Below are 143,394 nucleotides of genomic sequence, written 5' to 3' on the forward strand. Positions count from 1 at the left end.
AATGAGCTCTGATATATATAGGTACTCCAGTATAATTCATATATGAAACATTTGAAGTAATAATTAGTGCTCCAATGCAATTAATATATACATTCGTAATTAGTCTATTATTCTTTATTATTGATGCTTAATTCAACCAATTACACGAGTTTGGTAACCAAAGAAAATCAACTAAAAATAGTCATAATTTATTTTATTTAGTATTTATTAATTGTTGTGACAATTAATGAATACTAAATAAGATAAGTTCTGACTGTTTTTTTTATCTCTCTAATATTATCCTATTTTTAAGTGAAGTTAATTATTAAAAATTATTAAATAATAATTTAATTGAATATAATAACTTTAAATGATCAATTTTATATAAAAATAATTACATGTTATATGTATATTAAAATTAGCTATTAAAATCAGCTATTAGTATAAAATATATGTCAGGAATATAAATATATCTTAAAAATAAATTAAATCGTATATGTATATAAATATATTGGTGATTGATTTTAGTCACTGATTCTGTTGCCGAATAGCATCTTTGTTGAATGAATTAATAAAGAAGCTGTTTCGAAGTTGTCTTAATTACTGAGATGACGATGCTGAATAGTGTTATGCATGGTTGAGAATATGCTTGACAATTTGACATCATGCATGCGAATTTTTTGGGGCTTTGGCTTTCGTGTACTCAAATATGGAAAAAGAGGGAGCCATACATGGAAAAACGGCAAATAAACGAGAAATAGATGGTGAGATTTCAGCTTGGTAGCATTAGGAAGTATGAATAATATTAAATAAACAATTTAATGAGAGATTGATTGGTGGAAAAAGGTGGCTGGTAGTTGAGTTTAACACCTTTTCGTGCGGCTTACATGTTAACCCTGAATTCAACGGCAAGGACAGAAAAAGTGAGAAGCCCTTGTGATCATCACTTGTGACCAACCTTCATCAACATGTGACTATCAACTATCATCCGTATATCATATCTCTGTCACCCACATCAAAGTTCTAATACAACCGCGATTATATATACTATATAGTTGACTGATAATAGGATCTTTTACATAAAAAAGTTAAGAAAAAGACAAAACCATATTAAAAAAAAAACTAATTTTGGTTACGTTTAAATTTGTGTCTTATTTGATCATATATAAGTCATGATTACGCACAATGATTTCTAGGTGAAGCAAACAAACGATTTACAATAAAGATAGGATGGTAAATTACGATTGTATCAAGGAAAAGGAAAAAGAAAAGTATATGAACCAACTCTATGAAATAACTTAATTAATTATAAATATAGTAATTAATTTTATTTATTTATAATTTAAAATATTGGTTATTAAATGTTTCATCATATTTAAATTAGGAGGAGATACGTTTAGTATCATTGCAATGTGAATTATAGAAACTGATTCAATTAACTTCCATCTTTTCACTTTCATTTTCTCTCCAAATACTTAAAATATGATAAATCAGAAAACAGATTCAGAATCATCCAATTTACAAAGAAAAGAAATATCCTAATGCCTAACATAAACACCATCCACGTAAAGGTTTTAGATTCACCTAGAGACATTTGACTAGTTTTTTGCTGGAACCATCTTGGTTCCCTAGTATTATTGCAAGGAAAATACTATTTGTACACTAAAATCAGTTACTAAAATCAATCACCAATGTATTTATGTATAAATACATGTGTGGTTTAATTTATTTTCAATGTGTATTTCTATTCTAGCATGTATTTTATACTAGTGACTAACTTTGGTGGCTGATTTTGATATACACGTAGCATAACTCTTGTATCAATGATTTAAATGTAAATGAAAAAAGATAAATCATGGTTATCAAGTCAATCATAAACAATCTACCTATTTACTTTAAGTTTGTATAAGATGCCGAATATAGTTGCGAAAAAGATAATCTCATTGTAAAGGAGGTTCTTTTGAAAAAAGAAAGATGGATGATCTGGACTGGCTCTTGTAAAGTGGGAGATATGGTACAAGTATCGAAGAAGCTAGGAGGTTTGGGAGTAGGAGATGTGGTGGTTCGTGATACCACTTTACTGTTTAAATGGTGGTGGAGATTCTCTAAAGAAGACTGTCCGTTATGGAAGAATGTTGTGTGCTCGTGCAATAACTTGAATCCTAGCCAGCTGCTGTCAACTCAAATGTTACCAGTAAAAGGGAGTCCGTAAAGAGAGATATGTCAACTGCAGATAAATGAGCAACATGTGAAACAGAAGATGATTGATGGACTTGCTATAGAGGTAGGAGATGGAAGATTAACCATATTTTGAGGGGATACATGGCTACAAGCGGAAAAGCTGAAAGACTCCTTTTCGAGACTTTTCTTAATTTCAAACAAAAAAGAATATGTAATTGAGGATTGTGATTTTTGGAATAGGTTAGAGTGGGTTTGGAACTTCCAATGGAAGAGAAAATTCCGCCAATGGGAGGCAGAAAGCTTGAATCAACTGCTTGAGGTCTTGCAATCTGTAAGATTGATAGTAGAAGTATAAGATAGAGTGGTGTGAAAATTTGACAAGGAAGGCATTTATTCTACTAACTCATTTGTGTAGATTTTGCAGGAAGAGACTCTGAAGGATGACATTGTTGGTTACAGATTCGCAAATGAAATTTGGAAAGGACTTGTCCCGCCTCATGTCGAGTTGTTTATGTGGTTTGTGCTAGTAGGTCAAGTTAATACTAAGGATCGACTTAGTAGATTGGGTATCATTGAACAGAGGGATACTGTCTGTGTATTGTGCAACAAAAACGTTGAAACTGTACAACACTTGTTTGTTACGTGTGAGTTTTCTTGGTTGGTGTGGTGTGCTTGGATTACTCATTTTGGTCGTCATTGGACTATCTCGAATACTATCAAAGAACACTGAGAGTTGGAGGACTTTGCTTTTGAGAGAAGAGTTGCGCAAAAAATAGTTAGTTAGTTTCTTTTCGGTTATATGAAATGTCTGGCTACATAAGAATGATGTCATATTCTAGAATAAGACAACAGATGTGAGGAATTGTGTTGCTAGCACCTTTGACTGTTCAATAAAGTGGTGTGATAGTTTATCGATGTTGTTGATAATTATGCCGGAAATGACATAGAAGTTGTTTTAGTTTTATATACTTTATTTCATTGCTTGTTGTTTATATGCTCCACTTTATGTGTTGAGTTTCTACTTTTTTCAAACAAAAAAAAAGAGATAAATCATGGTTCTTATATTCATGATTTGTGTGGAATATTTTCTTATTCATGATTTACAACCAATTTTTTTTCACCAAATTCGTAGTTTTCTTCGTGACTCAATTTTCGCAACCAACTAAATGATGCGTGAGCATCTTATCTATCTTTTCCTAGTGAATTTGCATCTAATTTGTTGAGTTTAATTAAGAATTAATTATATTTTAGCCACTATGGATGCTATTTTGAGTTTTGGGCAATTTTATTTATTTAAGGTAGCATTCGGAGGGATTTGATGAAGTTTCTGCAGAGAAAAAGAAGAAACCAAGGAGATGACCAGCGAAGACCGACACGGACGCATGGCTCACGCGACCGCGCGGAATGGAGAAATCGCAATGATGCGTTCGCGTCAGGAATCTGCACAAATGACGCGAGCGCATGGATGACGCGGACACGTCACATGCGCGATCTGCAATAATACAGAAAACGCTGGTTACGATTTCTGGGCTGTTTTTGATCCAGTTTTCAGCCCAGAAAACACAGATTAGAAGTTGCAGAATGGACAAAGCAGGTGGTCCCCACCCATCAGCTGAAGACTTGTTAATTAATTCGAATTTAAATTCAAATCTTATCTTTTAGGAAAAGATTATTATTTTTAGTTTTAGATAATTAGATTTTAAATTTATTAGGATTAGTAATATAATAGGACTCTGTACATTTAGACAGGGACACACAGAGAGACACTTTTACCAGAACCCTTATTTTTCTTCTCTGAACCATGAGCAACTAATCCTCCATTGTTAAGGTTAGGAGCTCTGTCTATTTGTATGGATTTATTCGTTTGATCTTTCGAATTTAATCCATGTTTAGATTTATATTTCAATAATTGTTTTCGCTTTTTATTTTATAAATATGGGTGGAACGGAAGTATGACCCATGTTCTAATTGAGTTCTTGTGAAACTTGGAAAAGCTTTTTACTTGAACAACAGCTTGAAAACATATTATACTGAATTTTTAATTGTTTGTATTTAATGGGATACGTGACATATAATCCTCTTAATTGTGGATAATTAGGATTCTTTTGGCATATAAACTAGAAATTGATCATCACCCTCTAATTGGAATTAATTGACCAAGGAATTGGCAATTAATGAATTTTAGAGGAGACTAGGAAGGTCTAAGGAATTAAGGTCTAGTCACATATAGTTTGCCATGAAATTAAATCTTGCATGATTAAAATAGTTAGTAAGAAAAATAAATCCGAAAAAATAGACAACTTTGAAACCTTAACTGCTTTCTCAAATATTTTATTTCCAACTCATTGCTCCTTGCTTTCTGAAATTCTTAAAGTACTATTTAATGCTCTTTGAATATCTCAAAACTATTTTCTACTTGCCTAACTAATCCTATCAAAAGCTCTTGTTGATTGATCCATCAATCCTCGTGGGATCGACCCTTACTCACGTAAGGTATTACTTGGTACGACCCGGTGCACTTGCCGGTTAGTAGTGTGGGTTGTGAAATTCCGCACCACTAAACCTATAACATTTAAATAATAGTTTATATACAAATAAAAAGAGCATGGAGGTAACCAAATCATATAATTATATATTTATTTTAATTTATTTAAATAAAAATTTATTAATAATTATTCCGACGAGGAATAACTCCGAGCGAGGTATAACTTGTCATTATCGGGATATGCCTTTCGTTCTTCTCTTTCCTGAATAGGCGTGCTGTGAACTTCTCAGAATTTCAAACCGTACGTAAAATTTGTAAAAAGAACTCTGACGCTCAAGTCAGTACTTATCTTTAGAATATTCTAAGTACACTAAGAGTGTCAGGATAGTTCTCCTATTAGTGATCTTGATATCCTAGCGTATCTCCCTATTTATTGTTATTAATGATAACCGACTTATGGTTATCTCACCCGAGATTTGGGTGGGCGCTACAAAAGTGTGAGACGGTTATTTGATGAGATCATCAGGTTTAGATATTTCAAATGAGATTTTGAGGTATAACGTTATGTTGCCCAAATTTTTAGGGATAAACAGTCCACAAGCTTAACTTGCTCTCCTTTTTATGTAAACAAGTTGAGCTTTTGTCTGAATAATATTTTAACGTTATACTTTGGAATGAAGTTGTCCTGTTAATCTCCAAGCTCAACACACAGTCGTTTTGTTAGTAGGGGCAAGCTTTGGTTTTCCAGCTAGAATAATACGAAAAATGATTGTTTGAAATAGTGTGATGTAATAACTATTGTTGCACAATTACTTCGAGGAAATTACTGCTATTTATTGGAATAGTAAGTGAACAGTCTATAATCAAACGGTTACTAATTGAGTGTAGGAAAGATCGTGTGCTAGTGCTTATGTTGGTCTCTTTATTACTCTCTATTCGGATTTTGAAAAATGACACAATTATCTACATCATCTAGTCAAGCAATAAAAGAAATGAGTTCAAAAGGTTAGTAGTTTTCTTTTTATTTGTTTGCTTGTTGCGTTCTGCTGATGGCTAGAAAAAAGATTGTAGAAGTGAAGGATAATTTTTATGAGTGGGTGTATGTGGATGTAAAGTGCCATGCTTTCTTTTCAAGAATGCAGAAACTTTGTCCGAACTCAGTGCTGTGAAATGGTAAGAGATGGTATGTCTGTTAGTATGGAATTTCTCCCTTGTAATGGTGAAGAGAGGGTTTGCAAAAAAAAGAGGGAATTGGGCTTATTTTTATTCGTATACTTGGTATTAACAGAGTTGAAAGTTATGTTTTCTTTTTCAAAATTTGAGTGCAATGTTTAGACACAAATAAATTATGCACCTTCGCAATTACATCTAAATTCACGGGCTTTCCTTCGAGCCAATGAATGTCTGATGGAGTTTCTCGAACTTCCTCCTTCATTGAACATATTTTTTCTTTATTCCAATCTAAAGGCATGCGAAAATGTCTCTGGGTGAACCTTATTAGTCACACAGGCCAGTCACTATTTGTTTTGTACAAGTCTTCTTTTAAAGACTTCAAAAAAATGCTTGTGAAAAATTTGCTCATCGGAGACTGAGTATCCCTTCTTTCTAGATGAGGAATTAGGTGAGAATTTTTTTTCTATACTGGTATCCAGAACCCATGCAAATATTAGATGCTGATATGAGAAGTGGTGAAGAAAAGTATTTTATGTATAGCTATATTGTTTTTATATTGATTTAATGTGAACCATTGTCTACGTAGGTGATTGGTACAAGATTGTTATGTATGGGTCGGACAACAGAATTACTGGGAGCTAAGGAGAGAAAGGAAATAGAAAGAGTGCCAAAAATAGAGAAATCTTTGAAAGAAATGGATGAGGTTATTGTCGATGTGAAAGCAAAAATGAAGAGCAAAGAAGAAGAAGTGGTGAAGTTACAAGATCAGATCACATTTCGCACGGTCAAATTAGAGAGGCTGATAATGAAAAAGTAAAAATGACCTCCATGATTCATGAGCCCAAAAATGAGGTTTTAGAGATGTTTTCCAATGGCTTTGATCGTGCTGTGAGTCAAGTGGTGGTCTTCTCGCCCGAGTTTGATGTCGACAATATTGATGTTACCAAGATTGTAGTAAATGGAAAACTTATTGATGATGAAGCTGGGGGAGATGAAAACATGGCAGCTGGTGAAAAAGATAGTTGATATTTCATTTGTGTTAATTTGTATGTTATTGTATTGTCATAGTATGAAACTTTTTTGTGAATATGTTGATGTGTTGTTGGATGATTGCTGATCTTGAGTATTGGTGTTGTATGATATAATACCCTTATTATCAGAATGCCACGCTTCCTGCTGCGCGACTCTGATAGCGAGGAGTATCACGATGACTTCATATATTTAATAATAAAATAAGAGCCTTTGACTTGAAACCGTATCTTTGAAAAATCTGAAAAATATTTTATCTTGAAAACAAACAAGCACATACATATAAACAAAACTTCTTACATATGTAGCTTATAAATATAGTATACATACAAAGCATACAACTCCTATCCTTCTTACAAGATTATAATAATAAAGGAGAGAAAAATCTATAACATATGTATACAAACAGAAATAACATATCTAAGAACTTAGCAAAAACTTCGCAACCTTCCTCGTCCGTCCTGAAAAGAGAAGTCTGTAGAGGGTGAGAATATCGTCCTCACTGGTTTTCAGTAGAGGGTTTAAGAATTGTTATAAAAGGATACATATAAAAAAGAATAATGAATTTTGAAAACAGAGATCTTCATTCGTCTTATGAATCCTTTTTAAACCACAGCGATTGATAGTATAAGAAAAACCAACTTCGTATCTTTTCTTATAAAAAGTTCAAATCTCGACAATTCGCATAACATTTCAATACATACAAAAGGGTTAATCATTCTAAAAACTCACCAATCACAGCCTCTGGCCCAAACATAACCAATCGCGGCCTCTGGCCCAATATATAATCAAATATCGGCCTTCGGCCCAAATCAAATCAAATTACCATCACCAATATCATCAATCCACCACCAAATACTCAAAATAGAAAATGAAACACAAACACAAACAAATACAAGGCAAACACATTTAAATAACAATTACAACAAGTATCGCAGTTATCAGTTAAACATAATTTATCAGATAGGAAAACTAAAACAATTAAGAACACCCAAACAATAGCAAACAAATGCAGTATGATGCATGCCTGTCCTATTGGCCATGAGCTCATGGGTTGGTTACTTTGCCAGAACCTGACACATTCGGTAGCTAACCCGGATATCGTCCTCTTGAAAATCGGTGAGCGGTACACCACCACGATTCCCACTTGGTGAGCGGTACACCACCACGATCTCCACCATTGCGAGTGGTACACTACCATGATCCTTGCAAGATTTTTAATTGGAAAATACACACCCGTGGGCGGTAAATAACTACGATCATCACCATCTGTGAGCGGTATACTACCACGATCCTCACTAACATTGCGACACTGGACAAGTGGTAGCTAGGGGTGTTCGCGGTGCGGTTTGGTTCGGTTTTTGAGAGAAAAGTCATCCGATCCAATCTTTTAATTGAACTGCGGTTCGGTTTGGTTCGGTTTTTTTATCGAAATCATCCGAACCAAACCAAACCAATTAAAATCGGTTTGGTTTGGATCGGTTTGTTCGGTTTTTTCAATCAATTGGAAAAAAAGACTAACATACTATTTCACAAAGTCATAACATTGAAATCGACTAACACAAATACACAATAGCTAACAAAGTCTTGATCAAATGAAATTTAACGACAAAAGGAATTTAAATATGACAATTAAAGAAGTTTAAAAGTTCAATAGTCAACATAATTGAAAATGAATATAAATTTTCATCAAAAGATAGCCAAGTTATGGTGTCTTCTCCAATAAAATAGCTAAACTTCTCTACATAAACCAACTTGAAATCAAAATGCAGTTACATAATAAGAACAATAGTAATAATAAAAGTGTTTCCATGTTTGATTGCTACTGTACAACACAACTTGCTAACCCTGACTGTGTTACTCGTCAACAAAAGTGTTTGTATCCCAGCTATCCCAATCTTATCAAGATATTCATATTCAAAGAAAACCAAATCAATTCATTTAAAGATGAAAAACGACACTGAGAAGCACTTAATCAACTCCAGATAATATATCCATACTCTAACATAAGCGCATGTGATGCCTAACAGGGCAGTAACTGTTAGCCTTGCGGCCTTCACTAACAAACATCAGTCATATACCTCATACTAAATTACTAAATACTAATAATGCTTGCAATTGCAAAGCCTAGAAAATTTCAAGCACCAAATCATTGTACTACTATTGTACATATGTCTATAACCCCATCAATTCTCTAGAAAACGACACCTTATGATTTATGAGTAGTTACTAACTTACTATTCATATATCTCATAGTCTTCCAAGTTGCAGTGTTTTTCATCATCTAAATTATAAGAGCAAAATACATTTTATGAGGGAAAATACATTCAACAAATATATTCAACAAATCCATTCAACCAATATATTCAATAATCAATAAGCCAATAACTATTTCACGGTCATAACATTGCAGATTAAATAATAATCAAGTATATTGAACAATAATCAAATATAGATGGAACAATAATCAATCTGAATTGAATTTTGTAGCAAAAACAGCAGAAACAGAGGGAACAATAATCAACCTGAATTGAATAAAGAGGAATCAAGAAATACAACCAAACTAATTCAAAAAATTTTGCAAAAATGGTTCACCAATTGCAAACTGAATCAAAAAATAGAACCATACAAAATCAGTAATACAACCAAATTAATTCCACAGATTCTTCCTCTTTCACCTTTCCCTTTCCTGCATTAACATTGAATAAACAAAAAGTGAATCAACCGTAAACCAGAATTACCTTAAATCAAACAGAACAAAAAGTTCAGAATTAAGAAACAAAATCAGAATCAACAACTCAACCATAGAATCAAAAACAAGCCTTGTTCATTATAAATTAGAATCAATTAGAAAATTAAACCAGAACAAAAAAATCAACCTGAGACTTAGGCTCCATTACAGAGGACAATGGAGGTGCAGGATGGTGAGACAGCGTTGCATCTGGTGCGTGCTGTTGCGGTTTGTCGAGGACGACGACGTCTGCTGGTTCATGGAGGAGATGGCTGCTGGAGACATGGTGTGTGGAGCCGTCGAGGATGAGGGAGAGAGAGAAGCGCTGCGAGCCTACGAGGAAGGGAGAGGGAGAGGAAAGGGCCACGCCGCAGTGATGGTGTTGTTCGGCGGCGTGGATGGCGGAGATGAAGGAGGAGGTTCGGGTTCTGAGATTCGGCGCTAGAGGCTCAGAGAGGGCTTGAGGGAGTTAGGGTTCCTGGTAGGGGTGGCTGCGGCTAGCTTGGGAGAATTGTGAAGGGAGGCTGTTTTTATATTAGGGTTTTTTTATAAAACCAGTTCGGTTCGGTTCGGTTAGGTTTTTTTATCAAAACCGAAAACCAAACCGAACCGCAAAAAAACTACAAAAATTCAAAATTTTCGGTTTATTCGGTTTTCGGTTTATTTGGTTATCAGTTTTTTTGGTTCGGTTAGTCGGTTTTGTTCAGATTGGATCGGTTTTGAACATCCCTAAGTGGTACACTACCAAAATCCTTGCCAAGTCAAAACTCATATTCAAAATCGCAACTTTCTTAAAATCTTGACCCAGAGCAAGTGGGACTAAGCCATAACCCTTGCGTACTGCCCACGTATTTCAAATATCAAAATCTTTCTTTAAAAACAATTCAAATTCATTTCTCTTTCATAAAACTCCTTTTCACTAAAACAAAAATCTCAAATCAACTTCAACAATCTATTTTTTTAATTCCATTTAAAAACTCCAAAGTATATAACTCTCAAAGTTTTATAAAAATTTTGGTAGCATCTCCTCTAAAACTGAGACTTTGCCACCCTTTTCGGGTCCTAACCAAACCATTTATCAAACTCTTCTCAACAATTTTCAGTATCAAATCCTTTCAAAATTAAATCAATTCCAATATTAAATCTTTTTCTAAAACCAACCAACTCTAATAGCAAATGGGAAAGGCATGCGTCGCAACACATTGCGCATTAAGCGCTACGTGTCACGTTTTTTAGCTGATGAGTCAGCGAGGTTAAATTTTTAAATATCTTGAAAGGTAATTAAGGTAATTGGACATGGTAAAAACTCAAATAATGATCTCAAGTGATGGTATTTACTTAGAATAAAGATTCGGTAAATTACTAATGTAAATGACATTAGTAAAGCCGAGCTTTTTAAATCTTTCAGACCTAATATCAATTGATCGTCCTTCGTCAAATAAAATTAAATAATAACATAATTTTTATATTACATTATTATTCATTTTATTTAAAGATTATAGAAAAACTTATCATAGACGTTACGCAAACAAAATGTAAAACTCGTATACTCGACTTTAACGCAAAAATAAATAAATAAATAAAATCAAGATGTTTACAAGTTAAACTTTAATAATCATAAAATCAATTTTATTATTCTTAGTAAATTAGTTTCTAAAAATAAGGAGGTCCAATTAATAGAATAAATTATAACTTATTTATATTTAGATTTTTCGAAAATGCGAATCGTTATATATGAACTTTTAGACTTTCACTTAGAATGGTGAAATTTTATTGCATTTAGCTATCATGATATTGCTAGCTTCCAACTTTTGTAAGTTGGTTAGATACAGGTAGAAAAGGATGTTAAATATTGTTTGCATTGATGATACCTTCCTTTGTAGAAGGTGCAGAGTGATCGGCCTCGTTAAAACCTCTCCAAGTAAAATCCGGTGTTGGAAAAAAGCTCGTGAGTAGGAAAAAGAATATCTTTCGGCTCTGACTTTTACAAAGAACTGACTATAATATAGGCGTAATTATGATATATTCCAAGTGTTAGGAGGCTTGGTTCCTACCAAAGTTTGTAGAGAGTATGCTCCTTTTCTGTGAACTTTTGATATTTTGAAAGGACCCTCCCAAGTCGCAGTGAGATTTCCTGCTTTGGTGGCTTTCTCGCATCTTCTAGTTTGTGAAGAACTAAGTCCCCTTGTTGTAATACTCTTGGAATCACTTTTTTGTTGTACTTTCTTTGTATGGTAATTTGCAAAGACTACTGCCTGAGTCTAGCTTAATCGCGTTCTTCATCCAATGTATCCAGCTCGGCAAACCGTGCTTGTGAATTAGTTTCTTTGTCCAAGAAGTCAGTTCAGAGCGATCCTTGAGAAATTTCTAATGGTATCATGGAGTTTGCGCCATAAACTAGTCGGAATGATGTCTCTTTTGTTGTGGAGTGTGATGTCATGTTATAGCTTCATAGAATTTCAGGGATTAGTGATAAACCCCATTTTTAGGGTTTATCTAGTAGTGAATTTAGGGTATTTTGATGACCTTTTCTTGCATTTAACCTATGAATTAGCATGGTTTTATAATCTCTCCCGTATTTGTGCTTAAGTGTAAAAACATGCTTTTTAAGTCTTATTTTGATGAATTCTAATTCCTCTTTGATTCCATAAGATGCCTTGATGTGTTTGCTAGTAATTCCAGGATTGAAATAGGCTAGGCATGGATCAAAGGGAGCAAGGAAGGAAGCATACAAGTGGAGAGAAGCATGAAAAGTCAAAGAAGTGAAATCAGTCAAGCACGCACACGCGCACAAGGCGCTCGCGCACACATTGCAGAATCGGCCAGGGGCGCGCACGCGTCGCAGTCCGCACATGACTTCTTTAAAGCAACACGTGCCTGGCGATTTGGAAGGGTTTCTGAACCCATTTTGGCGCCAATTGCTGATAGAAAGGAATAAAAGGATCAAGGATTGAAGGGGGAATAAGTCAGTTCATTACCATTAGTCATAGTTTTAGTTTTAGAGTAGTTTTTAGAGAAAGAAGCTCTCACTTCTCTCTAGAATTAGGATTAGGTTTAGGTTAATCTCTCTTCTTAGATCTAGGTTTAATTCATGCTTTGATTCACTTCTCTTTTATCAATTCTTAATCTTCTCATCTTCCTCTTCCTAGTTATGTACTTTAATAATTGTAATTCTTCACTTTGTTTTGATAGATTGTTGTTTCTTTGTTTTCTTCCAATAATGCAATTTTAGGTAATTCATGATAATTGTGGTTTCCTTGAATTATTGTTGTTAATTCTTTTCAATAATTGTTGTTAGATTTCATTCTTGTTGTCAATTTATTATGCCTTTCTTTTGTGCCTTCCAAGTGTTTGATGAAATGCTTGGTTAGATTTTAGTGTAGGTTTTGTTCCTCTTGGCCTAGGTAGAGTAATTAGTGACTCTTGAGTTATCTAATTCCTTTGTTGATTGATAATTAGAAGTTGCTAATTGATTTGAATGCCTCTAAAGCTAGTCTTTCCTTTAGGAGTTGATTAGGACTTGAGGAATCAAATTGATTCATCCACTTGACTTTCCTCCATGGTTAGAGGTTAACTAAGTGGGAGCAATGGACAATTTGTCATCACAATTGAGGAGGATACCTAGGATAGGACTTCTAGTTCTCATATCTTGCCAAGAGCTTTGCTAGTTGTTAGTTTATTTTCTTTGCCATTTATATTTCTTGTCTAAAATCTTAAAAACCCCAAATATAACTCACAACCAATAACAAGACACTTCATTACAATTCCTAGGGAGAACGACCCGAGGTCCAATACTTCGGTTTATAAATTTTAGGGGTTTGTACTAGTGACAAACAACTTTTTGCATGAAAGGATTGTTGTTTGGTTTAGAAACTATACTTTACAATGAGATTTCATTAGTGAAATTCTAAACCGTCAAAAATCCAATCATCAATTAGCTCAGCCAACATCCTTTTTCCTCTGCTAGTGTTTTGCGTAAAGCCTGCAAGATAATTTTGTTAGCGGCCTCTGCAAGCCTATTAGTCTGTTGCTCTACAAAAGAAAAATAGTGCTTTACATGAAGATTTTATAAGAAGGATGCAATTTTCTTATCAGTAAATTGGTTATTGTTATCAGTAATAATTTCTTTGGGTAATCCGTATTTACATATAAGAAATTTTCAAATAAAAGATCTTACCTTATCCGAAGTTATTTTGGCAAGTGGTTGTGCTTATATCTATTTTGTAAAGTAGTCTATTGCTACGAGTAAGAATTTTACCTGCCCTTGTGACGCGGGGAATGCTCCGAGAATATCGAGCCCCCATTTATGAAAAGGCCACCTGATTTTCAAAGTGTGCAACAGCTTGGCTGAGCTATGGATGGTTGGTGCGCATTTCTGATAATTGTTATAGCGTTGAACTTTTTCCATGCAATCCTTTTTAAGTAAAGGCCAGAAGTATCCTACTTTTAAAAGTTTTGAAGTTAAGCTTCGAACACCTATGTGTGTACCACCACATACTCCTTCGTAGACTTCTGAGATCACTAGATCAGATTATGCAATCATGAGACACTTGAGTAACGACCTAGAGAACCCCTTTTTATATAGGTCATCTCCAATGAGGGTAAAGTAGCTTGCTCTCTTTTTAAATAATCTTGGGTTTTCTTCTGATGCTGGCACCTGACCAGTTTTCAAAACATGTTTGCTATATATACTTGGTTCCCTAAGGGTTAGTTGTGATAAAGCTGGTGCTATATCTTGTGTTCTAGAGGTGGCTAACTTAGATAAAATGTTTGCTCTACTTTTTTGTTCCCTAGGGACATGCATGATTTCAAAATATTGAAAATATATTGTATGAAATGCTTTACTGCATTCAGATATTGTTCTAGAAAGGAATCTCGTACCTAGAAATTACCATTTACCTGTTGAATGACCAATAAAGAATCGCAGTGAACTTTGAGATAATGAATATTTGCCTCTCTTGCAAGTCGCAATCCGGCAAGCAACGCTTCGTACTCAAATTGGTTGTTGCCTTCCTGAAATGAGAATTTGATTGATTGCTCGGTGAAGACTCCAATGTTGTCTTTAAGAATTATTCTGACTCCACAACCTTCGTCATTGGAAGCTCCATCGGCATATAGGTCCAAGGGGTAACCACTTAGTGAGTGGTGGTAAACTCGTTGATGTCGGCATCGTCATTGGATTTGAGCCTTCAATGATCCTTTTGATTGGTATGAGATGTCGATTTCTGAAAGTTCCACTGACCATTTGATAAGTCGGCCAACAAGATTTGGTCGTGTTAGAATTTGGCACAATGGTTGATTTGTCCGAACTACAATCTTGTGACTTTGAAAATAATGGTGAGATGCCGAGCTATGATTATTAAAGCAAATGCTAACTTTTCGATAGTTGGGTATCATGTCTCTGCATTCTGTAGAACCTTACTGACAAAATAGAATTGGTGTTGCTCGTTACCTGTTTCTGTAATAAGCACAGAGCTAATTGGATAAGGTGAAACAAAAAGATATAAATAAAAAGGTTTACCGTGTGTTGGCTTATGCAGTATTGGCGGGGAGTTGAGAATATTTTTAAAATTGGTGAATGCTTGTTCACAGTCTTATGTCCATATAAAGTTTTTGGCTTTTCGCAAGCTATAGAAAAAGTGGTAGGACTTTGCAACCGCCATTGGTAAGAACCTCGATAGAGTTGTGAGGCGCTCGATGAGTTGTTGGACTTCTTTGATGGTATTAAATGATTTCATTTGGATTATAGCACAGCATTTATCAGGATTCGCCTCTATTCCTCTTTGTGTTAACATAAAATCGAAGAATTTGCCTCCTTGAACCTAAAATGCACACTTCTCAGGGTTCAATCGCAAATTATATTTCCTCAGTTGTTGGAAGACTTCTAAAAGGTCAGCTTGGTGAGCTTCTTTGGATTTTGATTTTACCACCATATTGTCGACGTATACTTCTATATTCCGGCCAATCTGATTTTGGAAAACCTTGTCCATTAACCTCTGGTATGTTGCACCTGCATTCTTAAGGCCAAAGGGCATCACTTTGTAACAAAAATTACCATGGTCAGTTATAAACGTAGTATGTTCTTGATCTACGAGATGCATTAGTATCTAATTATAGCTAGAATAAGCATCCATAAAATTAAAACTTTAAAACCTGAAGTGTTGTCAACCAATTTATCAATGCATGGCCAAGGATATAAATCTTTCGGGACAAGCCTTGTTCAAATATGTAAAGTCTACACACATGCGCCATTTACCCACCCTCTTTTTCACGATAACTACATTTACTAACCATGATGTAAACCGAATTTCACGTATGAATCCTGTGCTAAGTAGTTTTTGAGTTTCCATGACGACCGTTTCCTTTCCTCCATTTCTGAGGTTTTGCTTCTTCTGTCGCATTGGTTAGACTTTTGGGTCTTTGGCGAGTCTATGGCACATAACACTTGGGTCAATTTCGGGCATATCCACAGGAGTCCATGCGAACAAATCGGCATATGCTCGAAGCAGTGTGATGAGTTTTTCCGTTTCATATGCAAACAAAGAATATTCAACGTTAGTTTATTGAAATTCATTTTTGGTGGGGTTTACCTTCTGGAGTTCATCCATTGGTGTTGGTCGGCTGGCAATATTGTCTCGAGGGTTAAGCTCGGCTAACGTTGGTATATCGTCGGTGTTATAAACAGTGTTGACCTGTTGGATTGGCTTTGATGTTGGTGGCTTCACTTTCAACCCTACATTGTAATATTGCCTTGCTTTTTTATGGTCAACATGCACAGTTGCAATGACGTTGTCCTGTTCATGAAACTTAACACACAAGTGAATTGTAGAAATAATAGCTCCAAAAGAATTTAGGGATGGTCGCCTTAATATTATATTATAGGGGCTAACATAATCAACTATCAAATATTGAATATCTAAACTTTTTGAATGTAGATACTCCCCTAAGGTTGTTCTCAACCATACATAACCTATCATGGGAACCCTTTCTCCAGAGAACCCTACCAACTATCCGGATGATGGTTGCAATGCTTTTTTGCTTAACTGCATCTTTTGGAAAATTGAAAAGAACAAAACGTCAGCGCTACTTCTTGGATCAAGTATAACTTTAACCATCAAATCCCCCATGGTCATGGAGATCACCATTGGGTCATCAAGGTTTGGACATTGGGATTGCAGATCTGATGCGTTGAAAGTAATGTTGGGGGTGGAAGAGGTTGGCTACTGTAATAGCGAACCTCCCTCCATGGTTAACATAGTTGAGTAACTTCTTTTTCTAGCCGAGTTGGTAATACCTCCACCTGCGAAGCCTCCTGAAATATAATTAATGACTCTCCTTGGTACAGGAGGTTGATTTGAAATGAGCCATTTCTCTTTGTCTTTAGAGGTTGAAGTGAAGTTTGGCTGTTTTGGTGCTGTTGGGGGATTTGTAGTCTCTCTTTGAATTCATTTGTTGACATACTTATCAAGCAACCCCTGTCGTGCTAGTCGCTCCAATAGATCTTTTGCCATCACGCATTTATTGGTCGTGTGACCGAACTTTTGATGAAAGACACAGTGTTTTTGTCCACATACCTCTGGTCTTGATAAGTCCCTGCCTTACTGGGCAGTGTTATGATCTTAGCATGAAGAATTTCTTTGATTATGTCTTCTCGCTTAGTATTGAATTGAGTATATGAGTCAAACTTGGGTGTGAGTTTGAACAGCTTGCAGTTGTCTCTTCTGCCTTGAGCTCTGCTCGATCTTTCCTCGTCTCGCCGGGTTGGTTGTTTTTCATCTTTTCGAGCTTCGCAGAGCTCATCAATTTCGATTTGCCCCATTGCTTTTCTCTAAACTCAGTGAGCGTCTTTGGCTTGGCTATTTCTATTGTTTCCTGAAACTTTCCCGAGGAGTCCGCTTTTGAGCGCATGCAGATGAAAATCGGGGTTGAGATTTGGTATCTCCATGGCAACCTTTGTTCAAACCTCATCATGTAATCCTTTAAAATCTTATGCTGACCCTACTTGATTGTGCTAAGGTAATCGGAATCATGCATGTAGATCTTTGATGCGGCAAAATTATTGGTGAATAGGTCGGCCAGATCATGAAAAGTGATAACAGATCCTGCAAGCAAATTAGAAAATTAAATTAAGGTTGAGCCATCCAAAAAACTAGGAAAAGACCAACATAAAATAGGATGAGAAGCTCCGTTCAAAAGCATCATAGAGCAAAATTTTGTGACATGTAAGTTTGGGTCGCCGAGGCTCTCATTAGGTTCAAGTGTTGTAGGAAGAGTAAAATTCGCAGGCATGTAGAAACTCATGATGTCATCCAAGAACAGGTTGGACGGTTTTATGGTTTCTTGGGCTAAGGTCACGCCTTTATTTGGAGAATTCAAGATATGATCGTCGTCCACTTGGACTTCAGTATTGGTCTTAGCACCGCTATTCTGCTGAGCTAATTGCTTTGCCATCTTTTTATTTTTTGATTGCAGGTTAGCGATCATGTCCATCATTTCCTCGTTTGACATCAGTGAAGGTGGTAATGCACCATTCATTCTATTCCTGCAAAATAAAGAAGAGATCTAGCAAAAAATAATGTGGGGTTATAAATGTTCGGCCCTACTGTGAGCGCCAAATGTTCTGGCAAGGAATAACACTCCAAGGTATAGCTCGACGTTATCGGGATATGTCGTTCATTCTTCTATTTCCAAATAGGTGTGTTGTGGACTCCTCGGAATTCCGACCCATACATGGAACCTGCGAAAAAGACTCCGACGCTCAAGTCAATACTTATCTTCAGAATATTCTAAGTAAACTAAGAGGGTCAGGATAGTTCTCCTATTGGTGATCCTGATCTCCTAAGCCCTGCATATCTCCCTATTTATTGTTATTAATGATAACCGACTTATGATTATCTCACCCAAGATTTGAGCGGGCACTACAGAAATGTGAGACAGTTATTTGATAAAATCAGGTTTAGATCTTTCAAATGAGATTTCGAGGTATAACGTTATGTTGCCCAAATTTAGGGGTAAGGATCAATAATAATATAACCACTCAATAAGAATTATATTATGTAAATATACATTTAATCTGCTGCTTCTTTTATTTTTATATTGACAGCAAGTGCTCGGTGTAGTAAAATTCCCAAAATTATTTTCTTTTGCTACACAGAAGTTTAGGTTGATTTTAGTAAAATTACACATACAGAAAAGCATATAAGAATATTCATTTTTTATAAACTTACGTGCATTTATCTTTATGTAAAGTTAACAATTGAGAATTGTTACATGAGAATTTAATCAAACCTGTCAAATTATCTAACAATGATCAACTATTAACTTCATGTGAAGACATCTATATATGAATTTTTATCTTTATTTTTTTGTCAAATAAATATGAATTGGACAACTCCCAATTCTAAACATCACAAACTCATCTACACTACACTCACAACACTTAAAAATTCCACCCACTACTTATCTTGGCCTAATTTTGAACCCAAGTACACCTAATGCAACGCATTGGTGATAACCACTTAAACAAAGTCTTACGTGCACAGAAAATGCTTCCTCGGTAGCAACAGCATTGGACATGTAATTGCGATTTGAGACGAAAGAGAGAGCAGAAGATCCATGTCAGAGTCTAACCCAATAGCCAATAAGTATTGTTGCATATACATATTTCTCATTTATGAGGCTTAGGCTAATAGGGAATGCTCTAATTGCAGCCTTTTTCATTTCGGTTGTATGACCAATTTGTAAAATATAATCAGAAACCTATAAACAATAATGAAATATTAGATACGATCCATATTCATTACAGAGACAAGTTATTTTGAGGTATCCATATTACTCTGCTGTTCAACGATGTGCAAGAAACAGTCATGATCAAAGTACAAAAATAATTGCTTCATTTCTGTGTGTTGGCATGCGAATTCAGCATGCGGTTTGTAACACTTCTAGATTAGATTCCTGAATGCCGTTATCATTCTAGGTGACAGAAACAAGATGAATGCCAATATCGAACCAAAGAACATCTTGACCAAGTATCTAAGTGGGTCATGCTCTTCTTCAGAAGTGCTGGTAGATGCATACAATGCTTTTGCAGATGGAAGAGCTTCTATCACTGCATCTGCCAGGTCTGTAATGAAGGAAGGGGTGAGACCAAGAGCAGGAACACGCGCCCAATTCTTGATGCCAGATTCAAGAGCCAACTCCCTGTACTCCATGTCAATTTCTTCAAGGGTCTCTATGTGCTCACTCACAAAACTGAGATACAAGGAGGAGGAGGAGTGTCTTTTACTCAAGGCTATTTCACAACTTTCAACAGTGTCTAATGCAAAACACAATTAAAAACAAGGGCAAAAGTCCAAAAACAATGTACCTCACTGGAACAGCTAAAAGACTCCTCACACCTTTCTGACCAAGCTCAACGAGAGTTTCATCTGTATATGGTTTCAACCACTGTACCGGGCCCACTCGACTCTGGAAATTCATCCAACAATGCCATAAGAAACAGAGGCTCGAAAAGCTAAGCCAACAATTCAGCAATTAAAAAGCAAGTTGATGAGGTCCAAACTAACCTGATAAGCAAGAGTGTGCTCATTGTTAATTCCTCTAGCTTTCAACTCCTGCATGATCAAGTAGATGCACTCCTCCATTTGATCGCGGTATGGATCACCAGCATCCTCAACATAACTGACAGGTACACCATGGGCGCTAAAAAATATCATTGCCTGATATTTACAAAAACAAGATACAGTAGGGTTCAGATTGCATGAAAATAAACTACATAGCCTTCAAATTTTTTAACCCTAATAACAGGCCTGTAGTGAAATATTTTCATTAATTGCATGAAAATAACTTTGTTCACACCAATCAAAACAAGAATGAAAGTCACCTCCTTCGGTTCAGAAAAGCTCTGTAGCTCCTTCTCGATTAAATCAGCCATTGACTTGATGTAACCTTGTCGTTGATACCAAGAATTTATAATGGAAACAGGAAGCTTGGACAAAGAGGCATCTTCCCTGAAATTACATAATATCAATTAATAATAATCTTAAAATCACTTCAGAGGTTTGACAAATCAGAATACTACAAAAAGTACCGGAACATATGCTGTAGAACGCGGATGCTAGACCCAGTAGTGGAAATAGAGAACTGGGGATAAAGCGGTAGCACCACAAGCCTTGTTATTCCATCTCTCTTAATCTATAATGCATGACAGGTATTTAATTAGATTCAACTCAAAGATGATAAAATTGATCTTGGAATAAATAATCTAACTTGGGACTATTCACCCTGTATATCATTTAACAATTGAAGGAAATACCAGTACATGATGAATTGATCACTAACATAATAACAACATGGACAATACAAAAAGAGGACTCTTCATTTACTTGATGAACTGCTTCCTCAGTGAATGGATACCAGTACCGCATCCCAATGTAGACATTTGAGGAGAGGCCCTTTGCGTCCAAAGCATCTTTAAGTGCAAGTGCCTGCACAATTGCAAACCATAAAGGCTTTGTAAGTTTCAATATAAATTTAAACCAGAAATAAGCAGAATGTTTATCAAACATTAAACACCAAAATGGTATTCCTCTTGCAAAATAGTAATAAAAAGCACCAAGGAAGGCACAAAAGGGAATCGAGAGTCCACCTGATCATCAGTGATTTTGCGTAAAGGAGAGCCCCCACCAATTGCAGCATATCCTTCCTTGGATTTAGGAGCCCGAAGTACAGAAATCAATTTTGCAAGTGGTCGCTGAAGAAACTGAAACAGCCTTGGAAGACGGATGATATCCTATCACAAAACATGCAACATATTAGTAAAGATTATATTAAAGTGTACTATTGCTACTATGCATGTTCATTTAACAGAATGAAACTTCATAATCAAACACTATCATAAGTACAAAAAGAAAATTAACTTACAGGATCAGCAAAGAGATTGAACAGAAAAGGCTGAACATCATTCAGCGTCTCTGGTCCTCCTAGATTGAGAAGCAGTACCCCAACTTTTTCTTCTGCAATATGAGAAGGAGATTCTATAGCAACCCCTCCATATGTGGTTGTACTCACAGAATAAGAAGTTTGACCAATTAGGTTCCTCCTGGGAAGGGTATCCCAAGAAGAAGTTCCACCAAGCATGCCCTTCCATCCATTATTTGAGCTACGACACAAAAGTAAGGATGCTTGTGATGTAGACTTGTTACAATCCGAATGACAAGTGACACGAATAAGACTTGGGATACCAGAAGATGACCTGCCAATAAAGAAAGCCATTGAAGCAGAGCACTCTATTTAGCAAATACTAATTGTGAGCATAGTGATGAATTGTTCACAAGAAGAATAACTTAGATAACATATCGAATTTGAAAGGGAAAACCAAAATGGATGTCTCTGCTATCACTACCGTGTAAATAATGGCACAGTTTCACTACATATAATAATTCAGAAGGAAATATGCAAAACCCTGAATAGTTCAATCAACCCAAATTTAAGCTGGAAATTCAAGAGAGAAAAAAATAATAATAAAAGCAGCTCACTTTGCTAAATATATAGAGTTGTTTCAACAATGATAGTCCAGAAAATCGATTTGAGAAATGAAAGATACATAATTTGCAATGAAGAACAGGCGCAGAAAACAAATATAGGGCTATGTCAGGGTTTTATTGAAATTCCGGAAAATGGATCACCCTACACAATTGATAATCAAGCATTGTTTGTCTTTGGGATAAACTTAATATTAGAAAATGAACAAACACAGAAGCGAAAATATCAGTTATGATTAGATGAATGGGAGCTTACGGAGAAAGCTTGGTATCCAAACTTCGGAAAGCAGAATGCGAAACAACGGAAGAATAAGAGGCGGCGTTCATGGTCATAGAATATAAATTGCGGATCCAGAACACTTGTGAGTTAGGCGAAGCACGAAAAGAATAATGAATTGGGGAAAAGCTTTTATGATATATTTTATTTTATTGTAGTATTGTTGATATTTTCCTTTGTCTTGTGGGGGTTGAAGGAGTAGTTGTATTGAAAATGAAGCGGAACAAAAATTTAGGAAGAAGAAGGAGCAGGTGGTGAACAACTGAAAAGTCAATACCAAACTTAAAAAATACGGAATAAGTCACCAGTCCTACACCTTTTAGAATTTTGGAACGAAAGCTACGTCCACGTGTTCCAATTCAGGACGCCAAACAGCACCGACCTTTCCATCCTGGGCTGGACCAGCCCAATTCTCTTCTTCAAAGTGTTAAGTTATTGGGCTTACTACGGCCCAAATTTCTGAACACATCCCATCCAAAGAAAGGGGGCAGAAGACGGTGGTGAGTGGTGACTGGTTTTGTGTTGAGCTGAAATTCCGCTCCAATTTTGAGAAGAAAAAAAAGGAGTAATTGGTGATCGGAATGGAAGGGGTAGAAGGAGAAGGGAGCGGCGGCGGTGGTGGTCAGAGGTACAGTTTGAAAGCGTCGCGAATCAACAACGAAGATATTCTGATGTGCGTGGATGTGGATCCTCAGTGCCTGGTTGAGATGAAGTTTTCCGGCGCCAATGGCAGGCCCCTCACCCGATTGGACTCTATTAGACAATCCATCGTTCTCTTCGTCAACGCCAAGCTCGCCATCAACCCCGAACACCGCTTTGCTTTCGCCACTCTCTCTAATTCCATCTCTTGGGTACAGTACCACTCCTATTCTCCATAACGTTTATTTAAATCCCAAATTACTGCTCTTAATCTTAGATTTTCATTCTTGAGCAAACTTTATAATATGAATACTTTTGTTATAGGCAAATGCAGATGTTGTTTCTGTAACGATAACCTTTACTTATCTGCTACCTGTTGTAATCAAAGTTTTTGGGGTTTCCCCTGTCTTAGATGTGGCTCTTTCGAATGTTCCATTTTTTTCTTTGCCTGTGTTGGTATTATTTGAAGCACATTAATGTTGAATGCTCTTTAATGATTACAGCTTAGAAAAGAGTTTAGCAGTGAAATTGAGTCAACAATTGCAGCAGTGAGGGCGCTTTCGGCTACTTCCTCAACCACTTCTCAACCGGATCTTACTAACTTGTTCCGACTTGCTGCTCATGAAGCTAAGAAATCCCGCATGCAGGGTCGCATTCTAAGAGTGGTAAGCAGTGGCTGCCTCCACTGATTTCATAAACTATCATGTGCACTTGCTTGCAAGTCATTAGCATTTTTGTTGGTTACTACTAATTAGTTACATCCATGAGCTATCTAATTATAGAACAAAATAGTCGAAACATGAATCCTAATTTGCAATAATATCCTGTTCCATTGTAGATTCTATTCTACTGCAGATCAAATATACGGCCACAGCATCAATGGCCGGTGAACCAGAAGGTCTTCACTTTGGATGTGATGTACCTTCATGACAAACCAGGACCAGACAACTGCCCCCAGGAGGTGTATGATACACTGGTGGAAGCTCTTGAACATGTTAGTGAATATGAGGGTTACATATTGGAGAGTGGGCAAGGCTTGGCGCGCGTTCTTTTCCGGCACGTTTTGGTACTTTTGTCACATCCGCAGCAGCGCTGCATCCAAGAGTATCTTGACATACCTAAGTCACTTACAAAGAAGGCTCCTCAGCCAGAGCCTATGGCTACTGAAGATAGTGTACCAGGATCCAGTCAGTGAGAATGGCATTCAACAACTTGGTTCTATCATGTCACTTATTCTAGTTATTTATTGCCTTTGTGTAAAGGTTTCTTGTATCTCCAAAAAAGATATTTGATTTTGTTAGAGTAACATGGACATGTATGACTCTGGTAACTTTCTGTAAAATATGCATTTTAATTACCTGAAAATTTTCATGGATTGTAAGTTACCTAGTTGCACTTTCCTTGTGAAAATTTCTCCCCAGGGCATGACTAAGTCTTGGCTTGGCTTCTGGAGGTGCAAATTTTTTGCCTTAGTCACTGATGTAAATAAATTTGCTTTATTCTGTATTTACCTCTTCTAAAACAGATCCTAGTGCTTGAGAATTATTTAGTATTTACAGTATTCCACGGGTTTCCCACATTTTCCCTCTAATTGCTCACATCTAGGTACAATTCTTCTGAATCTAGTTAAGCAAATTTTCTCCTCATTCTTTTTCCCAAACACCACACACAATTACTTTCTACGGTCCTCAAATTGATGATAAAGTAATGAATAACAATAAACGCATTGAGTAGGGTAATTTACTTAAAAGAAACCAAATGAAAGTAAAAATTATGAGATTGTTCTAAATGAAAAAGGATAATATTTTTGTCCTCCCAATTTTTTTTAAATGTTGTTTTTATACTAATTTAAAAGAGTAAATTATCATTTCTACATATAAAAAAATGAAATTATAATTGTATCCATAAAAAATGGATTTAGTATGATAAAATTGTCCAAACATTGAAAAAAAATGTAGAACCTGGATAAAAACAACGATTCATGGCTAAATTCATTGAACAAATCGTGGTCAAAAAAGAAGAGGGAAACCTTGTTGGCAAGGTGAGCATAAAGTGTAGGTAAAAAGGTGGTTTTAAGCATAAAAGAATAAAATATATGAAGATTCCATAATTTATGTAGTTCTAGGCCAAAACCCATAAGAATCTCATGATTTATATAGTTTTAGACTAAAATACATGAGGATCCCATGATTTATGTGTGTTCTTTAATTAACATAACTATTCTTTATTTCAATTATCAAATACAGATTAAATATCAGAAATTCAGAATTACTAAATATAATTTAGCTATTAGATTTTACCTGTAAATTGTTTTCAGCCTTTATATTTTAAGAAGAATTACAAGTGTTTTAGTATTTAATCATGTCAGGTATATATTAAAATCAATAATTAAAATTAATTATTAGTATAAAATATATATTAGAAAATAAAATATACATAAGTACAGACAACAACCGTATAATGAGATTTGAATACTGTTTAACTAGAAGGTTTCTAGGTGATTATCTATTTCTCGGTCGCATTTGAAACTACGAATACGAGAACTATTTTATAGTGAAGCTAACCAGGTAAAGGAATTAAAAGGAGATACTCACTTCTTATTATTATTTATTGTTGTCGGAGAAAAACAAAAGATTCCAACTTGTTATTGCGCCATCAGGTTATCTTGGGAGAAGAGTAAAATTTGGGGTCCCTCAGAAACCTTGAAATCATCTCCGCCTTCTCAGCTGAAAGGTCTGTGTTCTCCAGAATTTGGTCTTTTGATGCCTTGGCAATTGCTTGGACAGAACCAATAGCTTGACTAAGCTGAATTGAGTGACCAGAATGACAAAATAACTCAAGCTATGCCTATATGCATATGCTTATCATGGTTTCATTTCACATTTAAGTCAAATATTAGGTGATATAGGTCTTCTCTAACGAGAAGTAGCACAAGCCTAATATTATATACAGCATCAAAATGTACAAGACCGTATCTGTACTATTGTTAGAGAAAGATACTCCAAAGTTTAAACATCTATATAATTAAGAGTCCTGAGCTTTACCACTGTTAGGTTTAGGCATGAAAAATTACGAAAACTAAATTGAGAAGATGTTTCATAATAAAATGAATTACCGCATTTGCATCGTGATTGTCAACGCCTGGAATCGAAGTAACCACTTTAAGGTAAAAGTTCATTCCTTGCACCAATTGCTTCCTCTTTATAACCATAACAAAAGTTCATGCATTAAATTAATATTTAAGATTTCATTCTTAAACAAGTCCTGGCAGCTAAACTGCTAAACTATTGTATGCTCTTCGCACAACTGACCTCAGCTTTCAGTTTCTCTCCAATTTTCTGCTGCTTGTATACTGCAATTATTTTGAAGATAAGAAATATGAATTGGAACAACACATCACAGTTGGTATCAAGTTTAAGTTTCTACCTCCAGATGAATGAGCTATTTTTACCATCTTTTCAAACCCCATCTCTATGTCCTGAACTGGAACAAACGTAGGCTTGCCAATCACCATCTCAAATCTATTGGTGAAACATAAACATGGATCTTGCTTTCTCACTATTGAAGTTGTACATAGCAAATGATCAATTAGAACAAAACAAAAGTAACGTATTTAACTCACTTGAAGTATGACTGAATAAATGAATCGATTTGCTGTTTAGCTGGGAGTGTGATGATTACATAAAAGCGTGCAAATTGTGTTCTCAATTTCTGAACTCTGCAGGAGAAGATTTGAATCTGACATACGACTCGAAAAGCTCTTTATTCAATAGATGACAAAGTCCCAACTAAAGACTTGAAAATCAACAGCTCGGTTACCTGCTGAAGATCAGAGATACATTGTTGCAATCCCAGTTAGTCACAAAAACAAAGGCTACAGACAAACCCCCACAATTGAAAATGAAGTCCTGCAAATAAACTCCTCGAAGTTCAGTAGAGAGCAAGTACATGAAATAAACATTAAGAGGACACAGAATCTGTCAATTACTGGAGCAATAGGGACAAAGTTAAGGCGAAAAGAATTTGCAGAGAGGAAACTGGAGATAAAGTTGATAACAGATGGATGTTCCCCTTTCCATGCATTTCTCATCAAACAGACTCCCCCTGTGCCTGAAGTAAGACATAATTGCAGCCTCGTTATAAAGTGTTGGATGCAATTTCCTGTAGTTAAACATTTAAGCACGAAAAATAAATATAAAAACAAACATGCGATGCTATAATTGCCTGCATCAAGCTGTAATTACTCAGTACAGGGTTAAGACAGTGCAATAGTGCATACTTAAGAAGCTAAAACAAATAGATAATGATGGGAATTCAGAAGCATTATAATATACTTTTTAATCTACAGTTGCAGGTTAACAAGCAGCTCTACCAGTACATATTATGGAGCATTCTCTTGAAAAGGCCATTACTTACCTAAAATATTCTCATATGCCACAAATCAATCCATGCTACAGCTAGATTTGTTACACCATAATTAATTTATGATAATTACGAATTGTTTGTTTCATACAAGCTAGTTAGGCAGTTATTAAGGGAAGTTAAACTTGTCACTCTGTTATTCCCATGGATTCTGTGGTTACAAACCAGATTCTGATTATTCAATGAATTGTAGCGCTGATTTAATCAAAATCTTACTTCGAAAAATGTTTATGGTATTCGAACTGTGAAAAAAGATCAATGAATAAAAGCAATAGATTCCTAAAACACGAAATTCAAATTGATTTTGAAATTTTCTTCTGCCGATACACTATGAAGTTGTTCCTACACCGAAATCAGATCAAACCAAAAAGAAGAGAAAGAGAATCGCATGAGCCTACTCTTCTCGTTTCATCTTGTTATTAGTAAATCAAAGCCTTATTATTACTAATTTTACTACTGTATCAACTAGCATTAGATCGATTCCATGTCCTCGATTTATAGGATTCGTAACGCTAACAAACGGAATCCAACCAAAACAAAACACGATTAGTTTTCTCGCGGAACAAACATAATCGCTAAGGAAAAAAAACTAATATTCAATAGAAAATTAAAATAAAATAAAATCGATAAGCAAAGAGCATTCGTTCTGGAAACGAAAGTGTGACTGTAACAGTGTTTTTCAGGTGATTAAGAAAACAAAAGATCGGTACCAGATAATGTGGCATGCGATGGAGCTGAAGTACTTGAATCACTGAGGTGCATATCCATGAGAACTGAGAACTGAGCATCAGAAATGAGAAGAAAGAAGAAGCGGTTTGCTAGACGGATCTCGAACTCGAAGTTCGTTCTCTTTCAGTATTGCAGAGAACGAAGAACGGAAATAGAAGATGGAACGTGATTCCCGTCTTAGCCTCTTCGGTACACACACAAAAAAAGTGTTTCCCGCCAAGTTTTGAACCAATTTAATGAATTTATACTTCTCTGATCTTTTTTTAAAAAAAATAAAAAATAAGAATTTTATACTTCAAGCAGTTTTCTTTTATTTTTTAAATTTTATTTATTTAATTTTTTTGGGTATTATCTATTAATCTATAATATATAATATATAATACGAGAATAATAGTAAATTCGTTGATCGATAAGTGTATAGATTTGTTGAACAACAAATGTATGGGATCAATATTTAACAAGTGGCAAAGTAACAAAAATTATTATGTAAGCTGGAATTCAAAGTTTTATAACACCGAAAAGTATTAAATTCAAAACTATTTTGTTCTAACTTTATTCCAGCTGTAGATCACTTTTAAAATCATTCTTTCTCTCTTATCCTCATATATGGATTTGTTTGTTCATCTTAATCATAAAAAGAAACAAAAAACTGAAAAGACAAATTTAAAAAATGAGAAGAGAGGAACAGCGACAGAACTACAATTCTTAATAAGGAGGAGTAGGTATCGTGGACAGGGAAAAGACTTTCTCAGCGACGTTGAAGAGAAAAGAGAGTTAAGGGTGAGAGAGAGAAAAACAGAACGAAGCAGAGAATACGAAAACACGAACGGAAGAAGGAGAAGAAGGTGCGGAAGAACTGGGGTTCGCTGCAGAACAATGTCGCAACTGCTCCTTCACCGACAGCGACAGGTGATGCGAATGTGAAGAACCACTTTATTACAAGGTTGCTGTACGTCGGAGATTTAGACTCTGTTATCGACGAGAGGCACTGTCACTATTTGTTCATCCAGGTCTGATAAGGGGTTTCAATTTAATCCGAAATAAGGTATTTAAAATCTTTTATGTTTTTTTTTTATTTTTTTTATTAAAAATCAATTTTATTTTAAATTATTATCAAATTATGATAATATTACATCTTTTTTATAATCTTTGAATAGGATTGAATATTCACGAGTTAAGAACAGGTAGAGTTAGAATTAGGATATTTTCAATTTGTGGATAAAATATAATTGAGTTTATATAAAAAATTGTACCCATAGATAAAATCAGAATTAGATCCAAATCTTATCCTACTCTATTCATTATTATCCCTATATTTATGTCAATGTGTTGTGTGTTAGGCTATTAGCATATGAAGTGGATTTGAGTAACAATAAAAAGAACAACGGTCTGAATAAAAATAAGAGATATCAAAGAATGTTACATGTATTAGAACTACATAAATATTGGGTTCTTCTGCTTTACTTTTTTATGTATAAAATTATCTTTTTGTCCATGATTTATGATTTTATGCTCATTCGCTAATAAGGTTTTTCTCTTTTTATAGTTTTCACTTTTATTTGGCTTCTTTGAGTATATTATCCCATTGCGTAGCTTTAATTATTTTTGACCTTACACATTATATTGTTGGATTTTGGACTCTCTTTATATATGAAAAAAAAGCCCATATATTGGTGTTACGGTGGGTAACCGGAAATTAATGGGTTGGATGGTCGTTGGTTGGCCCAAACGTATGAAGAAGGAGGCTTCAAGTGGATCTGCAACTCGGGAACTTCCGTCCGACTTGTGTGTGAAAGAATGGGGGGTGGTACCTGCAAAGACACTCCGATGCCTAAGTCATCAAAGGATTAAGCAGGTTTTTGAATGTATTGGAACTTAGAGATACCTGAGGGGTGTCAGTGTATTTATAGTGGTGAACCAATAACCACCGTTGGAGTAGTGCCACCTTTTTAGGGTGTTAACCATCTCATTATCTTAGGGAGGTTAGGATATGGCTCTTGGAAGTGGTTAGAGAGATTCTAGGGGCAGTTACTCATTTGAATGAGTGTTTATCTGCCAGTTAACCCTTGTACCCGACTTCTTTAGAACAAGTCGTGGTGAGAACCGACTTCATAGGACGAAGGTTGGTATTGGGTGAGACTCAATCCGTGGGATTAGGCCTTTTATTTGGACCTGGGCCTTTACTGTTGGGCTAGGGTATGAACAGTGCCCCTACTCGAGCCCAATTTTCTTTTCAAGATTTGGGTTCGAGTATTCTACTCGGGGTCGTAGCCGACTTGTAGGAGGACCGACGTGATAGTCTGAAACCGAGGTGACTTTTCGTAGCCTTTTGGTTCTGACAGTTACGTCTAATCAAGCGTCGTGTCCGTTAGGGATGTGCGTAGGGATTGATGGTCTTGGTAACGGTGCATTCTCATTAATGACTGCCCCATTTTTACCATTGTGCCCCCCACGTACTTATAAATACTTTCCATCTCTTTCATTGTTTCGTTTTTGCGATTTTTCAAATTTCCCCTTCATTCGTTCGTGCTGCATTCTTGTGTTTTCGAAGGCTTTTTCTTCCTCCAACCCTCATTTTCAGATAAAGGTTAGCTCTTTCTGTAACATGCTTTTCTATTTGCATGCCTTTATTTTGTAGATAGGTTGGTTTGTAGACTTTAGTTCCGTATTCCTTCCCTTTAGAGACCGTATTTTTTATTTTTCTTTTCTTTTTCTCTTGTAGGTTTTTGTTACCTTTTTAAGAAAAAGAAATGGCTTCCGTAGATGTTCTTTCTCAGTGGGTTGATGTCACGGTCTTAGGGGAGAAACCCTTGGTCGATACTGAGTTTATCACCCACCTTCGTACTCGCCACAGAATTTGTACTTCTGAGGAGGATGAGCCAAAGTACGAGTTGGTAGTCCCGGGTCCAGAAGACCGGGTTTGCTTTGGGAGGGATTCCGAGGAGGTCCCTCATTTTTTCTATATGTATGAGGGCATGATTACCCGTTTTGGTGTTTTTCTTCCGTTTTCTGAATTTGAAATGGCTGTTTTGTGCCACTGTTGTGTTGCCCCTACCCAACTTCACCCCAACTCTTGGGGTTTTTTGAAAATTTATCAATTTATAAGTCACGCTTTGGACTTTCCGACTTCTTTGAGGATTTTCTTCTATATTTTCCACATGACTAAGCCCTTCAGTGGGTTAAATAACAAGCAGCAATGGGTGTCTTTCCGAGCCATACAAGGTCGGAGAATCTTCACCCTTTTTGACGAATCCTTCTATGACTTCAAAAATTATTTTTTCAAAGTGCTTCTGTAGAGGGTCACCACCCCTTTTTCTTAGATGAGAATTCTTCCCCTCGTTTTCCCCTCTATTGGTTGGAGGCCTCCCCCTGTAAGAAGTATGGTCTGGACGACCTAGACGAGGTGGAGGCGGCCATTGTGGGGTTTTTCCGAGAAGTGTGGGGGAGGGCCCCATACTTGGATACTAGAAAATTCCTCCAGGGATCGCCAACTTTTGTTCGGTCGCAACTAGGTAGTTTTTATACACGTATATACGTTTCTTATTTTCAACTTGTATCTGCCGACTTAAGGTTTGTCGACTTGTTGTTTTTGCTAATTGTTTCTTTTGCAGATATGGCAAGGAAGAATGCTCAAGAATCTTACCAAAGAGTTCAGGAGGCTAAGGCAAGATCTCGGGCTAGGACTGGTGGCACCAGGGCGATCGTCTCTCCTCCTCCTCCTCCTCAGAACGTGGGGACTCCTTCCCAGCCCATTGTGATTTCTTCTTCAGCTTTGTCTCGGCCACTCCCCTCCGCCCGACTTCTTTCTAAGCCAGAGAAGAAGAAGCGCAAGACTTTAAAGTCTGGCTCTACTTTTGATGGTGTGGTTAAGGCGGATGCTCTTGCATTCGTCCGAAAGAACATCTATCCTCATATAAGTATGGATGAAGTCTCTGTTCGGAACCACCTTACCACTCTGGCTGAGGAGAGTTTTAGGACGGCAGGTGTTTGTGGCAAGCTCTTGGATATTTTTTAGAAGACTCCTCTCAACTCTTTGGGGTTAACCTCGAAGGTTGAGGAGCTGGAAGGAAGGCTTCTTGCTTATCAAGAGCATGAGAGGGAGTTGAAGGAAGAGGTCGCTAAGCTGAAGGAGGAGAGAGATACCCTTCAGGAGAAGGAGAGTAAGTTGCAGGCCCAATGCAACATGGAGGCGGGTTTGAGGAAGGTAGCACAGGAGAGTTACCAGAGTTTATTTCAAGATCTTGTGTCTGTGAGGAAGGACTTGTTGAACTCTCGGAATGCATATGCTGAGTTGGAGGACTCTATTGTTGATGGCGCCGAGGAGGCTTGGAGGATCTTTAAGGAGCAGGTCGGAGTCATCGCTCCTGACTTGGATCTTTCTCCTTTGGACCCTGACAAAGTTGTTATCGACGGTGCCATAGTGGATCCCCCTGCTCCCGTGATCGTTTCCGAGTCAGAATTGAAGACTCGGGGGCAGAGGATTATTGAGTCCCCTCCTCGCTCGAAGGACGCTTCGGGTTCTTCCCAAGTTCCTCCGACTTCCTCTTCATCTCCTCTGGATGCCTCTCTTCCCGGTCCTGGTGGCGCTCCTCCTGACCCTGGTGGTGGTGATCCGTCTACTCCTCTGCAGAAATAACTTTATATGGCTATATGGGGGCTTGGCTTGTGAGTCCCCCCTTTTTTAAACTCTTTATATATTGTTTGTTGGTGGTGTTTGAACAATTTCTTTTGGCCTTTTAAGGCTGTTAACAAAATATTTAAAAAATACCCTTTTTTAATAAGGGTTTTAGGTTAACAAAATACCTTTTTTTGGATAAGGGTTTAAGTTACCTTATGCGTGCATGCTTTTCTAATTTTGATTTTTCGAAATCCCCTTGATCTTTTCCTGAAAACCTTTTCCCTTGGCTTGTCTGTTTTTTTGAGCCTTTTTGTTTTAGGACAGCCTTTGAACTTTTTCCTAGGTTTTTTCAATCTCTTTTTTGTTATTCCTTATACTCAACTTTGCTTTATTGAGTTCTTATGACTTAGGTTATTTTTGCGATGCGTTTTTCTTCTACTCGGTTTTTCATTCCGATTTACGGGTCGAAGTGTTTCCGAGTTTCTTACGATCAACTTTTACAACCTCTTTACACCGACTTGTACCTCGTCGTTTTATCCTGACGACCATCTAGGTCGGTTCATAGGATTTTCACGTTTTGTCGAGTTTAAGTCGGCACGTTTCGTAGAAAGAAAGAGAAAACAAAGAAGGAATTTATAAGAGATATTTGTAAGATGAAAAAGATCTTTATTAATTGGGGGAGGTACTCTATTGTTACTAAGGGTTTTTGACAATCTATTTCCCTTAGTCCCTACTATGATGCCTCGTTAAAAACCCTTCTCCAGAAAAAAACCCTTTTATTTTGGGAAAAAATCATGAAGTTGGGAAAAGAGTACATCAGGGAGTAGAGTTTGCTTTTAACTGTAGTACCTTTTTATATTACAAGCATGCCACGACCTCGGTAACTCGGTGCCGTTCAGGTCGGTCACTTTATAATAACCTTTTTCCTAAGACCTCATTGATTTTGTATGGTCCCTTCCAATTAGCAGCGAGTTTTCCTTCCCCTGACTTGTTGACTCCAATGTCGTTTCTGATCAAGACCAAGTCGTTCGGGGCAAACGTTTTTCGAATGACTTTTTTGTTGTACCTTGTAGTCATCCTTTGTTTCAGCGCTGGTTCTCTTATCTGGGCTTGTTCTCGTACTTTGGGAAGTAGGTCGAGCTCTTCTTTGTGCCTCTGTATGTTCCCGATCTCGTCGTGGAGAATTACCCTTGGGCTTTGTTCATTGATTTCTATTGGTATCATGGCTTCTATGCCATAAACTAGTCGGAAGGGTGTTTCTCCAGTGGCGGATTGGGGGGTCGTCCTGTAAGCCCATAGCACTTGTGGGAGCTCTTCAGCCCAGGCTCCTTTTGCATCTTGTAACCTTTTCTTTAGCCCTGCCAGTATGACTTTGTTGGCTGCCTCGGCTTGCCCATTGGCTTGCGGGTGCTCCACCGAGGTGAACTGGTGCTTGATTTTCATACTGGCTACTAGGCTTCTAAAAGTAGAGTCGGTAAATTGGGTTCCATTATCTGTAGTAATGGAATGAGGTATCCCATACCTTGTGATGATATTTTTGTAGAGGAACCTCTGACTTCTTTGTGCGGTGATGGTGGCCAATGGTTCTGCTTCTATCCACTTTGTGAAGTAATCTATTCCCACGATCAGGTATTTGACTTGTCCTGGCGCTTGGGGAAAAGGACCTAACAAATCCATTCCCCATTTTGCAAATGGCCATGGAGAAGTGATACTGATGAGCTCCTCTGGGGGAGCCATGTGGAAATTTGCATGCATTTGACATGGTTGGTACTTTTTCACAAATTCTGTGGCATCTTTCTGCAAGGTCGGCCAGTAGAATCCTGCTTGGATTACTTTCCTGGCTAGTGACCTTGCTCCGAGATGATTTTCGCAGATTCCACTGTGGACTTCCTCTAACACCTCGGTGGTTTTTGAGGTCGGTACGCACTTTAGCAATGGTGTTGATATCCCCCTTCTGTAGAGAATATTTCTCACCAAGGTGTAGTGTTGTGCTTCCCTTCGGATCTTCTTAGCCTCTTTCTCCTCCTTGGGGAGGGTGTCGAATTTTATGTATTCGACCAAGGGGTTCATCCATCCGAGGTTTAATCCGACCACTTCAAAGATTTCTTGTTTGTCTTCTATTTTTACCACTGAGGGTTCTTGGAGAGTTTCTTGGATCAGGCTTCTGTTATTTCCTCTGGCTTGGTACTTGCTAACTTGGATAGGGCGTCTGCTCTGCTATTCAAATCCCGAGTTATGTGCTTGATCTCGGTTTCTGCGAAGCGCCCAAGGTGTTCCAGAGTTCTTTCCAAGTACCTCTTCATATTTGGGTCCTTTGCCTGATATTCTCCACTTATTTGGGAGGTCACCACTTGTGAGTCGATGTATATCATCACCTTTGTAGCACCGACTTCTTCTGCCAGCTTCAATCCAGCAATCAAGGCTTCATACTCTGCCTGATTATTTGAAGCTGGGAATTCAAATTTTAGGGAAACCTCTATCTGGGTTCCTCTTTCATCTACCAATATTATGCCTGCACCGCTTCCTGTTTTGTTGGAGGATCCATCTACATAGAGTTCTCATGTAGTTGGTTTTTCCTCCTGATCTCCTGCGTATTCTGCAACGAAGTCGGCAAGGCATTGGGCTTTAATCGCCGTCCGAGTTTCATATCTTAAGTCAAACTCGGAGAGCTCTATTGCCCATTGAACCATTCTCCCTGCAACATCCGTCTTTTGGAGGATTTGCTTCATGGGTTGGTTCGTACGGACTCTTATTGTGTGAGCTTGAAAGTAAGGTCGTAGCCTTCGTGAGGCTACTACTAAGGAGTAGGCAAACTTCTCTAGTTTGTGGTACCTTAGCTCAGGGCCTTGTAGAACTTTACTGATGAAATACACTGGATGTTGGCCGACCTCGTCTTCTCTTATCAGGGCTGATGAGACAGCCTTGTCTGCTACAGATAAGTATAGGACGAGGTCTTTTCCAACTACGGGTCGGGTCAGAATAGGAGGTTGGCTTAAGAATATTTTGAACTCATGGAACGCCTCCTCACATTCAGGGGTCCATTCAAACTGACATCCCTTTCTCAATAAGGAGAACAGTGAAAGGGATTTTAGTGCTGATCCTGCTAAAAATCTGGAGAGGGCTGCAAGTCGGCCATTCAGCTGCTGGACCTCTCTCAAACAAGTCGGGCTTTTCATCTCCAGGATGGCTCTACACTTATCGGGATTGGCTTCGATCCCTCTTTGTATTAGCATAAATCCTAGAAATTTCCCTGCCTCCACCGTGAAGGCGCACTTTGCGGGATTTAGTCTCATCCCGTGCAGCCTTATGGTGTCAAAGACTTGTGAGAGGTCCGACAAGAGGTCAACCTCTTTCTTGGTCTTTACCAGCATGTCGTCGACGTATACTTCCATTAGGCTCCCAAGGTGAGAGGCAAACACCTTATTCATCAACCTCTAGTATGTGGCGCCTGCATTTTTCAATCCAAATGGCATGACCACATAACAGAAATTAGCTCTGGGTGTGATGAATGATGTCTTCTCCTGGTCTGGCTCGTACATCGGGATTTGGTTATACCCCGAGTAGGCATCCATGAACGACAAGTATTGATACCCCGAGCTGGAGTCTACTAGGGTATCGATGCTTGGCAGTGGATAAGGGTCCTTGGGACATGCCTTATTTAGGTCGGTATAGTCCACACACATTCTCCATTTGCCATTTTGTTTTTTGACTAGCACTACATTGGCTAGCCATGTTGGGTACTTGACTTCTCTGATGAAGCCGGCTTCCAGGAGCGCCTGTACTTGCTCCTCCACTACTAGGGCTCGTTCTTGGCCGAGCTTACGTCTTCTTTGTTGTACAGGTCAGGATCCCGGATAGACCGAGAGCTTATGGGACATGAGCTCGGGGTCTATCCCAGGCATGTCGGAGGCCTTCCAGGCGAAGAGATCGGAGTTATCTCTTAGGAGCTTAGTCAACTCTTGTTTTAGGGTTTCCCCTAGGTTGGCTCCTATGTGAGTATTTTTTTCTTCCTCTTCGCCGACCTGTATTTTCTCGTTCTTGTTCTAACTGTTCCAGGCGACTGTGGACTAATCCCATGAGTTCGGTTGCATGGGATGGTCCCTCTTTCTCTGATTCGCGACCTTCTGAAGAGTTTACCTTCGGATTTTTTACTCCGGAGGTACCTTCCCTGTGTTGATCATTGGTTCCCTGGTGGAGGGTCAAGTCTGCATCATTATTACCTGTGTCCAGATTCTCTTGTTCAGAATCTGACTCCACATAACCCTCTTCGGGGGATCTGTCCGCCATCACTGGTTGATCTCTCGGTTCCCCGGCAACGGCGCCAATGTTACGGTGGGTAACCGGAGATTAATGGGCTGGATGGTCGTTGGTTGGCCCAAACGTATGAAGAAGGAGGCTTCAAGTGGATCTGCAACTCGGGAACTTTCGTCCGACTTGTGTGTGAAAGAATGGGGGGTGGTACCTGCAAAGACACTCCGATGCCTAAGTCATCAAAGGATTAAGCAGGTTTTTGAATGTATTGAAACTTAGAGATACCTGAGGGGTGTCAGTGTATTTATAGTGGTGAACCAATAACCACCGTTGGAGTAGTGCCACCTTTTTAGGGTGTTAACCGTCCCATTATCTTAGGGAGGTTAGGATATGGCTCTTGGAAGTGGTTAGAGAGATTCTAGGGGCAGTTACTCATTTGAATGAGTGTTTATCTGCCAGCTAACCCTTGTACCCGACTTCTTTAGAACAAGTCGTGGTGAGAACCGACTTCATAGGACGAAGGTTGGTATTGGGTGAGACTCAATCCGTGGGATTAGGCCTTTTATTTGGACCTGGGCCTTTACTGTTGGGCCAGGGTATGAACAATTGGTATTCAGTTCATAGATGGTTAAAGTTGTTGAAAATATATTAGGATTGAAATGAGAGGTTTAATTTTGTCAAAAACACAAGCATTGAGAGAAAAAAAGAAAGAACACTGTTCACGTTTTTCAATAGAATAGTAGATTTTGAGCGTTTGTTTTTAACTCGTTCACCGTTGAATTGACGTGAAATGTGGACTACATATTTATCTCATGTTTTTTTTCATTCTAAACGATAAAGATTTTGATTAGAGCTCTACAATTGAAGAAATAGAGCTCGGACAGAGGCTCTATTTTTATGGTATCTTCATCTTCTTTGTTTTTATTTATAAGTCTTGAAATTTGGGTTGTTTAGCTTATTGTATGAACATTTTGTGTAGTAATCTGTGAATTTTTTATATCCTATTTTTCATCATAGTGAAGCTATTTTCTGGTCTTAGTGACTCGTGATTTTTACTTCTCACATTGAGGAGGCTTTTCCCATTAAAAATCTTTGTGTTAGCTTGCTTCTATTTTTTGATTTATGTGATTTTCTAATACTATATGGTATTATTGTGCTATTGTTATTACTTGTTGTGAGTGAGTATTGTTGCTCCTCTTATTGTTACAAGTAGGAAATTACAAGATCAGGAGCATATACAGTAAAATAAGCTTTTGGTTCTTGATGATCAGTAGATGGGAGATCTAATTGATGCTCTAACTGATGATGATATTGATAATCAACCTGGGCTACCTAAAGATCCACTAGGTTTTCATCCTAGGAGGTCTACTAGAGAGCGACGACTTTCAACGAGATATTATTCTAATGAGTATGTGATATTTACTTATGGGTATGTGACATTAACCAATGGGGGAGAACCTAAATGTTATGAGAAAGCTATGGAAGGTGACGACAATAAAAAATGATTTGATGCAATGCAAGATGAAATGAAATCCTTGCATGATAATCAAACATTTGAGCTTGTAAAGTTGTCAAAAAAAAAAAAAACTTTGCAGAATAGGTGGGTTTATAGGTTGAAACATGAAAAAAATTTTCAATATTCAAGGTACAAGACTAGATTGGTGGTCAAGGGCTCTAGGCAGAAAAAGGGAGTTGACTATAATGAAATCTTTTCACCGGTTGTGAGAAGATCTTCTATTAAAACTGTTTTGAATTTGGCTGCAAGTCTTGATTTAGAGATATAGCAAATGGATGTGAAAACTGATTTTCTTCGTGGTAATCTTAAAAATGAAATTTACAAGCAACAAACTGAAGGTTTCATAGTAAAAGGTAAAGAGGATCATGTTTGCAAACTGAAGAAGAGTTTATATGGCTTGAAACAAGTTTCGAGACAATGGTACAAGAAGTTCGAGTCTGGTATGATAGACAAGGCTAAAGAAGACTACTTCTAATAATTGTGTATTTATTAAATAGTTTGCTAGTAATAATTTTATTATCCTTTTGATAGATGTTGATGACATGCTTATTGTTGGTCAAAATACTTCTATGATTAACACGTTGAAAAGACAACTTGCGATGTCATTTGCAATAAAGGATCTTGGGCTGATAAAGGTTATTCTTGGTATAAGAATCTAGTGTGATAGAGAGGAGAATAACTTTGGTTATCACAGGAGAAATATATTGAGACAATGTTGCATAGGTTCAACAAAGGCGTTAGTACTCTTTTTACTACAAATTTCAAATTGAGTTGCAAGCAAAATTCATCTAAAGAAGAGAAGAAAGATATAGAAAAAGTTTTATATGCATCAACCATGGGTGGTTTATTGTATGGTGTAGTGTGCACAAGGCCGAATATACCTTATGCTGTTGGTTGTATTAGCCGTTTTATTTTAAACTCAGGAAGATAGCATTAGAATACTGTAAAATGGATAATGAGATATTTTTGTAGAACTTCTAGCATGAAGTTGTATTATGAAAGTGAGAAGCCTATTCCATTTGGTTATACTGACTCAAACATAGCAGAATATATTAATTTTAGAAGGTCCATTTTAGGCTTCTTGATCAACTTTGAAGGTAGAGCTGTGTCTTGGCAATTTAGATTGTAAAAATATGTTGTTTTGTCCACTATCGAGGCCGAGTTTATTGTCATTACTGAAGCGTGCAAGGAGATGTTTTGGATTAAAAATTTTTTGAAAGAACTTGGATTTGCTCAAAAGAGGTACGTGTTATTTTGTGATAGTTAAAATGCTATATATCTTGGTAAAAACTCTATTTTTCATTCTCGGTCCAAACATATTGATGTGAGGTGTCATTAAGCATATGATGTTTTGAATGCTGAGTTGTTAGAACTTATGAAGGTTCACACTTATAAGAGTGATTCTGATATGATGACTAAGATCACCAAAGTGAAAGTTTGAAGTTTGTTGCTTAATCGCGGATTGGAGGTTAATTCTACATAGTTGTGAGGGGAAAATTTGTTGGGTTTTGGATTCCTTTCCTACGTGGAGAAAGACCCAAATGTTGGTATCAGGCCCATAGATAATTGAAATTGCTAAGAATGTGCTAGGGTTGAAATGAGAGGTCTCATTTTTTAAAAAACACAAGCATTAAGAGAGAAAGGGAAGCGAGAATACTATCTACGTTTTTTAGCAGAGTAACAAACTTTAAACTTTCGTTTCTCGCTTATTCACCGTTGAATTCGCGTGAAATTTAGACTGCATATTCACTATATTTTGTTCTTCATTCTAAATAGTGGAGATTTCGATTGGAGGTCTACAGTTGAAAAAATCGAGCTCGGACAGAGGCTCTATTTTGTAATATCTTCGGCTTTTTGGTTCTTGTTTATGAGCTTTGAAGTTTGGGTTGTTATGGGTTGTTAGTAAGAAATTTAAAACTTAATAATAACAGTAAAAGTATTTAAGATATTAAAGCTCTCCTCTCTTTTTTTCTTTGGTGACACATCGTAACCATTGAGTTCTCCCTTTTTAATTTTTATTTATCTCATACTTTCATTATTATATTTCAATTGAACGCATCATATAATTGAATGATCATGAGAGAAGTTTGCCCTTTCATGCGAACCTAAAGTTCTTCCACTCTAGATTTATATTTATTGCCGTATAAGTAATCCTCAACATCCATCTATATTTCATTGTTAGAATTAGAATTGGTTTGACCTTCCAAAGTAAGTAAACCACGCATCTTACGAGAAAATTGATAAGAACTACCAATAATTGGTCTTGTAGGATTAATTCCCAGTTAATTGTATCCACATTCTATGGAATAGTGATATAGCATCAAACATGTATGAATTGTTCAAATAATGGAACACTAATTTTGCATAACCTTGCTAATAATTAGAATATAACATGATGTAAGTGAACTTAATTTAAAATAGAAAGTCATACCCTTTGATGACTATAATATGGTAGAAATACGACGTACATGTCCCTTAAAGCCACTGTTGGGACATCCTAGTTTAATAAAAAGACATTAAAAAATATAAAATAGTCAATCATAAAGATCTTAATAACTTTTAAGCTCTCTACGTATGCACGCTTCTTGTAAAATGGCTATATATTTAGTTCCTCAACTTCTTGAGGAATGAGGATTAGGACTTATTTGATTCTTTGACCGTAAATAAAAGGAAATTAGAAAAAGAAAAGCTTCCTCAATTGAAATGGGTATCTGCATATCCGCTGAATCTTCAGAGATTCATCACGAATCATCTAACTTAGCTACTGAAGAGAATGTAACAGTGTATGAATCTAGCAAGAATGTTAATTTAAGTAAGATTCACAGACTTTCTTCTATTCACTCTAAAAAGGGTAGCAAAGGACTTAACCAAGATGCTGCCACTCTTTGCCAGGTAATGGTTTATTATGTCGAACAAAATTTTTGCTTGATATATGTTCATTATTACAAGGCATTATAATAAAATCGTTGAAGATTTCTCTCTTTCTTTTTTCATCCTTAAGGGTTATGGCATGGAGGATGCAGCATTTTGCGGTGTTTTTGATGGGCACGGAAGGAATGGTCGCATAGTGAGCCAAATAGTAAACAAGCGTTTGTCTTCACTCATTCTGGACCAAAAGAATATGATAACTCATGCCAAGAATGATAACAATACCATATTGGAAGATGATGACTCGTGCACAAACAAGAATTTTCAAGAGTGGAAAGAAGCTATTCTTTGTGCTTTCAGGGTGATGGACATGGAGGTGAATCAACTAGAGAATCTAGATTTCTCTTGCAGTGGAACTACAGCTATAGTTGCTATAAGACAGGTAAACCATGAAACTATTGCAATATTTGCACTGCCTCTGTGGTCTCTTCTCTTGTACCTCAAAATTTGCTAATCATAACAACAAAACAGAGTGAAGATCTTATCATGGCTAACCTTGGTGACTCAAGAGCTGTCTTGGGGACAATTTGTGATGGTGAAATCATTCCCATTCAACTGACCACAGATATGAAGCCTGGATTACCTCGTAAGAGAGACTAATACTATGACCACTTTTTCCCATTCAAGCCTTAACCATACTAACAAGGATATCAAACATTCAAGTTTATGAGTATAATGAGTTCTCAAACTTGATAATTTTGCATACTAAGTATGTTATATTGACCCAATGCAGGTGAAGCAGATAGAATAAGAAGTTGTAATGGTCGTGTATTTGCTCTACATGAGGAACCACACATCCAAAGAGTATGGTTACCCAATGAGAACTCCCCAGGCCTAGCAATGTCTCGTGCTTTTGGAGATTTCATTCTTAAGGACCACGGTATCATTGCTATTCCGGAGATTTCGTTTCGCCCTCTAACATCAAGTGACCAATTTGTTGTGCTTGCAAGTGATGGGGTATGTGTTGTGTGACTAATGGTTTCTTGTGTGTATGAAGATTTAGAAAGGAAAAATAAAAGGGGGAGGGGGGAGGGAAAGAAAATCTATGGATGTTGATTTTCATTTTCATTTCACATTAGCATTATGGTTCAGAGGTTTCTTATCTTGTTGTAGGTGTGGGATGTGCTAAGCAACATCGAGGTTTGCTCGATCGTGTGGACGACAGAGAATGAAGCAGCGGCAGCTAAGGCAGTGGTGGAAGCAGCTACAGCTGCATGGAAAAGCAAATATCCTTCCTCCAAGGTAGACGACTGCACCGCAGTTTGCCTCTTCCTGCAGAAGAAACAAAGGAGCCTAGTATATGTAAAAACTGGAAATAATGTTAACTAACTTGCGCTATTGACAAAGGCCTTGCTATGATATAATGTGGAATCGCAAGCCTAGTTCAATGTGATATATTTATATACATGATACATCACTTAATGATAATAGTATGGAAAAGAAATTCAAACTCTGAAAGTGATTAGTACATCCTCAAAAAGTCCTCCAGTTCTTAGTTCATTATTTTTAATAGACCTCTTCGGAGACAAGGTTTCATATTAGACAAATGCAGCGTTTCATATTAGAGAATTGAAATCACTATACACCCAACATTTTTTTTAATTAAAAAAAGGGGAAAAAAAGAAAAGAGAATACTTAGCACGATTCTCTTTGAAGAAAAAAGGAATATACAAACGCTGCTCAATCTCTTGTAAGTTGTATAGCAAAAAGAAGTTGGGGAGGGGTGAAAAGCAGAACACAGAATGTAGTAGCAGTCCAAAAGGGGTATGAAAAAGAGGTGAAGTAGATCTCCAAAAACTTGCCATGTGATAAAGGGCTATTTACTTCCATAATCAGGTTGCATCTTTTTCTGGATCCTCTCCAAGCAGATCATCATCATACGAAACAGGGGTCCTTAACCTATCATGAATAATAGGGATAGGTTTCACTTCAGAAGTTGCTGCTGGTTTATGTTGATCTTGCATTTGGGAAGCAGGAAAGGCACTGCCTAAAACATTTCCCTCATCTCTGTCAGCAATCGGAAGGTTGATCCCTTCCGGAGGATCTATCTTCTTTGGCACAGGTGGTTGCTTAACGTATGGCTGCCTGAATTGCTTCTGCATCATTGTGCATAATGAGGAATGTCACAAATAGAAGTTACTACAAAGCCGATAACAACTTTTAAGAGTCTTGGACCTTGGCTATCAATTACTTTTTTTAAAAGAAAACTTATGAAAAAAGCGTGAGCACTAGAAATAAACATTAATGACACACCTCGAATTCCTTTACTTTTTTCATTATCTCTTTGTACACCTTTGGTTCTCGAACTTTAATGATGTTCCACAGTATGCCACCCCCTGTCCGGAATCGACTGCCATCAGCTGTTTTTTGGCCCCCACAAGCCTGAATTGCATCAACCTGTGACTTTCACATATCATTATGAAGTTTGTGGTGTATTGGTTTGGACAGATTCAAGATAGTAAAATTACAAGTTGGTTCTATAAGTCTGAAATTTAAGTAAGCAATGTCTCAGACAAAAAAAAAAAAGAAAAAAAGGGCAGCCCGGTGCACAAACATCCCACGTTAACACACGCTTTGTATCAGTGGATAATTTTATGGGTTAAACCCATGAGATAGTATAAATAGAGGACATTGCCCAGCCATTGCTTGAAAGTACATACCCAATTATAATATAATATAATAATGTATAATGGCACTGTCAAAATATTGGGGGAAAAAAGGGAAGAAGAAGCAGACTAAGTTCATAGGTTATAGTATTCCAAAATTTCTGCCAAGTTTCCAACGCTTGAAGAAGCTAGAGTAGAAAAGACTGCAGACGTTAACCAGGGAGAAAAATACTAGATGACTTGCGATGTAAAAAATGAAATGATATTGAGATAACCATCAATGTGATATGATGTAATTTTTAGAGGAAATCGGATATAAATTTGGCTCTGAACTTCCTGTAAATTTAGGTGAGTAAAAATGATTTAGTTGATTGTCACTAGTTTCCCATCACCTTCACAACAAGGCTCGGTAAATCTTAATTTAGTTTAGACTGAAAAGTAAACGCATTCTCTACAGTCTACATGCATATAGATATCAACATAAATAAATGGATATCGACCTTCAAAATCAGTAAATAATGAAGTGGTTCACTCAAGAACAATGAGGCTCAAGCAGAGGAGAAGAAGGAGCAAACTAGCATCAGGAAGAAAATCTGCAATGTTATGGGAAAATTACACACATCAGAACTATGAATGGTTGTGTGATGCTTGAAAGAGTTGATAAGCATAGCAGCTTAAGACTTTTCCAAATCTGATGGAACCTTAACTCCCACCTTTCCTTGCAACAGGTGAGTAAGTTGCACCTACTCCCAAACATAGCTACATTTCCATTTAAGGAAGGGAGAAATTCAAAGGAAAACAAAACACAAAAATAGTAATTTATTCAAACTTTGAAGAACTTGAAATGCACATTTCAGAGAGTGACTAAAAGAACAGACCATTGTGGAAATCATCAAATAAGCTTGCACATGTGGCCAATACAGGTCAAGACATAAAACAAAGACAATTCTAAACAATATGTAAGATGTTGAAAACCATACACAATTTGGGTCGGAAAAGAAGGATTTAGAAGTATGAAACTAGTGGAAGCAAACAACTACACATGACAAGATTCAGAGAGAGAAATTTTGTGAAGGAGGCTGAAAACTCCAATACAAAGATATCATTAGAAATAAATCCTTGATTAGCTTTTGATGACAGAAAAACAATTGGGTTGGTAGACCCTCTGATTAGATATATCTTCTAGACTTCTAGTTGAATACTACCAAGTCACATGGTGCACTCTTATGGACAAAAAAAGAAAGAACAAATGAAACTTGCTTTCTAAACCGACATGGAATGCATAACCTACCTCTTTGACGAGATCGCTTAGTGCAGAAACCCCAAGGCAACCTACAGCAGTGTATACCATATATTGTTTTTTCTCTTTCAAATGGCGACACACATCTATCACAAATCTGAAAAGCACACACAAATTCAATCATGTGGACAAGATGGCAGCAAAAACTTGTTAACAGCGATACAAACAAATCAAGCTTATCTACACATTAATTCGATTAAGTTTCAGGGACTATATTGAGGTTGGCATTAAAAAGGAGCAGTGACCAATGCTTCATTCTATAACTAAATGAAAATGAAGAGATGAAATCAAAAGCCTTAAATACATCATAAAACAATCCGAATTCTACTGGGTCATAAAGTTAAAATGAGTTCATGAAGATAATATTAAATTTCGCATTGGAGAAAATGATAAACCTGTTTATATCAATTGCCTTGTTGGACCCTGAAGCTTTCTTCTTTCTCTTATTCCTTTTCTTTTTAGCTCTAAGCCTGTGGTCTTTATTATGAGAGTCTTCATTTGCTTCATTGGTACCTCCAGCTTCACTTTGTCGCAAAGAATTCCGGGAATCAGGTTCCACCAACTCTCCTTCTTCAACATCAACCATTTCAACATCATCACCATCATCATAATCATTGTGAATGATATCTAGAATGTTATCTCCACCTTCCATATCAAACAGATAACCTACACACAGGGTACCCAAACTGTTACTCATTTGAACATATCAACAAATAGATGGAGCGCAGAACATTCAGGTCAGTGATAACAACATAGGAACAGTAACAGTATTATGATAAGTGAAATAAACAACGAACTAAAATGCGAAAACCATAAAGTTACAGAGATGAAATAACTGAGCAGAGTAAAAAATGGAATGATGAGCTCTGGTCACCTTTGCTTTGCAGAGCGCCACTGTTGAGGAACGAACAGAATAGAAGAGTATTGCCGTAATGGCGTAGGTGCAAGAGTGGGCTAAATATATAATTGGGCTTAAATCATTTAACTTGGGTTGGTCTTCTCAGTTCTTATTTTGGGCTCATGAATATAAAATCACTACATAAAATATATACATACAAAAAGTGGGGCCCATATTTGGTGGTGGAATGTTAAATTTTGAATTTCACTTTAAATCTTTAAAGTGTTATTTCATAGGTGAAACTAAAAAAAATGAGAAAAAAACTATTTAAAGGTAAGATATCATATTTTATCTTTTAAAGTAAAAATTTAAAATTTACAGGATTTAAATTCGTTTCTATCATAAAATAGTATCTTTATATATGAAAAATATTAGAGACATAGAGAATTAAACAAATTTGGGTTAGTTGATTGATCTGTTTACTCATTTATTTAAGTAAATATCAGAAGTTTAAAATTGATAAGAGCTTTGTTGAGTTTAAATTTTAAATTTTTTAAATTAAATTTCAAATATTTTTATTTTTAAAAGTTTTAAATATTTTTTCTTATATTAAATGTTGTTTGCATAATGTTAATTATCAATACTTTTTACTTTTATATTTTATGAATAAATATTATTATAAATCAATTAAAACAGGGCGGAATTAGATAAAATATTAGAGGAGGGCAAAAAATATTTACACAATAAAATAAGACTAAAATAAAATTTTAAAAAAGACTAAACTGAAATTTACATATAATTTACATGTAAAAAATTAAAATTAGGGGGTCATTGCCCCCTTTTTATGTATGTAGCTCCGCCCCTGAATTAAAAGTGGTATATAGAGTGTTATTTTTAAATTAGTCAAATCTAAATTAAACTATTTTTTATTAGCCAAATTATAATATTTTATCATGAAAAAATCTTGTTCTACTCTATACAAAAAGTTTACCCTTTTTTAGTATGACAAAAAAAGATGAAAAGGCGTCAAAATAAGGATATTTCTAATATGAAAAGATGTTTGTGTGAAGAGAAGGAAAAGTAGTGTGTATAATATATTTTTTTAAAAATTAACAAAATAAAATAATATATTTAAAAAAAAACTTAATTATCTATAAAAATTAATCTTATATCTGGTCCCCATGCACAAAGAAATAAATCTGTTCTACATTAATAACCGTACTTAGTTTTTATTGCTATTGCTTTTAATGATTTGACCGGTAGTTTTTATAGTTTGACTGTTTGGTTAGTTCTTCATAATCAAGCCAAGAGAGTTTAGAAAAACCTTAAACTATAAATATAGTTATCTTAATTGAAAATCTTGAAAAACTCCATAATTTTTTTTGAAAAATAAGTCTGCCGATAGTTTCTTATATTCTCTTAACGTGAATTGAGCTGATAATCTATTTGTTTTATGCTTCGTCCTGTACTGATATACCAACGTATAATATTTTATCTGATTCGTGAAACAACAACCTCAGTCAGATGCGGTATCTTGACAGGACATGTGTTAGTTATCCATCAAGTGTAATTTTAGAATAATTAATTTCTGATATGCAAAGATATGCATTTTTGTGTGTGAGCAATTTGCCTGAATTCTGTTCAAGGATTAATATTTCGTTGTAAATGAGTTTAGAAGCAATCTGAAAAAGCTAAGCGAGGTAAGTATGAAAACTAAGTAAATCTTAATTAATGGAGCAAGTTGAAAATCTCTCACCATCAATATTGATTGCAATAAACTACCAAAAAGAATTGATTACAGTATATTGGATTGGACAGGAAGTAAGGATGAAAAGGGTGGCAGTCTGGCGGATACACAACTGCAACACAAAGTCAAACAAACAAACGTTGTAGATATCAATCGAGTGTATTATTTATATGATCAAATTATTGTAGTTTATCCTACGTTTAAGTCATTCTGTATCATCAAATATGTGTTGCTTTACTACCCATAAAAAAAAAGGTGAAGTCTCTGGTATGGATATATCAAAATATCTATACCTCTGATTCATACGTGTGTGAGTCCAATAAAAGACGCGTGTGTTCGTTTTTTATAACCTGTAAAATCAGTCATTTAAAAAAGTGCCACTGCAATAGTAGTGGGTCAGAAACTTTGTTCAGAAGTGATCTTGTGAGGACAGAAAGATTATTTGCTAATGTGATATTATTAATGGAATGTTGGGATAAAATTTTTTGGGCCATGGATTTCGTGGGCTTAACGAAATTTTAGCCAGATTGTTGGGCGTGAAGAATATAAGAGGAGAATTGTCTATGTTTTGAAACCCATAAGAAAAGGAGAAAAAATATAAAAGAAAAATAAGAGTGGAGTGAAGATCCAATAAGATTGAAAAACAGGCATAGTGCTACATTAAAAATATGTGAACATTAAAAAAATAAAAAAATTATTAATTATAAATTTTATGTTTCTTAAGTATTTCATAATGCATTGGTGTCATATTTAAATTTTAATATTTTTATTTATTTTATTGAAAATTGAATGAACTAGAAGGTCAAAAATCTAATTAAATATTTTTCATCAATTAAGAGAGGTAATATATACCATTATACATAACATTCTTATTCTCGGTTAACAGAATTATTAAGAAATATTAACATACAAATAAAAAGTATTTTCAGTTTCATATTATCTATTTATTCTCAATATATTATTCTTGTTCCAATAAAATTTATAAAAAAATAATTCTATTAATTATGCCCATTAACATTGTTATTACAATAACAAATATTTTCGTTATATTCAATCATAAAATTCATTAAATTTGTTGGTAACTCTTAAAGCCTATATTTATTTGAGTAATGCTATAAGATTTTTTATGAATTAAGTCTAACTAACCTAACAATAAAATAAAAAAACGATATATAGCTTATAATATATTTTTGTCGTACTAATTCATATAAATTTATCATCATACCGAAATAAACACCTAATTTCATTATATTACTCCAAAGATTCATTCAAAATGGATGGCATAAATACCATTCAATTATATTTTTTTTACAGCGAATTTTGCTTTCATGTTTCCATAATCATCGCGTTGATTAAAAAATATCTCATTTACAATGAACATTATTTTATTTTAATATTGAATAATGGACCTTAGGAGTTATCAATAAATTTTATTTTATTTTATTATTTAATTTAGTTAGACTTAGTTTATAAAAAGACTTATAATATTACATAAATAAATATAAATTTTAGGAGTTACCAATAAATTTAATAAACCTTATAATTAAAGAGAACAAAAATATTTGCTACTGTAATAACAATGGTAATGGGCATAATTAATAGAATTATTTTTTTATAAATTTTGTCGGAGCAAGAATAATATATTGAGAATAAATGGATAATACGAAATTAAAAATATTTCTTATTTTGCATGTTAACCGTTGTTAATAATTTTTAATAAAATAAATAAAAATATTAAAATTTAGATATGGCACCAATGCATTATAAAATACTTAAGAAATGTAAAATTTATAATTATTAAAATTTTTTTATTTTCTTAATGTTTACATATTTTCAATGTAGCACTATGCCACTGTTTTTTAATTTTATTGGATCTTCACGTCACTCTTATTTTTCTTTTTTCTTCCTATTTCATTAAAATATTTTTTCTCCTTTCCTTATGGGTTTTAAAACATAGACAGTTCTCTTCCTATATTCTTCACCCCAACAAACTGGCCAAAATTTCCTTAAGCCCACGAAGTCCATGGCCCAAAAAATTTTATCCCTAAAATTCCATTAATAATAACACATTAACAAATAATCCTCCTGCCCTCACAAGACCACTTCTGAACAAAGTTTCTGACCCACTGCTATTGCAGTGGCACTCTTTTAAAGGAGTGATTTTGCAGGTTATCGATAGCGAACACGCGTCTCTTATTAGACTCATACACGTATGATCCAGAGGTATAGATATTTTGATATATCCATACCAGAGACTTCACCAAAAAAAAAGGGTATTGCTTTAACTTTGAAAGTCAGCATGAATCACTTAAAAACCAGGGGGGAAAAGACTAAAGAAAAAGAAAAAAGGGATACAATAATGTTAATTTTATTGAACTCCATATATATGCGATAATTAAAAAGACGTGAAACAATGAAATTAAACTCTTACTAAAAAATGAGAAAATAATATTCAAATCATATTTAAATTAAGAGGTAAATATTAAATTGGTATATGAAATATTAAGATACTGATAAAATGGTATCTGACTTTTTTTATTAACACAATAGTTCTTGAAATATTTTGAAATTTGACAAAATTACTCAACTGCAAAAGAATGATGTCATAATAAACGAAAAACGCTAATGTAGCCATAGAAAAAAAGCTCTAATGATGGCAAAAAACTCAAGTGACATTTCTGACAACCTCCTTCTTCTTCTTCGTATTCGCTACTTTTTCTTTAACACGCCGATGTATCCCCTTTCACCACTGTCATGGCACACCATTATGTCCCTTTCTGCCGTGGCAGTACCTAACCCGCCGTGTTCTCGTGTTCGCTGCTTCTTCTTCTTCAATACGCCATTGCCTACCCTCCGTCATGGCAGTATCTTACTGTTGCACCCATTCCGTCATGGCAAAGAAGAAGAAGAAGTGTCCTCTCCGCCATGACAACACCTCATCCCCTTCCGCCATAGCAAAGAAGAAGAAGACCATAAATGTCTCTGCCATCATCAAAGCTCTCTTTCAACCGTCACATCAACATTTTTCGTTCACTGTGACATCACGGTTGGGTGACTTTGTCAAATTTTAAAATCTTTCGAGGACTATTTTGTCAATAACAAAAGTCAAATGCCATTTTATCATGCCAGAATCATTCAAATACCAATTTAGTATTTATCTCTTAACTTAAAAATAGTTTAAAACGAGAAGCTTGATAAAATAAAAATTTAAGAGTTTAATCATTTTAGAAAAACTTCATTTTAAACATGGAAATTCTAAGATTTTCTTAGTTCCTCAAATCATCTATGTTAAATCATCAAGAAAGAGATACTTGAGAGCGCGAAAATATACTTGAATTCGTGAATATAATTGAGAGAGTTTGATTCTTTAATTTTTTTCAATCAAAGTCTTCTGTATTCCTAGTAAAACTGAATTGCAACTCTTTTGATGGAAAAAGAGCTACGAAGACGGTTATGATGTGTTGGACCAAAATTGTGAAGTCACTATTTATATTTGAGTGTGACACCCATTAAACCCTAAAATTAAAATAAAATAGTATTTTTTATTCTCGTTTAATTTTAAATCAAAAATAATAATGACTTATTTAATTCAACATTTATAACAATAAATGAGATCACCGTTATATAAGTCATTTAATGTAAAATAATTTAATTTGCGATTATAATTAAATATGTATTGCCCATAAATATATTAGAAAATAATAATTTCTTACAAATCTCCTACTTAGGCTATACATATATACTTTTCCGAGATAATCAAATCTTATAAACTTTATGCGTGCATGTTATTTCTTTTATTACTTTAATAATCTGGTCCGTCATATATCAGCTATGAAATTACTGCAACTTTTATCATATTAGTGTCGCAACGAAACTACGATAATCACCATATTAATATAATATACTCAACAAAATAGATCAAATTTAGATGAGAACATTCAGAAATTACATACGAAAATAATCTCATGCATGCCTATTTTTAACTAGTCAAACTTTAATAAATTTTATAAGATCACCGGCTAAAATAAAAACGACAGAAAATATTTATTTTCGTAAATTTATGTAAACCTTATGAGAATTTAAATGCACACTTTCACTGAAATAATATAGAAAAAGTATATTACTCTTTATAAAAAAACTTTTAGATGTTTAAAATATTTAGATTTATATAAAGAAAAAAAAGATGTATCATACTATCATACAGTAACAACACGAATTTATAAATTCAAAAACAGAAAAAATTTATATTTATCTCTATTTTTATTTATTAAGATTTTTAGTAATTAAATATTTATCGTGTTTAACAAATGTAAAAGTGATATTTTTATGATAGATGTAAATACCGAATGATTTCTCTAGGAATGAAAAATATTTTTTTCTGTAAAAAAAAAGGGGCAAAATGCAAGAAAGGTGAAAAAAGTGCGAGTAAGAGAAGGGAAAAAAGTTGGCAAAGGGTTTAATTATAAAACGTAAGCAACAAGGAACCCTTCAAATGTGGCAAGAAGCACTATTGAATAAACAAAAAACAAACCTTGGAAAGTTGAAACCCACAAAAAAAAAAAAAAGAAGGAACCTTCCAACGAGACGTTACTTCGTCTCTTTCCTTAACAAACACCATCCTCATGATAATAATACACACGACAACATGAAATATTGAATTGGGGGAATAGTAATATATATATGAGGAAAGGGAGTAGTGCTCTCTTTCTTTATTCATCTCCTTCTTCTCCTCTCACCTAATCATCAAACCCCTTTCTCCCTCTCTTTCTTTTCCAGCCCAATGGGCCGTTCTCTCCTCTTTCTGCTCGCGGCCTTCTTCGCCGTCCTTGTCTCCGCCGTTCGAGACCCCATCGGAGAAGTTATCCGCCTTCCTTCCGAAGCTTCCAGATTCTTCAAAGCGCCTTCCGACGACGGCGACAACGTGGAGGAAGGAACTCGCTGGGCCATTTTAATCGCTGGTTCCAATGGCTACTGGAATTACAGACATCAGGTACCGTCATTCTTATACTCCCGTTCTTTGAAGCTTCAATTTTTTGTCTTCTTATGATTTCCTTTCCTCAACGCTTTCCCTTGTCAGTATATTGTTCCTTCTTTGTTTGACTGTTTAGTATGAAATTGATGAACTGTTGCTTATCACTGTCCTTCGGTTTTCATATTGCTTTTCCTGTTCCACTGGTTCGTGGGCATCTTGTTTAGTTGACAGCATTTAGAATACTATTTTCTTTTATTTCAGTCTAGGTTAAAATCTGTATTTGATGCAGATTCTGCATTCGCCTCAGCTACTTGCACCTTAGATTCTAAAGATGAATTGTGAATAGTGGCCCTTGGAGGATCTAACGTCTATACTGCACTGAAACAAAAGCCTGCAATAATTGATAATTTGTGTTCCACGTATCAAAAAGAAACTGCTCTCTGTTTTGTTCTGGGTTTGGGTTGTTCAGTTTGGTCAACTTAATCTGTGGTCATTGGTGATTGGTCTATATAACTTGCTGATTCAGTTATTAGTACTAATTTACCATTTGGACTGTATTACTTGGTTTGTTTCACTGATGAGTGATGATTGATGAGGCTTCATCTTTTTTCAGGCTGATGTTTGTCATGCGTATCAATTACTGAGGAAAGGTGGTCTCAAAGAAGAAAACATCATTGTGTTTATGTATGATGACATTGCTTTCAATGAAGAGAACCCACGGCCCGGAGTCATCATTAACAGTCCACATGGAGATGATGTTTACAAAGGAGTCCCAAAGGTTTGAGATCTTGTTATCGCAAATCCTGATTCTGTTTGAAACTTAAAAAGTCTTCTGATATGAACTTTGTTATGATAGGATTATGTTGGTGGAGATGTTACTGTAAACAACTTTTTTGCTGCTATACTTGGAAATAAGTCAGCTCTTACAGGTGGCAGTGGGAAGGTTGTAGATAGTGGTCCCAATGATCATATATTTATATACTATAGTGATCATGGGGGTCCTGGGGTGCTTGGTAAGTAGCTCTGAATTCTTCCAAAGGGACTTTATGACGAAAATCATGGATTGTGTATGTGTTGATTGTATCCTTTTTCAGCATGGTACTATGGGTTGTCTTCTACTGGGGAGTATTACTTGCAAATAGTCTGTTTCCTGTAGCATTTTGGGTTTATTTGCTAACATGGAGTGAAACAGTGAAAGAAGTTATGTTCTGTTATCTGGTTATTTTTACTGTTAAAATTATCTTTTTAGTTTTTTTCTTTTTTTTTTTTTTTTTTTAGTGTGTCAGGAATGATAGAGAGAAAACTGAATTGATTGGACGTGATCCCTTTATTCCAGTCAAAATTGTCTTCATTTGTGATCCTTTTACTAAAATTTTGTTTTGCATCCTTACACAACACAACTCTTCTCATAACAATGATATCTGCTCTTTTGAAGCTCTTATATGGTCTAATATTTTGTGGGAACTGGGATGGATTTCAGGGATGCCTACTAGTCCTTACTTATATGCATCTGATCTGATCGAAGTCTTGAAGAAGAAGCATGCTTCTGGAACATATAAAAGCATGGTAAGTTACTTGCATACTAGACGTTGCTTGATTAATGTTTATATCAATCTTTGTTGAGATATTTCCCAATTCTTTGGATTTACATAATGCTGGTGCAGGTATTTTATCTTGAGGCATGTGAATCTGGAAGTATCTTTGAAGGCCTTCTTCCAGAAGGTCTGAATATCTATGCAACAACAGCCGCAAACGCAGAAGAAAGCAGTTGGGGAACATATTGCCCTGGGGAGAATCCTAGTCCTCCACCAGAATTTGGAACCTGTCTAGGTGACCTATACAGTGTTGCTTGGATGGAAGACAGGTATGAAAATAGCATATAGAATAAATAAATCTTTTTCCTGTGTAACTTGCTGACTCTAATTAATTATAAATTATATGAGAGCTATAATTAAATAAGGTTTATTGGGTGTGTTATCTGTTCCCAGACTATCACCATGAAGTGTTGAAAACAATTGATTGCTATGATGAGAGCATGTCAATATTAGGATTTTATATACCTTGTATTTGTAATTTGCTGAACGCATTTTGTTCTAGAAGGAAAAGGCAATCTTTTTCATCCCTCCTTTTTTACTGCACTTGGTCTTAGAAGAACATGTTTACTTTTATATGAGTAATGCTGCAAGTTCTTTTATGGTACTGATTCTTTGTTTTGTTCTCCTTACTCTTGAACAGTGCCATACACAATTTACGTACAGAAACTTTGCACCAACAATACCAATTGGTAAGATCCTATTGCTAGCTTAGTTGTTTTAGATAATCAACTAATATTAACTGGGGAATGTAGATTTATACCTTGGTTTCTTAAATGGAGGGGAGAAAATTTTGTTTGTTTTCACATTGCAAGTATTATTGGCCTAAAGATTTTCTGGTCTCAAAATTGTAGAATGTGTGCATGAATTGAGTGAGAAAAATTTTGTTATTCCTGTGTTCCCAGGTTAAAGAAAGGACTTCCAACGGAAATTCAATGTATGGCTCTCATGTGATGCAATATGGTGATATAGGGATTAGCAGTAATAATCTCTTCCTATATTTGGGCACAAATCCAGCTAATGAAAATTTTACGGTTATGGATAACAACTCCTTGAAGCTACCGTCAAAGACAGCAGTAAACCAACGTGATGCAGATCTTGTCCATTTCTGGGATAAGGTATCATTTTGTGAAATATTTTTACTTTATTCCTGTTCAAATTATTTCTTTGTTTTGTCCTCCTTATGCACCCAAATTTGAAAATGGAGCAGATTGAGTGGTAGATATATTTTTATCATCATACTAGCATTGAAATTTAATGAAGGATAGCATAATTTAGTATTGAACAATGAAGATATATGAGAATGGAAACATGCCAATACTCTTCACAATTTGGTATTGGGAGTTCAAGTCTAGCTTCTTGTCTGATACTTGGATTGTGATCCACCATTACCTGGAATGGGGCTTATCGTTGATTTATTGTAAGTACCAAAAAATTGAATGTTGTTTTGTTCCTGAACTTATGAAGCTTAACGCTGGGAATGGCTATTCCATTTGAGGTTACTCCATAGAATCTAGCACTCCTTGCCCTGAATGTGCCATTAGAGTAGATTCCATTAGCAAGATATTCTATGGCTGATTTAATTTGGTAAACCCTAGGAACTCTATGCTTCAGTTAGAACTTTAGATGAATTCCTGTTCTGTTTATAATGGTTTCCTCTAAACCGAATATGGGTTAGTTATTCGGATGCAGAACTTGGACTAGATTGGGAATGTTGGCATTAGAGTAATGTCTGAGTCTACACGATGAAATAAAGGTCATTATTTGTTGACACTTGACACTTATTTTCTGGTTTATCTACCTGTTGACATCATCATCTGTTTCTCATTTGCCAGTACCTCAAAGCTCCTGAGGGTTCTCCAAGGAAAGCTGCAGCAGAGAAACAAGTTATGGAAGCAATGTCTCACAGAATGCATATAGATAGCAGCGTCAAACTTATTGGAAAGCTCTTATTCGGCATTGAAAAAGGTCAAGAAATACTTAGCAGTGTTAGACCTTCTGGGGAGCCACTTGTTGATGACTGGGACTGCCTGAAATCACTGGTACTGTTTTCAATTATTCATTTTATGATTTTTGTTTTATTATTAATAATTCTATGATTCTTGTTACACCTGAATCTATTGTTGATGCAGGTTACGACTTTTGAGACGCATTGCGGATCGTTGTCTCAGTATGGAATGAAACACATGAGATCCTTTGCAAACTTCTGCAATGCAGGCATAAGGAGGGAGCAATTGGCTGATGCCTCAGCACATGCATGCACAAGTGTTCCATCCAATCCATGGAGTTCACTACACAGGGGTTTCAGTGCATAGTTCCGAGAATTTGCTCCATTAAAGACCACTGTTACAATTAAAATGAATATACAATATATACATTGGTGATGATTTCTCATATGCTAGTTTTGTAAATATACAAATGGGAGGATGGGAAGCGGGGAACCTCCTTTGATTGTGTGTCCGTTGTAATTAAGGCATTTTATTGAAGGAGGAATAGTGGACCATGAAGTTCCATTGGACCCTCCAGTATAATGTCATGCATCGATGCCAAGTTCCAAGATCATACAGTAACTGTTATTTGGTAAAATTTTAGTAGAATCTCCATGGTATGGTAAATATATTATATTTGGTCTAAATATTTTACTTTTGAATCTTTAAAAAATTACAATGCATTTTTTTAAACTTAGCAATGAGCCAATGACCCTTCGGGTATTCCTAGTCTTGATAACTCAAATAATACAAACAAAAATAATAAAGTTTTGTCTCACTAAGTGAGGTCGGTTACATGAATCAAACAATGTCATTGAGCTCTATTATATATCATATCTACAGAGAGATCGTTTATATGTAGATCTCGTTTGACTGTTTTATAGATGATCTTTTTAGGTTTTTTTTGTCTTTCATCTTTTATCCATCTTTCATCTCATCCACTTTTTTGATTGGGTGTTCTATTGGTCTTAGTCTCATGTCTAAATCAATTGAGACGTGATTTGTAAAATCCGGTTAATCAATGACCAATTAACCTATAAATTATAATTTATTCTAGAAAATTAAAAATATGATTTTTTTTATGGTTTAATATGATAGAGAAAATAAAAACAAGAATTTTAACATAAATTTTAAAAAAAATAACTTAAAATTAGATCGAACGAGTCAAACTGAGCCAACCGAACTCGTATTGGGCCCTTAGCCCAACCCAATCGGTGACTAAATGAAGTGCACAGCCCTTCCTTCCCCACCATAACATCAAACATGCTTAATAGGGGAGAAGGAGCATGAAACCCTTTTCCAAATTCACTTCAATCTTCAATTGATCATAACTTTTGATCCAGAGTTCTAATTGCGGCACCATTTGTGGCCACGCGTCCAGGGTGTCGAACTCTACAAAACCCACAACTTTATTTTTGAGGTAAGCCACGATTTCTTCTCTAAATTTCCAGCCTTTGATTTCAAAAATTTCGGGTAAAAAGTGTTTAGATTTTAAGTTTTTGATGTTATAGGATCCAATTAACTTGAGAGGAAGGTTTAATCTTGCCTCTTTGATCTTTGAGTAAGGTAAGATTTCAACCCTAAGCTAAATACTTGGAATTTTGTGATTTAGTGATTGAGTTATTGTGGTTGGATGTGATATTGTGGTTTAGGTAGTGTATATATGTGTATTGGAGCTTGATTGATGGTTTTAAAAAGCTTTGGAGTGGAGCAATAAGCTTGAAAATCTATTGGTGAAGTTTTGGGACCTTGAAAGTGGATTTGGAAGTATTCCGGGTTGAACGGAAATCGGCCAAGATATGGTTTCGGATTCCTGTATCTAAAATGTAATGTAATATGAAAACTTAGACTAGCGACCCTAGGATAGGATTTTGAAATGTTGATGTAGTTGTTGGATGAATTGGATTGAGTTGAATATATGAATAATGGTTGAATGATTGTGAGTGGCGATCATTGTTGGTAAAGCATGTAAAGTTGTATGCGATATGGATTGATATGCTTAATTGTTGGTAAGGTTGAGGCTCTTGTTGGTGAGCATAATTTGGTGTGTGATATTGATATGTATATATATAGTGATTGATGAAATTGAATATTTATTTAGAAATTGAGATATGGAATGTTGATTATGAATTGAATTTATTGAATTGAGATTTGGTTAAAAGTGGAAGAATTGGTGGGTTGAGGATTGAATGAGAAGTTGAAAAGTGTTTGATGTTGAATGGCTGAGTTTTGGTTGGTTTTAAATGAATTTGGAGGTGTGTGTTTTGGAAAATTGGAAGTTTGTGAACTTTTGTAAAAATAAATTTTTGATTAATTTTAACGGATCATATCTTGAGCTACTATTTTTTTAATTTAATGCTTTTTGTATCAAATGAAAGATAATTTGACAAGCTTTAAAATGGTTCAAATTTGGTGAAAATATGAATTCTGTGAAAAGAGATATGATCGTTAAAAGTTGGTGTCTGAAATCTAAATTCTGTAAATGCTGCAAAATTTGTGATTTTTGGTATGTGTGCACACGCACAGCCTTGTACGCACGCACACACAGGGATATGGCTACGTCTGGGAGCGCTAGCACGCTTTGTGCACACATACAACCAACGAAGTTTTGCAAGCTGTACGCACGCACAGCCTTGTGCGCGCGCACACGTTGGGAAGTCTAATCTGTTGAGGGCGTTCGCACGCCTTGTGCGAGCAAACAGAATTGAAAAATTTTACACCTATGCGTATGCACACATTTTGAAAATCCTTCTGGGCATGTGCACACACCCCCCTGTGCGTACGCACACTGCCCTGTTTTCTTATAAAAAACTTGTTTTTAAATGTTTCACATTCCCAGCAAGCTTGTAATTTTCCGAGACCCTGTTTCAAGCTTCTAAACTCCCATTTTCATCCTTTAAGTCCTAAATCAATATAAAATGCCTAGTAATTGAGAAGAAGCTAGGGAAGGGGGTAATTTGTGGATGAAGAAAAGGGAAATATTGAGGAATTATGACTAATGATGATTGTATGAGTTGTTGAGGAGGATGGTGGGAGTGCTTTGTATGATATGAGTCGAATGGCTGTATGTGATAATGAATTTTTGGCTGGTTATGAATTATGATTTTAAGTCGGATGGCCGAGAAAAATGTTGATTTATGGTTGAGAATGAATGCATATATGCTGATTAATTGATGTTGTGATTATTGCACGTCCACCTATCTGAGATACGAGTTTTCCTGGGTGAAAGCAGTGGCTAGCCACCACGTGCTCCATGTTGAGACTCAATACTCTGCTGACCCTATGTCGTAAGTGTGGCCGGACACTGTGAAAGTTCCGGATGAGCTCGCCCCCGTGGATAAACACCATTGAGGGTGTTGTATGTGAATTATGATTATGTTAGTGAATAACTCGAGTTGGGGATGTGCGACAGAGGAACAGTCCAATGGTTAGCTACCAGGACTTGTCGGGTTGGCTTTATAACTGACAGATGAGACTCATCAGTCACTAGGACAGGCATGCATCATATGCATTATATGTGATTTGTTTCGAATGCCTACTTGACTGCATAATTGCTTGCTAATTATCTAACTGCCGTATCTGCTTCCTATTTGTGCATTTCTATATTTGCCATAATTGTGTTTGCGATATCAAATTACTGGTGGCAGTTGAGAGGTTCGAAGGACTTAGAAAGGGGAGTTTTAGTTAGACAGAAGGTCCTTAGTTAGTTGCCTATTTTCTTTTCTCATGGTTTAGTTATGTTTATACACTTTGATTATGAATTGGGAGTTCCAGGATTGCCTTCGACTTCTCAGGACATTATATGTTAGATATTTGAGCATTGTTACCATGTTGAGAACCTCCGGTTCTCACCTATACGGATTTTGTGGTTTTCAGATGCAGGACGTGAGGCTCCTCGCTGAGGCATGTTGGAGACTTCTGTTTTAGCGAAGATCCTTAGCTCTCGGGATTTTATATATATATATATATATATATATATATATATATATATATATATATATATATATATATATATATATATATATCAACTCCTCTTAGAGGTTATTTTGGAGAAACAGGTCCTGTAACTTGTCTTTTGGGTTTCTTTTGGGTTTTCTTACTTTATATATGTATGTATACTTCTATACTCGGACCGGTTCTCTTCGCAAACCGAGTCTCGAGCTTTGATATCTGTATTTTTGGTACTCTCTTGTATATATTCTCACGTTATCTTACCTTATCTATTTCGTTTACGTTATCGATCGGAGTGTTGCGCTTTTCAATTTAACGGTTTTTTATTTACCCATTTTTCTCTAAAGGCTCCTAGTTATAAACATCTTTCATATTACTATATGTACTAAATTTTATTTTAGAAGTCATACTACCTCGCCACCTCTGTTTTATGACTTAAGCATAAGACTCTGTGTGGTAGGGTGTTATACATTTTACCATCTTTTCCACAATAGGTGCTACCCCAACTCTCTCTCTTATATCTTTTATCCTTATTTTATCCAATCGCGTATGACCATTCATTCATCTCAACATCTTCATCTCTACCACACTTAACTTATGTTCGTGCTCCCTTTTGGCTACCCAACGTTCTATACGATAAAGCATAACTGGTCTGATAACAGTGCGATAAAATTTACTTTTAAGTTTTAAAGGCACTTTTTTTTATCACATATAAAACCAGACGCACTCCACCATTTTGACCAACCTGCTTGGATCCTATGATTTACATCCTGTTCAATCTCTCCATTATCATGAATGATGTACCTAAGATACTTAAAATTATTAACTTTTTGTAGGATGTTTTCTCCAATCTTTACTTCTGTATTAGAGTTTTCCCTTCGGCGGCCAAACTTATATTCCATATATTTCGTCTTGCTACGGCTTATGCGCAAACCATACACATCTAGAACTTTTCTCCATAAATCCAACTTTTTATTTAGGTCTTTTCTTGACTCTCCCGTAAAGACGATATCATCGGCAAAAAACATGCACCATGACACAGGCTCTTGGATATGCTCTGTGAGTCTTTCCAAGTATAATCTTATACCAATAGAAAATTTCTCTATTTCTGATATAAATAAAGAAATAAGTAGTTAACTACGAAAATTATTGAAGTCTCTATAAAAATGTCAAAAAGGGCCGAATTTTAAACGTCTAAATAATATAAATTTTTATAGTTTGATCCCTAAATAAATTTATTTTATTTATTTGTTTTTGTAATAAGTCTTTAGAATAACTCATCATTATAAATTCTACATTGAAAAAAAACAACTCATCATTAGTAAAATATTTATCGTGTGAATATTGAAAAGTTTCATAGTAATTTTTAAAATTGGTCGTTTGTACTGAAAAGCCTTTAAGATCCTAATTGCAATATAAACATTCTTAAGATTGAAAAAATTTCATTCCATTAGTCCCTCATTCTCTTTTTGTTGAGTTATTTCTTATTCTGTGAGTGACCCCTAACACATCATTTTCATGTTGGATTAAACGAAACAACTTTATTTTAGTTCTGATACTAAATACTTGGCAAAATAATGTTGTTTCACCTTAATGGTCATATATTTTCTTGTGGGGAATAAGATGTTTTGTGGTTCTAAAAGTTAAATAAAGTTATTTATCATGCATTTAGCGTCAAAACTAAAGTAATGTCTTTTCATCTAGTCCAATATAAAAGAGTATGTGCCAAATCACTCATAGCATGATGTAACTAACAAAAAGAAAGTAGGGATTAATATTGGTGAAGTTTTTTAATTTTGAGAATTTTTATGATGCAATTAAAATTTTAAAATTTTTTTTGGTGCAAATGGCAAATTTTAAAGATGACTTTAGAGTTTAATTCAAATATTAAGCTTTATGCTTGATATTGCAAGATCGAACTAATAGAGATTACTCCACCTATTTAACTATAAATATTTAATTTAATCAATATACAAATTGGATTAAATTTTTAAACTATAATAAAATTTTTAATAATCATTAAACTAACTATTGGACCTACATATTCATTAAATCGAATTTAAAATACATGTAAGCCCTAAAAATAGTTTAGTGGTGATAAAATTTGATGGGTAATTTTGAAATATGCAAACCTTTTGTTTTATATATATATAGGTTCAAATAATATAGATCTAACCTCGTGAAATTTGTTAAGTCGTGGAACACATAATTTATTGAGAGGAATAAGTATTTTTTTTATTCTCAAAATCTATGTTTAAAATTATATTTTTAATTATTTTTTTAAATTGTCCTTAATATTATAATTATTTTTAAAATAATTATTTTTTATCAAAACATTAATTTTTAAACTGAATTAGCCTTGATAAAAATGAAAAATTCACAACTCCTTTACCTCATCATCATCTTACTCCTTCTCCAAAATTCTATCTCTAACACATATACCACCACCGTCACTCCTCCATAATTATTCTTTCATCTTTGTTCTTCTCTTTTTCATCAACATCACTCTACTTTTTCTTATTACAATTAAGAATCTTGAAACTATAAATACTACCCCCAACAAGAAAAGGTTTCACAAACAGATTCTATTTGTCATATCATAAATGATTAATCAAATTAGGTGTTGAGTTTTCATTGACACATTTCAAAAAATTGATCTTTGTTTTTGTTAAGGTGATCGTTTAGGTAGCGTTTGGTAAGGAATACTAAAATTGAGAATGAGGGACTGCAACTTAGTATTGTATTTAATGACTAAAGATTAGAATTAAAATTTTAGTTTCTGTCCCCAAAATTTTAGTTCCTTCAATACCTCCAGAAAGTGGAAACTCAGAAAACTAAAATTTTAAAGACGAAGACTGAAATTTAAATAACAATTTCTACCTAAAATACCCTAATTCCAAACTTGAAAATCCAACTCTACCCCTTTGGCCTTCTCCTTTCTCTGCACAGTGCACCCTCATCCAACTCTCTTCTCCGTCTTTGAAGCTCTACTCTCTCGCGTCCTTGCGCCTTCACTGCCGCTCATCTCTGAGGCTTCGCTGTTGCTCGTCCCTGCGCCTTTCTCGCCGCTCGTCCCTACCCTTTTGTTGCCGCTCGTCACTATACTATTTGAAGAAGAAAAGAGAGAAGGAGAAAGAGAGAATGGAAAAAGGGTATTCAAGTAATTTTGTTTGTTTTCGTCTCTATATTTATCTCAAACCAAACAAGATACTAAGACATAACATAGTCCTTTACACTTTACATCAAACCAATATTGGAATTTATTTCAATTTCTATTTTTTAGTCTCTGTCTCCAGTCTTTATCTCTCAATTTCAGTCTCTTCTCCAAACGCTACCTTATAATTAGAAGATTGCCAGGGAGAACAACAATGAGATAAAGAACTATTGGAATCTTCACATAAGAAGGAAGCTTTTGAGCAGAGGAATTGACCCTGCAACTTACAAGCCTCTCAATGATTCTTCTACAACTCACACGCCCATACTTCCAAACAACAAATAAAAACATTCTCACACTTCTCTTCCCCCATTTTTTTCCTCTACTATTCTCTTCTCTTGTGCTTTTGCAATCGAGAATCAGCAACCATGTCTTCTTTGGTCCTAAGATCCAGCAAGCCCAAGCTCATCTCTTCCAAGAAGTCTTTTCTTTCTAGAACCCTAAATCCATCCCACTGCCTCTCCTCTTCCTCAGATCGAATCCCTCTCTCCCCTCTTCCACCACACCAACTCTTACTCCCGCTTCCCTGGTACTTCCACCACAATTCCCTTGCCCCTTTCCCATTCTCTTTTTCTAATTGATTTTTATTTTGGAGATAACAGAATGATGACAATGAAAAAGAGAGTGAGGATGAAGATGAGAAAATTATGATAGAAGACACTGTTGCTTGGAATGCTAGAAATTAGAATTTATGAGTTGAATTTTTTTATTTTAGAACAACTAAAAATAAATAATTTGAATTCTTTTGAAAATTCTAATTTCCATTTTTTCTCATTTTCAAATTAGACCAAAAGGGTATTTGATTTCTAAATCAATTTTTACACCTTTCAAACAATGTAAAAAAAAAATCCTTATTTACAATTAATAAAATAACTTTGTCAAAAATAATATTATAAAAGAAAAAATTTAATTCATATAAAAGTTATTCTAAACTAAAGAATTCAATTCTATTCTATTAATATATTATAGTAGGTAAAGTATTAAATTAGTCCCCTACGTTTGGGCCTAATCCTGTTTTGGTCTCTAACGTTTAAAGTGTCTTATTTGAATCCAAAAATTTTTTATTTAACTTCAATTTAGTCCTACCGTGAAGTCAATATTAAATAATTAACGTCACCATTCCACCAAACCTTAATGTCCTTCCCTGAAAAATAGGTACAAACTCGAGGGGTACAACATCAACAGCGGATGCATTACTGCGAGCCACTAGCCTTGATTCAAGCACATGGATAACATAGTTAAGAACTCGCCTTCCGCGAGAAAGTTCACCGGTCGCGACAAGGACAAGGTCATCATCACCTCTACTGCGGGGAAACCTTCTCGGTAACCAAAGAGTTTGGTTATATGAGTTTTCCATATCTGAAAATTGAGTTTTGTTAATTATTTAACATTGACTTCACAGCAAGACTATATTGAAATTAAATGAAACTTTTTTAGATTCAAATAGGACACTTTAAACTTTAGAAAACAAAACAAGATTAAGCCCAACATATGGGGCTAATTTAGTACTTTATCCTATTATCATGGTTCTGAAAATTAAACCGGACCGATTGGTTCAACCGGAATAACCGGGAACCGATCACCTAGCCGGTCCGAGTAACGTCAAAAACTGCCTAGCAAAAAACCGGTCGAACCGGTGGTTAACCGGTGAACCGTCAGAACCATCCGTTTTTTAGAAGATTTCCAGTTCAGGAGGGCTCCCTCAAAATTCAAACGGTGCCGTTTTAAATTCTAAAAAAAAAATTCATAAAAACTAAAAAAAAAAACCCTGATCCCCAACACACCCAACCCCATTCCTCTCTTCTCCTCACCTCTCTGAAACTGAACTGCAAATTTTAAATTGAAAGCACAAAGAACCCTAGCCCTCCAGCCACCGCAGCCACTGCGCCCCGCAGCCCCCAGAGCCTCGCAACCACGCTTCATTGTCATCGACGAACTCGTCTCATCTGGGTAGAGGCGTCGCATTCGGAAGCTCCGTCGCCATCGCAGGAGCTATGTCGCCGTTGTAGGAAGCTCCGTCGCCGTCCTAGGAAGCTGTGTTACCGTCGTAGGAAGCTTCCTCGCCGTCGTGTGGAAGCTCTATCGCCATCGTCTCCTATGTTCGAGCGCTCTCTCTTTCTCTTCGCTAGTGTCACTCCCTTTCCTCCTCGCCGCCGGTAAGCACTGTGGCTTGGATTTTGATAATACTATGTTCGCCGGTGTCGCATCCTCCTCCTCGTCTCCTCTGTTTGCTGGTTTTACTGTTACTAATTGAGTTGCTGATTTAGGGTTTGTCATTCTGAGTTACTGATTTTGTTAATTTGTGCTTATTTTGTTAAATTTTCTGGAAAGAATTTGTTGTCAGATATTGTGTTACTGATTTTGTGAATTTGTTATTTTATTCTGAGTTGCCCATGTTTATGAAACTTGTTCTTATTTTGTTAAATTTACTGGAAAGAATTTGTTATTGATCCTCAGATATTTGTGTTACTGATTCTGTGAATTTGTTATTTTATTCTGAGTTGCCAATGTTTATGAAATTCAACTTGATTATAATGATCCTCAGATTCTGAATTGCCCTTCTGTTGAATTTGGAGTCTGATTTCTGGACAGAACTTTTGTTGCTGTTGCATTTTTTTGGTTGATTGTAACCATTGTGAGTTGCTATTTATTTTATTTTATTTTATTTTTGTTGATTATAATTATTTTGAGTTGTTTATTAGAATGATTTTGGAATAATTTGATATTTTTTGGATTAAGTCTGAGTGGTTGTTAATTATGATTTGTGATGAAGAGTTTCTTTATTTTGGTTTTACAAAGCATGAAACCCAGAACTTCTCAGTTCTATTGGTAAAAAATTATAGGATGAATATATATGTTTAAAATTATATATGATTTTTTAATAATTTTTTTTAATATTTAATTAAACCGGTTGAATCTCGGTTGAACCAGTAAATTATTGAACCAATAACTTCACCGATTTATTGACCGGTCCGGTTCTCGCAACCTTGCCTATTATAGTCATTCTAAATCATAAAATTAAATTTCAAATAAAATGGATTCTTTTCTTAAAAAATATAATTATTTTTTTATATTAAATAATTTCTAAACAAATTTTAAATGTGTGCATGATTTTGGGAAAGAAAATGTCAAATGTAAAAGACGAAGAAAAACAGCAAGATCTCTTTAGTTTTTTAAAGAATATTTTGCTATTTAAAAATTATTGCCTCTAAAATAATGATTTTAATTCGAAATGCAACGTTGAGAATTATTTTAAATAAAAAAATTATAAACAATTTTAATTTTGACTATAAATTTTAGGGACTAAAAAAATATTTATTCCTTTTATTGAACAAAAGTTTTTTACTGTAAATTATATTGTTTTTATGATTAGGTGATATTATATTCAATATCTTTTAATTTGTCTTTTTCATACCAATTTTTTATGTTTATAAAATTATTAAATATCACATTTTCGTAATTATGATTCCATTTAAACTCAAAAAAAAAATATAAGAATATTTTCTTTTCTCTGAAAATCAATCCAAACGCACTTTGATCTTATTAACAAAATTATATTTTATCTATTTATATATATTATCTCCTTCAAATATTAAGATTAATTTTTATCCAAATCGTTAGAATATTATTAGGATCAATTAGTAAATATTTATTAATTGATCCTAATCGATCCTAATAATATTCTAACACAAACTACATGGCTTAGGTGTAATGTTCTAATTATTTTTCCCCTCATTTCTATCTCATTCGTATTCTTCATATTTTTCAGTCCATAATTATCTATTTTTACCCAATAATTTTAATTTTTACTTGTAGTTCAACAAACTTACAATTATTATAAGAATTTTAAAATTATAATTACTAATTTATAAAATAAATAATAGAAGGTAATATAATATCTTACCACACAAAACCTTACGCTATAGTCGTAATTTAGAGGTGGTGAGACGTTACAACACTTAAAATAAAAATATGTGTATATATATAGTATTTAAATAAGTATAATGATAACTAAGAGCCTTAAAAAAAAGATAGGCCAAACATATGAATCATGTCGCACTCAAAAGCGTTAAGAATAGAAGTGTCGATACAGAAAACCAAAGATATATATATATATATATATATATATATATATATATATATATATATATATATATATATATATATATATAATTTTAAAAGAGTTATATAATAAGCTCTAGTCTCGATTTGCGAAACAAAGGCTAACTAGAAAATATATATAGTTCCAAAAGATAGCTATAAACATAAATTCTATTTTTTCAAAATCAACCTCTAAGAGGGATATACAACTTAATATACAAAAGTGGAGAATACATATAAACTAGGTACACAATATAACTTCCAAAATAAAATCTTCACTTCCCACAGAGAATCCAGCACGATCAGCGAGGTGCGTCACGTCTTGTATCTGAAAAACAGAGAATTTTCAAAACGGGTGAGAACCAAAAGGTTCCCAACTTGGTAATAGTTCCAAATAAAGATGATGTAAAACCATACGAACTCACTAGATAATCCTAAACTTCGACAAACAAGATCCAAGTCTAGGGTCATACTAATCCAAAATGGGGTAAACATACTACATACTTTTCTATGTTAATGATCCATAATCTCAAGTTCTCTCTAACGCTCCTCTCAGCCTTTCTCTTTTTAATTCAATACCGCAGAATTTCGGTATTGAATTCAGTAAATATTTAGCAGAAACAAACATAAGTAATAGGGTGCAAATACAATCAAGAGCAATTACATCATATATAACAAATAGCAGTTAAGCAGAGATATACTCATAGACAATCCAAGTACAACATGCATACTCAAACAATTTCACATAAATGCACATGATACATGTATGTCTTACTGGCCATGAGCTCACGTGTCAGTTACACTACCAGAACTCGACACATTCGGTAGCTAACTCGGACATCGTCTCTCTGATTGCGCATTTCCATGAGGCATATAATTCAGGGATTAGTGCCCTACCACCTATTATTGGATGCAAACATCAGGGGTATAATTCTAGAAAGAGTGTCATACCACCTTTCCATGTGAAGCAGTGCCATACTGATCCAGGGATTAGTGCCCTACCACCTTGCAAAACAAAAAGAACCATCGAACAAGTGGAATCTACCACCATTCTCGTTCTGGTATATCTCAGCTCAGTGTGCAAGCGTGATTTACCACCGTCCTTGTCACATCCTTGCCAAAAGTAAGTATTATTTCAATATGCAAGCGGATTATATCATTGACCTTGCCAGAATATAGTAATTCAGATCGTCATCAATTTTATCATTCATGTCTTTAATCATTTTTGTAATTAGCAGGTTCATTAACCACAATCTTTCATCAATTATCATTAACTTAGATTCTTCAATTCTCTATCTTATCCAAACATATCAGTTTAATCCATTCAATACATTCTCACTCGTTCCAGAGGCTAAAAACTAGTTAACGGACCTTAAACAGGGGTTACAGAGGTGAAAAAGTAGATTGGATAGGCAAAAACAGTTAAAATCAACATTTTCTGAAAAACAGGATAGTCGTGCGTACGCACGAGTTTCCTTTAGCGCATACACACGGAAACACATACGAAAAATATTCAATTCTGTAATGCAAGTCATACGTACGCATGGGTTGTGCATGCGGATGACTTGAAATGAGTAAAGAGCTAAGTTTTACCATTTACACATAAACCGTGGAATCCCTATCACAGTTTATAAAGAGACGGATTTACACATAAACCGTGAAACCCTACTACGGTTTATGAAGAACAACAACTCTATATATACTAACTAAAGCCAATTATTAAGAATAGTATTTTCACAATGTTTAATGAGGAGGAGAGTTTTTTACGCTAGTGCATTACTCTGGAAAAAATTCATAAAACCAAATAAGGTCTAATCCAATCATGTAGATGTATATTCTGTTGCCCCTAATCTACTGCACCTAGTCTATTGTATCATGCAAAAAAATAATTTAGTTCTAATCAAATTTTAACAGATAAATCACTAAATTGTTAGTTATTTATAAATTAAATAATTGACTAATCAAAGTCTAACACATTAATTAGCGAAAAATTAATTCGATACCAAACAAACGGTACAAACAATCTTGATTTTCCATGATCTCACTCTGCTAGAGTATCATTGTTACCGAATTCTCTCCCAAATCCTCTCAATTCCAACTATTCACGCACTCAATAATATAATCCATCCTTGGTCTCGTGATTTATGTACAAATTTAGCTATTCATAAACCATGATAGAGGTTTCACGATTCATGTGTAAATGATAAAATGTAATAGAAATTTTGTAGTTCAACCTAAAACACACATATAATGAGTTTAAAATGGTTGTATTTGCATAAATATAAATTTCAAATGTTTTATTTAAATATATTATTCTTAAAACAACTTATGAATATTATGAGAAAAAAATTGGAAATAAACCACGCACTTAACAAAAAGAAATATTAAAATAGTGTTTCTATATCAGAATATTATGTATAAGATATTAAAGATTTAAAATTTTACATATACGATAATAAACTAATATATTTTATAGTCATACTAAATAATATTTATTATTTTTAACTTGCACGGTAAAATGCAAATAAATGGGGAGGTGAAGATCTGGTCAATCCGTAGTTGCTTGCTAGATTCAAGTTAAGCTTTCATTATTTATACTATACCCATTCCAAGTCCCATCCACGTACACCCAACATCACAAACACAACTGTCTTCGAACCATACCCACAGTTACTAGGTCTAAGTCTTACATAACCGGTTCCTAGGTTCCAGTTTACCCCCAAAACAGGGTTAACTAACCCTAGTTAAGTTAAACATCCTGCACCCAGCCCAATAAATATCACTTCTGGTTCTGGGCGCGGTAATGGACTCATCTACTCAACTCAACTGAGACCCAAACAAGAAAAGAAAAGAAAATGAAATAAAATAATGTACAAAAATAAGTTGCAATTAATAATTGGGATCTGACGACTGAACTGATTCCGTCAAAGTACTTAACGCCGTAAGGAAACTCAAACATTAACTAACGGCGTTAAGGGGTGAGGGGAAGTATTGAAGTAACGGGTTTGAAATAGGGTGAACCGTGAATGGTTTAGGGTTGTGATAGATATGAGCCGTGAGATCGTTGATCTACGGTCACAAGTTGTGGGAGTGGACGGTTGGTGATAAGGAGTGTAGCACAATGATGTATATAAACATAAACCATGCTCCTCACCATTTTCGTTCTATCAGAAAAGAAACCAGAACAACCAGCTCCTTCTCTACCCTTTCCCCCTTCTTCTTCTTTGTCTTCTGTGTCTTTCTCATTATATTTATATATATATATATATCTATCTCCTTCAAGCTAGTAGCGCTTTCTCTCGCCATTTTTTTCTGCTGAACACGGTGAATGTTGAGGATCTGCCACTTTTCTCAAATTGAATGAGGTCTACAATTTACAAGGCCTCAATTTCTCTTTTCGATTATGTCCTTTTGTTTATCTTCACGGTGAAGAAGCTCGTCTTTTGGATTGTTTTTTATTTTGTGTTGGTGGCTCATTTTTGTTTGCAGATGTATGTTCAGAGAGGATTTGCCGGATTATAGCAGAGTTTGATTTTGGAATTCTCAAGTGAATTAGATTTCCTTAGTTTCATTGATATATTCTAGCGTTCGTGAAGATTTTTCCCTTCTTAAGGTAGGGAATTGAGCCGGAGTTTTCTTCTCTTCCTTTTTTTTCCCCTTCTCTTCTCTGTGCTAAGTTGGTTTGTTTGCCATTTCTGGTGCATCTGCAGATACATATTTTTCTTGGAAAATCACGGATTTTGGAGCTCTGAACTTCGATAGTCCTGTATTACAGGGATGATCGTGGCCGACTTGATTTTACAGCCATAGTCGGAGACAGAAGCTCTGAAATGTCGCCATTATTTGGATTTTAGACATAGATTCGCATTTCTGCAGAGCCTAGGAACTGAAATCGGAAAGCTTTCTCCGTCTCATGCGACAGGGGAACCAGATTTAGGTGAGAAACTAAACAAAGTTAATCAGAGCTGGAACTGTGTGCGTTTGATTCTCCTCATCGCAACCTTGCAGCGGTGAATCCAATTTTGATGTTCGTTTCTATCTGCTAGCTATAGCTTCTCTGATTCATCTCTCTTTCTCTCCTTCCTTACGTTTTCTTCTTCTGCAGGAAATCGAAAACTCGCTTGTTTATTTTCTTCGGTTGCGGTAGTTCCAGAAGGAATTGATTGTTCATCAAGTGTAAGTTTACGGTGAGAGACATTGATTTTCATTACTCCTTTGCGGTTTCCTCGATCTCTTTTCCTCACTCCTATTTTGGTGGCTCTCTCTGTTTTCTTTCTTCTTATTCTTTAATATCAATTAATGGCTTGCAAAAATCTCTGGTCTCAGTTCCGTTTTCATTTTCCCCTTTTCTGTATTTACAACTTCTTCTTCCACCTCGTTGTTCGATTTTTCCACATTGTCTTGGTTTTCAAAATTGGGGGAAAACAATTCGAACTTGGAGGCTCCGATTTTCAATGTAAAACTGGATTACCAAAAATATTTCAATAATATCTGCGCCTCCCTCATGTGTTTGCCATCGTCCATCTTTCGATGCTGACTCAGTGAAGCTGTAAAAGATGCTCATATCTCACGCCTCACACAATTCTCATCTCTTTTATCCTTTTTCTATTCATTGGAAATCGTAGACACTTGGATGCACATCTCGTAGACTATTAAGTTCAAAATCAAAGCCAATCTCAATTGCTTACATGAAAAAAGATGTAGCAATGTATGATTTTGATAGCTTCTTGTCATAATATAAGAAATTACAGCGGTTACTTGACCTTTTCAATGGCACAGGTGGAACAACAAAGAGGAGATGGATAAAGAGTCTTCTTCAGTTGTTCGGAGCAGCAATAACAACGTTAACGGCGGAGGTGGGGAAGGGTCTTTGGTGTTGAGGGCGAGTTCCGATGGGACGAGGCACACAACGACGCCGGATTTGGTGTTACAGTGGGGGAACCGGAAAAGACTAAGGTGCATGAAGGTGCAGGTTAAGGACAAGGACAAAGACGACTCTTCCGCACCGGTCCAGAGGACAACGGTTCGGGTGGATCGCCGGGTCGTTAGAACCGATAAAGACTCTTTAAATAAGCCCCCACTTGGTCTCAATAATAACAATATTACCCTCGCCAATAATAATCATAATCATCATCAAACTAACGGATATCCCAATCTCCGTCAACGCCCATCTTCGCCGCAGCAACGAATTCTCAGGTAACTGAATTGCCAATTACCATGCTCCTCCTCTGATTTCTTCTGCATTCAAATCTTCCTTCATATTAATAAGTGAACTGTAATTCTGTGTTTGAATTTAATGCCTGCTTTTTTATTCCCTTTTGATTATGACTGAAGAGAGTCTCAGATTCAGATGCGTTGTCCACGGCTTTAGATCTGAACGGGTACAATTTTAGAATGAAAAGAAAGAGTAACAAAAAGGAGAAATAAGAGATTTTTGTGTTTTATATTTTTCCTATGAAATTTATATTAATTTATGTACCAAAAATTTTTTAGAGCATGATTTATAGTTTCCTTTCTTTTTATTTTTTATTTTTTATTTTTTGTTGGCTTGATTAGTATCTTAAGTCTTAACCTATCTTGATGACAAGGGTAAGGTTCGTGTTGGTGGCGCACTGGCGCGTGGGCCATGCTCTTGCTTTTTCTATGTGAAATATAAATTAAAAAATTCAACGAGTCGGGGCTTGTATTGGGGACTTATCGTCCACATGTGTTGTGTAATTATTTTCAGCAAAGGATTTGTTTTCTTTTCTTGTTGTGGTTATCGATGAAAATATTCCATTACGAATTTTAATCTAGATTTGTTTTAATTTCTAATCAAGCATATGGAGGTGGTGTAAAATATGTTATCGGATAACTCTGTAGCAGTGAATAGTGTTTTCTCGGTTGTTCAATAGAAAACAAAAGTGGCATAGGTGGGAAAGCATGAGTTGAAAGAAACTGAAAGAGTAGTGCCAAGTAGTGGGGCAGGTTTGTGGAACTAACTATGCATGCATGTATGGTAGCACCTTTAAATCTTGTTTCGCTCCCCATTTCCGCCATAATTATTGGTGCGATGGCCGACTATATATGGTGATGGCAACTTGTGAGTCTCAAATGTCAGGCAAAGAATCACCGGCTTAAAAAATGTTTCCATAGTATTAAAAATTGGGCTGAATTATTATTGTACCTAACTGGGCTGAATGATAAGCATTTATCATGACTAAGAGGCTTATATTTTGTCCACTCTCCAATTGGTCAGGTCCTTGCGGTTGCCTCATCCGAATTGAAGAATAAAGAGGAGCTCACGGTATGTGCGTGAGATCCCCTTCCTTTCTTCCTTTCAAATTATATTTGGACTTAGATATTATTACCTCTAAGTAAGGAAAATGCCCAACAGAGTTAGGATCAACGCCTTCAATATTTAGACACATTATATACAAATCTAGTTCATAATTGCCTTCTTTATACTCTTGCGTATTAGCGTGGTAATCGTTAACTAACAACTAACGACTCTAATAATCCCAATCAGGTAAATGTCAGAGTTCATGTTTGAAATTTCTTGGGTTCTGCTATTTTTCCGTTTTTATATTTCTCGTGTTTTATGCATATGATTCGCAAAATCTGCCTAAAATATATGTAGATAGTTTCTCCAGCTCTGTGAAATCTTCATCTGGTATTCATTTATTGTGGCAATTAAAGCTTTTCTCCGTTTATGATTCTTTTTTATGTATTTAACTATTTATTTATTTTCTTTTTTGGATACGCTACCTGTGTTTGATTGTTTTTCATGTAAGCATGTATATGATTGATGGAGTTATAGAAATTCTTCGATCTATCCTCCGGCATAGGTAGATAGATATGGAGAGGAATAGTGATTCTGCAAATTCTGGTTCTGGATCTACATCTACGATGCGGATTGGGGAAACAAAACCCCACCTTCCTTATCATATCAACAATTACTACAGACTCTGTTAGAAACATGGAATGGACATTTTCCTTCCACGTGTTTAGCAAAAAGTCCTTTTCTACTTTAGCCGTCGGATGAAGGGACCAGGTCTCAGATCCGGTCACTTCCATTTAACATCTCACCACGTAGCAATCTCCATCTTTGCTTTACCCAAAAGCACTCTAAGATCCAACGGCTCCAAATATCCCGCGGAACCAGCTGTACCCGTTATAGGGAATCACACACTCCTTCCTCCTCTCGATTCATTCTCTAAGGTCTCTCATCTCAAATATGAAATATCTCATGATCTAATCTATAAACCTTTTTTATTTCATTTCACTGCATTTAGGGAAAAAAAATAAATTAAACGACCCACCTTCAAAGCACAGCGCAACACTACACAAATACAAAGTCACGCAAGGGGCCAAATACCAGCCCATATTTTACGCCAAACCCGTCTAGATTCCAGCCCCCTCCCTATTCTCACCCTTCGATCTATATTAGATCGACCCCTCAAGGTTAATTTCGTAAACTCACTACTCCCCAGTTACTTTTCCACAATATTTTACTCCTAAACTACCTCCCAAATGCATCTTTATTTTTGCTATTTATTATATAGTCGCATGTGATGTGGATTCATGTTTCTTACGGTTAAGATAGTCACATAATTACCTTACATGTGAGTTTTGTTTGTGTTTTCTTGTAAATTTTAGGAACTCGGAGACTTCAAGTGCTATGAGAGGAGTAGTAGGAGGGCAGAGCAACGGGGGTGTTAGGGGAATTGCGTCGCCGGATAGGGGTGCGCACGATAAGAGGGGTACGCACAACAACAACAACCACCACCACCATCATCACCATAACGACAATAATAAGTCCGCTGCCTCATCGGATACTGCGCACGATAGCAAAAAGGGTGGGTCACCCTCCGGCAGCGGGGATGCGGTTCCGCAGGTGTGGCCACCTAAGTTCGTGATTGCCTTGACCAACAAGGAGAAGGAAGAAGATTTTTTCGCCATTAAGGGTACAAAGCTCCCTCAGAGACCCAAGAAGAGAGCTAAATTCATACAACGCACCCTCAATGTAAGAACTCTCCTTCTTCTGCTCTTAATTATTTCTATTTTTCCATTCTAATTTCCTCAAGTTCAATTATTATTTATTAACTTTGTCTTCCGTACGATATATTATATGCAACTTGATTCAATAATTTTATGTCTCTTTTTTGAAATAAAACTATATATATATATATATATATATATATATATATATATATATATATATATATATATATATATATATATATATCACGGTTTTCAAATTAGAATTTGGATAAATGACTTTGTTTAGAACTTTTAGGAAGTTGATTTGTTACTCAACAAGGAGGAGGATGGTATAATTATCTGCAAAAATTGTCATGTAAGCAAGCATATAAAATATTAAAGTGGATATTGACACCAGCTAAAGTATATTTTAGTATGTGATTTTTGTTTTGTTTAATATTCTTTATTCCCTTTGTGCAAGTTAGTACGGGGGTGCCCCCGTTTTTGCTTTTGTATTTTATTCGGCCCCGTCGCTAGGAAAGCCATATATGGTTGGCAGCTGTGGAATTTGGGTACACGCGTCAGGGTGAGCTTGGTTCACACCGAATGGCCACCAAATATTTGTTAGGAAGCCTACTGGGAATTTAATTTGTGCTTCTTTGCCATTTTTTCAAAAGCAAATGACACGGCCTTGGAGCAGTGAGGGTGGGTGGCCGTTATCAATACCATAGTCCTGAAAATTAAAAAATGAAACTCTTTTCTAATTCTTTACATATTAATTTAGTATAAAATGCATTGAAACTATCGTTATTATTAAGTAGTAAAATGATTAAAAAATATTTAATTTAAGTAAAATAGTACAATTCATATGTGATAAAGTTATGAATTTAATGGTGATAATTTTTTATTCTATTATTTTACTAAATCATTTTGTTTTACGGAACTTTTTCTATTATTTATCTCGAGTATTAGTATTATTAAAGGCATAGTTGACCACTTGATGCGGATTTAACATTAACTTTAAATTGGGCCTCGTAGATTCGGCCAGCACGACTATTACTTTCAAGAATTGTATTTTTAAAAAAAGAAATGTTAAATATTTTTTTAACAGTTAAACTTGAATTTGTTTTTGGCGTACAATATGTTATACTGGGAATAATTTATATAAAGTAGGAACCGTGTTTTTTTTTTATAGTTATAAATTAAAGGTATTAATCCATAACATGAAAAAATCTCAATATGAAAAACAAAATATCTAATTATTAAAAATTATAATAAAAATATATTATGTTAATAATATAATAAAAAATATTTAGTTATAAAATAAAAAATGTTATTGTTAAATTTTATTCAAAAAGTGACTATGTTAATTTAAGAGGGCATTTTATCTCACAGAATTAAATTTTATTCAAAAAGTGACTATGCTAATTATATTTTATTCAAAAAAATATGTTACTGCATATTATTATTATTATTATTTAAGGCTACAGCTAGTCCTTTACATTTTAGGGGAAAAACGAAAATGGGACGACGAAGCTGTGTTTCGATGAGGTTATAGGGTTTCGTTGGGGCACGTGTGGAGGTTTGTACTTTGTAGGGTCTGGGTTATGGAGGGTGACCTTCGATGTTGGATGTATATGGCAGTAGTAAACGGGAATGGTGTGGTTGCCACTTGCCGTTGCCATACTGGATTTTGTATCACCCTGCGATTGGCATGAGTGTTGGCAGTGCCAGTTGTAGTCGACGAAAAGAATTATTTGGGCCTTTTTTGGTTGGGTAAAAAGATTAAGGTGAAACTTTATATGGATGGATGAAACTCATGCATAGTTTTACTGTCCGGGCTAAGTTTTCCACGCATTCGGAAGAATCATTAGCTAACCCCCTATCTGTTCGTATTTTCTTTCCGTTTATTTTTGCCTGCTGCATTATGAGTTGTGCTGTGAATTTACATTTGGGAATTTTGATCTATTGCAGCTGGTAAGTCCAGGAGCATGGCTGTCCGATCTTACCTTGGAACGGTACGAAGTTAGGGAGAAGAAGATTTCCAAAAAGGTAACGTCGTTGTAATTGAAAACCCCCCTCTTCCCCCTTCCTCCCTCGATTACCTGGAAAAAGGAAGATTCGTTGTATTGTATCTTCCATTATTTTCCTTTCCCCCTTTGGTTGCAGCTATAATATATTGTAATTTTCATTTTGGTGCAGAGACCTAGAGGGTTAAAAGCTATGAACAATGTGGAGTCTGACTCTGAATAGTGGGAAAAGCGTGTTGGAAGATGATAAGATGTTTTAGGTGACGTGAGGGTGCTTATGTTTGTTAAGGATGTAACAAATGTTGGGATATTGTAAAGCATGGCATCCCAGGTTGCATGCCAACAAAATCAAAGTCGAAATATAAATATTTTAGCCTTGTCTCTGCTTATTGTCTCCCCTTTCATGATGATGCTCTTCTATTCTGCTGTTTACTATTTTTGGAAGGCCTCGCTTTGCTTCGCAATTACGACTGATTGAAGGGTCCATCTCGTGCTGGAGGATGAGCATGTCGGAATAGTTTGTCGGGCTCAGCACCTTAAATTCAATTGACACTACCATAGTACGATTTCAAACCACGTCCTTGACTCGTGGGTTGTGCAACTATAATTGACATCTGAACAAAGGTTAACGATGATCTAATGGGAAAAGGTTTCTAGAAAGTAAACAACCATTGACGTTACTTTGTTTATTGAAAAACAAAGTTAGGATTTTAGAATACGCTTTGGTGTTATGCAAATGTTGCAAAAATTAAAATAATATTTACATAATATTTTTTTAATGATAATTTTTTAAAAATATTATTTAAAAATAAAAAATATTATTTTAATTTTAATAATATTTTCAAAATATTATAATTACTGTATCTTACTAGAAGGGAAAAAATGCTTCTTTCTTTTATATTTTCTTTGGTTCAGAAGTTAAAATCAAGTTGAAAGAATTTATTCCCACATTAGCGGTCCATAAGACAAAGAATCAGGATACTTTTTGTTTACTTATGCCTTTTCTGGTTGTGTAGTGATGTTGATTACTTGAATTTATTGGTGATAATGATGGTGATAACGTTGTGTTTGAGAACGAGTTTTTTTTTTTTTTAATTTTGAAAAATATATATTTGGGGGTTTGAGGGTAAGAGGTGAGGAGAGAGAAGTGACAAGTGAGATTATTGACCAATTATTAGTTTTGTTATTTTCCAAAAGTTGTCGATTCACATAATAATCTATAGACTATAAGTATATGAAATAAAAATACTTCTCTTATTTTAAGTTTGAATAACTGAAGGAAGCTTTGTCATGGACAATCTAGAGAACGCTTATACAAGTATCCAACATTTATAAATCATTGTAAAGCACACAAAATTAAAATTAAAATTAAAATAAAAGTTACAATTGCTTTTAAATATCTCAAAGTTATGAATAGCCCAACATGGATGTTACTTACTTTCCACACTTGCAATTAAGAGGTTTAAATTTAAATTGATCTAAATTAAATTATTCATCTGATTTATTTAAATTAAAAATTTAGCAAAATCATATTATTTTAGATTTAATTAATTTTTTTATTAACCGTATGAATTAGGTCGGATTTCGAATCTATTTATCAAAATCAATCTAATCTAATACAAAGTGCACAATAAAATTTTATTTAAAATATATTTAGTTTGTTATACATTTTTATTTTACTCATATATTATTATTAGTTAATGAATATTTATGAATTTTAAAAAAATATTTTTTTTATTTTAACTAACTTATAATTTTATTTTTATTATTATATTATTGTTGATTTTGTAATATACTATTAACACTTATTATCTTTTTTTTTGTGTAAAGATTTACTATGTTATTGTTCTGATTTGATGTTAAAATACAAACTGCTTGAAATTGGATCGGATTGGACTAGATTTTCTAAAAAAAACAAATATATCGAATTCAAACTGCACTATAAGTAAAATTAGTGTTATGTCGATTTTTAGCAAATCTAGGTTAGTTTGATATCTAGTGATATGGGAGTGATTGAGTGAAACTTACTCATCTTTAAGAATTCTAGTTTTTAATTGTGCATCAAAGACTCTCGTTGGACTAATAATGAAAAGAAAAAACGTAGAAACAAAAGACAAAAACTACAAAATTTGAAATGGAAAAGATACAAGAGAAACAAAGTAAACAACTAAATTAAAAGGAAGCAATAAAATTGCCTTTGATGTGATCAAAGGATTTTAAGATTCGAATATATTGAAATTAAAGAACGAAAGAAAAGGACTTTGCAGAAAAAGTAAATCGCTGAAAAGAACATTTGTAAGGGAAATTAAAATGAAAAGTAAAGACTATAGAAGAAAGCTTGCAGAAAAAATGAACTCTGAGCAAGATCAAAAAGTCTCTGGGAATGTGATATTGTAAGAATTTTTTCTAAAAATGAATTCCAACTTCTATTCCTTCCAACCTATGTCTATTTATAGCCACTTTTAACCAATCAACATTCCTTCACGTGCTCCACATACAAGGAAATCAAACATAATTGTTCCTGCCACAAAAATAGTGTGATAACCGTCTTCAACTACCTCAATTATTAGTCTCCCCGTTGCTTCGATCACAAATCCTCATTTTCGATATGCATATTCAATCAACCTAGCCTACTCATTGATGATTTCTCTTCGATCACCTTGAGCACCTTCTCGACATAATCTAGACAAATGTCTTTGATTTGTTTATCATCAAATTTAAATTATTTTTAGCTAACAAATTTCTCCCTTGAATTGACAATTTTTTTTAAAACAAAGAATGTGCCGATTCAATAAAATTTATTTTTTATTTTAAAACATTTAAAAAAACAAAATCTAAACCCAAACGTTTGGAATTCCCAACTGACATCAAATTTTGAAAACCGTTTCACTTCGTCACTTCTATTAAATGTGTGTCCCATCATGTACACTTCTCCATTAATTTTAGGTGTTTCAACTCTCTTCAACTAAAAAATTACTTCAATTTCGTTTATAAATACCACTTTATCAACCTTTTAGAATCTTTTTCAGAAACTTCTTCATCACCAAAAATTATTTCACCTTTCAAATTCTGCACCTAAAAGCAAGAAACATCTTCTTCACATTCTTTTACTGTTTGTGAGACTTAAATTCATCTTCTTCATACCAGTGCAAAATTATTTCATCTTTCAAGTTCTGCATCTAAAAACAGAGCGCAACTTCTTCATACACCTCTCACTGTTCATAAAGCTCATCTCCATCTACTTCTCTTTTCAAGGTATGTTTCATATACTAGCTATATATATTTGGAACCATTAATTCTAATATATCCATTTCATAAAAGAATATTCTTATTTTACTCATCTTGTCACTGTGCATTTCCCATAATCACTATGGCCACTAGTAGTAAATCCTCCTTCCGCAAAAGGAAAAGAGACCATAGAGAAAAATCCCATGTATGAACCTTCGGATTATAACTCAAAATCATGATATTATTATTGAAGAGCCTATTGATGTTGCCAATTCAGAAAAAATCCTTTTTTCTTTCACTGTTGATAATCAAATGCATTGTTTTCTGAGTCCTTTGCTTCCTCCCTCAGAAATCGACCGAGTTCTCCCTTTTTTTTTCCTTCTTTCCCTGGTCAAGAGCTCCTAATAAAAAAAGGACATGTACATGGCTCCCTTCGATGACCATACAAAACTATTTTGAAACAACCCTAAGACAACTTCTTCGAAGAGTGTAAACTAGATAGCCTGGTTCGAAAAGATTGAACCAAAAAAGAAAGACTTTTGGGTCTGGCATGGCATATATGACTTGCTTCGATTATCACAATATCAACTTACGACTCACTATTGGATGATCGGAGCTACTTTGTACTTCTGGAGTCGGTTGACTAACAACTTTCACTTGCCATGTCGGATGATTAGTCCAACTCTTTTCGATGTAGTAGCTATTACAGGGTTAAATCCTTCTTGGATCGATATTACCTCGAACATGAAACTAGAAAAGAAATATAAAATCAATTGGAAGAGTTCTTCTTATGGAGAATTCATAAAAAATAACATGGGTCAAGGTAAAGATTCCGTTTCTGATGACGAGTATGTAGTCTTTTTATGTTTTTGGTTAAATGCTGTGGTTTTTGGTTCTCGAAGTGTCACTATACAAAGGCTTTATCAATTCCTTGGTGTCTTGATCCATGAAAGCAAATCACTTTTATATCTCTCGAAACTCCTTCTTGATAACTTATATGACGAGCTTGGCCAAATGGTAACAAGCCTTGAGAATCGAACTCCTCTCAGTACAGATGGACCATTTTGATTTTTTCAGATAAAGCTGGACAGTATAGCAGAAACCCGCCTCCTCCAAATAAGAAAAGAGTACATTCGGTGATCTTTCAACCAAATCTCTATTTCTTCTAAAAAAGGGATAAGTACTTTTTTCGTCCCCAAGGTCTGGGGTCAAAATTAAAATCGTCCCCGACCTTTTTTTCTTATTAAAATCATCCTCAACGTTACAAAACGTTATAAAATCATCCTTTTCCGAATTCTTGGACCAAAATACCCTCATCATCATCATTCTTCTCTTCACCTTCCTCACCCCACCACCTCCACTGCCACCAACATTACCACCACCACCACCACCACCAAACAACAGCAACAACACCAAACCAAGAAGCAGAAACAGAAAACTAGAAGGCAGTAACCCCCCACCCCTCACCCCCTCACCGTAACCCCCCACCCCTTACCCCACTCCCTCACCCCCTCACCCCCTCACCTCCTCACCGTAACCCCCCACCCCTCACCCCACTCCCTCACCGTAACCCCCCACTCCCCTTCCTCACGTCTCTCTCTTTCTGGTCATCATCATCATCATCAACAGATTTCATCAACAATAATAAATTTAATCAAAAATCCAGAAATTCAAATTTCAGCAACAACAAATTTCATGAAAAATTCAGAAATTCAAATTTCAGCAACAAATTTCACAAAAAATTCAGTTCACAGAAGAAGAAGAAGAAAAAGAAGAAGCAGCGACGGTGCGGAAGGTCGTGCGGTGGTGCGGTGGTGCGGTGCGACAGGACGGCAAAGCGGCAGGGCAGGAAGACGGTCCCCCTTCTCTACCCCCTCCTCCCCCCTTTTTTTCTCGCGCCCCCCTTTCTTTCTCTTCCCACCCCCTTTTCTTCTTTTTTTATTTATTTTATATTTATTTTATAATTTTTTAATAATGAAGGGTAATTTGGTTAAAAAAACAAAATTGAAGTAGAGAATGACGATTTTATAACGTTTTGTAACATTGAGGATGATTTTAATAAGAAAAAAAGGTCGGATATGATTTTAATTTTAATTCCAGACCTTGAGGACGAAAAAAATACTTATTACTAAAAAACAACAACCTCCATCTCTGTTCAATATTAAATAAATTTTTAAACTTAAATATGTTTTTAAATATTAATTTATTGATTTACATATTACTAAATCACATGTACATAATTCCTGACCATTCAAATAAACTTGAAACATAAAAGTATATTATTTTTCACATTTTTATAACTTAATTTTCTACACCTGATATATCAAAAAATACTAAACAAACTATAAATTATAAAATCAATATCCATAAAAAAATTAAAATCAAATTTTAAATATTAATATATTAATACCAACTATTAAATAAAAATGAATAGAATAATTTAAATTCATATAAGAATTAGTGACCTGCTCTTCATTCATATAACCGACTATGTGTCTATCTTCATTGAGTTGACTAATGTAAAAATCCTATGATTCTCATGGGTGCTGAGCATTATCTGTCATAATTGCTTTTCTTCTTTTACTTTCTTCTTTCAACCTTTTCACTCACTCCTTCAACCCTTTCACTATCATAGATGGTAAGAGAAATTTAACGCATTGTCACAGGCGAAGGGAGCGTTTATAAAGACTTGATTTCATGTCCTTTTTGCAGGCTTGTAGTGCGAAAATGAAATTCAAATTTTACCTTCATTTTTTCGCTGTGTACTTTTGCGATAATAGGAGAGGATTCTGCCGTGTCTTTGCAGGCCTCTATTACGGAAATAAAAGATCTTGTTTTACATTTAATTCGAAAATATAACTAAATGCACATAAAAAAAAAAAATCTTATGTTCATTTTATATTTATGCAAAAACACAACTAAATACAAAAAATGATATAATTTTTGTATCTACATTTAAAAGTAGTAAATAATTAATTTTTTAATTTAAAAATAAAAAAAACGCATATACATGCATACATAACCAAAAGAAGGAGCAATGAGAGAAGGTGAGAGCAGGGGAGGGCCCTTAAGGGAAAAATACAGTGAGGTCGTTGGTAATGTCAACAGAAGAGATAAGGAAAGAGTGAGGAAGGATTTGTATCTGGTGTTAAGGAGGAAAATAATCTTGGAAGAGTAGCTAAGCCTCTGAGAGTGTCGTTTAGAGACAAAGTGGGGGTGGGGTGGCCAGGGGGGAGGGCGAGAAAATAGTTGCGTCCTTTGCTTTGGCAGGGACGTTAAGCGGGGTTAAAATAGCTATTGTGAAAGGGAAGTTATGCCACCATGTGTAACTTTTACTGAGGAGGCAAGGAATGCTCTAGCACAACCTTACAGAAATGATATTGTGATCAAGATATTGGATAAGTATTATAGTTGTTAGAAAGATAAGAAAGTAGAAAAAAAGATTTGTGTGTATTCAAGTTGTTTATTCAAGTTATCTAAAATAATACAATATAAAAGAGTATTTATAGGTACTAAGAGAATTATAATAATAAAGACGTAATCTCGTATAATGAATATTCAGATACAATATAAAAGAGTATTTATAAGTACTAAGAGAATTGTAATAATAAAGACGTATTCTCGTATAATGAATCTGAATATACTAAATAATACTAATTGATTCTAATTACATGGCGCTAATCCATAAACTCAGTTCTGTTTGGCGTACAAAGGGCGGTTATGATCTATTGGACGTAGGTTACGACTACTTCCTTGTGAAATTTAATTCAATAGAGGATAGAGTGAGAGTTATGCTAAGAGGCCCATGATTGATTGATAAGAACTCTGTTGCGGTGAAGTCTTGGACACAAGATTGGTTCAACGTTAGTGTGAAATTGAATCGCGAGGCTGCTTATTTGATGCTATCAAGAAGAGAATATGATGTGTATTGTAGAAGCAGTTGGAAAGCCCCGAAAAGATCAGCTGGGCAGAAGAGGAGAATTGGCTGTGAATTAGAAGCTTCGTGTCCCAAAAAAATACAAATTCTTGATATGACTCTGTCTTCACAACGTTATTCCTTCAGCAAATTTCAGATATAGTCGTGGTTTAGCTACTTGTAATATATGTCATAGATGTAACACTGTTCCTAAAACTCTTTTGCATTATACTCTCAGAAATTGTCCCAAGGCTAATATAATTTGGATTGCTTTAGGTCTCACTATAGCAAATATTAACCTATCCTTTTGGTTAAAGAACAGCTGCAAGTATGGTAATTTCTTTATCTTCTTCTCGGCTTTTTAGTGGATTTGGCGTGATAGGAATAATAAGCTTTTTAACTTTGAAGATCCTTGGAATGTGGGTAGGTGATTAGTTTGATTAGAGGGCCAACTAGGGAGTTGCATACTATTTGTACCAAGCATCATTTCTTAAGTCCTGCCTCTCTGTGGCTATTTTGGGTACCTCCCTCTATTAATGCTATTAAAATTAATTGTGAGGCTAGTCTTTGTAGTTAAAATGGTACTGCTCGTTTTGGTTGTATTATTTAAAATTCTGATAGATGTTGATTGAAGAGTTGTGATGATTTCATTATAACTGACAGTGTTCTTTAGGCTAAATTTTATGCTATTTAGAGGAGACTTGATGATGCTATGCAAGAGTGAAATTTGGTACACAAAGTCCAAGATATCTTGACATGTAACTGAAGAGCGAATATTTCTTTAATCTAGAGATCAGCCAATAGTGCGACTAACCTCATAACTAATTTTTTTTTATTAAGTATAGAATATTATGTGGAATACCTACAAACTCTAGTACTCTACTATGTGATTTGGCGTGTTTTTTTTGTTTATTTTTTCTTTTATCTTTAGTCACAGAAAAAATAACCAAAAGAAGAAAAGGAGAAACCTCGCATTCTGAAAATGGAGCTCATGCAAGATATATGACCGCTGACATGAAAAAAAAAAAGTAGGAAAGACTTGTGATATTAATTTTTGAATGGAAAAATATAGGTAACAATGAAAATATTAAACAATGTGAATAATAGATATATCAAATGTTTATTTTACTAGGTGTACGGATGGTTATTTTAATATTAAGATTTAGATGGTTAATTTGGAGATGTAGTGTGTTTTTATTTGTTTGGTGGTTGTTCATGTTGTTCAAAATAGTCATGGTTATTTTAATATTAAAATTTAGATGGTTAATTTAGAGGTGTAGTGTGTTTTTATTTATTTGGTGGTTATTCATATTTTTCAAAATAGTCATTGTTTACCTGACACTTCTCTTTTTTTATTTTCATATAGAAAACTCTTCATGTTCGTTCCCTCCAAAATTCCAAATTGCAAATCTCATAATTAATTGAGATAGGCTTCTACTACTAATGTCTCTTAGCTAAATTCAACTGAAAAAAAAATATACACACTCAAAGCAACTTTTTTTTTTCAGTAGTTAAGTTTTCAATACCGTAATAATATATTTTCCTTCCTCTAATGAAAAGCGACGTGAAATATTGCCTAAGAATATGATCGCACCTATAATAATGATCATGATGCTAAGCTTCCTTATCATTAGGTTAGACTTGGTTATCTCGTATAATTGAAATATATTCAATCCTCGATTTCATTCGCTCAATGCCAAAACAAATGCATCACCAAATTATATTAAGAATCGACGCCATTCGAATAAGAAAAATTCATTATGTACTAAAACAGTGAAGTCACAAATATCTCGTAATACTCTTCAAATCACAAAAATAATGCTATCCATAGAACAACACATAAGAAATCTCTGCACAGCAATACAATACGATAATCCACCATCTACAAGCTCAGATCCTGAGAGAAGATCCGAAGACGAGAGCAGCGGCGGCAGTAAAGATAGCGGCGACAAAGGACGGAGAGATGGCGGCGGCGGCAGAGGTAGGGCTGGGAGCCGGCGCATCAGCGGCGTGAGCAGCGCCGACGATGGCGACCAGCACCGCCATTGTGGCCATGACTGCGAGCTTAGTGGAAGCCATTGACGATGCTTTCTCTTTTTAGGATTTTAATTTGGACCACTGATTTTGAGAAGAGATTAGAGATATTATTTCAGCGAAGCTAAGTTTGAAGGAAAAAGTGTGTGTTCAGTGGTTATATATAAGGGAGTTGGGTGAAGAGCGGTTGCGGGCAGTCGGGGCAGCTGCCCGAATTTACAGTCTGGCCAATGAATATAGAGTGCCAGCTAATTCCGTTACTAATAATGCAAATTTTTCAATTTTTGTAACAGATTCTAGTTTGATATGACCGATGTGCAACGACGTTGTTTCGTTAATTCTTCATCTAAAGGCGAAGCCGGCTTCAATCCCACGAGGCTGCCACCCAGTTTATGCCCTAATAGAAATTAATTTTACGTAAAGTTGATAACTGTGAGAGACGTTAGATGAAAATTTAGTTAAATTATTAAACGATTCTCAATTATCAACTTTACATGAAGATAATTACACCTGAATTTTCATCTTATACCCCTTATTCTCACTATGATTCTGATCTGTAAACTTTTTTTTTAGTCGCAGTTATTTGTCATTATTACAGTAAGTAATATTACAAGTACAAGATTTTTCTTTATCAATAGTTGAATTTGATTTAAAAATAGATTTGTAAGTGTAATATTTTTCTAGTAGAATAGATATTAGGACTAATAAATCAAACTTTTCTAAAAAAATTAGTGTATGCCATACTATGGGTGTATTTGGTAAACACGTTGAGGAGGAGAGAAGTCCGTTTGAGCTTTTTAAAAGTTTCATTTTGATGTTTGGTAATTTTTATCTTTTTAAACGCAGAATTGATTCCGCCTCTGAATCCACGTTTAGCAAAAGCTAAAATTTGCAGCTTCTGTGTTTCACGTTTATGGTTGCTAATTGCCATTAAAAAATTAGGTAAAAAATTTTTTTTTTTTCATCAACCCTACTCTTTATTTTTTTTATAAGAATGATACCAGTAACTATTACCTTCACAGTCATTCTTTATAGTTCTTCCTACTTCATAATTTTGTCGTTCCAAATTTTTTCATCAAAATCGTTTAGATTTGTTTCAATCACTCGCAAATTAAATATTTTAATTTTTTTTATTATTTTTAGTACTCATTTTCATATTTTAATTTTTATGTTTTTTTATTGTATTTTTTATTTATATTTTTTTATTATATTTTTTATTTATATGATAAATTTTTTTATATTATTTGTATAGTGTTCTGATTTCTGATGTTATGTTTTTATATGAGTTTTTTTTATTATTTACTATATTATTTTTTATAAATTTTTTAATTTTAATTGGCTTTGTTCATATGATTTTTTATTTATTTTATTGTATTTTTTCTATTCATATGATAGATGTTGTTGATATACTATGCTTATTATCAAAATTTTGTATAATATAAATTATGATCCTATAAAAAAGGACAAAATAAAAAAAAAATTAATTATAAGAAACAATAAAGTCATAAATATTGAAAATTTATAATTCAAAATAATACTAAGTTAAAGAGGATTAACGGTACTAAAAAAATTATAAAATATTTTTTTTGTCTGACATTATAAAATTTATAATATTCTCTTTTATGTTTTTATTTTTATTGTATTTATTTTATTTATATAATAAATCTTTTTTATATTATTTTTTATAGTGTTCTGATTTTGCAGGTATATAAAAAAATTATTTAAATTAATATCTCTTTTAATAATTTTTTATTTAAAAATAATTTTAAATATTATAATCTAAATAACATTTATTTTACTATAATTAATTTTAAGATAAAAATTACTAAACATAAATTATATTAACACAAATTTACTTATCATCAAAATTAATTTTATAAAATCAATTTTATGCGAACTGTATTCCAAAGACATACTATAAAAAAAGTTACATTCCATAAAATGAAAGTGTAAGCCAGCGGTGGAATCATTTGATTTGAAAGACAGCAAGGAAAGGATGAGACACAGCCACACACAGGCATAGAGAATCGGCGTTTCTTCTTTCTTTATTTGATTTCCACACATGTTTTTATAAAAAATATTAGATGATCAATATTTTTTTATATTTATTGTGTTTAAATTAGAATATTATCTTAATAATAATTTTATAGTTGTATAAATAATTAAGAAATTTATAAAATTAGGTGCGCAATCATGCCCACTGCAATTTGGAGTTGTCGTCGGGGCCCACAATGTGAGGGTAGGCACAGACAGTAAGACACAAACCCTCGAAATCAAACCTTACGTAGTAAAATTAATTATATACCAAAAATTTTATAATTGGCAAATTAAATGATAAATTATGGTAAGCTCTTAATAAGCAACAAATTGAAAGATAAATTAGGTTATTAACCGGATACCGCTTGCAACTTTCAAACTTCTCAGGTCATTAGGAAATTATAATATCTCATTGGCAAAAACATTAGAAAAAATTTTGTGTACCTAAAACTTGTTTTAATTGTTGATTTTAATTAATATATATTATATATATTTTTTATAATTCAAATCGATAGTTAAGACAACTAAAATATCAATATTCTAGATACACTGGAAACTCTTCCAAAACATTATACATATACCATGTTCCATACCAATCAATCAATGAAATTGAAGTAAGCAACCTAAAACAAATAAAAAAAAAACAGCATATTCAACATATCAAATATAAAAATCACGAGGAATTTGTTTCTCTTGATGAGAGAAAAATGCGACGTCAAAACAATCATCTTCAGCAAAAGCATTGCCTAAAACACACTGTATACCTACACCTACGTACAGCACCTCCCATATGATATGATGAATTTTTGTAGCATCTAAGTTCCTTTCCTTTTTACACGCATCTCTCAACTCGACGGATCAAAGACTAATCCATCGGTAATCGAAACTTCATTTAAGAATTTGCCGACGACCAATGAATTGCTGCATGCATAAAGCGAAATTCAAACACCAATACTTGCTTAAGTGAGCTAACCTCTTAACCAACTCAAATTGGTTTGTAGCAGCTTAGTCCTTATTCAAGGCTGTATACTTTCCAATGGTAGTGAGGTAGTGTAGTGATCTAGAACCCCAGGACCCTTGGTTCTATTTGTAACAGAGGTTCCAAAGCACTGGGAGCAAATTTTCTAGCAAAGAGAAAACAAACTGTAATGTTTCTGCCATTATAGAGGCATTTGTGACCTTCCCGAACTCTCTTGAAAAAGTCCAGTGTGATATCTGTTTTTCCAAATGTAGCAGGGTGAGCTCCACCCCTGGACCAGTCTACCCATGTTATGCTCCTATTTGCCAACAGATTTCCTGCTTGAATGGTTAGCATGGTGGGGAAGTAGTGCTCATCCACGTAACACGCTGGTCTACAAAATTGTTCGAATTTCGGATAAAATCTGGTGTCTTCAACAATGTTGATGGCAAGCCTTCGATTTATTTCGAACCACTGAGACCCTTTGCGCCACTCAGTGATATTCACAACTGGGGCCATGTTTTCATTATAGCGTCCTCTACCGTACGGACCAGGATCATCAAATGCACCAATGAAGCTGTACTTGGATTTCATTATGTAATGGTAGATGGCACTAAAACCATAGAGAGGGATGCATGATTCAGACAGAAGAATGAACCACTCGTTTGAGATGTCGAGCAATGCATTAGCAAGAAGTCTTCGTTCGGCATCACACATGCTCATCCTTCCCCACTCAGAGACCTGCACAGAGATGTCCATGTAGTAATTTAGATTCTTGATTGGAAATCATATATCAAATGCAAACCATGTCTCGAAGTTTATACGAAAACTCAGGGCTAAGCTGCTAAGGGGGGCAAAACATAGAATAGAAATTAAGCAAGAACAAATAAAGGTACAAAATAAAAATCTAAAACTTTGAAGTGCAGAAGTTTGCAACCACTTATGCAGTAACTTCTTTCTTGCTTTTGGTAGCAAAACTCAGAGATTCAAGAGACACGAGATATGATTCTTTTAGGTGGCATCTAAGTCCCTAATTGAATCAACTTAAATAGTGAATAGAAGTTGTGTGAAACTGCCACTCAGCATTATTTCATAATCCTAAGGAAACTAACCATCCAGCAAACATGTACAAGTATACACCTCTCCTTTACACATCAGATTTGCAGAGGCAATGTGCTCTACACATAACAACTCTGAATTTTGTTCATGTCTCTATATCCTATCCCAACTCAGTACTCATCTTCAAGCTATACAATTCACACTTTGAAGCATCCAATGAGTGCACCATACCCTAATAGCACCACTATTTCTCAGTAAAATTTACATATTAGAATGCTCATAATTGGATTGCAATTTAGAGATTGCCAAAGGTAACATCCCTGCATGATGTCCACACTATACATGCCCTCATTAGCCTCTTAATTATCATAGTTTGGCAAGCTTATATAGTAATCTAGTAAGACCAACAAAATTATCCATACCAACACCGGGCAAAATTCAAAAATAAAAAATATAAATAGTATAGAGTGCGCAGAACCTAATTTTCAGAAAAAATACATTCTAAGCAAAACCTTAAAACTGGTATAAAGATTTCTTTTGAAAAAATGAAGATTTTGAACTTCCCTGCAAAAATGAACAATGTATGCAAAGTGCAAACCACTAAACTAGCATTGATAATGCATTACCAACTGAAGACATGTATATTGTGGCAAAATGAACAAATCTCAACCAAAAATCCATACCTGGCTAGGGATTTGCCTGTTATAAAACGGAGATGAAGGAGGAAATGTAGCTTGATATGATGGCAGGGAATGAATATAGATGGAGTAAAGCCCTTCATGCCCCTTCAGAAACTTCTCCCAAAGAGGCGCGAGAGGCAACGGTCCCTTGGTCAGAAACATGAATGCAATCTTGGGAACTCTGGCAAAAGGATACTTCTTTATTCTTGGCACAAAGGAGGCTCTCCACAACAGTTCCTTATCACTCATATTGTGCATCAAGTTTGAGGGAGGCCTAATCCAATCCTCCAAACTAGTTGCCTCCTCATAACACGACCCGAAACCGGAGCTTCTTGCATTCATCACTAGGCTGTCCACACCCAAAAGCCTAACCGTGTATACAATGATGACCAAGAACACAACACATAGAACAGTAAACAGAACAAGTAGCCGGGGTGATCGCAGAGGCAAAACTTTGAATCGGTTGGTCCTGCTCAACACCCCTATCTCCTTTCCTTCTTCTAAGGACACCATGACCCTCGATTGCATCTTCCCAAAACAAAATCCTAGGTATCAATCAGCCTCAAACCTTAGGTAATCAATCCGTGATGAAAGTGGATTTTGACCAGTAACCAAAATAGCCGCAAATACAGATGCAAATCCAAATCCAGAGTCCTATTTACCATCCCACAATAAAGGTCTGAAATTTATCACAACATGGCTATCAAAGTTTCAAAATTTCTTCCATAACATAACCACCCTCACCTCGGCACTAGAATCTTCATATTGTAGATCTGAAAAGGGGCGCAAGAGTGAGGGGAATCAACTCTAAACATGTGATGTCGGAGAGACCAAGGTTGCATAGACTTGTAGCACGTGGGGTACTACTCTACGTCATAACTAACCATTAATCAAAGCTCTAAAGCAAAACCTCTCTGAAGACAACAATATAAGACAAAAGGAACAACCTTTTTCTATTAGTATTATTTTAATTACCTAGTCAGCTGAATCCGCAAAACGAATGGAGTTGGTGCAGCAGATTCTTCAAATCATCAAAGGGTTAGTATACAGAATAAACTGCAGATTCAGCAAAGCATGTAACGGAATGGATCAAGTGGGAGTAAGAAACAGAAGAGAAAGAAAGTGATGAGATGAAATGAGAGGATGAGTTTGGAAAAATGGAGAAGTTGCCACATCGCTGCCATGTAATAATGCAGCTACCACACCCATTCTTCAACCAACTCTCTCGCCTTCTTCATTTTTTTTCCTTTTTCCTAATTTTCTTATTAGTCTCCGCTAATCAATAGCAAAAACGTAATTTACACCCACCTCAGGAAGTTTTGTTTAATTTTCACCTATTTAGTATTTCCTGAGCTTTTAGTTGACACATATTTTCAAATTGATATTGACATGTTACAATCTTCTAGACGTTGTTCTTTGTTGTTAGTAACACGAGATATAGTTCTTTATCTTTTCAAGGTTGCATAGATTTTTGAGTAATATTTCCCCTATTTATCCAAAAACAAAAAATTGTGACAGGGGATATATTAACGCCTGAGATTGAGGTTTACTAATATTAACTAAGATAGACATGTGTAAGCAAAGAAATAACACGTATTTCGGGATAATTTAACTGTGATTTGAACCTGAAGGTAATGTTCATTTTTATTGGGTTGTATCCGATATTTTTTAATGTTGAGGTGTCTTGTCTGATGTCTCAGTGAGAAAGAGGTAGTATTTATAAGAGATTTTGATACTTAAATTAATAAAATTTTTAGATATTTTTTTAATAGATTTGAGTTCAAAAAATATCTAAGTGTCAGGTATTTATAATGGTGAATTGATTACTCTCTTTTGTTAGAAGGTTATTGAGATTTCCTTTCTACATTAATAAGAGATATTGTAGGAGTTAATTACTTATTTAGATAAATAGGATTAGACCTATGTCAACGTGTCCGACTTTTATGAGATTAGGTAATAATATAGATTTGGACATTATATGTAGAGTGTCAATTGAGATTTATTCATTTTGGGTTTGACTAAGTTGTAAGTCAGAGTATGAATAGTGTCCCTATTTGAGTCCGAACTTCTCTAGGTCAGTACAAACATTTCTAAGTCGATCTTGATCTTTTGTAGTTTTAATTTAGTCAAGTCAAATTTACCATTTGCTTTAGAGAGCAAGTCAGGTAATTGATGTGTTTTTAAATCTAGACGTTACGTCTTTTTGTAACCGTTTGCACGTCTTTTCGATTACATTGATAACCCTGCGTGCCATTAAATGAAAAAAAATTATCGTTTTGCTCCTAATAACTATATAAACATAATCTTTTTTATCTTTCTTCTTTTTTTATTTCGTCTTCTGAAAAATTTATTTTATTTCTCTCGAGACCTTTTCCTTTTTTTATTATGACTTCGTTTCCATTAATCTCTCTGCAAAATTTTTCTATCTTAAAAACTTGCTTCAAGTCTTTGCTCGTGTCAGTTTGTACTACTGCACGTATTTTTCTTGTCTTCTGCTCATCTTTAATATTGGTTTTTCTTTCTTTTTGTTCATTATTGCTGGATGATGTTTTTCGATGGGTAAAATTTTTTTTTTGATAGACGCTTTAGTTTATCAAAAATGGTCTAACCATAATTTTTTGTAATTGCCTTTTCTTGATTTGCTGTTGTATGTAACTTTTGCTTACTCTTTGTAGTGGTAGATTTTTTTATTTATTATTTCTATAGATTATCCATTTGTCGTGATTTGTGTTGAATTATGGAATTTTATTTTGTTCTCAAATGGAGCTATTTTCTTTTTGAGTAATGGCTTCATTTCGTATTCTGATGGAGTGAATTGAATTTTTTAATTGTTGATGATGGTCCAACTTCTTTTGCTGTACCCGATTTTTGTAGTGACATAGCTTTATTTTTTTTTGATAGGTGTTCTGAGGGTTACCTGAAATGGTAATTTGGGTCTGAATGTGAGATCCAGACTCCTTTTGAGGCGGCGTCCGACTTCTACAAGTGCTGGAGTGTCGCTGTGCGAGTTTCTCGTGAGGAGGTGGGGGTGGTACCTGTAAGAGACTCCAATGTTTAAGTTAACATAAATTTTAGACAGGTTTTTAGTAGATTAAGACGTGAATATACCTGAGGGGTGTCAGTGTATTTATAGTATAATAGATAACCATCTTTTAGAGAATTGAAGTAGTTTCACCTTTGTTGGTGGACTAGTGTTAAACCCGTGCGATGCACGGGCTTATATTTTAATTTCACATGATAAATAAAAAATAATATTTTATAATTATAATTTTTTCAAAGTTTAGTATAACATTATCATTGTCATTATATAATAAACGTATTTAATATGTTATTTTAACTTTATTCAAAGTAAAATACAAATGGAACAGTTTGAAGTTTATAATATTCTTGAGTTATAAAAAAAGAGACCTGAAAAAATAAGAACATATATAACTGTAATAGTAGCATGTTAATTTTACACTAAACTTTATATTATAAGACTAATAAAATTTATCAACAACCTAGTATTTTACTAACCTCATTAAAAAAGTAATTGGCATATGATGTTGTGTTCCATATTTACACATTTTATTTCAAGTCTAGAAGTATAGTTAATAAATTAGTTAATAAATATTTGTATAAAAATGCAAATCATAACATGTTACTAAAATGAAAATACTATTTTCTTATCTAAATATTATTAAAAACTTCGTTGAACGCGACATTTGTTATTGACGAGTTTGGATTACTGTCTTTATTTAGAATTAGAATGTTCAAGCCATTGCGACTCTTAATTCTTGACAAAATAACATAAAGTTGCCCATTGGTAAATACTGATTTTGGAAAGTAAAGTCCTACATGCGATAATGATTGACCACAGTGAAATACTTTGGTTTCAATATTTTTCTCCTCATATAGTATCCCGTCAACCAATAATGTCTAAGTTGCATTCTAAATATGATTTAGTTTGTTAACACTATTAGATATCAATAGCATCACAAACAGTTTTTTCAATTAATGACCAGACCTCGTTAATAGCTACAATGAATTTTCTATCGTCACATAGTAATCCCATAAAATAGAAAATATCTTGAAAGTTATGATATGTAATCCCATTAACTGTCCTAATAGACTCATATATTGTGCAACTTTTTTGAATAATTAACAAAATTCTTATATAATGGATATCATATGTACCCGGTGGAACATAGTTTAATCTCCCGATAAAATACTCTCTCTTGCGTGGATATCATTCCCTTTCTTCTATATTATAAACAAATTGATTTGAAAACTCAGCATACGTTAGAGTTTGACCTACTTCAAATTCTTTGTTAGCCTCCATCCATGTTAAGAACATCGTACCTTTCCCTTTCTCTGAATAAATTATTTTCTCAAGATTGTTATTGTCTTTAAAGATGATATTCTATTTTCTAGGTAAATAAAAGGTTAATCTCATAACTGAATATCATAAGTCAAAGTTTTTCATACAGCCTCCCGTGTAGATAAATACCCACAATCATAAAATTATTTGATCTCATAATACATTTTTTTAAATATGTTTTATCATTTATATTTTTAATATTAACATACCAATAATAACATTTTAAATAAAAAGATAGAAAAAATATTTATTCACCGAAAATAATTTTTTTCTCAACAAATTAAAATCCTTCCAGCACAAAAAAAAATTAATATTACAAAAATATTTATAACAAAATAAAATTAAAATAACAATTTAAATATAGAATACTAAAATAAATAAATTTAAATTTATAGAATAAAATCTTAAAATAAATCTAAATAAATAAATTTACATTGAAATTAATATTAAAATTTTTAGATTTCGTTTTACTCATTTAATATGTGTAACTATTTATATTAAAAAAACTAATTATAACTTAAAAAATAACAACAAAAAAATTATACCAAATTATATACATATATATTTTATATTTTAAAATTTAAAAATTAACAAATTCAAAAAATTTTAAACACAATTTATAAATTATCTTTTATTAAAGAAATAGTTACAATTTAAAAATTAATAATTAATTAATTATTTTATTTTATAAAGATAAAACGATGTAAAATATTTTTTTAAAGTATGTTTATTTTTTATATTTTTGATATTAATATATAATAATAATATTTTAAATAAAAAGATAGAAAAAATATTTATTTAAAAAATAATTTTTTAATAAATTAAAATCTTTCAAGTACAAACAAAATTAATATTATAAAATCTTTTTAACAAAATAAAATTAAAATAATAATTTAAATACAAAATAATAAAATATTTAAATATATAGAATAAAATCTTGAAACAAATTCAAATAAATAAACTTACAATGAAGTTAATATTAAAATTCATAGATTTCATTTTACTCATTTATTATGTGTAAGTGTTTATATTTAAAAAATAATAATTGATTATTCATCATTGATTTTTCTTAGCAAATTCATGAATCGAGTCACAAAAGCCTTTTTAACTGAGACATGTATTTTTTTAAAAACTTTTTAAAAAAATTAATTATGAGAAAATAACTTAAAATTAAAAAGTAACAACTTAAACAAATAATAATAATTTATGATTTAAAAGAGTAATCTGTAAATAACTTAAAATTTAAAAAATAACAAACTAAGCAAATAACTTAAAATTTAAAAAATAACCACCTAAGCAAAATAACTTAAAATTTAAAAAATAACAACCTAAGCAAAACAACTTAAAGAAATAACTTAAGTTTAAAAAATAACAACCTCTTTTAAAGATGACGTTTTATTTCTATTTTCAAATTTAAGCTCTTATTATTTTGTTTTCGAACTTGTTTCTTACTATTACTTGCTTTTTGTTGTTATCACTTTTAAATTGTTGATTTCATTATTAAACAACTATCTTAATTTTAAAATAATTTATAAATAACTTTGTTTAAATTAGTTCAATAATATTAAGATTTAAATATCTAACTACCTTGTTAATAAATTCGAAAACTAAATCTTTATTGATATTGATATCTAACAATCTACCCAAATAATTTATTATTTTTTTAAAATTAGTTTAATAATATTAAGATTTATATATCTAACTACTTTGCTAATAAACTAAAAAACTAAATCCTTATTATTATCTAGCAATCTAACCAAATAATCTATTAATTTATAAATAAAATTACAAAAATTTCTAATAACAATATTTAAGAAAATAATCTCGAAACCCAACATATTTTCTAATATTAACTAAATTTTTTTGTTTATTATTTCTATAGATTATCCATTTGTCGTGATTTGTGTTGAATTATGAAATTTTATTTTGTTCTCAAATAGAGCTATTTTCTTTTTGAGTAATGGCTTCATTTCATATTCTGATGGAGTGAATTGAATTTTTTTATTGTTGATGATGGTCCAACTTCTTTTGCTGTACCCGACTTTTGTAGTGACATAGCTTTATTTTGCTTTTTGATAGGTGTTTCGAGGGTTACCTGAAATAGTAATTTGGGTCTGAACGTGAAATCCAGACTCCTTTTGAGGCGGCGTCCGACTTCTACAAGTGCTGGAGTGCCGCTGTCCGAGTTCCTCGTGAGGAGGTGGGGGTGGTACCTGTAAGAGACTCCGATGTTTAAGTTAACAGAAATTTTAGACAGATGTATTATAGTAAAATAGATAACCACTTTTTGGAGAATTGAAGTAGTTTCACCTTTGTTGGCCGATAACCGTTCTCTTTATCTTAGGGGTTATTGAGATCTTCCTTCTAGATAAATAGAAGATATTTTAAAAATCAGTTACATATGTAGATAAGTGGGATCGAACTCATGTTACTGTGTCCGACCTCTATGAGGTCGGGTAGGGGTAGATGGGAACGATGTTTATAGGTTGGGCTTTATTCATTTTTAACTTGGCTAAATTGTGGGCCAGTGCATGAACAAATGAACAATAGGTATAATTCTTTATGTCTCGTTTGATAATTCTCAACAATTTTCGTTAATGATTGATGATGACCAAATATATTTTGAAAATCTATCAATTTAGTTGCTAGGTATATTAGAAATAAGGTCTATGTAATTGAAAAAAAATAAAATTAATAAATTTTTATAAACATATATTAATTTTTAATTAGACATATCAGATATTATGTATGTTGTCAATTGACGTTTCACAACATCAATAGTTGACAGAAATTATTACTAGAATGACTAAAAGACAAATATAATTAATTTTTTATTTTTAATGGGCTAATTTAATTGAAAAAATTTTTCAAAAATAAACTTAAAAAATATATCATCTTTCAAGAATTAATTTGATTATTAATCCAAATAATAAATTGTGTGATTATGAATTTTTTTTTAACTCTTAATATAATTTGTCATAATTTTATTTATCAGACCAATATATAAACTAATCAATTTTATAAAATTTTTATGATTTTGTAATTTAAATCTTGTTATAATTTTATATTTATGTATTTAATTTATTTTTTAATTTTATGTAAAATTTAGAATTTTTTCTAGTGGGAGATCACTATAATCCTACGGTACTCGGTTTTATTCCTAAAATAAAAAAATTAAAAGAAAAAAAAAATCCCATATAGATGAGTATCAAAATTACTTTACCTGTTTACCATGTCTATCAAGCCTTTGTTATAGAGCATCCTTTACTTATTTTATTGGAAAATAATATTACTATATATTTTCTATTCAACTTACACACAATATTCTATTTCATTTGTTGATAAAGTTGTTGGCGTCAAACAACTTTTTGGAGCACCGGAAAGCATATTTCAAAGTCTTGTATTTCTAAAGTACCCTCCGTATATATATCCAACAGCTGCAGAACCTTATTGTTACAACACTATCCACTACATACAAGCCTATTGTCTCTGAATTTCCATTACAATAGCTAATGTTTTTGAGGAAATGCGATTATTGAAACATGAAATGATAAAACTATGGTAATATACATATGGGTCAAAATGTACCTCCCTAGGTCCTTTCCCATCATAATGGGAGAAAGAGAACCTAAATCAGTTTTTACTATGCCATGACCAAGAAGTTCTTATAGAAATAGCTTACAGTGGTATATTACATTTTGACTAGTTATAATATGCTACATACATCTACATACATACATACCAGTGTATAGTTTCTTTAAGGGGAAAAAAAATACAATAGCTTGTTACATGATGCCAAGGTCCCCCCAAAATATTACTGCAATATATACTTTTTAAGTTTTACCTACTTAAATGCTCAATAAACAGCACTCACATTGATTCATACTGTTTTCTTTCTTCTTGAATCGACCGGAAAATTCTAGCTGCTGATTCAGTTGCTGTTCTTCTATTGTGAGGTACAACTTTGATCACTCTTGTTTGCTGCCCGGTTTCAAGAGACTGAGGGGCACCCTCTGGTGTTACTGGACCCATTGGGAAAAGAGGAAGCACATCTCTTCCGGCATCGGTTCGCCCTTGCGCCATTTCACTAGGACTACTTGCAGAACTCCCTTGCAATTCAACCTCCCTAGAGCATGCCTGGTATCTCATCACATTTGATATTGTTCCATTTCTCGGACCTGGCAGATTATTTGAGCTTTGATTATTTGTGCTTGGATTGGCGTCCCCACCCTGTGAATGGTCATTTTGCCCTTGAGAGCCTCGAGCAGAGAACTGGTTCGCCTGTTCAACGGCTGACTCCGACATGGCTTTAGTCATAACTGGCAAGCCGTTTGGAGGGAAGAAAGCATGACTGCCTGGGGGTGTGTCTGGTGGAACCCCAGGTACTTGATTAGAAGTTGGTACTCCATATGCAGGATTCATGAAGGGACCACCCATAGGAGCAGGCGCAAACGGCCCACATCCTCCGTACATAGTTCCGGTAAATCCAGGCCCGGGATAAGGCTTATAGACCAGCCCTTCAGACGGAGACATAACTGGAATTAACCACTGGTGCCCGGGAGACTGATGGAAACCCCACAGACCCATTCCGCTATCAGCAGCCGAATTTGTCTGGTATGGGTTCCCAGCAAAAGGGGTGTAATTTGAAGGGTGACTACCGTTTTTCACGGATGAAAGAGATGTTTTCCCAACTGCATTCTCAGCTGAACATTCCATTTTATGATGTAGCTTCTCAGATTCATCCTTGCATTTAAGATTTGGTTGCCTAGGTTTTACAACATATTCGATCGCCAGTTTTTTAGGAGTAGAGCCCTTTGGGGGAGACTTTCCAAGAAAAGCAGCATCTTCAATCAAAATATCTGGTGATCCTGCAATCAACTTTTGGACCTGTTTAAACAAAAAAGATTTAAGCTGCAATTCTGTATGAATGGACTCCAGCAGGTGTGAGAAAAGATAACAAGCTTCCCATTTTGATCTAGAATGAACTATGCCGGAGAGTACCTTTATCAATCTGTGCAACTCAAAAACTTGGACTGCAAACACCCTTTGTTGGCTGTAGAGAACAACAGGAGTTGCATCAACAAAATAGCATATACTTATGCAATGAAGATTTGAGATACATACAAATCAAAATATAATGGACAATAAGCTTTTGGAACTAGGCATGATCATGTTGGAACTTGGAAGTACACATGAGGATACATAGACCACTTACTACCGGTAAGCAGAATAGCTTCCAGTCTATAACTCAATACATATGATATCTCCACAGAAATCTTAAACTTGACATCTTTCAGAAGGTTGGGATGTATTGATATAAATCTGATAACAATTGCTCTCAAAGATTACATACCTAGTCATTTGTCCTAAAAAAAGTTTTCTCACACAGTTTGAAATAATAAAAAGTTAAAAACACACATGGAAGACTAATTTTATTAAAATCAAAACAATGACCCTTTTTTCTTCTGTTTCACATAAAAAATATAGTATTCTGAAGAATGAACAATTAAGAAGTTTCCAAGCCAAAGAGTGTAAAAAGTTACACATGATAAATCTTTCACATTTCGGACCACGAAAAAAGGTTATGGTACTTGCAAGCAACAAAAAATACTTACTTGGCAATTGCTCTTCTAGCTTTCCAGAAATGTTTCTGACCTATAATCCCAACAACATCATCAGGAGATAAATCTGAAGTTGACAAATTCTCTACCACAGAAATCTTGGAAATATTGTCACTTTTGTTTAAGTTTCTCTTCTGTGTCGCACCACCAGTCCTGGTATCATGACATTCAGTGTCATTGATAGCCTCTGCAGGACTGGTTTGGTTTGTTGTAGGGACATTTCCTTTGTCTGTCTCCCTCCTAGACTCAGCAATGCCATCAACGTGTCCAATGCCATTGGATTGTGACCCAGCTCTGCCTTCGCGCTGTGTGCAAGCACCATCCTGTCGTAATCTACTATGTTTTGACAGAGGACTATCTTGAAACTCTTGACTTGGATTCACCTTGGATTGCCTGGCCAAAATGTCAATATTCTCTCCTGTTAATGATATCTTTCTGACAAATACTACCGATTGCTCCTTGTTCGTGCTCACTTGTGGAAGACCTTCGGTCTCACTTCTCCGATCTTTTCTCGTATTGACGAGTGAGGAGCCAAGTTGTTTTGGATTCCTTACACAATCATTTTGCCCTGCTACTGAGGAACCAAAATACCTAGAGCTCGATGGAACGAGCTTTTCCCCATCCAAGCTTTCACGCCTTTTATTGTTAGATAGACCAATTCTTGAATGAACATATACAGGAACTCTAAAGTCATCTTCATCCACCTTCTTTCTCTGTTCGAGTTGTAGCAATGAACCATTCCCATTTGCCACATCAGATTGGCGAGAAACACTATATTTTTCAGCTCGGCGAGTAGGAGTTTGTGGCGGGAATTGATAAGGGAACGCATAGTTTCTCTCAGGACCAGTCCCCTGCAAAAAATGTTCATCCAATAACTAAACAAATGAATCAATTCTTAATTTACACATGCAAAGACACCCATAAACTAGAACAATCCAAACAACTAGTTAGTTGATAAAAACTCAACAGCCATTAAGTGCCAACTAATGTAACAAGGCATAAATAGTCTTATGTTCCCTCACATGATCATCAACTTACAGATAAATAAAGTAACAAATAAGGCAAATAGGACTATGAGTAAAGCCATAGTGAGAGAATCAAAACAAGTACCTGGGTTGAGGATGCTGGAGGTGGAGGTGTGTTAGTAGTAGAAGTATTTGGATTGAGTGGAAGAACACCAGAGTTGAACCTTTGAGAGGGAATACTGAATTGTTCATAAAGGGCCATCTTATTCCTTGGTGGTGCTTTTGGCCCTCCCTTCTCTGTATCATTCACATGCAATCTCGGGAACATTGGCCCCATAACCTTCTCATCATCCTTCCCTCTCTTCATCCTTTACCTTACTCTTCCCAATTCAAGTATTCAATCAAAGGATTTTACTTTCTATATCTCTATGTTAAATTGCAAACATGCACCAAATGCATCATGATGATGATGATGCTTCAATCCCAAAAATAAAATAAAAACAAAAAAAGAAGCCCAATCAAACTGTTAATCCCGAAGCTCCAAGCTAGGAATTATTGAACTGCACAAAGGAATGGATTATGGATCCAACCCAGTTTCAACTAGGATCCAAAATTTCAACTTTGACCAACTGGGTACTAGTCTGACCTATGAAGACACAGTCGATCTTGTTTGTGACTTAAATTGAACAATTCGAAAGGCCAACAGACGGAAAGACTCTCCTTTGAATTTTTGTAATGGAAGAAGAAGAAGAAGAAGAGTTAGCTGAACAATCGTTGACAGCAGCTAAGAAAGCGAAGAGAGAGAGTGGAATAGTGGGATTGAGAGAGCGAGAAGAGGAGAAGAACGAGTCAGAGGAGAAGGGTGAGGGAAAAACCAATGGCGGAAACTAAGAGAAAGAGACGAGAAATTCGCAGGAAAAAGGGGTGATGCCGGGTGGGGGGGACAGACACACAGGAGTGGGAACAAATTCCATCAGAAAAAAAAAAAAACCATAAAATAAAAGAGAAATAGATAGAGATATAGAAGATATGATATTATGAGATTAGAAATTGTGTTCGTGTTAGGGATTCCTCACAGAGAGAGAGAGAGAGAGAGTAGGATCATCATACAAAAGGGAAAGAGAAAAAGTGCTACTTTGTGGGCCCCACTTTGGATAAAACTGGCTACAGCAGAACTAGAACTACTTTCTTTGCAACTTTTTTCACCTTTTTTTTTATTTTTTTATTTTTTATTTTTAGGAAGACTCAACTCACAATTTCTTTCTTTAAAAGTGAATATCATAAATCATGTCATTTAAATTATATACCATATATAAAGAGAATATTTGTGAAGTTCGGTATATAATTCTTTTTAAATGTCTGTTATTATATATCATTCATAACAAATATCTATGTTATTCTAAAATTCAAGTTCAATTTTTTTATTAAAATATTATATATTTATTATCTTAACTAATTTCATATTTATTATTATTGTACATATTTTATTTATAAAAAAACTAATAAACACATTAATACTTATTAATATACTAGTTATGGATAATTATGTTTAGTTACATAAATAGTAGTGATACTTAACTTTATACTTATGTCACCAAAAACTAATTAACTTTATCAATATAATACTGATACCTTTTAAACCTTTTTTCGGTTCATAGAGATTGTTTTGAAGGCATTGACTAAGGTCATCTTATGGAAAATTTTGAAGTTCTTTTATTTAATATAATTACAATAGAAATATCTATTTTTGTTTAATATATTTTTATATATTTTTTATATTAATAACTTTAGCAATTATTTTTAAAACATTTACTAGTAATTTTTTTAGTTTTCATAAACAAGGTTTCGAGGTACGATATTGATTTATAAAAATATTTATTAATACCAAAAATGTTTAGTTACCAATAATTGTTTATTAGAATGATTAGATATTGTTTTGTCGATTTTTAGCAAATCGATGGTGGTTCGATATCTAGTGGTTTGGGAGCGAAATCTACTTCTCTTTGGAAGTATCAATTTTTTAAAAGTGCATCAAAGTGTCTTCGATTAGATGGCATTTTAGGATAAAAGATAAAATAAAATTTGAAAATCAATAAAAGAAACAAATAAATAAAGTTTTCCACAAAAAAATGTACAAAAAACAGAAAGGTTTACGTTGAAATTTAAAAAAAGCAATAAAATGCCTTTGATTGAGTCAAAAGGTTTTGACATGAAAACTAAAAGTGTAGAAATGTAAATTGGACATTGAAAATAAAAAACATTTGAAAGATAAACTTGCTTAAAAGATAAAGTTTACAAGAAAATAAATTGAAAGAAGAAAATGTGGAATGAATCGTACAAAAGAGATGTGAGTGTATTTGAGTGTTTTTTTTTTAGTTAAAGTTCCAATCTTTATTCTCTAAAATTTTCTACTATTTATCATCTATATTTGGTAACTGACAATTAACTATCATTAATTACAAAATTACAGCCTTAAATGTAGATCTCTTAGTAACTGTTTCCGCCTCTTTGCCTACAAATGTTACCCATGATTTCCTCGCGTTATAAAATCCTTTAATTTCTCGACTACCATAACTGCTCAATCCATTTATTCGAATAATTTATTCGATTACCTAACTCGAGCACTTTGTTCGATTGAACTTGTTCGGTTTAATAAGGGATTTGAGATCGAATCCGTGTCACGTACCTCCATCTAATGCTTGCACGTGTATCTTTTCGAAAACTGCTTATGTCTTCGACTTTTTTACTACTTCAAACCATTTGCCTTCGTCAAAAAATATTTTTCTGATCAACAGATATTAATAATAATAAAAAATTATTTTTACATTCTTTTGAGATACAACCTAATTTTTTGCCACTCATCCAACAACTGCGTACACATCAGGAAGCATCCAGCTTTTTCAGAGCCCAACAACATTGGAGAAAATTGCCTCAATCTAGTGTAGTATCTACGATCTGGACAATGCTTTTTGTGTATCATGTATCAAGATATTGATTATTAATATTCGGTAACTAATTTTCTTAGTCAATATCGATTAATTTTTTAAAATTTAAATTATAAATTTAAATATTAAAATTAATTAATGTTAATTGATTAAAAATTAGTTTTTTTATATTTTATAAAATATTTGATGTACTTTTAAAATGTTGTAAAGTTCATTAAATGTTTTTAGTAGTAAAATCTTCAAAAATGATCCATTTTGGTATTTGTGACATTAGATCAAAGAGTAAAATTGGTTACTTTGAACAAGGCAATAAACATTCCCTCGTCTGAAAATGCTTAGTTAGTGGGATGAAACCCAAAACCAAATAGAAATAGAAATAGGAGGTGGAGTGAGATTGCACAAAGTTGGGTCACGGTAATTGGATTCAAAATATTATAATGATGACAATAGAATAATGGTCGAGTGTAAAATTGATTGGATTGAGTTAATACAATTACGTTAATGCTAACTTATTTTAACATAGAATTTGGATTGAAGCATTTTGTAAAACTGACGTGTTATGCAGTGATTGTTGGGTGTCATTATCAGAGGTTCCTTTTTAGAGGAAATCCGTACAAAGCACAAAATAAAGCAGATTCGATGAAATCCAAATCCGCACTTGTTCACAAAAAAGATGACTGCGTGGGCTATTAATGGTTTAATGTTTGATTAATGTGCCACAACACACGCATGTGGACCTTCATAAATCATATGATGCCTAACGTATCAGTGGAAAAACAAATGTAATATTATAAGATTGAAATACCAATAGAATGGCGTTTATGCGATATGCAGCTATATTGAGCGTATTTAATTTGAGCCCAACTTTGCGGTAATACCAAGTTACCAACGCATATATAAAACAATTTTTTTGGGTACAGAAAAAGAAAACGCCATCACCATTGAAGTCTTATAGTTGGGTACTACAGGTATCTTCGGAATTTTAAATACTGATTTACTGTTTCATTTAACTTGAGGAATAATATATTAATAGAATGAAGTTGTTAGGAATGGCAATATTATCCGAATTTACAGCTATCTATCCCGCTTTTATTTGTTCGGAGTGGATAACAAGTTTTTAACGGACGGGTAATTGGGAGGGGCGGGACAGGTTTAGATAATATCCGCCCGCTATATATAATATATATCATTTTAATATATAATATGTATAATATATGTAAAATAATTAGTAAATGATTAATAATATTGTATCATATTTAAATTTGTACTTTAATTTATGTTATGTATGTGATCATGGTTATATAAATTTTGAAATTTAATTTTATTTGTTGAATTTTAATAATTATAGGGGCGGATAGGGGCGGGTATCCACAGGGACGGGTTAGGATTCAACGTTTTACTATTCACGGGTAGAAGCAGGGCGGGTTCTATGCGGGTTGTTGTACGGCGGGGCATAGTCGGATAGAGCAAAAATCCACTCCTATCCGCCCGGTTGCACCCTTAGAAGTTGTTTCAAAACGAGAAAACCGATAAAGTAAAAAAAGAGTTAATATTTAAATTAATTTTTAAAATCATATTCGTTTTTTAATTTTTTTTTTGTCTAAACAAGAAAAGAAACAAAGCAAAAACTATCCTAAATTTGAGCGGATGATTCGTTGGAGATCAACACAAGGCTCAGACCAAATAACATGATTAGAGTTACTCTTGGCACCATATTTAGCCATCCAATTCGCAGCTCTATTTGCTTCTCGGGACACCCATTCAACATGAACAAGCCAAGAACGAGATAAAAGCTCCTGAATCTTGTGAACCAAATCTGTTACTTCAGATGAATACCCACTTGTAAGCTCATGCATGATGGACCGAATATCAAGGTAATCCGTTGCACATATAATATCCCTCAAACCGCAATCCCAAGCTAAAACCAGCCCCTCCAAGCAGCAAATAATTCACATCTGATTATAGACCAAGGGGGAATGCTTCCAAAGCAGCTCAAGATCCAATCTCCCTTAGAATCTCTAATAATACACCCAAATCCCGCTAAATTTGAATTCATATACAAGCTTGCATCACAATTAACTTTAAGACTATTGCCTACCGGTGGTTCCCAACACAGGCAATTTCGGAGAGACCTAAAGGTATTGCTTCGATTCTTGTAAACCTGTAAGTCCTTGGCGGTAATTCTGGCCAAGGCAACAACCTTATGGTCTGTCCAAGGGTTGTCAGTATTGAATATGTCATTGCACATATGTCTCCATACCCACCAAAGCTCTGCACCAAAGGACGCCTCATTGTTAGCCAAGGCCTTCCAAAATCACTCTTCAAGAGCAGTACCAGCCGTCGAGTCCAGGATACTAGGATCCAACATATACCAAATTGCCTTTGATCGTTCACAGTCTCTAAGGCAATGCTCCATAGTCTCCTACGCCTTGTTACATCTCTTACACATATCTGAAGAAGCTAAATGCCGCTTGAATCGAATGGTCTCAGTTGGTAGAGCATCATGTAAGCCAAGCCACATAATAAATTTGAACTTCTCTAGAATGTTTGTGTTCCACAACCAGTTCCAATTACTATTGGCATTCCAATTTAATGTTTTCTTTAATAACCATCTGTAACCCTCCCTTGTGCTATACCTTTTTGTTGCTGCAGGCCACCATTTCCACTGTGGCTCCAACTCAGTCGAACTGAGATATCTCAGACCACAAATAAACTGCTTAATCTCAGATCACATTCATTCGTTTTTTAATTTAGTATTAAAATTTTAATTTACTCATTTTAGTTTTTTAACTTAGCATCAAATTAATTTCTGACTAGTCAAAAAAAATTAATTTCTGACTTTTTTTATTATAAAACTATTAATTATTAATAATATATTAAAATAAACTGATAGTTATTACATTAGATTTTCTAATGGGTATTTGAGGTTTACAATTCAAAATTTTCTTCTTTTTTTTTTCCATTTTTTCAGTAGCCGACAGTTCTGTGGGGGCAAAAATTATGATGGTCATATGGATATGCACAAGAAGTTTTCAATAGCAACCGAACGAGGCTGACGTATTAGTTAATAATAAATATCAAATGAATAACCATGTATACATTTTCATATGATATTTGGTAATTGATATATACTATTTTTTTTCGGTAAAAATTAATATATACTATTAACTTTTCACATTATATACATTTTGTTTTCGGTAATATTAATAAAACAGATTTGGTCTTGGCCCAATACGGCACATTTTATTAACTCATTTCGAATACCGATTTTATTGGTAAGAATAGGTCTTCTCCTAAACTGAAGTGATGAATATGTAACTTACGTACACAAAAGCCCGTTTCATTAACCAACTGCCCAACTTTCTCTACTCAATAGGGAAAAAAAAAGAAAACATTCCTCCACTCAACTTCTCCTCATGAAAAGGTAGGTAAGTTACAAATAAAATTAATTTTGATGTATGGTATAAAATAATTTTACACATATATCTAATTATATAATGTTACATTAGTAAAAATAACTATTTTTATATTAATAGCGTAAATAGTTATCCAAAAAAATAAATATAATTACACAACTGTATAAAATATATTTATATAAGAAAAAATTTGGTAACAAAAAATTTTCAGCCATAATTAACCAAAATTTTTTATAATTTACTTCATTTATATCACTTAATAATAGTTTTATTTTTTATCTCACTCTCTTATCATTCTACTTATCATATTCTTATCAACTCCACTTATTAATGATATTAATTATAATATCATATTCCTTACTATTAGGCATTCTTATAATCAATACTTAATATTTTTTATAATTTAATTTTTATATTTAAGAATACATTAAATAATAATAATAATAATAATAATAATAATAATAATAATAATAATAATAATAATAATAATAATAATAATAATAATAATAATAATGAACGGTAATTATAATATATATTAATTGAGTTAATTGCACTTGATTCTTTGTTCCCTTAAGGCATTTAATATCAATCAATGGAGATACGAAAAAAATCATTAATTCTTTGTTTCCGTTAAGACATTTAATTGCACTTGATTCTTTGTAATATATACATTCCATTAATTCGATTACGATCATTCAAAAAATCATGACTCTAATACCATTGCAAGCACAATAGTGTATAAGCCAAAGAATTTTACAAGAAGTTGCGTTTATCATTGCAAATAGTATGACATTTGAATTCGACCTTAATACGGTACCTATGGTAGAAGGTGCTGATGAAGAATTTGAACAACGGACTCATCCGACGAAGTTGTTGTCAGTCAACCAATTTTCGAGAATATGAAAAACCGCACTAGCTTTGATGAGGTATGGTAATAAACTGATTTAATTTTTTTTTGTACTTTTATGTACATTTATAATTATATATTATACTAACTAAGTTCATACACATAACATTCATACGGTTGTAGACATAACATCCATAATTACATACAACTAACATCTAAAAATTAAATTCATATTTATTACATATTACATCCATACACATATCATTTTTTAGTTATTGCATAAGTAACTATAAAGTTAATACAGATGTTTTTAAAATTTATCATAATTGAATTAAAAAATATCAAATTCTTAAATTAATTTATTCAATTGATAAATTTACTCATAACATCTATAAATTCATACACATAACATCCATAATTTCATATTAATAACATCCATAATTTGTACTTATAATATTCATAATTTCATACCTATGATGTTTATAATTAATAAATTTTTATAATTAATATTATCAAATTTTAAACTATACGTCTTATTGTATTTTTCAAATTATCTCATATGTGCACTAATAGGTCATGATTTTAATTATTTTAATATTTTTATTTAATATTCATATGTATGCTTATTTATTGATTTTAATATGACGAGTTAATAATTATTTTTAAAAATTTATTTTTTAATTTTTGTTTATATTGTATATTTTATATTTTATTTTTAATAGACTATATGTAAAATATAAGTTGTATAGCAGAAGTTGTTAAAAATTTTTAATTTAATTTCCATAATTTTTGCGGAGAATTATTGTATTTTAATGGATATTAATGTGATTGAGAGATGTTAGGGATTTGATTTGGGAGAAACTAAAATTGATTTTAGAAAGAACATTAATGACTCCAAATATGCAGCAAAATAGTAAGTGATAAGGAAGATAAGTGATAAGGAGGTGTATGTCACTTGCTTATTAAGAGAATGAGAATTTTTACGTGACATTTCTATATTGTAATTATTCTTTGGCTACCTAGCATCACCCATTTATAATATATTGTCAGTGCATCAAAAATATATTTTACACTGTTAGTCCACCGCACTCTCTCTATGGTTGATCTATGATATGTTCGTGACCTTAGGTGCTGGTTCTGTGAGTAGCACTTTCTCTACGCTACATCGTAGCTAATGCACCGCCACACGCAGCTGCAGACTTTACTTCTTTATCGTAGAGAATAGGATCTTGTCGGCGGCGACATGGTCGGTGATGAAAGGAAGGTGGCAGTGGAGCATGGAGACTGGCAATGATGACGATGACGATGACGATGACGATGATGAGTGAGGATGTGTTAAGAGAAGGGAGAGGGAGCGAGAGAAGAAGAATGCATGGGAGGTAGGATAAGGGTACTTCATATACAAAATATTATTAAAGTTTTAATTTCTGTCTCAAATAATTTCAGTTCTTTCTGTTCCTTATTTTTTAGAAGTAATTGAAAAAACTTAAATTTGTCTCACAAGACTGAAATTTTAATTTTAATATTTAATCACTAAATACAATGTTGAATCCCAGTCTCAATACCCCATACAATACAACCTTCATAACACAAAAAAGTATAATTCGAATTTACAACTATGTAGTGTAGACTTTTACTTACATTCTTACAACAAAATCTATGTTATTGGAAGGTGCTCTCTTGAAGTGCATTAACTTGTTAATTATTTGGCAGACTTGGTCATCTTGAAGAGTAAGGGCCGTTATATATACAAACCCTGTTTATTTATCCCTTAAGATGTCTCGTTATGTTTCGGCTCTTAAACTGGTGCTATAGTTTTTTTGTGTTTGAGCTTAAGTTCCTACTATGGAGGGATACGAATAAAAAGAGTAAAGTTTAATATTGTAATTTAAACTCAACTCTCTTAAGTTTTCTCTTTAAACATCTGAAATGAAGAGCAATTTATTATTGTCTAGAATGTAGGGTTTCCATATGATCAGAATCAGATTAAAATTAAATACCAACAGAATTCTCAAATCTTGGGATGTGGTTCCATCGACAAGGTATAACAGCAATGCCCCTCTTATGCTAGAAAATGTATATATAAGAAAAATATGAACCTCCTAATCTTTTTCATGTTTAGGATATGATAATGACTTTGATGAACATATGGGGTTTACATTTACAAATAATCATATATACATCTTATCTAGAGAGACAATAATATTTTTGCGTAGGTTTATGGTAACACATATTAAGTAAAGATTACACTAGCACATCTTTTATTTTCTCCTTTGGATGTAAAATTGCATCACCATATATTTAGAAGAGTAAACTATCGTTTTTGTCCCCAACGTTTGGGGTAAGTTCCAAAGTTATCCCTAACATTTCAATCGTCCTATTTAAGTCCCTAACGTTTCAAAATTGACTCAATGTTGTCCTGCCGTTAGGATCCGTTAATAGAATTGACGGTGGGACAAAAATGAGATGAATTTAAAACGTTAGAGACTTAGATAGGACGAAAATGTTAGGGACAAAAACGATACATAGAAATAAATTTTAGTTTTATCCTTCAATAATATCAATTTTTTACTGTACATAGTATCCAATTATTTTTTAATCACATCTAAGTAAATTACACTTAATCACATTACTTTCATTCTAAATAAATTTATTTTTTATAATTTTACACTTAAAGTTATAAGTTAATATAAAAATATAAAAAAATTATTTAGAATGAAAATAATATGATTAAGTGTAATTTACTTAGATGTGATTAAAAAATAATTAAATATTATGTACAGTAAAAAATTGATATTGTTGAAGGATAAAATTAAAATTTATTTCTATGTATCGTTTTTATCCCCAATATTTTCGTTCTATTTAAGTCCCTAACGTTTCAAAAAAGTCTCAATTTTGTCCCGCCGTCAATTCTGTTAACGGATTCCTAACGGCATGACAACATTGAGCCAATTTTAAAACGTCAGGAATTTAAATAGGACGATTGAAACGTTAGGGACAAATTTGGGACTTACTCCAGACGTTAGAGACAAAAATAATACTTTACTCTATTTAGAAAATGGATGATGATGACAATTGAAAATTTTACTTAATTATATTACGTCTAAATAATAATTCTTCTTCTTCTTGCCAACATTTGATTAACATTATAAATACTAAATACTAAAATCTAAATGCTAACTTCTAAACATTAATTTTAATAATATAAAAATAAAATCTTAATTAAAAATATTAGTTAATATTAATAAAAAATATTGGCTTCTTAATATTTTTTTAGGGTTAAATACTTTTTTTGTCCCTAACGTCTGAGATCAAAATCAAAATCATACCCGATCTTTTTTCTTATTAAAATCATTCTCAACGTTATAAAACATTATAAAATCGTCTTTTTCTACCTCAATTTTGATTTTTTGACCAAATTACCCTTAACAATTAATAAAAATAATATTAAAAAACAAAAACAAAAACATACCCACACTCCCGAGATCTCTTTGAATAATTAGAATTAAGTAAATAATTTCTCCTAAATATAGTCTCTCATCACAACCTTCTCTCTCTTCGTGTCAACCTTCGTTGCGCAGACCACCACATCGTCGTCTCCACAATGCACTGCACGTATCGCCACTGCAGGGAGAAGTCGCGCAAGTGACGCAATCGCGCTCCCCCGTCAAGCTGCTATTGCACATTGTCGTCCTTGTGTGAGTTGCGTGTGCGGTCCTTCACGCCGTTCACGTCGCCACTGCAGGAAGAAGTGGCACAAGTGACGTGATCGCACTTCCTCGTCCTCTATCTTGCCATGCGTCCTCTGTTTCTTGCGCCCTCCGCCGCCGTGATTTTTCTTCCGTTGTGATTTGAATGTTTTTTTATATAATTTGAATATTTTTTCGATATAATTTGAATTTTTTTATATCGTGGATGTTTTTTTGTCCCTTAGTAAAAATATATTAGAATTTAGAATACGGATGTTTCTTTTACAAAGAAACAAACATCTAATTACAAACAAAGAAACATCCAATTACGAAGAAAAAAACATTGAGAATGAATTTAATGTGATTTGGATTTTTCGATGTGATTTGGATGATTTTTTCATGTAAAGTGAATGTTTTTTCGATATAATTTGGATGATTTTCATCTCTTTAGAAGAAATGTATTGGGGTTTAGGATGAGGATGTTTCTTTTACATAGAAAAAATATCTAATTACAAAAAAAGAAATATCCACACAATCTCTTAATAATGAATTTAATATAATTTAAATCTTTTCCGATGTAATTTGAATATTTTTTCATGTAATTAATTTGAACATTTTTTAGATATAATTTGAACTTTTTTAGAATATTTTAAATGTATTTTTTTCATGAAATTTGGAGTACAACCCAAATAAAAATTAACTAAAGTTGACTACACCTCTTGTTAGCTATCTAAGGAAATTGGCTTTATAAATTTAATAATTATTATTGGCAATGGATATGGTGAAAAGGGTTGTTTGTTACGTTCTCACTAAATGTTTCTCATGTCATGAATAAAATTATGCAATGTCATCTATTTATATGGTTGAATCTATGGATAATTGAATACACTCACTTTAGACTAGGGTATCAAATTTACATATCATTTGCTACTTATAAAAAATTATATATTTTTTATTTTTATTATGATTTTAAAATATTTTAAAAATAATTTTGTATTAACAAATTTAAAAAGTAATTTTGTAAATAATTTAATAATTGCAGAATATTTTGTTGATTTACTCACCTATTAAAAATACACATATACACTTAGATATATTATGGTGTTTTTCTTTTTTTTTTTTGTACTTCTATATTGTGCTTGTTTGGACGTCATTTTTTTGATATTCGATCTTTTTTATTTTTTAGCGTGTTTAGCAAATTTTTAGTAGTAAAAGTAAAAGCACTAGAAAAATAAAAAACATCTTTTTTGAGAAGCTGTAATTTACATCTTTTTTTAAAAGATCTTTTTTTCTTAAAAAAAATATATTTTTCATGTAATAAATAAACAAAAAAGTACTTCTATATTGTTATACCCAAACATACTTGATAGATAAAAAGATCTTTTTGTATGAGATACCCCAATGTAAAATTACTTTTACTTTTCTATAAGATCTTTTTAAAAAAAATTTGAAAAACCTAGAAGCTCATCCAAACAAAACCAATTTGTTAGATTAAATAACAAATTACTTGTTAGTTCTTCACAAATACTTTGTATGTGGAGATGATTGACAAAGAGTTTGAACACTACAGAAGTAAAATACGTAATATTATACAATTCTTTTTTTTTAGTATTTTAGTTTTGTTCGTTTGTTTCTTTTTCTAATTTGTAATAAATTCTACTTTTTGGTGTTGAACTCTTCTTAAAAAAATTATTATTCCTCCATAATATGGTATTATTATCAAAAGACTATGTTGTAGCCTTAAAAAACATTTATGTGATGGAAATTAATCCTTAAAACTCTGTTTGATTTGTGTATGTATTGAGACATAGATACTTAAGACATAGACATAAAATATTTATGTTTATATAGTGTTTGAAAATAATAGACATGACACTAGTGTAGTGTCTAATATTATGTTTGGTTGCAAAACATAATAAGTTAATAACACTACATAATTGAAAATGACTATTTTATCCTCATAAATTAAAATAAAAATTAATTAATATTAGAAAAACTGAAATGAGAATGCTTCTCTCGAGGGTTTCTCCCGCTCATCCCTACCCCCAAAAAACTTCCTTCTGCCTATTTGGCCTCTCCTTCGTCGTCGTTACCTATATCCTCATGTGGAAGGTAAATGCCGTCTTCTTTGTGCAGTTCCCTATACTCCATCTTCATATCCACTGCATGTATCCTCTTGTGTGGCTCAGTCCATGTTCTTGTTTGTCGCAAATTCTTCTTCTCCATTATGTATATGTTCAATTCCCATGGAGGCCAAGTATAATGTCCTTCTTCCCATCAATTTCTTGCTCTTTTAATTGACAACAAGTTGAGAAAAGTTGCTTAATTTTTTTTGTTGTGCTGAGAAAATCAAATTTTGGTGACATTAAATGAGTGTTGATTGTGTTAGATTGCTAAATATGTATGTATGGAGAAAGGTACGATGCCTTCTTAGATTTGAGAATTTCATTAAAAATTTCGTTATAAAGTGCCTACTAGATTCATATATGATAAATCTAGCTTGGTGCCTATTAGGTTGTGAGTGAATAGTGCTATGTTTGTTCTCAATATTTTCTTAATCTTTTAGTTAGATGTAGATGAATAAAACTAGCTTGTGCTGAATTTCAGATTTTTAGATTAAATGTGGGTGAGAACTGAGAAATTTACTTCATTGTTAGTTGATTTTGCTCAAAATAGATTAGCTATAGTGTAGTGGATTTGTGATTTTAGATATAGTGGCTTGACTCGGTCTGGTTCAATTTGATTCATGCAAGATTAGTTGAATTCTAGTGGATTTTGGGATAATGGTGAATTTAGAGTGAGTGATTAATGGCCATTGCAAAGTTGGTTAGGAAAGTGAAATACCCATATGAGTTAATTATGAATTATCCTTGTTAAAAGGAATGATCAAAGTGGAGTGAAGAGGTATAGGATGTTTGGACTTGGGATCATTATTGGAGTGCTTTGGTGGTTTAGGCTTGAGTCTTTATCCCCTTTTCTTGATATAATGCAATTAAATTCTAATTGAGTTTGATATGTTATTGTATCAAAGAACTGAATTCTAGTACTCCAATTGAAGTTTGAACTTTAGTTGAGTAATTAGATTTGACCTTTGCTTGGTACAGTCCTCATATTTTAAACATATTATCGAATTTCTCAAGGGAAGGAATCAAACTTTTACCATTTTAACGCCATTGGCACATCAAGCTATTTCCCTGTCCTGATTATCTATTTTGTTTACTATATAACATACATGATATGCAAATTTGGTGCAGGTCATTCTACCTTTAAGGGGTAACATTCTGAAAATTGAAAGGAGGGATGAAGCTACAATGTACAAAATGAAGTAATTCAAAATATAATTCTTGGTCTTGGCCTTAAAGTAAAAGTGAAAATTTTTTCTGTTTTATTCCTTCATTATTGAATTTGGACAACTTGTGAGCCAAAGTATTTTAATCTTATATCAAATTTTTGCCATTTCAGATGAGTATGACTCCGAGAATGCATAAAGACCAAGTTTGAAAAAAACAAATAATAAAGTTGTGAGGACGAAGTGCTAATATCTGTTGAAAGCTCTTGGGATATCATAGACTTTGATAGTTGTATTTTTTGTTTTTATCTTATTTGGTAATGTATTTGTATAATGAAGCATGACAACTAATAGCATAAGAGTTATATTGGTATAGTTTTATACAATACACAATTATTTGTTGGGACTTTCAATTGTAATAAAATTATATGAATTGAAAATTCAATGGAAAGTGTTTTTTTATTATATTATTTTGGTTTATTGTTTCTTTTTAGCTAATAGTATTTGGAGTATTGTACATTTAGTTTTGTTTGCTTTGCCCAAATATATAAGTGCAGAATTTAAAGACCAAATTATTAAAATCAACATGCATGTGCCCTGAGTCTTACACTAATTTTTTATTTTGCACAATTGTAGAAGTGCACGATTTTATAATTTAAGGTAATAATTACATAAATCAATAAAGAAAATGCAGAATTTGATTGCAAATATGCAAAAGTGTATAATTTTAAGGGCAAAACTACGCAATACAATTAAAATTCAGCTAATGCATAACTTAAGTGTAGAAAAGTAACACAAAAAATGCAAATTTTGATCACATTTCTATAAAATTGTAGAATTTTAGGTACAAAATTACACAATTCAACTAAAATTAAATTGATACTTAACTTAGGTGTATAATAATATAAAATCAACACACATAATGCAGAATTTAATTGTAATTCTACAGAATTGCACAATTTTAAGGGGAGGATTTTATAGTAGAATTAAAATACACCTGATGCATAACTTTGGTGCATAAATTAGAAAATCAACAAAGATAATTGTATAATACAACTAGAATTCAATTCATGCAAAATTTAGGTGCAATATAGCTAGTGTACTTCAATAATATAACATAAGAAATATCAATAAACTACTGAGAAGTCTAGAATTAGTTTATTACAAAGTGAGTGAATATTTCATAACAATTACTTAAACCCTTGTAAATTTTAGGAAAGTACCTTAGTAAGTTTAGCAATAGACCCTAATAACTTAACAACTAAGACCACCAACAATAGCTAAAAGTTCGCCATTATATCTCATATGAATGTCGCCTTTTCCTCATCCAAACTCCAAAAGGTTGCCTTCAATTCTGGATTCTGCAAAAATTTTTGTGCAACTTACATGATATCTATTGTGTCAAAGCCAATGCTCTTCAATATTGGCCCAAATTCACTTGGTCATTTACCCTAGACATTGTATTGGTTAGTACTTGCACATGCTTTTCTTGATCCTTTACTGTAACCTTAAAAGTTTCAGCCAAGTTTGATAGAATTGCAACACCATGGATTTTTTTAGTTGCAGATTGGCATCCTTGATTTCTCTTACTTGATGAGCAAAAGACGTCAAGAAGGTGCTGGGTAATTTGCTCTCTACAGCAGTTAAATCCTCCATGTCAACATCTTCGTCCCCTAATCCCAAGCCACCAATTTTGGTCACAGCAAATATTAGAACCCGGAGTAACATCTTCTTCAGCATATTTTCCACTGCATGCTTCAAGACCTGTAACTCTATCATTGCCAAAAATGTTCCCAAGACGTTCAAACAAGAGAAATGACTTGCCTAGAGTGTAGAGTGTCATATTGTGACCCTATATCATAAAACAAAGTCAATCCCTTAATAAATGCATGCCCATATAATTTCACATGAAAATTAAAAATTTGCAAGAGAGGTGATTAAAAGTGCAAAAAAATCAGACATTTTTCCAACCTTCCAATACTTGCTTATTATGTACTTTAACACACATCTTTTCAGAATTCCACCCAAAGCCACTACGACCCAACATCTCAGCCACATACATATATTTTGCTTTTAGTTGCTTGAGTTTATTTTGATGTGCTTTATAGTGAGGCTACATCCAAAAAACTTCTCATTCATCTTGCTGCCAGCTTTTGAAATGCCCATGGTTTAAATTAACCAGCATATGCCCTCTTGCCTTCAACAATCAATTCCTCCATGAAGAACACAAATTATTCAGTTTCTTGTTCAGTCCACTGACATGGTATGGAGGCCATTGATGTTGGATAATATATTTGCACAATAAGAAAAAAAGAGCACCAAGGCAACAGAATTATTATTAGAATTATAGTTCAATTACAACAGAATTATTATCAAAATTACATAAGACTTACTATAATAGTTACAACACAATTACTATCAAGTTACTAGCAGAATTATAGTAGAGTAATACTTACTAGTAGATTTACAACATGGTAATACTACACTCGAATAATAATTACGGCAGAATTAAAATAACTACTAGCAGAATATCAACATAATTCAACGATTTCAATAAAATTCTAGCATTTTAACATAATTTAAAACAATCAAACCCTACAAGAATACAACTAATTGTATCTTTCATTAGAATACAACTAATTAACCCAAGCTAGCAAATACATTACGCCTTAAAGAAAAAAACTCAAATAATTTCAAGTACAATATTTGTAGTCCAAGACAATTGCATACATAATAAAACTAGTAAAGATAAAAATTCTACGTGTCACATTCTCCTCTCTATATTTTCCAAATTTTGGTTGTTAGATCCTCATGCCATTGAGTCCACTCATTGCTACTTTCTACAACATCAATTGTCTCGGCTTCATCAACTATAGTATCATCTCCTACGGGTATATGTTCTGGTTAAAGAGTTGCATCTTCTTTGGGATCAACATCCCTGTTCATACGAATAAAATTTTGTAACAAACAATAAGCAATAATAATGTGGTTTTGAATCATAATCAGATAGAACGAGGGACTTTGTAAAATTGGACATCTCTTCTTAACCTAAAGCATCGCTCAATCACATTCCTAGCAGAAGAGTGCTTCTTATTAAATAATTCTAGACGATTTTGTGGTGCAAAGTGACCTTGAGCCCACTCATTCACATGATAGCGGGCATTTCTATAAGATGATAAAAAATCATCTACCATTGTTATAGTCGACATCCACTAAATAATATCCTAAAATAGAAGGATGGAAATATAAGAAATATATTATGATTTCTTAATAAATAGCTAATACTCTTAGCAAAAGATTAATTTAGACATACCAACAGGTATTTTCAAGCCATGACATCGAGTAATTGTATTCATAAGTATCCTTGAATTAGATGCCGATTCTTTCCAATCGCTAAGGACATATACGAAATTCATGTTCCGATTGCAAACTCCAAAGATATTGGTGGATATTTTAGATTTTCATGTCGATATCTAGATTTATCACTCTTGGGACTGTGACATCTATGTAAGTGCCATCTAATAATGCTCCTAGACAATCCTATCAAATGTAAAAAAAAAAATAGCTATAACATATGGAGTAAACTTAACTAATAAAAATTTAAGCTATATGCAAAACTTCACCTTAAACCATTTTCATGCGGAATCTACACAATCTTTTAATACAGGGTCTGTCTTTGCAAATAAGATACTTTGGACACGCAAAAATGAATATAATACCTTGTAAAAATGCCTACTAACAATTTCACCAAACCTACAGAACCTAACTTGTACGCTACGATTTTTTATATCATGAGCTAATATGATCAAGAAAGTAGTTATTTGCTCGCCTATGCCACATGACCATCTTCATGTAACCCATCCTGAACTTGTAGCAATTCACACAAATTCGCAAATGTATTCAAACTCATTCTTAACTCCCACATACAATTTCTATCTCCACCCACCTCAATGATATCATCTAATGCATCTCATTGTAATGGCAATGTATTCACTCTTTGACCAATCGAAGAATGAATTCACCTTTTATTCCTAATATGCATATATAAAGTAAATAAAAAACATCGTGTCAAATTACACTCTTATGATCCAGTAATATCCAACATATAACTTAATTTGTTCAGAACGATTTATCATTACTTCCTAAGAGACAATAAAAAGTAAAAGCATAAAAACAAATAAATAATAAATATCCAATACCACAACACTCAGATATGCTCTAAGAAAGTGTTATTATTTTTTCTTTGTTACTTCAATTAAACCAAGAACAGGGGATACACTTGTTACATATATCACATATTCAATCTAATAGTTTTTTATACATAAATGAAGAGCTCCTAATTTAAATCAGTTTATACTTTTTGTTTACAATTGTGTATACATAAATTAAAAAAGGCATTAAAAGCAAAAGCATACTAACAAATTCCAAAATTAAGTAACCAACCAACTGTCTCAAATGCCATGAACAAAACAAACACAGAAATTATTAAAATCTAATTAAATACATATCAATAAAAATGTCACTTGAAAAATAATTAAGATTTTAGTATATAATATTGTCAAGTAAAAAAAGGAAAAAATATTGTAGTTTAACATGTCAGTTTCTACATCCAATTATCATCCAGTTAAAATATTGTTGCCTTGAGCTTTTAAAGGATAATTAAAGTGAAACACTAAAACATCTATATTTCATTAATAATGGAAGACATGGTAGTAATAAGGAGGTGCATCTATAAATATATATTTCAAATATATGCATGTGATTGTTCCATAGAGATAAAAATATAGAAGAGAAAAATCAAATTGTCTTCCAAAGCTCAAACTAAATCCTACTAAAAATATAATAATTTCAGATATTGAAAATTATATGTTTGTTGTATTTACACACCTAGAACAAAGAGAAAAAGATTATCCAACACGTATGTGCTCAAAAGAAAAAAAGATTGTCCAATACTATATACAAATGCGTAATACAAAAAAAGAGAGGGATAAAATTATTTGAAACCTTGAGTTGAGTTTTCTAGCACAGAGGAAGGATAAAGATTGTCACAAAATAATAAGAAGCTCCACAAAAACAACTGGCACACTAAGATGGAGAAGCCATAAGGCTGCACAAATAGAGGATAAGAGTTTTAACTAGTTAGTCGCAAAAAAAACAATTAAAATTTGTGTCCATTACTACAAATCCATGTCTCATCAATTTATTGAAATATGAAATACGTGTATATTGTGTATATCTGTGTGTAAGTGTATCTCTAATTTTTGTGTCTTACAAACCAAACAAGGAACACGCTCTACCGTGTCTATGTCTTAACTTGACATACACATGAAACAAACGGAGTCTAAGAGAAGTGTATGAAGATTTCTCATACTCTTATTACCACAATCGTTATCTCTATTATTTTGTGTTTTGTAATTAACAACTAAAATTGAGAAAATATATAAACAATAAAAATTGGGCCAATATTCAACACTATATAGTTGGAATGTAGATTGATATTATTGTAATGAAAGAAGTATATGTTGAGTATCACACTTAATAGGACATAATAACACAACAATAATTTTATAAACAAAAAAATGATTTGAACAGGAATTTAAACAATGTAAAAATAATATATAACAAAATGATAAAAATACAATTTCTCAAAAGATATAAAAATTTTTTATAATACTCTCTTATATATATTATAAAAATAATGCTCATATAAAGAAATTATAATATTACAAAACATGACATACAAATGAAGTCATGGACACTCTAATTTATAGATACTTTATGATGGTGAAAATAAATTTTCTACTTCCATTTAGTGATGTTGGCAAGTTTATTTTCAATTTATCATAATAACCTGTCGGCCAATTAGAATGGGCAAATTGTTTTTGACTAAGTCAAAAACAAAGTACAACTTCTCTTTGTTATACCATATATGTTCATATAATGTCATCACATATCAATTTTTATCTTCAAGCTCAATATTTGCTAGCACATCCTAATTCTGCATGCCATTCGTCTTTTTTTCTTTTGACTCAAGTCAACATATGCAACTCATTATTTATTTGGATTTTGTTTCTTCAAATTGAATAAGTTGGTAGCTAATAAATTTTACAAAGTTCCAACATTATTCACACTTCAAATTTTTTCAAATAAAAATCTTTTCGCATTTATGAATTTGCAAACTCATCTTCAAACTAAAAGAACAATTTTGTTTCTTATTTCACAATCTTCAACTTAAAATTATTCTTTTGGTGTATTCGTACTGCTTATATTTTTAAAGGCAAAGAGACGATCTGCACTAATCAAATTTATCTGTATTGATTGGTTTTGTCATGATATCTGCAAAGTTGTTGTGTAGATTTTTACATATCCATTTTACCTTCCTCCACTAGTTTACAAACAAAATGATATTAAACACCTATGTGCTTCATTCTTTAGTGAAAGGCTAGATTCCTTGCGATGTGCAAGGTACTCTGACTATCACAAAATATTCAAGTCTTACACTGATTGTGCCTTAGCTCTTCCATTAATCTTTGCGACCAATTTGCTTCCCTACAAAATTGTGTAGCTGTCATATATTCAGCTTCTGTAGTTGATAATACTACAACAACTTGTAATATTAATAACCAACTTACTGATCCTCCTGCAAGTGTGAACACATAACCTGTAGTGAATTTTCTCTTGTCAAGATCACCTAGAAAATCCAAGTCAATATATCTTTTGATAGTAAATTCAGTTCTTCCAAAACATAAAGCAACATTAAAGGTTCCTTTGATATATCTCAAGATCCTCTTCTGTGTGTAGAGACTTTCAAGCATTGCAAACTACTTATCTCCATTGATGGCACCTACTTGTATGGTAAATATAGAGGTACTCTACTTATGGCTATCGCCCAAGATAACAATTCAAACATGTTGCCTATAGCATTTTTTGTGGTCGAGGGAGAGACGAAGGAAGCACGGTTATTTATTCTGTCTCATCTCAGGTAGCAACTCATGCCTCAGCTAAGCCTGTTGGTGATTTCTGACAGGCATAAGTCCATTGATGTTGCGCTGAATGCCGATGATAGTGGTTGGAAACCTCTGCATGCCTTTTCAAGCCTTTTGTACAAGACTTATTGTAGCCAACTTCATGACACACTATAAGAACAAGGACTTGAAGAAAGTTTTCGTGAACACAGCATATTAGAAGTCACATAGAGAGTTTGTTCGCTACTTTGGCAGATTGAGGGTAGAAAATGTGGCAATCACAAATTGACTAGAAAAAATGCCACATGAATTGACACAGTATGCTGATGAAGGTCGCATATTTCGCCACATGAAAACAAATATATCAAAGTGCATCAATGTTGTGATGAAGGCTACTCGTAATTTGCCAATAATCGTCATCATACTTCTGAATGGGTGAGCTTTTCGCAAGGAAGGGCATAAAGCTCAAGCACAGCTTCAAGTAGGTGCTGAATTCTCACAGACACATATGAAAGCTACTGAGTTAAACTTAAAGCATGTGAACACCGTGAATGTTTACTAGTTTGATCGTTCGATATCAACATTCACTATTGAGGAGTTAGCAGCAGTGCCAGGATATAGGCAGCAGAATTGTTAAGTATTGCTTGATAAAGGTAAATGTGATTGCGGATACTTTCTAACCTTTCACCTTCCCTGTCATCATGTTCTAGCAGCATGCTCACATGTAACTATGCAAGACTTGTCTAGAAGGTTCATGTGCATGCATCTCGTGTATCGCATGGGAACCGTATTCAAGGTTTACAGAATGGAGTTTAGGCCGATTAGACATGAGGATGATTGGCCAACATATGATAGTCCCCGTATTCGACCCAATTCTTGACTGATGAGAGTCAAGAAAGGTCATCTCGTTTCCACTAGGATTTGTAACAACACGGATAAGTTGAAAAAGACTCCTGAAAAGAAGTGTGAATTGTGTCATTATGTAGGCCATACGCGGAGGACATGCACCGCATTAGATGGGGGAGCCTCCATTAGGTGGACGTTAGATATAAATTTTTCTTATGGTTGTGTTATTTTGTTAGTATTTATTTTTATAATTGTCAAACATGAATGAATTCTTCGAGTTATTTGAATTAAAAGTGTTTCATTATAATGACAGCAATGTTATTATATTGAATTCTATCTAAGGGGTAACAATATATATAAAATAACAAGCATAAGAAGAAGAAGAAGATACAAATGTGTTCATATTCATATGATTGTTCATACATCAAAACAAGCATATAAAATGAGAACCATAAGAACATATACTACTGTCCATGTCCGCAGCCACGTTAACCACCTCATGTGGTACGTGTAGGACGTGGTAGCTCCAGATAGCCACCCGTCCTATAGAGAGGTGGATGTATCTTCCTATGTCCTCTACTAATCGATGGATCTACTGGTGGGATATTGTCGAATGTACCATTGACGTATAAACTTATACGGCCCTGAGATACCCATGTGCTTCGAAAGATGAAGAAGTGGATGGACCATCCATGTGACATGGAGAATAAGTTGAAGATGGTGGAAAGGCATGCATTTGTGCAAATAGCTGTGTAACCCCAGACATAACTCCCTATAAGCCCATGCATCAGTGGTCGGGTCGAAAAAAATGAGAATTTAATTTGATATAAACCTAGGTTGTGTCAAAATCTTGTGTCTGGAGCTTTGGGGTAAAAGGATCAAAAGGAATCTCCTATTGATGACTGGGGCTTGCCTCTAATGCCTGCCCCTGACGACTAGGCCCCCGAATCTGATGACTGTGGTGGCTCTAGTGTCAGATAATCCACGGGAATGGTGTCTCTACTATCTGTCGCGGCATTCTCCACTATCAATGACTTAATAGTTGTATGCTCTTCTACTCTTTACAGACTAATTGGATCTCTGGCCTACGAGCTATACTAACCCTACGCCTAGGAAGCGCTCTGCCCCGTCTCCCTCCTCGTGGTCACACTTCAGGGAGTTTGCCATCCTTCGACTGATGCAACTGTGGAGCATGTGAGTGATTAACTGGTAGATCATCAGGAATGTGTCCAACTATGACATTTAGTTGATCACTCAATCCAATACTTAACACTAATTTTTAAATACTTAACTCTAATATTTAACATTAGTTTTTAGAAAATATCTATTCTAAACTTAAAAAGATATTAAATAAATTACATAATAAAAAAATAACTTAAAAACAAAAGATAGTTAAAAAAACTTACTTAAGATGAGAAAAAAAAGATGTTTACTAAGGTACGATGATAAATTCATACGTACCGATATATTTAATATATGGACAAATAATAATTAGCCACGTGGAGTTTATTTTCCACATCAGCATTTGATTTTTCATTTTTAAATATATAATATATCATCACTTTTACTAAAACACCCCTTTAATTAAATAAAAAAATATTTATTTATTTAATTTTATAAAAAGACTTAAGTATCCTTCTTTTATTTGATTAGACAAAAATACCCTTTGAATATCCCTATCTTAACAGCTTCTCCCCAAATAAAAAAAAGAAAGTTGAAATAGAAACCCTAGCTTCTCCACCACCGCCGCAAGGACTGCCGCCGTCCGTCGCTCTCAGGCACTACCATCGTCGTCTGGTCGTCCGTGCTTCTTCCTCCTTCAAGAATCGCAGCTTCTTCTTCCTCGACCTCGTCGTGTCAGTTCCTGGTATTCATCTACTCTATCGCGCTCCTGCCGCCGTCCGTCGGGCGCTCAGTCACCATCGTCTTCGTCTGGTCGTTGCAGATTCTTCCAACCCACCACCGTCTTCTGAGTTGTGTTCGTCGCCTGGCCTCTGTCTCCGTCACGATTCTGCCCCCCTTTTTTCAGACTGCTTAGAAGAAAAACCCATCTCCATTCCAGTTTCCTTCCTTCGAGTCCAGAGAGCAGAAGCTCAACCAAGAAAAAAACCTTAGACTTCGACAGTCAGTTCACTGCTAACTTCTTCTGCGTTTTTTATTTATGCCATTTTCAATGATTATTTGATTACTGAATATTTGAATGTTTTGTGTTTTAATTTTTTATTGAAGGATTACTTGATTACTAATGAGCTCTAGTTCTGTTGTGTTGCTATTTTTATGTGTTGTGATATTTTTTTGAATGAGCTTCTACTGTGGTGCTGTTTTGTGTGTTGCTGTGTTGCTTTTTTATGTGTTCTTTATTTTTTATTGACATGCATCTGAGTGATATCACCACTGTAACTTAACTACTAAGTATTGTAGTACTTGATTTTAGTTATGATTTTTAAATTTCTTGATTCTTGGTTGGCATATTTTCTGCAGTTCTCTAATATTCTCTTGGTTGCTATTCTTGATTCTTGATTATTGTTATGATTTTTTAATGCTTCTATTTTTTCCTATTCTGTATTTGACTTGATTCTGTTCTTTGATTTTTGAATCTTGATTCTTGATTTTTCACTGCATCTATTATGTTTCACCATAGCACGCTATTTGATGTTATTTCATATACGAGTGTTTCATTTATATCATAATTAGTAATACACTCTAAATCTTTGAAGTTTGGCTAATTATAATTCATAGAGCATGTTACAAATCATTTTTATAAAACTCATAAGAAAATTGAAAAGCTGCATGCCTATCGAAAGTTGAAACCAAATTAATAGTATTGTTTTAACTCTTTCCTAGTAGTCAATAGCAGAAATAGGCATTTGGTTTAAATATGCATGTAATGTTACAAAGAATTTGATCCTTGTTACTTATTTAGCTTAAATTTGTATTGTTTTTACCTTCTTAACTAAACAGATTTTTGTCTCTCTTAATGACTTTTAGTTTATCACTGTAAAATTGATGAGCAAACCAGGGAGTTTTAAGGAACTAAGACGGCGATGAAAGAAGGAAATACTTGCTATTTAATTCTTTGTTGATTGTCATTATCAATCTTATATTTGGTTTAATATTTCTTCAATGTCATTATCATATGTTCTCTTAGGTTTTGAGTGGATGTGATTTTGGGTTTTACTTATTTGTTATCTCTCTGCTTTGGTCTTTAGATTTCAATGGATATGCTTATATTCAGTTGCATAGAAAGATAATATGTTGTTGCTTACCAACTTTTATTGATGGCAGAAACTAGGAGAGCTTATTTATTTATTTGTTTATTCATTTAATTTTTGTTCCTTTGCTCATTTTGTTTTCATTCATTTAAGTTTAAATTTCGAAGGAGCTAATGAAGGTTTCCCAAATATACTCCATTTTGGTCAAATTTGGATCTCTTTTGGTTTGAATCTAGTTAGGCCACTTTCGGCATCTCATTACCGATTTAGCACACAACTGGAACTAACTTTTACTATGCAGTATTGTATACCCTTAACATAAGTGTTCGAAAATTCTCTGGGTTTATTCATTTATTTTTAGCTCAACTTTTTCTTTAATAAACCGGATATTCTGGTCCTGGTTGTTATTATTTTGGCTAACGTTGATTGAAGAAAATAGATGAGGCACATGATTTATCTGATTCATTCATCAGCATGTATGACTCAAAAATTACTTTATCACAGGTATGCTCGTCAATTTTATGTAGCATATACATTGAACAAGTCATATTTACTTCTGAATTTAACTGTTCTGTTCCCTATTTGTACAGCTGGAGAATGTGCATTGCCATGTAGAACGGTACTTTGTGAGATTCCACAGTCTTTTGGGACAAGCCAACCGGAGGGCATTATGATAAAAGGGGAGGAAAGGTGAACCAGAGGGCATTATGGTAAAAAGGGAGGAAAGGTGAGGGGAGAAGATTATGTATGATAATAAACTATTGATATGTTTCTTTTCATGGAGTTTTGCTTTGATGCATTACTTTAGTGTTTGTGAAATTCAGGGCATGGATTGGATCTATGTGTAGTTTGAACTAGCCCTGCTTGAGCATTTCCTTTGGATGGTAAATGACTGGTTTTGTTTATCAGTTTATAAGAGTTTATCAATTAAAAATATTATCAGTTGGCATCACTTTTGGCAGTCCGGCAATACTTCGCTATAAGGATCAATTTAAAGAAGCTATCTTCTTGGCTTTTGACTCAACATCCTGGAAGGTTTTATTCTCTCTCAACCTTGTTGATAATGGTCTACTAGTACATATCTGACCTTGGTTATTCTTATTCTCAATGACAGGTTAATGGGGCTGTTGATCATCTTCTATGATCCCTTCTTGGAAGTCAGGTTCATTATTATCCAATAGATCAGTACAGGTATGTATATAGCTGGTTGTGTGAGTTTTGTTGTATTTTATTAGGGTGTGTTTGCAAATTCTAGGGGAAGAAAAGTGCATGTTTGGTTGGCATTTCTGTTTCTATTTTCAGTTTTCATTTTCAATCTTCTTTATTTTTAAGATTTGTGAAGGAAAAAGTGAAATCAGAAAACAGGATTTTAGGGCCTATTTGGTTGCAATTTCAATTCTATTTTCATTTTCTGTTACATTTTGACTACGGTGATGATCAAGAATTTTCTTTAAATTGTCTTTCTGGGTGGTTATTAGTTTCATGTTTCTTATGTGCTTCATTTGATTCCAGGATCTGAAGTCATTCTCTTCATTTATCATGGCTATTCTCTTAAGGTATTTCCATTTTCATTGTTTCCCATTGTAGTTAGAAATTGTTGTGCTCTGGGTAATTTGAGAGACTAATATGTTGCTGGTTTCTCCTTGAAGTTCTCATCATGAATCCTTGAAAGCTCAGAAAGCAATTAAGGGGTAGACTTATCCCCTTCAGATGATTGTTGACTTGTATTGTAGTTTTATTGTCTTGATATAATTTAATAGTTCATGATTTTCAATAGCTTTTTGTAAAGTACAACATCCAATTTTATGGAGTATCTAAAAGCTTTTTTAGGATATCAGACAAAGACAACCATACTTGTGGACTGGGATTTTCAGATTTGGTTTCTCAGATTGGCTCTATGAGTTTTGATTCCACTGGCTTGCATTGGCGGTAAATGGCAACTCATTTGGCCTTCTTTCTTTTTATATTTGACTAAAATCCTGAGTGAAACAGCTGGTTTGTATTGCTTGTTATATACTTTTGAATCCTCCTTTGTGCTATCTTTTGTGCATTGTGTTTACTATTTATGCTTTTGCTCGTATAGGCCACTTTTTGAAGAATTTGAAAAGTCAACTTTCTCAGACAAGGATACTTGCAATTTCGGCTTTGAATACACTCTTAAAGAAATCACCGTACAAGCTGTCACCTGGTGAGAAATCTGCTGTACTCGAGGACTTGCAAGGCAATACCAAGTCATCCCTTGAAGAAGCTTTAACTCACACCTTTAATGGCTGATATGGCTAGAACAATTTTGAGAGATTTTGACAAACACCAAAAAAAGTGTGTTGCATGTCAGTAGATTTTCTTTTTCTTTTTTCCCAACCTTGTTTTTGTTTTAGTCTATTCTTTACAGTTCATTTTTGGTGCTTGACCCTGGTGCCATTTAATTCTCTGGGCCAGTCCTTTGTACTTTTAGGTAACAAATAATGGAAAAAAATTTCCTTATTTGTATGCTACCATTTGTTAAAGTTACTATGAATTCTTTTGTTTCGGTACTCATTTTCTGTTTGAATCTAATAAAACACTAGGAATTTTAGTACAACATATTAACTAACTACTGAACTTCATTCAAAATTGATTTTGATAAGTTCTTTTGTCTCTGGAAACAGGCCAACGATGATACTATGTGGGATCGATAACATCAGAGATCTCTTTGGTCCCAAGGTATTGTTAAGTTATACCAAATATATGGTCCCGTGCAACAACTTTTTTCTTGATAAGTTTTACAAGTGATATTGTCACAAAACCATATATGCTTCATGTTTGATGCAGGTGGATCTTGGCCTCATAAAGAAAAATTCAATTTGTCGTCTTGGAATTAACTAGAACAATTCATTTTTCCATTGAATTTCTTGTCATTTGTTGAAAGAAAGTGAAAGAAGTTTTGTGGTCAAATATTAACTGTAAGAATAGTTAGATCTCTTACGAAGAATTCTGGTGTTGGAAAGTTATGGCATTAGCATTTTTTTATTCTTCAGCTATGTTTTGTTACTATTATTTTCATATAAAACACTGAATTTTTAGCATCAATGGCCTTGTTACGACGTTTTTACTCATTGATAAAGCTTACATAGACTTCACTTATGCAATTTATAAATTTCATTGTGGATATTAATGTACAAGGATTCAAATCAACGAATGTTACAAGCAATTGTTAAGTTGTAATCATGATTGCATTCTCTGAAAATGAACAAAGTATATACATGAAAGAAGAAAGAAAACAACAATTGAGTGGTGCAACATGCACATTTCAAAGTATATCAAGAGCATGTACCTCGAAGCAGTGTTGAGTTTAATTCTTTATATATACAAGCAAGACAGTGACTGATAGATTACAAGCTTCATTTTGTTAGCATATCAACTGTTGAACAGAAAAATTATGATCTTATTGCAATTACTTGCAAGTGAAATTACTATATTAATCTGATTCACAACAATGACACCATTTTGCTTTTCATATAGTCATCAATTTTGTTAGCATATCAACCGTTGACTCCCTAACATTAACTCTAGTGTTGGATTACAAATGAATTTATATTCTAAGATAGGAACAGAGACAATGGGTTAAAAAAATAAAAAATCAATTACAAGTAGGAGGGGAAAAATGGTGGCTTGTTTCTATCCAAAACAAGCAACAAAAAATATGCATTATCTACCATAGCATTCATCCTCCTTCTGGCTCTCCATATCTCTCTATCTGTCTACCAAATTACTCTGATAACCACTGAAAATGAAAAACAACCCAATCCCCTTTGAAAAGTGACAAAGTTCAAGGGATATGAATGCAACTTTGACATTAGAAATATACAATATGCACCTTTCAAGAATGATCACCCACCGTTACAACTTTAAAAGGGGTTTTTAATGGCTCTCCATACATCTCATTGAAGAATGATCACCCACCGTTCATTGACATGATCAATCCAAGAACAGCCACAACATACTATTAAAAAAAAGGGACCGACTAGGTAGTAAAATGAAAAAATAAATACAATCATTGGATTCCTCCCAATTTAAAACACATATATGCTACTAGTTCACAATCATTGAACCACATAGTTTTAGCATTATGTAACAGATATTATTAACTAAAAGATGTTCTGCCCCTTAAACTTTAATAATAAAGAATAATATATTAGATAATTGTGTTCCTGAACTAGTTCTCATGTAAAGAATAATCACCTAAAAAATAGAAAAAAAAAAGGAAATGTCATAACATGCTTCCACTCTGATTGGTTCTCATGAGATTGATCTTGCTTGACTATGGTATCCTTCCAGTCCTGTTCAAGCAAACAAAAAATAAGCAGGCTTCCTGGATCCATTACTCTATGAGATCTGTTTATATATAATTGCAAAGGAGATGATAATTGAGATCTAGTAAAAGCAAATGTGCTTACCCTTCAGGGTGTACTCAAACATAAAGCATCATCCTGTTTGAGATCTTGTGAGACAATGGCAGAAAGTTCATCAGATAGCCATAATATTCATAAGTTGTTAGCTCTAATGCAAAGATCCCCTATGACTGTAACCCTGTAACCTTTACCTACCTAGCCCTTGTTTTTGTTCTAGACTCGCCCAGATATGAATGTGCAACAGAGCAAGCAGCAGGGATAAAAAATCTGAAGTTGCAAGCAGCAGGGATAAAAAATCTGAAGTTTGAAGCCGGAGATTCTCGCCCAGAAATAAGCATAGACCCGTAAATTTTAAAAGAAACTAGAATGAAATTTCATATGCAATATGGAATGCAATAGAAAACTCGACAGTGTTACGTAAGAAATGAGATAAAAAATTCTTTTAGTTTTGTACAAATGAAACTATGTGCAAATCAATCAATTGAATTTCATTCTTTACAAAGGGGAAAAATTCATGAACTATGACATAAATTACTGACCTCAACTCCAAGAGGTTTGATTTGACCAAGAGCTTTCGCTGCACTCAAATGGCAGCGACCGGCGACCCAGTTCTGGCAGCGACTGGCGACATGACGGCGAGAGCAGAGACGACGGCAAGCGGTGGCTCGATGGCAAGCTGCTCCAAGTCACGGACAGAGAAGCTAGCGAGGATGGGGACGACGTGCTGAGCTACCTGGGTTCCGGACAAAGGGAAGACGAAGAAGCGGAAGCGCTGAGACATGGGACGACTTGGGGCTAGGGTTTTGCATTTTGGTTTGGAACTTTTCTTGATTTGTTTGAGAAAGATGGGGCACGAATGATATTAGGAAAATTGGAGAAGATGAAGAACCATTAATTTTTAGTTTAATTGATATATTTTGCTTTGCTTTAGAGGAGGACAGATTAATTAGGAGAAGGAGAAGATGAACAAGGATTGATTTTTAATATGTTTAACCTAGAGGAATTGGACAGATTGAAGAATAATTTTGGTTCTTTGTTTTTTTAATATGTTTAACTCAGATGAAGAATATTTTTTTTTAATATGTTTTTATTTTATTATTTCAATTATTTGAATTTATAAAATTAGGATTAATTGAATTATAAAATTTGATTAAGTTAAAAAGGTATTTTTGTTTAATCAAATAAAGGAAGGATATTTAAGTTTTTTTATAAAATTAAATAAATAAATATTTTTTATTTTTATTTAATTAAAAAGATATTTTAATAAAAGTGGTGATATACTATATATTTAAAAAAAAAAAATCAAATGCTGATATGGAAAATAAATTCCATGTGGCTAATTATTATTTGTTCATATATTAAATATATCGGTACGTATTAATTTATCATCGTACCGTAACAAAAAAAATAGAGTAAAATTTTAACGTAACAATTAGGAGAAAAGAGAATTTTTTATTCAAGTGAAAAATGAAAAAAGAAAACCATGAGTTAATTAGTTTGACAAATTTACTAAATTCGTTAAACCAGTGGACGAATTTATTATTTTCATAAAATTTACAGTTCAACTGAGCAAATTTCCTCCTTGATTTACAAGTTTGCCTCTATATTGGACGAACTTGTTACCACCTCAAAAAAATTTTCAAAATATAAAATTAGAATAGTTTGTATGAAAAATAATATTATTTTTATTTTATTTTAAGAAAAAAAAAGCAATTTGGATTATGATGGTGATGGATATATATTCCACGCAGCACGACACTAAAGGGATTTTCCTAAGTCCAGTTTGAATAATCAACTTAACTAAATTTTTTTTGATAAAATAATTTAAATAATAAATAATTATGTTAAAAGTAATTTATAAATAAGTTATTTTGTGTTTGAATTTTTAACTCTAAAAGTGTTTATTTTATAGAAATGTGATAAAAAATAAAAGTATTATAAAAAAAATCATTTTTTTAATTTTTTTATAAATTTTTAAATAACTTCTTAAAAAATTATAATTTAATTTTAAAAATTACACCAAATATTAATATTACTATTTTTCATAAATAAAAAATTTAAAAAAATTACTTCTAAAATTTTTCAACAGCACCCCTAGTCAGGTAACTTTTTCTAAAATTCTAGTAATTAAAAATTAGATCATGACGGAATTTAGAATCAACCGTCTAATTTGTCGCCTACTTAGCCTCTGTTTTTCAAAACCCCTTGTGACAAGGGCCTTGTCTCCTTTGATCAGCTATATTTTTACTTTTGTTTGAACTTAAAGGGTCCCTCACCCCCACAAAAGAAATAGATATTTGGGCATCCTTGACCGCATTCCCGGATATTAACGATATCATTTAATTTTTTATTATATTCATTCACTGAACATATTAAAGAAGCAGTCAATTAAGAAATACAAGTGGCACCAAGTGGATAAATTGTAAGATTCATCCATTGCATAGAGGATAAGACCGGCCTTGTCAGCTTCACCATCCACGTTTCCTTCTGATTTGATTTCGGATAAACACTAATACTTTCTTAATAAAAAATAATAAAAAATTATCAAAATTTATTACATTTAATTATTATTTTTAATTATCAATCTATTTTTTAATTTAATAATAATCTAATAACATATTTTTAATTTATATTAATTTATTAAGAATTAATTATTGATTTTTTTTTGGTGACTAATTACTGATTAAAAATAATAAATTTTATTATTCTTCTAACTTTTTTTTTCTTTTCTTAATAAACATGCAGTTAGCGATAAAATTTCCTTATTATTATATCATTACTTATTCATTGTTATGTGTTCATAATCACTAACATAATTATTCGTTTGTCAATAGAAAAGGTCAAAAGGTTCTCTCAAAGGGAAAACCACAAAACATATGTTTGAGAAAATAAAAATAAAATAATATTAAAAATCAATTTTTTAAGATTAATATCAAATAATTTTTTATTTTAAACTTTAAATTATAAATTATTAATTTTAAATTTTAAATAATAAATAATTTTAAATTTTAAATTGACTATTTTTTTAAAATAAAAAAATTGTATATAATTCGATATAATAGTTAGTTGATATATTTTGTTTTAATATGATTTTTTAATTTAATTAATAAATCAGATTCTCATATTTGAAGAGCAATAAAATTTGTAAAGAAATATAACTGTACACAAATTAAAAGATCTAATTAGCACATATAAAAAAATTAAATACATCTAAAGGTAAAATTTGTATATTTAAAAAAAGACTAAATTTAAAATAAATAAATCTGAAATTAAATTTATATGTTTAAAAAAATTTAAAATAAAAAATAACAATTCTGAGGGTTAAATTTGTGAAAATTTTGGCTAATCAAGTATAGCTCAAATGACAATTTTTTCATATTCATATAAAAAATTACGAATTCGAGTCAATTTTTTCATATTCATATAAAAAATTACGAATTCGAGTCAAGTCTTTCTATATTTGGTAAAAAAAAAATTTGTGAAAATTTTGTCATAATAAAAAACACCAAATTTTAATAATGCTGGAAAACATAAAAAGCCAATATGAAAATTAAAAATTGTTTTAAATTCTCTAAATAAAAATTTTTAAAATTAAAAAAATTAATATTAACTAATTAAAAATGAATTCTTTATACTTTTCGTTAAAATACATATTTGCTATTTAAATTATCTATTTCCCATCAAAATTGTGATGCCCATAAAATTCATAATGAATGTCAAGTCCAATTGTCCACTCTAGATGTCAAAAATAAATTCTTATCCACTTCATAAATCAAGGTTGAGGCCAGAAACTTTGACAGATGCATGCATTCAGCATAACAGATTCAAAACATTGCAACCGCCGAATGTGTAAAGGACTGTATATAAATGAGTGATGGACCACCAAAAAATCCAAAATCAAATGAAGAATGGATATAAAAGTACAAATAAGAGGGTCCGGATGAAGCCAGAGAAGGAAGGAGTGTATATGAAGGATCGGAGCACGAGGACAAGCACCCATATTTTTTCAACCAAACACATAATAACGATTTATCACACAGTACTACTTGATACATAAATAAATAAAGTGGGCAGGTAGTTAAGGAACAACATTTTGAGTAGAAACAAATTTTGCTTGCAAGCAATTCCAATTTTAACTTCAAAGCCTCCACTCTCGAATCTCAAGTAATAATTCCGTTATTAATCAAATAAAATTAACTCCAAAGTTACAATGTAGAAATATTCACAAGCTACACATTCATCGGCAGCCACAAATACTTTTTAACTTGAACCAAAAAACAATGCCCCTAAGAAGAGTTACATAAACAACAAGAATGACGTCTCATGGATCTCAACTATGTACAGAGAGAATCTTATTCAGTTTCAAATAAATCGCATTAGGAAGGTACAACTTAGCTATACACAGTCAAATGCAGTCAATGGCCACCGATCCAATTCTTCAAGCCACAAAAGAATCAAAATCAACACAGCACAACACTTTGACTTTGACTTTGACTTTCATTTTAGGAGTTCAGAGACCCATCCAATATCAGGGAAAGGACCCTCGCTTCTCCCAATCGACGAGTTCTCCCTACTCAGCTTCGCGTACATTCTCGCCCTAATGTCTCTCCCAGATTCCACTCTCTCCATTGCAGGCTCTTCCTCACACCCGCTCATTGGGCCCAGGCCCAATTGCGGAGACCCATACACACAGCCCATCTGAGGCCCACAGCCCATTTCCTCAAGCTGCATGTTCCGCATTGAGCTCACCAACTCCCGCACCGTACTAAACGGAACGACGCCGTGTCGAGGATCCCCAGGCGAAGATGGCGGCGACTCCGGGAAATAGCAAGAGTAATTAAGAACTGAAGTAGGCGAAGAAACGTTGTTGTTTTTATTGCGACGAAGACTCCGCGAGTCGCTGAGTTGCGACTCGGCCGAGTTGGGAGCCAGCACGCGCAGCTGATCCGGCGCGTGTGCAAAGAAGCAGACGCGGCGGCGGCAGGCCGCGCCGTCCTTGCAGAGATGTGTCCTGTATCTTTGAGGGTGGAGCCAGCACTCGAACACGCCGTGAGCGAACTCGCACGAGTCACCTTTTCGGCAATGCCCTTTTCTAAACTCCGGACACGCAGTGCCGGAGTAATGGTACTTTCGAGGGTCTCTCCGGCGAGCCTTCTCCGCGGGGTGAGCGTAGGGGCACTCCGTCCAGTCGTGCGACCTGCCACGTGGACAGTTCAGAACCTTGAAGTCGAACATTCGAAAATGATCGGTGGAGAACACGTGGAGGTGGTGTTGACTGTCAGGATCTTCGGCATCGATAGAGAATGGAGAGAGTGGTACTCCTCCTCCTCCATCGGAGTTAGGGATTCGAAGGTTTTGGAGCATAGCTTTCTTTCTCTCTAGTTTGTGTTTTCTTCTGTTGGGAGTGTTAAAACTGTGAATGTCTGAATACTGAATATAAAGTGGTGAAGAGGGAGGGGTTTCATTTAACTAAGGTTGAGTCAGATTGTGAGTTTGTATTTCTGCTTTATAAATTATAAAGCAACCTAATAAATATCTACGGTATGATGTATCCACATGGCTTGAGCTTATGTGAGGTGTTTATTCTTGGTTATGTTTTAGCCACGTGGTAGGCGATGAAATTTTAACAAGATCAGTTTGGATTTTCTTTCCATAATATTTTAATTAATTTATTTTTACTCAATGGATAATGCTTGGTAGTTGGTACCCATAGAACTATTGTTTGCGGTTTTAAATTTTTAACAATAATTTTAGACAACGTGATTAAATCCAACTAAGTTACGACAGCTTTTTAATTAACATATGGAGCCAAGGATGGTGTAAAATTTTGATATGGGAGTGAGAAGTTTTTTACGAAATTGTGGTGTCAGTGACGAACAACTCGGACCTTCTGAGTTACACATACAAAATGCATGGTCCGAGTAGCGTGCATTTGGCTCAGTGAAAGCTGTAACTCGGACTCTCCGAGAACGTCTCAGGTCACGGACCGTCCGATTTTCCTTCAATTTATCGAACGATCCGAGTTGTTCCAAAAGTTGACACGCGTCGCGCGCATGTTTTACCCCGAATGGTGTCTCTGAAAGCAACAAGGACTTCTCAACCTTCTCTCTCCATCCGAATTCAATTTAGTTTCTCTCACATTTCATTCTCAGGGTCACCTTCTTCTCCCTTTCTCTAGTTGCTTTACATGGTGAAGGAGAAACAATCATGCCAAAAAAATTTAAAGTTAAAGGTGTTGATCGATCTGAGTTTCACATTATTCATTATCTCAGTAATCCTGATTATGTAAGTTTTTTTAAAATTTTTTTAAATTTTATTAATTTATTATGTTTATAGTTATTAATATTAAAAATTTAGTTATTATGGTTGTTGTGATAAATGCAATTAAAGAATATAAATAGAATGATTATTACTAATTTTTTAATATTTGTTAGATTTTTTTCAAAATTTTTTTTACAGATTTTTAGTTATAAATATTATTATAGTGAAGTTCGTTATTATTATTGTGGTCTGAAGACTTCCGAATGTAATAAAAAAAAGAAGGGAATGGTTACTTATTATTAATAAAGTGTGGAATGTAATTTTTTTTAATTTATAATTATTTTTAAGTATAATTTTGTGGGAGGAACAAACGTTAAAATTTAAATGTTTTTTTAAACAAATAACTATAACTTTTAAATTTAAATGTTTTTTTAAACAAATAACTATAACTTTTACTGATGGAGAAGTTGATGTTAATGATATTGTTATTGTGAGATATTATTAATGTTGAGTGATTAGTATGGTTATTCTAATTAAGGCATGTTAGATTTTTTATTATGAGAATATATAAATTTGTTTAATTGTCGTAATTATTATTAGCAAGTTAATTATTATCGTTGTCCGAATATGAGTGATGGTATATATTGGATGTTAATTTTTTTTATTGTTGAGGGGAAAAATGTTTAACAAATGAGTCATTAATATTAAAATTAATTCTAGATGTTGTAATATGGTTGAGAATTTTGATTAGGAATATATGTATTAGTAATGATTTTTATTTGCAGTTGTGAATAATTTTAAGGATTAATTAAATAATTTTAGAAGTTAGAATAATTAGTTATATAAGGATTCAGTAAAATGATTGATGATAGTAGGTTAGTAGTTGTTGTTGTTTATCTGACTAGTAATTTGTTATTTTTTTTTGTAGAAATTAAGAATGTTGACATGTAACCATCCAGTTCCTCCGGATCGGTACAACGATGGGGTAGAGGAGCATCTACGAGTTACCGGTTTCTATCATGTATCTCAGATTGGGATAGTGCAGTGTCAGAAAGCATTGGTAAATGTTCTAGTCGAACGTTGGCACCCAGACACACATACGTTCCACCTTCCCATTGGTGAATGTTCCGTGACTCTTGAAGATGTGGCTCTAATTCTTGGTCTTCCCACAGATGGTCTTCCAGTTACAGGAATGACAATGAGTAGTTTCGAAGCCATGGAGGCGGAGTGTTTGCTTCAATTTGGCGTTGCACCGCGTAAGGAGGAGTGTAGATCTAGCTGCATAAAACTGACCTGGCTGCGGAATCTAAAAGAGAATTTAGAATTGACCGATGAAATCAGTATACAAAGGTATGTGAGGTGCCACATTATGTTGCTGATCGGGACGATCTTGTTTGGGGATAAGTCTGGGGCAGGCGTGCACTGAAAGTTTCTACCCTTGCTTCGTGATTTTGTCAATATTGGACAGTATAGCTGGGGATCGGCATGCCTAGCACACCTTTACAGGGCCCTATGTAAGGCATCTCGCTATAACTGTAAGGAAATAGATGGACCACTAACACTTCTGCTGGGTTGGGCTTGGATCCGACTGCCATATCTATCACCGCTTCCTAGAGAACCCCGCAGCTTTCCACTAGCAAATAGGTAATATTATATTACAATGTACCCGTTTCTTGATATTTAAGATTCAGTTGAGCTAATTGAAAATATCATATTAGGTGGCGTAACTGGGAGCGTGGTGACCGACGATATAGATATTTGAAGCTAGCTCACTTTAGGAAGGCCTTTGATGAACTTCAGGAAGGCCAGATGCGTTTTGATTAAAGAAGTTTTAGTTTCGGGTTTAGGGTCTTCGACAAAACTATGATGCATTGTTATTGTTATTTGAATTGTGGGTTCTAATCATGAGTTTCCTGTATTTTTTCAGTTTGTCTGGGTTGCTTATGCTGTGGATCGTGTAGATCCGAACATAATTTCTCCTGAAATCTACATGCAATCAGTTGTATAGAGTGCTACAGTTCCGTTGGTGTCCTTTGAATGTATCGAGTGGCATGCCACCGATAGGGTCAGGCGCCAGTTTAGTTTCGTTCAGGGAGAACCTACTCAGGAGCAGAATCTGGATAAGGCGCATGGGGAGGTTCTGACTGGTCCGAAGAATCTTAACTAGGCCACGGCACCGAGTCATTCAATTTGGATGATGCATTGGACAAACAGGTATCACTACGTTCTTTCTGAGCTTCCCATCCCTTCACAGCATCCATTGGACTGTTACATGAAATGGTACCGATCAAAATTTGGGGACCGCTTAGCCTTGTCGAATCTTGCGGGTGAAGATGATGCAGGTAATGAGGATATGGGTGCGGGTAATGATGATATGGATGAGGGTAATCAGGATACCGATGAAGGTAGTCAGGATATGGATGAGGACAATGAAGAACAGGAGCCACATATTTTACCTCCAAATCTGCTTCCACAAGAACAACCTCAGTCCTCAAATCCGTTTGTACCTCAGACACAGTTCACCTCATCATTTCCAATGCAGCAACAATATTGGGGTATGTCACAGTTTGAAACAGGCGAAGGAGGTTCTTTTAGCCAGTTGCTTGGGTTCATGGCTGCAGATGCCGTACAATCACAATATGGCCATCAGCCTGAGTTCATGCCAGGCAGGTATTCGTTGGATGCGAGGTATCCAGGCCATACCTCATCCGTTGCTTGCGGGGGGTTCGTATCTATTGATGACTCTAGTAGGAGTGAGGGTGGACGCGGTGTTCTCAATAGTCAGAATCCTAACCGTCTTAACATGGGACTCATTGAGGAAGACACTAACACACTCGAACAAGAAACCGATGCTTATCTAGAAGATGAACCGGATGATGAAATTGAAGAGTTCGATGAGGATGAAGAATCTCGTAACGATGGTATTATGTCAACTATTTTGCTTTACATGTTCGACAAGTTCTTTTTTTTTTCATACATGGCATCTTTGACTGGGTTATCCTTCTTGACTTGTGGTATCTATATTGGTAATGAATATGTAATGTCTTGTATATACTTGTTTACTCAAAATTGTATACAGGTTAGGCAGACACTCCGGAGGACGTCAAAGGTTACAATCTGAAGATTGATCCGCCACGTCGGAGTGCCAATCGCTTCACTCCTTCTGTCTTCAAAAAAGCAGCCAAGAAATGCAAGAACTTGGTGAAGGATGTAAAGTGGGTGATGAGAAAGTAGTTGTCGAGTTATGTTTAGAGTAATTTGTATGTGTTAGACTTTGTATTAAGTAATTTGTATATGTTGGATTCTGTATTGAGTAATTTGTATGTGTTGGACATTATGTACTAATTAGTTGGACTATGGTAAGTTTATATTGTATGTTTCTTATCATCATGTTGTAAGGAACTTCTTGATGTATTAACCATCTGGAGTATGTAATAATGTTTCATAAAATCTTAACATGTTCAGACAGATATTGATATATCAATGTATCAACCATCATATTATATAATGCTATAGATATGTGATAATACTAGATTGTCATAATTTATAAGGTTACATATAGCAGGTCATGTTATCTCAGATTGCTCATTCAGGTTATATTATACAAGATCATCTTAAACCTATGAACCTAGGGGGCATCTCTGTTGGTATTTGAACCAGCTGCCTGACGGCATCTGCTACGGCTATGTCCCTCAGCCCCACATAGCGTACATCGCCTGGGACAACGTAACATACGCGTGTCCATCTCATTCAAAAAGCGCGTCATCCTGGGCCGACCTTTCGTGACCCGTCTCAAGTACAGATTTGGTATGAACCGAGGTCCATTATAAGCTGGCCATGTCGTAGGATTACCTAGTGGCCGAAACCTTGCTCGGTACACTCGCCGCACTTGGTCCATCTTATACACATCATGCACATAGAGTTGCCAATCCAATCGCTGGTTGGCACAACATGCGAACACATGTCTGCAGGGGATCCGGTCCACCTGGAACTCACCACAGTCACATCGAAGGCCACGTAGATCAACTACAAACTCCAGCCCGCTCGGCATCTCACGAACCTCAAACACCTCATTTTGGCGGTCAAAGCAACTAACCTGGATGTTTCCTGATGCAAGTTGGTTTGCATGCAACTTCGAGGTCACGATATCAGAAAACATATGGCCAGCATTGATCCGGGCTTCCGCCTCTGCTCTTTTCCGGGTGAACAACTCGTTTACTCTGTAGAATGTTGCCTTCACAAGAGCAGTAATCGGGAGATTGCGTGCACCCTTCAAAACTGAATTGATGCACTCCACTAGATTCGTCGTCATGTGACCCCATCGGTACCCACCATCGAAGGCCAATGCGTACTGTTCGTGAGAAATTCGGTTTAACCAGTTTGTGTACGCTTCGCCATGTTCCCGTAACCGCTGGTAACGCACTTCGTACTCCTGCACCGTCCTTGAATATCCTGGTAGATCACAACATATAGAAAAAAAGTAATGGATGTCAATAGAATTATTTAAGGAAGAATCTATTAATTATTTGCTTAAATTTACTAAATGGTTACCGATGTTGACGACCAATTTTTGGAGGTACGGGGCCTTAAACTTTCTCAGAAAATTCGACTCTATATGCCTGATGCAAAACATATGAAAAGCTCTAGGAGGTGACCAAGCTCCGTTACTGCGTTCCAGAGTTGCATTGATGGACTCGTGCCTGTCCGATATTAGACCGACACCATCCCGAGTTACAACATGTTGACGCAGGTTACTAAGGAAAAAATGCCAAGCATCAGAAGTCTCTCCCTCCACAATAGCAAACACAATCGGGACGATATTGTTGTTGCCATCCTGTGAAACTGCCACAAGCAAACAACCCTTATACTTTCCG

General features: G+C 33.9%; 12 protein-coding genes and 1 long non-coding RNA gene across 46 annotated transcripts in view; 5 read left to right on the plus strand and 8 right to left on the minus strand.

The window, feature by feature from the left end:
- Positions 1–19,340: 19,340 nt before the first annotated feature.
- Positions 19,341–22,705, minus strand: LOC112706376 (ferrochelatase-2, chloroplastic). Its single transcript, XM_025757649.2, has 9 exons — positions 22,377–22,705; positions 21,501–21,831; positions 21,226–21,369; positions 20,963–21,064; positions 20,668–20,771; positions 20,461–20,587; positions 20,144–20,296; positions 19,945–20,045; positions 19,341–19,829 (listed from the first exon to the last, which is right to left on the minus strand). The coding sequence occupies exons 1-9, from the start codon at positions 22,451–22,453 to the stop codon at positions 19,520–19,522; spliced, it is 1,449 nt and encodes a 482-aa protein (XP_025613434.1). The 5' UTR covers positions 22,454–22,705; the 3' UTR covers positions 19,341–19,519.
- Positions 22,706–22,834: 129 nt separating this feature from the next.
- Positions 22,835–24,560, plus strand: LOC112706377 (uncharacterized). Its single transcript, XM_025757650.2, has 3 exons — positions 22,835–23,248; positions 23,540–23,701; positions 23,875–24,560. Exons 1-3 carry the CDS (start codon positions 22,979–22,981, stop codon positions 24,229–24,231), a joined length of 789 nt encoding a protein of 262 aa, XP_025613435.1. The 5' UTR covers positions 22,835–22,978; the 3' UTR covers positions 24,232–24,560.
- A 937-nt stretch (positions 24,561–25,497) lies between these two features.
- On the minus strand, positions 25,498–28,363 carry LOC112706378 (protein PARTING DANCERS-like). The gene is made up of 8 exons (XM_025757651.2): positions 28,169–28,363; positions 27,025–27,146; positions 26,856–26,944; positions 26,659–26,754; positions 26,463–26,557; positions 26,348–26,388; positions 26,152–26,235; positions 25,498–25,841 (listed from the first exon to the last, which is right to left on the minus strand). Exons 1-8 carry the CDS (start codon positions 28,224–28,226, stop codon positions 25,692–25,694), a joined length of 735 nt encoding a protein of 244 aa, XP_025613436.1. The 5' UTR covers positions 28,227–28,363; the 3' UTR covers positions 25,498–25,691.
- Positions 28,364–41,165: 12,802 nt separating this feature from the next.
- LOC112706379 (probable protein phosphatase 2C 72) lies at positions 41,166–42,958 on the plus strand. The gene is made up of 5 exons (XM_025757653.3): positions 41,166–41,464; positions 41,574–41,882; positions 41,972–42,086; positions 42,234–42,457; positions 42,614–42,958. The coding sequence occupies exons 1-5, from the start codon at positions 41,276–41,278 to the stop codon at positions 42,827–42,829; spliced, it is 1,053 nt and encodes a 350-aa protein (XP_025613438.1). The 5' UTR covers positions 41,166–41,275; the 3' UTR covers positions 42,830–42,958.
- Positions 42,959–42,962: 4 nt separating this feature from the next.
- Positions 42,963–46,416, minus strand: LOC112706380 (uncharacterized). Of its 2 annotated transcripts, none has more exons than XM_025757654.3 (5): positions 46,281–46,416; positions 45,802–46,072; positions 45,398–45,503; positions 43,754–43,897; positions 42,963–43,596 (listed from the first exon to the last, which is right to left on the minus strand). In XM_025757654.3, exons 2-5 carry the CDS (start codon positions 46,056–46,058, stop codon positions 43,333–43,335), a joined length of 771 nt encoding a protein of 256 aa, XP_025613439.1. In that variant the 5' UTR covers positions 46,059–46,072; positions 46,281–46,416; the 3' UTR covers positions 42,963–43,332. The 2 variants fall into 2 exon arrangements, with proteins under 2 accessions (XP_025613439.1, XP_025613440.1); XM_025757655.3 differs by having other exon boundaries at positions 46,243–46,337.
- Positions 46,417–52,481: 6,065 nt separating this feature from the next.
- LOC112706381 (vacuolar-processing enzyme) lies at positions 52,482–57,190 on the plus strand. Its single transcript, XM_025757656.3, has 9 exons — positions 52,482–52,981; positions 53,577–53,741; positions 53,820–53,976; positions 54,444–54,529; positions 54,628–54,827; positions 55,199–55,247; positions 55,461–55,673; positions 56,391–56,597; positions 56,688–57,190. The coding sequence occupies exons 1-9, from the start codon at positions 52,772–52,774 to the stop codon at positions 56,868–56,870; spliced, it is 1,470 nt and encodes a 489-aa protein (XP_025613441.1). The 5' UTR covers positions 52,482–52,771; the 3' UTR covers positions 56,871–57,190.
- Positions 57,191–70,833: 13,643 nt separating this feature from the next.
- Positions 70,834–78,184, plus strand: LOC112706382 (uncharacterized). 15 transcript variants are annotated; one of them, XM_025757657.3, is made up of 9 exons: positions 70,834–71,174; positions 71,299–71,422; positions 71,520–71,746; positions 71,915–71,996; positions 72,589–73,005; positions 75,448–75,814; positions 76,088–76,147; positions 77,746–77,823; positions 77,974–78,184. In XM_025757657.3, exons 5-9 carry the CDS (start codon positions 72,608–72,610, stop codon positions 78,022–78,024), a joined length of 954 nt encoding a protein of 317 aa, XP_025613442.1. In that variant the 5' UTR covers positions 70,834–71,174; positions 71,299–71,422; positions 71,520–71,746; positions 71,915–71,996; positions 72,589–72,607; the 3' UTR covers positions 78,025–78,184. The 15 variants fall into 15 exon arrangements, with proteins under 15 accessions (XP_025613442.1, XP_025613447.1, XP_025613443.1 ...); XM_025757658.3 differs by having other exon boundaries at positions 70,849–71,174; positions 71,520–71,836; XM_025757661.3 differs by having other exon boundaries at positions 70,849–71,174; positions 71,520–71,836; positions 71,915–71,985.
- An 11,347-nt stretch (positions 78,185–89,531) lies between these two features.
- On the minus strand, positions 89,532–93,224 carry LOC112706384 (glycosyltransferase BC10). 2 transcript variants are annotated; one of them, XM_072200811.1, is made up of 3 exons: positions 92,689–93,064; positions 91,717–92,486; positions 89,532–90,715 (listed from the first exon to the last, which is right to left on the minus strand). In XM_072200811.1, exons 2-3 carry the CDS (start codon positions 92,239–92,241, stop codon positions 90,077–90,079), a joined length of 1,164 nt encoding a protein of 387 aa, XP_072056912.1. In that variant the 5' UTR covers positions 92,242–92,486; positions 92,689–93,064; the 3' UTR covers positions 89,532–90,076. The 2 variants fall into 2 exon arrangements, with proteins under 2 accessions (XP_072056912.1, XP_025613448.1); XM_025757663.3 differs by having other exon boundaries at positions 91,717–93,224.
- A 6,397-nt stretch (positions 93,225–99,621) lies between these two features.
- On the minus strand, positions 99,622–103,804 carry LOC112706385 (protein EARLY FLOWERING 3). Its single transcript, XM_025757664.3, has 4 exons — positions 102,805–103,804; positions 101,689–102,545; positions 101,075–101,126; positions 99,622–100,960 (listed from the first exon to the last, which is right to left on the minus strand). Exons 1-4 carry the CDS (start codon positions 103,024–103,026, stop codon positions 99,944–99,946), a joined length of 2,148 nt encoding a protein of 715 aa, XP_025613449.1. The 5' UTR covers positions 103,027–103,804; the 3' UTR covers positions 99,622–99,943.
- A 22,499-nt stretch (positions 103,805–126,303) lies between these two features.
- Positions 126,304–130,884, plus strand: LOC112706386 (uncharacterized). 17 transcript variants are annotated; one of them, XM_025757667.3, is made up of 11 exons: positions 126,304–128,372; positions 128,459–128,595; positions 128,693–128,752; positions 128,831–128,903; positions 128,983–129,059; positions 129,381–129,424; positions 129,518–129,559; positions 129,690–129,797; positions 129,952–130,056; positions 130,517–130,571; positions 130,680–130,884. In XM_025757667.3, exons 5-11 carry the CDS (start codon positions 129,009–129,011, stop codon positions 130,731–130,733), a joined length of 459 nt encoding a protein of 152 aa, XP_025613452.1. In that variant the 5' UTR covers positions 126,304–128,372; positions 128,459–128,595; positions 128,693–128,752; positions 128,831–128,903; positions 128,983–129,008; the 3' UTR covers positions 130,734–130,884. The 17 variants fall into 17 exon arrangements, with proteins under 17 accessions (XP_025613452.1, XP_025613462.1, XP_072056894.1 ...); XM_025757677.3 differs by having other exon boundaries at positions 129,699–129,797; XM_025757672.3 differs by having other exon boundaries at positions 126,314–128,372; positions 128,677–128,752; positions 128,812–128,903.
- Positions 130,885–131,884: 1,000 nt separating this feature from the next.
- Positions 131,885–133,307, minus strand: LOC112706388 (uncharacterized). Of its 2 annotated transcripts, XR_011864614.1 has the most exons (4): positions 132,799–133,273; positions 132,455–132,556; positions 132,305–132,348; positions 131,885–132,187 (listed from the first exon to the last, which is right to left on the minus strand). It is a non-coding gene; the product is annotated as an uncharacterized lncRNA (long non-coding RNA). The 2 variants fall into 2 exon arrangements; XR_011864613.1 differs by lacking the exon at positions 132,455–132,556 and having other exon boundaries at positions 132,799–133,307.
- Positions 133,308–136,419: 3,112 nt separating this feature from the next.
- LOC112706389 (zinc finger CCCH domain-containing protein 20) lies at positions 136,420–137,909 on the minus strand. Its single transcript, XM_025757681.3, has one exon. The coding sequence runs from the start codon at positions 137,621–137,623 to the stop codon at positions 136,757–136,759; it is 867 nt and encodes a 288-aa protein (XP_025613466.1). The 5' UTR covers positions 137,624–137,909; the 3' UTR covers positions 136,420–136,756.
- Positions 137,910–141,934: 4,025 nt separating this feature from the next.
- Positions 141,935–143,394, minus strand: part of LOC112705082 (uncharacterized) — a 1,705-nt gene continuing 245 nt past the window's right edge. The window contains exons 1-3 of the mRNA XM_025755941.1: positions 143,072–143,394; positions 142,373–142,972; positions 141,935–141,942 (exon numbers count right to left, since the gene is read on the minus strand). The exon at positions 143,072–143,394 is cut by the window's right edge and continues 245 nt beyond it. Of these exons, the coding sequence (XP_025611726.1) occupies positions 141,935–141,942; positions 142,373–142,972; positions 143,072–143,394 (931 nt within the window). The remainder of the gene's footprint in view (positions 141,943–142,372; positions 142,973–143,071) is intronic.

This window comes from Arachis hypogaea, chromosome 8 (assembly GCF_003086295.3).
Source record: "Arachis hypogaea cultivar Tifrunner chromosome 8, arahy.Tifrunner.gnm2.J5K5, whole genome shotgun sequence".
NCBI classification, from domain to species: domain Eukaryota; kingdom Viridiplantae; phylum Streptophyta; class Magnoliopsida; order Fabales; family Fabaceae; genus Arachis; species Arachis hypogaea.

Bases quoted from the DNA above. Each gene is read 5' to 3' on its own strand.
- LOC112706379 (XM_025757653.3), top strand. From the start codon at position 41,276: ATGGGTATCTGCATATCCGCTGAATCTTCAGAGATTCATCACGAATCA. The intron at 41,465-41,573 runs GTAATGGTTTAT...TTCATCCTTAAG, and splicing joins ATGCTGCCACTCTTTGCCAG to GGTTATGGCATGGAGGATGC. The intron at 42,087-42,233 runs GTAAGAGAGACT...GACCCAATGCAG, and splicing joins TATGAAGCCTGGATTACCTC to GTGAAGCAGATAGAATAAGA.
- LOC112706381 (XM_025757656.3), top strand. From the start codon at position 52,772: ATGGGCCGTTCTCTCCTCTTTCTGCTCGCGGCCTTCTTCGCCGTCCTT. The intron at 52,982-53,576 runs GTACCGTCATTC...ATCTTTTTTCAG, and splicing joins ACTGGAATTACAGACATCAG to GCTGATGTTTGTCATGCGTA. The intron at 54,828-55,198 runs GTATGAAAATAG...ACTCTTGAACAG, and splicing joins GTTGCTTGGATGGAAGACAG to TGCCATACACAATTTACGTA.
- LOC112706376 (XM_025757649.2), bottom strand. From the start codon at position 22,453: ATGACCATGAACGCCGCCTCTTATTCTTCCGTTGTTTCGCATTCTGCT. The intron at 21,065-21,225 runs GTGGACTCTCGA...GCAATTGTGCAG, and splicing joins GCAAAATCACTGATGATCAG to GCACTTGCACTTAAAGATGC. The intron at 19,830-19,944 runs GTACATTGTTTT...CTTGTATCTCAG, and splicing joins CTTTTAGCTGTTCCAGTGAG to TTTTGTGAGTGAGCACATAG.
- LOC112706380 (XM_025757654.3), bottom strand. From the start codon at position 46,058: ATGGAAGGTGGAGATAACATTCTAGATATCATTCACAATGATTATGAT. The intron at 43,898-45,397 runs GTAGGTTATGCA...TGAAAGTCACAG, and splicing joins TAAGCGATCTCGTCAAAGAG to GTTGATGCAATTCAGGCTTG. The intron at 43,597-43,753 runs GTGTGTCATTAA...ACAATGATGCAG, and splicing joins AAAAAGTAAAGGAATTCGAG to AAGCAATTCAGGCAGCCATA.
- LOC112706384 (XM_025757663.3), bottom strand. From the start codon at position 92,241: ATGCAATCGAGGGTCATGGTGTCCTTAGAAGAAGGAAAGGAGATAGGG. The intron at 90,716-91,716 runs GTATGGATTTTT...ATCTCTGTGCAG, and splicing joins ACAGGCAAATCCCTAGCCAG to GTCTCTGAGTGGGGAAGGAT.
- LOC112706378 (XM_025757651.2), bottom strand. From the start codon at position 28,226: ATGGATATGCACCTCAGTGATTCAAGTACTTCAGCTCCATCGCATGCC. The intron at 26,755-26,855 runs GTAACCGAGCTG...CTTCTCCTGCAG, and splicing joins GTATCTCTGATCTTCAGCAG to AGTTCAGAAATTGAGAACAC. The intron at 26,558-26,658 runs GTGAGTTAAATA...TTTCACCAATAG, and splicing joins TTTATTCAGTCATACTTCAA to ATTTGAGATGGTGATTGGCA.
- LOC112706377 (XM_025757650.2), top strand. From the start codon at position 22,979: ATGGAAGGGGTAGAAGGAGAAGGGAGCGGCGGCGGTGGTGGTCAGAGG. The intron at 23,249-23,539 runs GTACAGTACCAC...TAATGATTACAG, and splicing joins TCTCTAATTCCATCTCTTGG to CTTAGAAAAGAGTTTAGCAG. The intron at 23,702-23,874 runs GTAAGCAGTGGC...GTTCCATTGTAG, and splicing joins AGGGTCGCATTCTAAGAGTG to ATTCTATTCTACTGCAGATC.
- LOC112706386 (XM_072200793.1), top strand. From the start codon at position 129,009: ATGATCCCTTCTTGGAAGTCAGGTTCATTATTATCCAATAGATCAGTA. The intron at 129,798-129,951 runs GTAAATGGCAAC...TTGCTCGTATAG, and splicing joins TCCACTGGCTTGCATTGGCG to GCCACTTTTTGAAGAATTTG. The intron at 130,572-130,679 runs GTATTGTTAAGT...TGTTTGATGCAG, and splicing joins GAGATCTCTTTGGTCCCAAG to GTGGATCTTGGCCTCATAAA.
- LOC112706385 (XM_025757664.3), bottom strand. From the start codon at position 103,026: ATGAAGAGAGGGAAGGATGATGAGAAGGTTATGGGGCCAATGTTCCCG. The intron at 102,546-102,804 runs GTACTTGTTTTG...CATTTTTTGCAG, and splicing joins CTCCAGCATCCTCAACCCAG to GGGACTGGTCCTGAGAGAAA. The intron at 100,961-101,074 runs GTACTCTCCGGC...TTGTTTAAACAG, and splicing joins AGTTGCACAGATTGATAAAG to GTCCAAAAGTTGATTGCAGG.
- LOC112706389 (XM_025757681.3), bottom strand. From the start codon at position 137,623: ATGCTCCAAAACCTTCGAATCCCTAACTCCGATGGAGGAGGAGGAGTA.
- LOC112706382 (XM_025757657.3), top strand. From the start codon at position 72,608: ATGGATAAAGAGTCTTCTTCAGTTGTTCGGAGCAGCAATAACAACGTT. The intron at 75,815-76,087 runs GTAAGAACTCTC...TAGAACTTTTAG, and splicing joins TCATACAACGCACCCTCAAT to GAAGTTGATTTGTTACTCAA. The intron at 77,824-77,973 runs GTAACGTCGTTG...ATTTTGGTGCAG, and splicing joins AGAAGAAGATTTCCAAAAAG to AGACCTAGAGGGTTAAAAGC.